Source organism: Polypterus senegalus, chromosome 12 (assembly GCF_016835505.1).
Source record: "Polypterus senegalus isolate Bchr_013 chromosome 12, ASM1683550v1, whole genome shotgun sequence".
In the NCBI taxonomy this organism is placed as follows: Eukaryota; Metazoa; Chordata; class Cladistia; order Polypteriformes; family Polypteridae; genus Polypterus; species Polypterus senegalus.
In genome coordinates this window covers 164,258,944-164,394,032 of record NC_053165.1, presented here as the reverse complement: position 1 = coordinate 164,394,032, position 135,089 = coordinate 164,258,944, and the positions used below count along the sequence as shown (strand labels likewise).

The window sequence follows — 135,089 nt, the reverse complement described above, 5'->3', positions numbered from 1 at the left end:
ACAACTGGCAGCATTTTGACTTCAGTCATAAAAGAACACACTCAGTAAATTATAATAACTTAAAGAAATGAATTCAAATCACCGGGACACTGAATAACAAGCAGCAAGTAGCAGGCCTTAGCAGGGTCAGCCTGTCGGACCCTCAGTCCACCACTGAGCAGACTAAAGTGCACACGAGGCAGGAGAGCCAACACCTCACTTAGTGAGCGCAGAAGATGGCCGCCTGACTGAGCCGCCTGCCATTGGGACAGCTGATGGCTCGTAATGAAAGTCTGCTCAATGACAAGGTGACCGCCATGGCCGGTGCTTCCTCAGTTCTATATCTGTGTGCTGTGGGTGTCATCTGGAAGCTGTGGACACCAACTAACTTTTTCTTTTCTTTTTTTTTTTATTTATGGCTCCTGTACACCAAATCAGCGGCTCTGAGGGTTAGTCATGGTGACTTTCTGAGGCTACATGGCACAACCGGGGCTATCAAATTAGATTATTAAATGGTAAATTTCAGGCAGTTTCATATTTCCAAAAGGGCAGTACATTTTACAGGACACTCGACATGAAGGTTACATCCTCACTGCTACTGTTTCGTTTGTTTTTGCCTTCTTAAATCCTGAAAATGAAAGTTTCTGAAAGTGCCGTTCTGAACGCACAGGCGTTTACTTTTGAAGATGCAGACCCTCACCACACCCTGATAGGTTTGAGCTTATTAAATACGGTAGCTCTCCTCTGATTGGTTCCTGCTCATTATGTCTCATTCTCTGATTGGTCACCCTTCACAGAAGATTTAAATTGTGTTTTGTTCCTTTTGTAGTTTCCCTGGTGAGTAACAGAGATCGATTGATCTGTCTTGTATATCATGCCATTTATAAGTATCTCTAGAATGATATGTCTGTTATATAGTGCCTTTCATGCTATGTAGTGCCTTTCCTATGTGTCTCTTCCTATTACATACTGTCATTCACAGCTATCTATCTATCTATCTATCTATCTATTGTGACATGTGAATGACATTACAAAGCTAATTCATTAGAAAAGAAGATTGTGAAAAGGTGCCTAAGAGAAGAATAAAAATCTTTGTTTTTTCTATTAAATGTGTGGTGTATTGATGGGACTGTGGTTTGGGGCTCTCTGGCGCCCTCTTCTGGTCAGAATATCTATCTATCTCTCTATCTATTTATTTTATAGTGCCTTTCATATCTATCTATCTATCTATCTATTATATAGTGCCTTTCTATCTATCTATCTATCTATCTATCTATCTATCTATCTATCTATCTATCTATCTATCTATCTATCTATCTATCTATCTATCTATCATATAGTGCCTTGCTTGTTGATATGTCTGTCTATTATTACACCTGATTTATGTTTAGCTCCACAAAAGCAGATGTCTGACTCATTCACAGAAATCACAATAGTCCTCTACAGGCACAAAAACAAATATGGACCCTCACATCTTCAAGTGCTGCTCAGTTTAAACGCAGTCTTTGACTTTTGTGACCTGACCGCTGCATATGAACGTGTCCACACTAAATTCAGTTTCAGTGAATTTCATTGTCTGCTCTTCTCCGTTCTAAACTATCGAGGTTTCTGTAATTTTGTTAAACTCATTGATTTCTGGTAGACAATTCTTTGGAGTGACCCAAATCACGAAACTCATTGCCACTTCTTGAACTCCTGGGTTTTCTGCTCCAAAATGTTTCTGAAAGAATTGAAGGATCAGCTTGTATTGTTCTTGTGTCAGTTACAAAAAGCAGCAGTTTGACAGAGAATATCGATCAGTGATCAGAACTGGCCCTAGTAATCTCAAATGATGATCCACAGAGGGTCACAGGTGATCTGCTAAAGGGTTTAATTTGACGTCATCTGTTGTTGGACTCTGATGCACCTCAGGATCAGACATCATCACAATCATCACAACCACAAACTCGAGATGTCAATGAACGCCATTTAACTCACCTTGAGAGAGCAAAAGTACAAGAAACAAAGACCGAATGAAGAACATGGCCGTCTTTTTCCGTGAGTTTCAGGCAGGATCTGTCAAAGACACAATGGGAAGAGAAACTGAATGGTCTTGAGAAGAACACAAGAAATACAAATGAGAGGAGAGCTTGTGTTTCCTGAAGGTGCCAACTAAGTGTGTGCTGATGGAGTCCTGAGCACCTGAGCTGTGGTCTGAGTGAAAGGTTATTGGCCCTCGAAAACTGACTAAGAGAGTTCAAGTGTTTGAGTTCTCCAAACTACCAAGACATGGAGTTGAAACAGAAACCTCAACAACCTTTAAGAAGAATCAGGATGAGATACCACAACGCCATATTTGTTAATTATTAGTGTTGTCATTTTGTGACCATTTGTTTACAGTCACCATGGCAAGTTTAGCTAGAAATCACTGGCAGTGCGTGGCTCATGATGTCAGCTCTATTTATTATTTATCTTCAGCCCCTTGGTCATATCTTCAAGATATTTAATATTTATTTTCACTGTTATACTGACGACCCCCAGCTCTATCCGTCTACTAAGCCTGATTCCACTCTTTCACATTCTGCCCTCTCTGACTGTCTGCTAATTTTCTTAAATTAAATAGTGATAAAACAGAGGTTCTTCTAGTAGGAGCTAAATCTGTTTTAGATAAATGTCATAATATTTCATTGACTACTGATAATTCTCTAATCTCTTCTCTCTCCCAGGTTAAGAGCTTTGGTGTTATTCTCAAGAGCACCTTAAAACTCGAGGCACATATTAATAATGTCACTCGGTTGGCATATTGCCATCTGCGTAATATCAGCCGTTTACGTCCATCTCTTTCAGCTACCAGCACTGCTATTCTCATTCATGTTCTGGTCACATCTCGTATTGATTATCGTAATTCTATCCTTTCTAGTCTTCCTCACAAACTCCTTTACAAACTCCAACTGGTTCAGAATGCTGACGCTCATATTATTACCAGAACCCCTTCCATTGAACACATCAGTCCTGTCCTTCAGCAGCTTCACTGGCTCTCTATTAAATATCTCATTGATTTTAAGATTCGCTGATTACTTACAAGACCCTCCATAATCGGGCATCTCCTTATCTATTTGATCTTCTTCACATCTCCATTCCTTCTCGTATCCTTAGATCTTCTTCTTCTCTCCATCTTATTAGATCTCCTGCTCACTTGACTATCATGGAGTTCAGAGCTTTCAGTCGAGTGGCCCCTCGCCTCTCCTACAAGTCATTCGTAATATCGACTCTCTCTTCCTACCTTTAAATCTCAATTTAAAACACATCTTTTTAAGATGGCTTATTCTATCTGATAATTTTAGCTGATAAATTGAAACTTAATTTTATTATTGTATTTTTTCTCATTTTATTGTACTGTAATATTTTATTAATTTGATGTTGTGACTGTTGTTATTAATGTGCTGTAAGGTGTCCTTGTGTGCCTTGAAAGGCGCCTATAAATAAAATAAATTATTATTAATTATTATTATTAACATCCTGGAAATCTATAAGAAGCAACAGAAGGAAACGACCAGAGTGGTGCATTTGAGATTATTTATCTTGAATTTCAGAAAGCATTTGATCACACAGCACACGTTAGGCTGGACATCAAACTAACAGAAGTGGGAGTTCAGGGTGTGGGGTGTAGATGGGGGCAGAATGGGCTCAGACACAGGAAGCAGAGGGTGATGGTGACCAGGAAGTCATTAGAACTCGGTGAAGTTAAGAGTGGTGTCCAGCAGGGGTCAGTGCTGAGGCTGCTGCTCTTTTATATACACGTAAATAATCTGAATAGGAGTATAAAGAACAAGCTGACGGAGTTTGTAGATGATGTCAAACTACATGGAGTGGCAGATAATTGAGGAGCAGCTGAATTGTTCCAGAGGGACTTGGATAGCACACAGGCTCGGGCAGACTTGTGGATGGTGAAATAAAGTATTACATGTAGTCAGTAAAATGTTAGATTTAAATACACAATGGGAAGGAAAGAAACTTGAGAGTTCCCTCATGAGAAGAACCAAGACAACAGATGGAAGTCATGCAGTAGGCTAATAAAATGTGTGGTTATATAGTGCCTTGATGTGGAACTCGCACAAATGTTTTATAACACGCTGGTGAGGTCTCATCTGGAGTACTGCATGCACTTTTGGTCCTCATATTACAAAAAATACATCACAGTACTAGAAAAGTCCAGAGAAGAGTGACTGGGCTGACTCCAGGGCTGAGATATGAGAACTATGAGGAGAGATTGAAGGAGTTGGACCTTTTAATATAAGCAAAAGGAGATTAAGAGGTGACAACGCTGAAATGTTTACAATTACGAGAGGAGTTAGTCCAGTGGACTGAGACTTTAAAATGAGTTCATCAAGAACACGGAGACACAGCTGAAACTTGTGAAGGGTGAATTTCACACACACTTTAGCAAGTTTTTCATCACACAGGTAACCACAGACACATGAAACAAATGACCAATTGGTGTGGTGGACAGCAAGACTTTAGGGACCTTCAAACCTCAACCTGGGGCCACCTCTTGGCCTGGAGGACTTCTGATCTTAATCCCACTGTGTGAACCTGTTTTTTCCTTATTTCCCTGCCTGATGGGTACTTACCTCTTGAGTCCTGGATAACACTGTCCTGATGGGAACCTTCTGATCAAACCAAGGGTCAGCCAAACTGGTCAAACATGTTTACTGGGCTATGTCATAAAACTAAGGGACACAGTGCTCGCTGTTGGCCATTCGTCACCCACTTTCATCACATATGTCTACCTGGACCACTGGCCTCTGACTGCCCACCTGCCACACAATTAATGGAATCCACTGTGGGGACAAATCACCAAGTCCTCATTGTGACCGGACCTGTCTCTTTGGTGACAGCTCATCCTTTCATCTCTCACCTTCTGCTCTTAAAGGACATTTACCTGTAGATCAGGTGTATTTCTGTCGGCTAGTTTGATTATTCATTAATTTTGACAACAGAGCCACCTTTACATACAGAGAAGATGTGTGATTGAGATAAAGTGGACTCATGAATTTCATCACAACAGATTGGTGTAGCAGAGCTGTGGTTTGAATGTTGCTACTTCACTTTCTGCTCTTCTGACTGCAGGGAAAAGATAAAATGATAAAAATAAGAAAACTAAAAATATTTAAAGATATGCAGTGGGCTGAGGTGAACATGTACAGGATGTGTGAATGAGCATATAGTATATTCAGGGACTCAAAGTTAAGAAGATGACTCTCAAAAGAGAAGACACTGAGATCAGAATCAGTCTGAATATAAATTGAGGCACTTATGCTCAGATCATTGTCGAGGATGCCAGGGGCCACGACCCGGCCGGGACGCCTTGAAGGACCGGAAGTGGGATCACGTGGGGGCCGCCATTCTGGTTGCTTTGGGGGCCACGGGTCGAGGGCATGGAAGCCCCACCCTATAGGGGCCCGTGGTCACCGCCAGGAGGCGCCCCAATGCCTTGGGGACTTGTAACCTCAGCACTTCTGCCACACCAGGAAGTGGTTGGGGGAAGATTTAAGAGGACACCTGGAGAGCTGCCGGGAGAATAGCCGGCACTTCCGCCACGCTGGGGCGTGGCCAACAAAGGAGTGTCGGGAATCACCTGAAACTCATCCGGGAGGATATAAAAGGGGCTGTCTCCCTTCATTCAGGGCTGGAGTCGGGTGGAGGAAGGACAAGGCATGAGATGTGTGTGGAGGCGGCCTGAAGAAAGGCGTTGTGAGGCCAGGACTGTGTGTTGGGGTTTGTTTGTGTCTGAGTGACACTGAACTTTTGTAAACATTGTTTATAATAAACATGTGGTGGTCCGCCTGTCTGTGTCCGGGTCGGCTCCACATCATATAACACAATTATGAGACCACCTTTGGAGTAATGTGTGAAGTTCTGGTCACCACAATACAAAAAAAGACAGAGCAGCACTTGAAGCTGTGAAGAGGAGAGCAACCAGGTGCATCAGGTTTGAAGATGATACCAAGATAGATTAGCAGATAATTAGGAATCCATTAGATCATCACAGAAGGACTTGGACAGCAGACAGGCTTGGGCAGACTTGTGGCAGATGAAATTTAATGTCAGTAAATGTAAAGAATTACACACAGGAAGTCAAAATGTGAGGTTTGAATACACAATGGGAGGTCTAAAAATCGAGAGTCCACCTCATGAGAAGGATTTAGGAGTCACAGTGGACTTTATGTTATCGACTTCCAGACAGTGTTCAGAAGCCATTAAGAAGGCTAACAGAATGTCAGGTTATATAGCGCCCTGACGTGTGGAGTACGAGTCACAGGAGGTTCTGCTCAACCTTTATAACACACCAGTGAGGCCTCACCTGGAGTCCTGTGTGCAGTTTTGGTCTCCAGGCTACAAAAAGGACATAACAGCACTAGAAAAGGTCCAGAGAAGAGCGACTAGGCTGATTCAGGGCTACTGGGGTTGAGTTATGAGGAAAGATTTAAAGAGCTGAGCCTTTACATGTTAAGCAAAAGAAGATTAAAAGGGTGACATGACTGAAGTGCTGCAGTGGGCTGGCGCCCTGCCCGGGGTTTGTTTCCTACCTTGTGCCCTGTGTTGGCTGGGATTGGCTCCAGCAGACCCCGTGACCCTGTAGTTAGGATATAGCGGGTTGGATAATGGATGGATGGATGGATCAAGACTGTTATTTTAAAATAAATTCATCAAGAACACAGGGACACAGTTGGAAATTTGTTAAGGGGAAATTTCACACAAACATTAGGAAGTTTTTCTTTACACAAAGAACGATAGACACTTGGAATAAGCGACCAAGTAGTGTGGTAGACAGTAAGACGTTAGGGACTTTCAAAACTCGAATTGATGTTTTCTTGGAGGAAACAAGTGGATAGGACTGGCGAGCTTTGTTGGGCTGAATGGCCTGTTCTCGTCCAGATTGTTCTAATGTTCATGGACTAGAAGGACATGTCCTACTGTGACTGACTCAGAGAGTTAAACCTGTTTAGTCTCCAGCGGAGGAGGCTGTGAACAGACCTAATTCAGAGCTTGACAATTCTTGAGAAAGACATCGATAAAGTAGATCCGGTCACATGCTGTTATCTTAATGTGACTTTGAAGTGGTGAGGCGGCCTTCTGCTGTTATGCACCTAAAATCTGGAATAGCCTGCCAATAGGAATTCACCAGGCTGATACAGTAGAGCACTTTAAAACACTGCTGAAAACACATTACTGTAAGATGGCCTTTTTATAACTTCACTTTAACTTAATCCTGATACTCTGTATGTTCAATTCATCATAATAACTATTCATGGTGGCTCTAAAATCCGTACTGACCCCAACTCTCTCTTCTGTTTCTTTTTCCGGTTTCCTGCGCCACCACCAACCTACTCAAAGCACCATGATGCCCCAGCATTCATGGACTAAAAGCCAGAAGTCCATGTGATCATCATCATCATCATCATCAAATCCTTCCGTGAAAACCATAAATACAAAGAGGACTGTTTGACTTATGTTAGGTAGATTGCCCAGAGGGGACTGGGTGGTCTCATGGCCTGGAATCCCTACAGATTTTATTTTTTTCTCCGGCTGTCTGGAGTTTTTTTTTTTTTCTGTCCACCCTAGCCATTGGACCTTACTCTTATTCTATGTTAATTAATGTTGACTTATTTTATTTTCTTACTGTGTCTCTTATTTTTCTATTCTTCATTATGTAAAGCACTTTGAGCTACATTTTTTCTATGAAAATGTGCTATATAAATAAATGTTGTTGTTGTTGTTGTTGATGTGTGGAAGGTCACACAGATGGGAATTCAGAGGAAGTGCAGTGAAGACTGATGCCAGGAAACACTTCCTTACGTAAAAAGTTGTGGGAATCTGAAACAAACTACTGACTCATGAAATGGAATGAGAACTGCTGACAATCTTTGAGAAGGATCTGAGTGAGATGTTGGGACAGGTAAGCTGTTAGCTAAACACATGAGCCACAAATGGACTGAATGGTCTTCTCTTGATTGTCAAATTTGTATCCCCTAAGCATTGAGATTTCTGTATTTTAGTATGAATGTGGCGAATCAAAAGATGTCCATTCAGCCACATGTTACCCTCTCAGCCTGTCGTATCCATTATAAGGCATCAAGAGCCACATCTTCTACCTGCAATGTGAGGATCCCATCAAGAAGAAAGCCAGTTGATCATTGTGATGATGTGGGTTCAGCTCCATGCTCCCATCTGCTGTTCAGGAGCCCTTGAACCCAACACCGTCGATAATGTCACTGAGATGAGCTAGACAGTGGAGGCAACAACATAGCAAGGGATGGTAAAAAATGTGCAAAAGTGCTTTTATTAAAAACAAGCAAGTGTCCATAAAGTACAGTGATCCAAAGTTGTTCAAATAAATAATCCAATAAAAACATGGAGATAAAAACAATAGAAAAAATAATCCTTTAAAATCAACGGGGTTCAAATAACGGTGGAAGCAGTCTTCTAAAAACCAATGATAAGCCTGGTGCTTTGCTATGCTAGAGTCTCACCTGCTTCTCCGACTAGGCTTTGCAGCAGGTGAGTCGCTCTCTGCAGCTGCCCTCTTCAACTCACACACAGGTCTGGAGACCTCCCAATCCTGGCTTCGGTCTGGTACTCATCCCAGGCCTGAGACTCCTTGCATTCCAGGACGCCCACATCAAGGACTACAACTCCAAGCCTCTCGACTCCCGCTGCCTTTCCGGTCTTCTACGGTCAGTCGCCCTTCACTAGTCACTCCCGCTACATGATCGCTCAGCGGGAGCGACTTCTACTTCAACTCCTTGGTGTCGGCCTAACACCCAGGCTTCCTTGCAGCTGTCCGTGAGCACTAGTTCGCTCTCCCACACGCTCTGTGTCTCTCTCTCTTGCACCGCCTTACTCTCTCTCATTACTGCTTCCTCCGTTTCCTTCTCTTTTCATTTTCTGATCTCTATATCCCCTTCCGACTCGCGCTTCTTTTATATTGAGGGGCCATAGCAGCCGCAGCACATTAGCCACAGGAACAATCACAGATGTGGGGGGTCCCTCATCTGTGCACTAGGTGAGAAACACCCACACCGCAAATTGCCCTGCGGCTTGCTGTGGCCATCACGCCCCCTTCACTAAGCTGCAAGCGTGGTGATTATTTATTTAAAAACTAGCCCTTGCTCAGAGCGCTGTGGACACGCTATACCACAATCACAGGACACTACTGGATCCAAAACCCTGGACGCTGTGGTATATAGTGCCTTTAAGGAGGTGTCTCCAGCAACAGTGCAGCGAGTCTTAGCCAAACAGTAACAAGATGCTGAGATTACAAAATGACGACATGACGCCCTTAAACAGCAAAAGAATTTCCACTGGTCCCAACACACATTATTAATACAAAGCACTCTCACTCATATACCTCAAAGGTTAAGGCTTTCCAAAGACCCTCAACAAAGAAGAAGACGCCAAAAGAAATTGACAAACTGGAATAAATCGTAGCACTCTTTTAACAGTCGTCTCTTTTTGCAGTTAAAGACAAAGAGTTTTGGCTTTGGTTTTTGAGGAGATCGGCCTAAGCTGAGATTGATACACTCCTTACCCGTGATTAGATAGAGCTTGATACAATGACGTGCTGTGCCATCAAGTTCCTATAAGGTCACATTTAGAGAGGATCCTCACTGCAGGACACAGGATGGGGGTCTTGCTGCGTCCGGCCCAAAACTGGAAGGTATGGCCACCCTTGTTGAATGGCATTCTTACGAAATGTCTACTTTGTGTGTCTGGACAAGCTGGCCCTTAATCCTGGCCAAGACCTGCTTTCAGCTGGAACTCTGAGCTGCTTATTTACTACATTAGACCTTTTAGTATGAATGAAAAATTATATTGGAATTTTAAAAAGTGATGATTACATTTTGCAGCTCTTGAGATTTTGCTGTTTCACAATGAAATGGCGTTGTTATGTAAGTTGTCATCTACTAATAATCTTATTGACATAGCAGCTTCTCCATAACATGTTGTGTCCTCTTCTTCTCGGCGCTGCTGTATAAAGTACCCAACCGACTCACTTGAGTAAAAGTAGAGAAGGTGACGCAAGTAAAAGTAAATGTGGCTCTGATAAAAACAATCAAGTAGAAGCTTTAAAGTTTCTGATTTTAAGTATCAAAAGGGGAATAAATCGAGGATGTCTCCCTGTTTAAATATACACCAAAAAACATTCAGAAAGCTGAAAATAGTTGACACTTCCTCCCTGTTGCTTGTGAGTCGTATTACAATCGCCAAAGTGTGATCTATCTATCTATAAAGCTCTTTGTAAAGTGAACATCTCATTACTATTAATTCAGATGAAAAACATTCTTAAGTGTTCAGTGGTCCTAAAAGTGTCCCTCAGTCTTGTTCAAATAACAACAAACTGTATAAAATTGACAAAATTAGTTTAATTCTGTTTAAGCACTTTGAGCTCCGTCCTGTGTAGGAAAAGGAGCTAAAGAAATGAATGTTGTTGTAATTGTAATAATAATATTCATCATCAAAACAACCCCTAATAAGACGTTGGCCTTCATTAAATATTGTTTAATTATTAAATTACCTGGAGGTTATCACTTCTAGTGTCACATTCACAGGATGGTCTTTTGATTTTTCTTGTGTCTTTCTGTCTCACTTCATGAACTGTCTTGGAGTCTTTGTGCCCAGAATAATGTGAGAGGGGACAAGGTGACAGACACAGTATGTGAAACACCATTCTGAGGGCTGACATGAGGACATCGTGTGAATACAACATGGGCTATGGAATTAAACAGACTGCATGACACCAACATCAAGCCCCACCCCAAACATCCAGCCCCGCCCCTTTCTACAGCCTGCTGTGTGGTGTACTTGGAATGACTGCATAGAAGATCAGCTGTTAAAGGCAGCGTCGTTCCTGATTCTACAGATTTGTGAGTTTCTCTTAAGCTGTTCTTCCTAAAGCCCTACTTGTACTTTTCACGTTAAGTTTGCTTGCAGACCGCGACTCAAAGTGCATGCGCTGTCACTGACACAAACGCTTTTATACTTGTGGTGACATGTTCAACCAGTGCATCAGTAATCTTCTAGTCAGTACATTGCAGTGCTTTATCAACATTTCATACCTAAAAATTAATTCTTTACAGGATTGTTTAGTGAAAGATGGCTACACTCGATGACACTCTGCTTATGGAGGAGGAATTGTGGCTTTAATGACAGTAGATAATGAGCCCAAGTCTTTTTCACCACTTGGAGCTCCACTATTTGGCTTTGACACAGTTGTTCCTTCATTCTTTGACGTTTCTTGCGTTCAGCTTCATTTTGTCCAGTGCTATTTGTAATTTCCATCCATGAATTTGTCATCTGGGCATCTTTGTGGTCTGAGAGAGATGAATCATCCAGATGCATACATTGCCTCACGTCTGTCACCACCGGCCTCTCCTTCAAATTTGATATTGTCAGGAAAGTTTCTGTGAAAACCAAACACACCAGGGTGAACAACGTCGGTGATCCTGGAGGGCCACAGAGGCCTCAGGTTTTTGTTCCAACCCGTTTCTTAATGAGAAGTCAGTTCTTGCTGTTAAATCACTTGTTGTTTGAGTGACATTTTCTTCTTCACTTTAGTGGTCTCGTTTGTTAAAGCTGCCCACCCTTCATTTAGTCTTAAACAGTAGCATTCCCTGTTTTAATGGCTCCTTATCAGCAATAAGATGCAAATGACAAAGGAGCCAGCAGCTCTCCATCCAACTCCATTCCCACCTGTGTGTATTCATCTGGTTTAATAAAATATTTGGAAGGAGACTGAAGAGTAAAAAGTGAAGGACTGAGAATTCCTCACTCACTTCAGGCTTCAAATCATTTGGATGACATCTGTGGAAAGGAAATCATCTACGATAGAACACGTAAGTGACATGGCGGAGTTAAAACACTAAGAAGACTTGAAATCAAAGAGGGGCTGTGATTGGCAGGAATTGGTTTTTAATGATGCAACTGAGTTGGAAGAAAATCCTTCAGCTGCAGCGGCCCTCTGGGACCACCGATGTCACTCACCCCTAAACTACGTTGTAACGGCCGACTTGCTCTCCCAAACCAGCAGCTACACCACCAAGACCAGTGGCTTGGCAAGTTGAGGACGTTAGACCCTACAAGATGTACTTCTTCCAAATAATCTTCTCCTAATCGATGATCAAAAATAAGCCAAAAATCAAACAATATGTAAAATAATAAAGTATAATAAATAATAGCATAATAAAATGAGTATATATTAATAAAAGAAAACAAATGAACAAACTCCAAACAATATATCTATCACACCTCGACCTAACATTCAACCCCAAAAGTGTCCAGCAGAAAGTATTAATAAAAAGAGAAGGCGCAGCACAAAGTTAATATCCAACACAAACCCTCCGTCGACCCCACACTGAACACAAACTCACTTAGACACACAGAGAGCACGAAACGCATATAAAAGTCCAGAAGATTTAACGGAAAATGGATGTTCTCCCCGTGTCTGCGTGGGTTGGCAATCCTATATTGTCCCTAGTGTTTGCCTGGTGTGTTTGTGTGCCCTGCGATGGGCTGGCGCCCTACAAGGGGGTTTGTTTCCTGCCTTGTGCCCTGTGTTGGCTGGGATTGGCTCCAGCAGACCACCGTGACCCTGTAGTTAGGATATAGCGGGTTGGACAATAGATGGATGGTTGGATAATGATTGTGAACCTGGGTCAGCTGGAAAACTAGTCCTATGGAAATGACACGGATGATAATGATGGCCTGCGACTCTCTTCAAACAACAAGAAACACTCACACCGTATTTATCAGTCTCACTTGTCATATCAGAATGGCTAAGAAGAAAGCAAACAACTGAAAAAATGTCCTGCCTGTTACTTTTATTTATTTATTGATTTCACTTTTAATGTGCTTTTCTGTCTGTTGTTTTTCTAATCACATTGCCAATCCATGCACGTCACGTCACGTCATTTTTTTCCTCCACCCTGCAGTGAACCCCACAAATGACTGAAAGGAACTGCGATGAGTTTTCTTGCATGAAGTGAGGGGTCTTTATCATAAAGTGCTGGCTATGACACCCCTCTAAATTACTGAATAGGTGCAAATAAAAGGGGCTTTGACATTCCTGCGGACGAGGTGGGCTCCGCTGTCGGTGACCGAGAGGCGACCCTGCCAAGTGTTGATCTAAAAAAGGAAGTAAGGATGAAAGAGGAAGGCTACAAGTATAGCAAGAAAAAAGGAACCTGTTTTAACACAATTACACTCCCCATGTAAGACCCCTTTGTGATTCTCCTTCACTCGTCTCCAGATATGATATTTCTTCTGGGTATTTTTTACTATAACCATATTTTGTTGTACAATTGAACACCCCCAAGAGAGGTGATATATTCAAGCCTTCACTACGAAGCTCTTTCCAGGTTTTCCAAATCGCGTTGTAAGGAGATGTCACCTCTGATGCTGAGCACCTGTCCGGCTGTCACATTGGCGAGGACCTCCAGCAATGGCGGTTTGACTAAACTTGAGTCGAGCTTTCTGGGACTGACAGAGGCTGCCTTAGGAGGGGGGGGGTTAGGTTAGGACTGATCAACCCCACGCGAGGCCTGTTACGTCAAACGGGGTTACCGGTATGTAGGACTTTATAAACTTGCGCGCGGATTTAATAAAAACAAAAATGTTAACATACACCGGATTTTGCTCATTACAGTATTCAGCTACATTTTTGCAAGATAACAGGCGGACTTTGTAAAAATATAACTGCAGAATATTACTTGACAAATCTGCTCGAACGGGACACACGGACCTTAAAAGCGGTGCCCCCTTAGGCGCGGGGCCTGGAGAGGTCGCTCCATTTGCCACCCACAAACGCCGCTCTTTTTGGGGCGATTTGATCTGCAAAGTGATGGGGAGATGGAGACGAGACACGGGCGAAAAACGAGGAGCTGCACGCGGCAATTGTTTCCTACGTAAGTCACGCGTATGGGGGAACTGCAGTGTAGTAGAGTCCGTTCCACCAGTTCTTCGATAATTTCAAAAACAGTTTCAACTATATCGGAGTCTAAAAGGGCCGCCAACATTGTAATTTCTTCCGATAAATCTTCAATTCTCTCTCTGAAATACGTAATATCTTCGGCAGAATCCGTTTCATCGGCAGTAGTAAGCAGTTTTCTAATTAATTCTTGTGCTATCGATTCACCAATCAGTAACTAGAGGGCGTGTTAGAGCCCACCCTCTCAACTTTGACGAGTGAAAGTGACAGTTTTATTTCAAGCCGTATTTCATGACGGTTTGCAGGAATGTTACGGACAAAATGAAATAATTAAATAAATAAGCAACGAAAAACATATTTCGTGACACATTTATTTATTTATGCTCTCATTTCATGACATATTTATTTATTAAGGCTCTCATTTCATGACACATTTGTTTATTTATGCTCACATTTCACAGTACTTTTATTTATTTACGCATTTATTTATTTATTTATTTATTTCATTTAGTCCGAAATATTCCTCCATAGCTCTGCACTCTTAACGTCTCGGGAGTCCATCCTGTAAACAAAAAGCGGCACAGACACGGATTGCCAGCTGATCACCAGGCGGAGACCCGCTAAAGTCGAAACTTTAATGATGCCGTCTTACAGATGCATTTTCTTTTAAACTGCAAATGCTATACAGTGCTTACATTAAAAAAGGGATCCAAATAACAAGTCGTAAGTAATGCCGGAATAACAATACAATAATAAAAAGCCTTCAGTTCTGGCTTACCTTAACATTACATTAACTAAATCCTCCAAATCGCTGCGCGGACACTCTGGACGGACGGGTCACCTCCTCGGCTCCGCGGCGCGACTTTTATTTTTCTTTTCTTTTTTCATTCCTCTTATCATTTGAGGAACTGCGCGTCATTTAAACTGCCCGGCGTGTCACCGAGGGGAGGGGCAGCGAGGCGACAATACACCCACTGCACAGAGACACGTTGAAGCGACGTCTTTTCCACGTCATTTTTGCACGTACCATTTTGGTCCTCTGAAGGTGCAGATAGTGACGCCAGATGACGTCTTTTTTTCGACGTATTCCGAACGTCAAGTATTGACGTCCCCAGGACCTCCAGATAAGGGCTAATTCTAGTCGAAATGAGGTCGTTGTGAGGTCCAAATGTGGACGTTTGGCTTAGATTTACCATAGCATGTTATGCTAATTCTAAAAAAAATGTTCTCGATATAAAATTTAAACATATTTAAACTCATTTAAGACATTGTTTTTACAGGTCTACTGTTTCTATTCTCTGTACACTGTAGTTCCATTTCAGAAGGTGGCATACTGTAGTTCCAGAAGGTGGAGGACCTGTTTACTGTACCAGTTTATTTTCCTGTAGCTTCGTTTGACTCAGCAGCCGATTTGAACTGGAAATGCTTTACACTTTTGTATGCATTTTGCATGCATTTCCAGTCATCATATTCTTATTCAAATAAGAAAAAAAATCACAATTCACTCATCACACATTTCTTTCCATTTTTATTAATTCTATCCACCATATTGAATACAAAAAATTAAAAAGTTAATCAGTCATGATCGATGAGAGTTGAGAGATGAGTGTTTCCACTCGACCTCCACATCTTTGTGGTGCATGCTTTAAATGCTCTGAAGCACACATCCTTATAAAGCCCTCTGTGGCTGCCGGGTCAAATTTCATGACTCCATCTGCACGAGTAGAAAAATTTATGAAGGAAATCTGCAGTCATACACCAAGTCCCCATATTTGAAAGCAAAACTTGGTTGCCTATGCATCCACTACCAATACTGGATTATTACAAAACCATGTCTGCAAATGTTAAAGATAGTCACAGCTAGTAGACATTAGGCGGAAATCAAGTTATAAATCAAATTATTACAGGTTGGCAAGGGGTAATGCTCTTGCCTTAGCCAACATGAAATATGGGCTTACCTTGTATTGCTCTATAAACCTTTGTGTTCTCCAAAGGTTTCTTGCCCTTTTCCCCCTTCCCCTTCATATTAAACCTCGCCATCAGGGCATTACTGAAGAGCCTAAAAAAAGACATTTATAAATCAATGTGAGTGATATACATAGGAACAACATCAATGTAGTATAAAGGCTTTATGACATGTGATCAGTGTACCCTAGGTTGGCCCCCTCTTTTCAGAACAGCTGGTGCTGGTCTATAAGACCACAATGCGTTGTGAATTTATAATTTCACTTAATTTTTATCTAGTATGACATAATCAGACATTGTTTTATGCAAACAGAAATGAATGTTATAATGGGAGTGAATGGTGCAAAAAATGTCTGCAGGGTAAAAGATGGAACTTTTTCTTCTACAGTATATTATAGTCCTATTATTAGATCCAAGATTCAAAATTTCATAAAAAACTGAAATGCAAAAATTTATCAAGGGGCACAAAAGGGTTAAGCAAGAAAAAAGGCAAATGAAAACATGCTGGTCCACACCCAGAATAAAAAAGTTCAAGCAGAGCACCCACCCACCCACAATTCATACTGTATGTAGACACATACCGGTCAAGGACTTTGTGGACACAATCCTTGGTGTTCTTCCCTCCAATACGTGCAATTTGCAGCACCTGTTGGAATAATTCCATTATAAAGTTCACTGACACTCCTCAGAGGAACCGAACAGTTTTGCACTGTATTGTATTGTGTTATGCAAGACTCCATTATTTTCAGACTTGTAAAACCTACCAGGGTATCAAAAGCTTGCGCATCACAGAGGCGTTGCTCCTCTGCCTCAAAATCCACCATAGTCTCCATCCTCAAAATGTGCACGGCTGAAGAAGCAGGGTCTGCTTTTTTGTACTGATCGCGCAGGTCAAACAGCAGGGTTAAGACCTTTTTCTGAAACACTGAAATACATTTGTTGATTACTATGATTACCTTAGAATAGCAAGGCTAGCTAGCTGGTTCAAAATTATTTTTGTAATCAGTTTCAGTGTTTATCAATACAGTAGATAGTGTTGGAGAAAGAAAAAAGTTCAAACAAATGTTATAATATAACATGATTGAAACTACCCTACAATTGATGGTAGAAAAACAAGCCACTGCTATAACTGAAAAGCAGTTTGTGTAGACCGAGAGAACAGTAGACAAAGAGAGAAAGTTGTAGTATTAAGTCTCACTCTCTCTCTCGCTCATCTCACACTGCCAATAGATCAAATACTTACCATCCGTAGGCAATGGGAATGTCCATTTTAGATCTGTCACTGCATCTGCACCACAGAAAGTTTAATTTAGACATTACCAAATGATAAACTTTAACAGATTCGGGCAGGATTAGAAGAGAAATAATCTTAAATAACGTGATTAAAACAATTACAGGTTCATCAGTACGACTAACTGAATTGCAAAGTGTTTTGAAGAAATTGCGGCCTTTGGACAACTCACCATGCCTTGGCTCGTCATAGGGGGGGCTGGTAAGATCACTGTGCCGGGATCTTTCATCACATCGGTAGGCATCAGTACGGTGTGACCCGTCATGCCTGTCCGTGTGCCTCGAACCACCGTGCCGTGACCTGGACCTGTCCGTGTGCCTCGAACCACCGTGCCGTGACCTGGACCTGTCCGTGTGCCTCGAACCACCGTGCTGTGACCTGGACCTGTGTCTGTATCCTCTGCTGGACCTACCTCTGGACCTAGTACCATTTAAATTTATTTTAAATCACTTGGACATAATACCATAACACGGAAACAGACTAACACCCACTGGTTGGCGAACAAGATGTGCTGGAGACCAACCAGTAGAAGCCAGCCAATACTATGCCTTATCCTGTTTCTTTACCTAGAGCGATAGCCATCCATGGGACAACCTCCTGCTGCATGTCGAGATCCTGAAAAACCACAAAGAATGTTCTTACACAAAGATGATAAAATAAAAAAGTGACTGTTTAAAGTGAGATGAGATGAATTCTCACTAGGTGTCGACAGATCTCCACACCGAGGTGCTGTAATTGCAGTTTGAGGGCCTGAAAAAGACAGAATATTCAAAGGTGCAAAATTATTGAAAGGAAACAAAAAGATGACCTTTAGCTGTGATGGACACTTGGGCTGAATCCCATTTTTACCCTTAAGCCCTCTTTTGTCCCTTCCCTTTATGCTCAATTCAGAAGCAGTGAGAAATTCACCATCTTGAATGGACTTTTAACTTTGTTCAATGGGATGGTTGATGCGAGGGGAGAAGTAAATACTCACAAGGAGTGGACATTTCACTGCCCTGAGAACTGTCCGCATGCTCCACAGACCTGGCTTCATCTTCAGTGGCTGAAACACATGAATCAGTGTGAACTGTGTGTATACACAAGACAGTACCATGCTTCATAAGTTGTCATTATTCCCACATGCATTGAGATTCAAGTTGGTACCTTGAATGGACCACAGCTTTTTTGGTGCAGTTTGGTATTTGGGCAGCTTGACACCTATACAGAGGTAATACAGTGAAAATAAGCATATGCATCTCCAAAAAAAATGGAATAACCTTATTAAAAAAAAGTTATTAATCTTGAAACAAATTATAAAGTCATTATAGAAAACCATTACCCTGATGTTCTCTTCATCTGAATCTGTCAATTCTGCAAAAAATGTTTATACACATTTAAGTCAAAAATTTGAGGCCCAATGTCAGATTACAAATGTCATCTATCTATACATGCAAGAAACATCTGCCTGTGTGCGTTTTCCATGCATAATTCTCAAACCATCCATCTGACTGACCTCAAAATTGATACACATCTTGTTACTTGAGAGTGAGAAACATACCATTTCTTACAAAGCCCTCTGGAGTTCCTTTTTTAGTGCGGTTCCTCGTCAATTTAAATGGCACCTCATCATCGTCGTCGTCCTCTGCCTGACTGGTCAGGTTGTAATTGTCACATTCACGATGACTGGCTACAATTCAACATTAAAAAAAATATATATATATATCAACAATATTTTGACTTGGATATATATTTAAATTTCTATTCATCAAAAAACTTGCCTGACGAAAATTTTATTTTGATTAAAGGGAACGTCATCCAGTCATCAGTGCCCTGGTGTTCATCACTGTCAGAATAACGTAGAAGTAGATCGAGTTCTCTTTTCCGTTTTCGCCATCGTCTCATTCTCAGAGCCATCTGTAGATACAGATGTGAGTTTAAGTTTATAGTCTATAGTATATAGGACTTTACTTGTTAAAAAATTGATTGGCTATTCATTCACAAAACAAAACACTGGCCAATTACCGCAGCCAAGGAAAGATGAATAAGTTCACAATTTCAAAGAAGACACACCTCACAGCACCTGAGGGATAGGGAAAAAAAATTCAGAATCACGCCAAATGCTTGGCGTGTTGCCTAGGCCAATCAGAGTGGCGTTCAGTTGGGCTATGGGATATGGCCAATAGAGAGGCAATGCTGGTATAAGACCACAAAGCTAAAACAGCTAACACTTACAAATTCATAAATGAACATACAATTAACTCACCTGGCTGAATGTTCACAATTTCACAAATACCTCACAGCACCTGAGGGATAGGGGAAAAATTGGTTAGACACCTTAAAAAAATTTCATTTTAACTATGGTCAATGTTTCACTAATGTAAGTTAACAAAGAGGCAATGCAAAATGGCCCAAAAAGCTAAAACAGCTAACACTTTTTTTTTATCTTTCTTCGCAAACAGATCATTACAAAGTCTCAATTAACAAACATAAGAGTAGAAGACGAAACAAAAAATAAGTAACACACAATAGATAGATAGATAGATACTTTATTAATCCCAAGGGGAAATTCACATAATCCAGCAGCAGTATACTGATACAAAGAAACAATATTAAATTAAATAGTAATAAAAATGAAAAAAATTAAAATAAAATATCCTAACACAAATAAACAGCTCACACTTACAAATATATGGATAAACATACAATTAACTCAACTGACAGAACGTTCCTTCCGCTTGTTGCAAGACAAACTGAGCAGAGCCGAGTGAACAAAGAAAACTTGTGATTCGCGCCAAATGCCTTGGGGTGTTGCCTCGGCCAATCAGAGTGGCATTGGTATATGATGACGCTGCCTCGGCCAATCAGAGTGGCGTTTACTGGTTGGGCTATGATGACGTGCTGCCAATCAGAGTGAATCAAAACAGTGAATACAGTAATCTCTCGCTATTTCGCCGCTTCACTCTATCGCAGATTTTAAATGTGAGCATATCTAAATATATATCACGGATTTTTCGCTGGTTCGCGGATTTCTGCGGGCAATGGGTCTTTTAATTTATGGTATAGTACATGCTTCCTCAGTTTGTTTGCCCATTTGATTTCATACAAGGGACGCTATTGGCGGATGGGTTAGAAGCTACCCAATCAGAGCATATTACATATTAACTAAAACTCCTCAATGATATAAGATATGCATCCCGCGTGGTACTTGTGTTTGCTTGTCTCTGCCTCTATCTCACCCTGACATTCTCTGTGCCTGACGGAGGGGGTGTGAGCAGAGGGGCTGTTTGCCTATTCGATACGAACGCTCCTCTAATAAATGCCGCTTTATCGCGGTGCTTTTGGCATATTTAAAAGCACACATATTGATTTTTTGATTGTTTGCTTTTCTTTGCGAGCGAGCTCTCTCTCACTCTGAAATTCTCTGCTCCTGATGCAGGCACTATTTTGAAGAGAGATATATTTGCATTCTTTTAATTGTGAGAAAGAAGATATCTGTCTTGTCGAGCACACTTTTGACTAAAGGGTGTTATTTCATGTCTAGAGGGCTCTAATAATGTTAACAGCGTGGGAGAGTTTATAAGGGCTTAAAATATATAAAAATAACCATACAAACATATGGTTTCTACTTCGCGGATTTTCATCTATCGCGGGGTTCTGGAACGCGATCGAGGAGGGATTACTTTAAGATTTTCTGCTGTGCTGACCTAATTATCAATGCCATCTCGTATCATCGGCCATTTTAACTATGGCCAATATTTCGCTAATGTAAGCTAACAAAGAGGCAATGCAAAATGGCCACTAAAGCTAAACAGCTAACACTTTCGCAAACAGATCATAAGTCTGAATTAACAAACATATAGTAGAGGACAAAACAAAAAATAAGTAACACCCTAACACAAATAAACAACTCACACTTACAAATACATGAATAAACATACAATTAACTCACTTGGCCGAGCGTTTCCTCCGCTTGTTGCAAGACAAACTGAGCAGAGCCGATCGCGTGAACAAAGTGATTCGCGAATGCCTTGGGGTGTTGCCTCGGCCAATCAGAGTGGCGTTGGGATATGATGACGCGCTGCCTCAGCAAATCAGTGGCATTGACTGGATGAAATCATGCCCACCATAATTTTTTTTATTAATTAACTACAATGCTGATATTTGTCATAAATGTAAAAAAAAAATAATGTAAAAAAAATTATTACCTTTTTTTTAATGAAAAAACTTAAATTAATTCATTAAATTTCCTGCACCTGTGTTAGACGTCCCCATGACGTCCAAAAAAGTTACGTCCGATGTTTAACGTCTTATCGACGTCTAAGTGGGGGTCATAGATCGACGTCCAAATAGCAGACATAGTTTGCACGTCGTGTAGACATCGAGAATTGGTCTTGGACCGACGGACGTAATATAGACATGATCTGCACGTCCATACGACGTCTAATGTTTAGTGGGCAGGTATTGACCTTAATGTGCCAAGAGCGAAATAAAATGACAGAAATAAACGGGGAGCTGAAAAAAAAAAAAATATATATATATATCAATAGGTACATATGTGAAAGGGGCTTGGCAAAGTCATTGGGGTATTGTTAGATTATATTTCAAAGTTAGACGCGCATACAGTCCGATTTATAATATTTTAAGTTTAGATCAAACAAAGACAAAGTATTTCCTGAATTCTTTGTCTTCCTCTTCCAAGACAACAAAACAAATAACATCTTTACTGACGGTGTATTCTCAAGGAATTCAGAGTCCTTACTTTATTAATACTTTATTGTGTTCTATATTTAATTTAAAATACATGTTCCAATTTTGCCCATCAATTTTTATTCGGCAATCCATAATGACAAAGTGAAAACATATATTCAGGAAAATTTGCAAATGTATTAAAAACCAAACTGAAATCTCTTTCATCTTTCTTAACACACTATCTATCTATCTATCTATCTATCCGTGTGAGAGGAATACCTTCCAGGCTCATCTACTGTAAGGTACTGTATGTGATACCCCGCCTGGGGGAGAGGGGGCGCTGTTGCTGACAGTGTCATCTTTTTTCACTCCTACCACACTACGCCCCCTGCCATCAGAGCACATCTGAGGTCTCCGAGTGTCTATGCAATCTCACTTGGACCCAAACTTGCCAAGGCACAGATCTCCTCCTGACTGACTCTCTCTTTACAGCCATCACCTCTAAGAAGCCAAGAAGGCTGTCAGTTTAATTTAACAGTTCTGTCCTGTGCATCTGTTTAGTTTAATTGGTATTACAGTTCAAAGGGGCGACCCAGCTGGCACCCCAACATTTCTTGGGACTCACCACACATTTCTTTCCCCCTTACACTATGTATACACTGTATATATACTCAGTATTTATAAATACATATATAATGCATGTCTGTGTGTGTCCACCTTAATAAAAAGATAAGTGTCAGTGTGTCTGTGTCTCTGCCTTTGCAAAAGATGGTGCATCACAAACAATTTTAGTGATAAAATACATTGCACGTCTCATTCACAGACATTATTATTATCTCAGAAGAAAGCGTCTCTTACACCTGATGATGATGATAATAATCCTGCATGAGCAGAGCGTCCAGTTTCAGTTGACCTTGAGTGTCAATGAGACAAACAGTAGAGTGCTGTGCACTGTGTGTTCGACTTCCCATGAGCCATTGCGAAAGACTTGTATGGTTTCAGTTTCTATCCTTTGCAGTTAACGTGTAATTTTCTATTTTATTTTACTTTTCAATTTGTTCTTAAAAATATAGCTAAACATAATTTATAATGATAAAACTGGACAGAAATTGTCTCCAAATAATTTGAGCTCAGCCTGGTCAGACATTAAACATTTAGCTGGACAGCATCAGCCAAACAAGACCCATGTAAGGGTGTGTGTGTTATAACAGCTAACAGTTTTAAAGGTAACATGTTTAACAAATTCTGTTGAAGATTTGAGCTCTGCGATGTCCCTGAGCAAGTCAGAGGATTGAAGCAGACGGTTTCTGATAACAGAGAGATGGCGTTTGTTGACACTACTTGTTATAAAATGACTTGCAAAGCTTCTAAAGAGGAAGCTCAGAGTTTATGAGACCCAATTCAGTTTACATACCCATGTGACAGACGGACAGAGGACACCATTGTCACTTTACTTCATCTGTTGTGTGTCCACCTGAAGGGCTCAGAACTCATGGGGGGCTCTCATTTGCTGACTTCTCCTCAGGATTCATGCCATCGAGGCCCACCTTATTGCAGAGACTTGGTGAAGATTTTAATTTGGTGTCCAGTTTGTTCGGGCGTCTGATTGACTTTTTAACAGGCAGGACTCAAAGAGTGAAGATCATCACCTCTCTGACACACCATGCTCATCCACAGAGTCCACAGGGGTCTGTTCCTTCAGCTCCTGTGTACATTGTCCACACTATTGATTATCACAGTAAATAAAAAAATGGCTTTCTCTTAAAACATGAAGATGACTCAGTGACTGACAGCCTGTTTAATGAGCTGTTCCAATCTCCATTTATACCAATGAAGAGCAGAGAGCAGTGATCCACTTTTTATGACATAAAGGTGGACCAGGGGGCTTCAATTGATAGAAGAGTTTCTGTTCAATACATAGACCGTGTTTACCACAGTGGAGTGTTCACAAATGGATCAAGAAGTTCACAAATGGTGAGATAAGCGTCAGGCATGAAGAAGGAGGAGTGAGACGCCCATCTACAGCCACTGCTCACTATAACTACGAGTAAGTCTGTACCCTGATTCTGATGGGTTCACCTTCTCTTTCCTCAAATGTCCAACACACACAACATGGAGTATCTGAATTCACTAAACCAAAGCAATCAAGTCGATATGCAGCTACATCAAACTTCAACATACACTTTGCTGAGTCTACAACTTTACTTGACAGAAGCATTGAAAGAGCACAATCTGACCTTATGATGATGTCTAAATTAGCTAAAAGGGTCTTAAAATCAACATCAAAAAGACATCAGCTACACCAATCAATAGTCAAACTCCAACATCAAACTCGATGGACATCAAATATCGTGGAAAGATCACTTTAAAAAAAATAGGATCACGGGTAGCATTAAGCCAATCAGATAACAAGATATGGAAAGGCCAAGCCTGGACTGTCTTTGGTCTCATCTAAAACATATTCAGCTCTTGTTCATCTCGACTAACATCAAGAAAGGCATCTTCTAAGTGGTGTGCCTGGCCAGACATCTTTATGTTAGTGAGAGTTGGATCATCACCAAAGAGCTCACAAAAGGCCTAAACATTTTCGCCACTATCTGTTACAGAATCCTGCTTAACCTCCAGGCACTGGGATAGACTAAGAAATGACTCCCATTATGGAGGAACTCAATTCCAGCCATTGATTGAAGTCACACAACAAAGGCAACTTAGACACCAATAACTGAGATTATTAACCAATATGAGTACAAAAAGAGAAGCAGGGGCAGACCGCGGTTATCTTACAACAACTACATCATCAACCTAGTAAATTGTGATGAGCCCCCAATGGTCAGTGAGCTGAGCTGTCAATCGGAGAAACTGGAGACGTCTGCAAACCTACCATCTTTGTAGTCAAGTGATGATTATGTCGCCTTCAGCCATTAAAATGTGACTCACTGCTCGCTGCACTTCTTCATGGCCGTGTTTACTGCTGGAAAACAACAAGAGAAACTGACTGATGAAGGTCAGAGTTGAGCACTGAGGCCACAGACACGCCGTGTGTCCACATGTGGGAGGAGAGAGTCGTACAGCCAACATAATGAAATGATCACAAAGTGTGGATAATTACTGACGTACCCTCATATGTGCAGACTTTGATATTGGAATGATGTTTGGTCCTCTTGTGGGTTATGTTTTGTATTTTATTTTACTTATTATTGATTATGTTTATTTTTGTCTTAACTTACACTATTCATGGTACTGTATGTTATGTGCCCTGCCACCTTGAAATTGAACATCAGGGACAATATGGCGGTGCACTTGACTCCTGCTTAATGTCAGGTGGGAAGTGAACTCGCACAGCAGCCCCAGGTAAGTAAAGGAAGCTCACAAAACTTCACAGACCTGATAATCCCTGCAGTTGAAGTAATCCTGCTGACGAGCAAAGCAACACATCCAGTCAGGTGTGAGAACAGAAGTTGCTCTCATTTACAAATTTCCTGAGTTACATCAGATACCTCAATAGTTTACCCTGCTAGTCTGTTTTATCACACTTGTCAAGTTTGTGTGAGTAGACGACATCTTCAAGGCTCTTAGCAGGTAAGCGCTGGCACTCCAAGCCAATAGGGGGCACTGTTGCTACCTCAATTTTCTTTTCCATCCACAGTTCAGAGGGCTGTCACCCAGAAGACGAGTGGTCTCATTTCTTTGTCTGTACAGGAAGCCCCTCTATAAGATGAAGCCGACCCCCAGAAGTGTGTGTTCAGTTCAGATCTGCTACTCAGATCTCAGAAGTGTTATTTTTATGTCATTAAGGTCTTCTACTTGACAGCAGATGCTGTTGATTTGCCCCACCGTTGTGCCTTTTCGTTTATTATTTTTTAACACTAAATTTGGTTTACTACAGCAGAACACAAACCCTTCATGTTACCTAATTCTCATTCCTCTTACAGTTTATTAAATTAAATTGATTCGGCCTGCTCTCCTGTATCACCAGATGCTTTATTTTCAGAAAGGCCTTTGTGAACTCCTCTCCTTAAATCATGAATCCCCTCTTATTCAGTCACAGATTCTCTTTCTGTAGAGCACAGTCACATGTCACACACCTCTGTCACTGCTCCTCTTTGTCTGTTCTTATACTTATTAACTCTACGTGATATAAAGTTCACAGCTGAATCCCACTTGTCCCCAGGACTACAGCCCACCACCTTAGTGTTTGATTCTCCATTCTCTGATGGGAGTCTTTTGTCATCTTCACTCTCGTTGACCTCACTGAGAATAAAAAAAAAAAAAATAAACCATCGATGATAAAGAAGAAAAAAAACACACAAGCAGGAAAGTTAGCTTAGAAAGTTTTAATCTTTAAATAATATCATCAAATAACTAGAATTAGAAATATAAAGAAAATCAGAACGTGGCCACCCAAGACATACACCCTGATAGTTTTAGACGTTCAGTCCCTCAGGTGGCAGCTCATCTTGGAGTTTCAGTCGATTCTCTTGGTCAGCTCATCTCATCCGCTCTGTCTGTCACGTCAGCTCCTCGTCTGATGTCTGACTGCTTACTTTCTGATCCCCTGAATCAGTGAGCTCTTATCAGACTGGCTCATCAACTCTCCCTGACTTTTCCTCTAATTTTTCTTCCTCATGTGTTTCAGGTTTTCCTCATCTTCCAAATTCAGAGTTCATAACCTCTCAGAAGCGGAACACGTTGCATGTTTGTGTCACTTTACATTCACTCGCCAATCCCTGACACAAATGGCACACGCTGGATGTTCTGATGACAGTGACAGCATTCCTAAAAATCGTGGTGGGGTCTCAAGTAAAGCAGCCTGTAAAATCCTAAAACTCAGCAGGTCTCATCCGTGAAGCAGGCCTTCCTAAACCCTATAGACTTGACGATGTGCTTTTCACTTTTTATAAATGTTTATCATCAGTAAGGAACTCCATCCATCCATCCATTATCCGACCCACTATATCCTAACTACAGGGTCACAGGGGTCTGCTGAAGCCAGTCCCAGCCAACACAGGGCGCAAGGCAGGAAACAAGCTCTGGGCAGGGCGCCAGCCCGCAGTCAGTAAGGAACTTCTTTATTTTAATCGACCAGTCAAAGCTCATCATTTATAACAATTGAACAGAAAATTATCACAAAATACCAAAGGTTACAAATACACAGCAACAAAGTGAAACAACTTTCAGAGAACATTAACAAGGCACGTTTAGAAGAGAATTGCATTTTTTTTTTTTGTATTTCTGGGTATACATTTGCGCGGCACGGTGGTGCAGTGGGTAGCGCTGCTGACTTGCAGTTAGGAGACCCAAGTTCTCTTCCCGGGTCCTCCCTGCGTGGAGTTTACGTGTTCTCCCCGTGTCTGTGTGGGTTTCTTCCGACAGTCCAAAGACATGCTGGTTCGGTGCATTGGTGATCCTAAATTGTCCCTCGTGTGTGCTTGGTGTGTTTGTGTGTGTGTTCGCGCCCTGCCCAGGGTTTGTTTCCTCCCTTGCACCCTTTGTTGGCTGGGATTGGCTCCAGCAGACCCCCGTGACCCTGTAGTTAGGATATAGTGGGATGGATGGATGGGTATACATTTGCTCTCCATTATGTAGCCACAGTTTTATTTTTCTCTATCGTTTCATAGACTGATGCCTCTCTTCTCTGTAAAGCTTCATAATGGCTGTTCTCTCCTTCCTGTGGTGGTGGACTCTGTAAAAATAAAAACATCAATACACGTTAAATATGAGAATTTTAAAGAAGGAAATGTTGTAGCGGGTTACATAAAATCTCCAGCAGGTCTCTTCTACGTTTCTAAGTGGTGTGTCAGTCTGTCCTTTGTATGGTGTAATAACATTCCCAGTTAAATGTTTAATTCTACAAGCAGCAAGTCCACCAGTCTCAGAATTTAACATTTCCCTGAAGGTTGGAGTTTCACCACCTGCTTCTGGGTTATAAAATTTAAAAGGACCAAACGCTCCATAAAGAAGAATATAAAACATAAAACAAGAGCCTGTCATTGTCATACTGCTGACCGCCATTCGAGTCTTCAAGCACAGCTGTGATTCTGCATGTCATATAATCTGGAAAATCCCAGTCCTTCCACCAATCAGATCCAGAGGTTGAAGTTTTATTTTTGTATTCTTCAATTAGAATCACATTCCATGGCTGAGCACAAAGCTTACAGGTGATTTTCAGATATTTCTGGTGACTCTCATGGACTGGGTGCTCTGTTTTTGATTTTTTCCTAATTTTTAAGGACTAGCAGCCATCAGCCATCTTTCAAGCACTTGCTGAACTTTGTTCATTTTGTCTGAACTTGTGTGTGTCTTTTATATGAAGAGTAAATTGTAAAGTACAAGCATTTTGAAAGTTATTTAGTAAATGCTACACATACAATTTGACGCAATACAACACACTCGCAATGGCCTATGGGAGTTCAGACACACACAGCGCAGAGCTCTGCTCTTAGTTTAGTCAAAGTCAAATGAACTCGAACCCTCCGCCACGGGATGGCACTATCGTTAAACAGCACATCGTAGTGAGATTTATTTGGGCAGAAGGAAAACTGCAGGACTCAACGAGAACTTTATAAATCAGTAGAAATGTTTGAAGTGGGAAGAATAAGCGCAACTGATGAAGGTCATTCTGGTTGAATATCAGCATCGCACACTCAAGCCCTCATCGACATGGCGAAGGTCTCCATCAGAGGAGACTGACGGGTTACGTTGTCCGCCATTGCTGCACATTTGGATATCAGCTGTGCAGGACTTGGCGGTACCGTGATGTTTGTGTAAGATGAGTCCCCAAACGGCACAAGCCAACATCCTGCGGTGAATTCACTCCCTCTGCTCAAAGAAAGCTCACGACAGCAATGGTGGAATCCCTCAGTGGAGCGTCCATGTTCATTTGATCTTGGCTTCAATTGGACTAATGGCAGAGCGTTGTGATATGTGTGTTTGAACTACCCATAAGCCACTGCAAACACGTTGTGTTGTTTAAACTCTTGTATATTTGTATTATGTATCGGCGTTTACTTTGGGATCAGGGGATTGTGTTTGTATTGAATACTTATCTTTCTATAAATGTGTTGCATTCATAAAACCTTTCTTTGTCTTTTATGTCTTATTTAACTTTATTTGAATTTAATTTACTGTGGAGTGTGTGTTTGTGTGGGTGAAGATATTTGTAAAGGTGAGTGCAGTTTGCTGAGGCGAGTCTAGACTTTTGCTCCTGCTTTGTTTGAGTTTATTATGTGGTGAGCGAGAGCACAACAGTTAGAAATGTAAAATGTAAAATTATTATAAAATGTACCACATTTAAATAAGTACGGCAAAGTATGTCTGATAAAAAAGTGTGCATATAAAAGAATTGTGCAGATTGAGCGATAATTCACTTCACTTCACCCTCATATGATCCTCTTTACCGAGCACAGGCCTAATGACCCCCAGCATACGGTGGTCCACACTGAAACCCCACTGAACCCGTGTGGAGAGACCTGAAGATGGCCGTTCACAGACACTTCACATCCAATCTAACGGAGCTGGAGAGGATCTGCCAGGAAGAATGAGATAAAATGTCTAAATCTGGGTGTGCAGAGCTTGAAGAGATTTACCTAAGAAGACTCCAAGATGGAATTTCTGTCAAAGGAACTTAAACAAAGTACTGAATTAGGGGTCTCTGAGTGAGAGATTTCAGTTGAAGATTTTTAATAAATTTACAAACCACTTTGAAAACATCTTGTCATGTTGTCATTATGGGTTATTGTGTGTAGAGTGATGGACAAGAATGTGAAATTTAACAAAGTCAATCATACAATAAAGTGTGCAGAAAGTGATCGGCTCTGAACGCTTTCTGAATCCACTGAATAAAGTTTTTTTTTTTTCTCTTTATTTTGTGTTTTCTAATTTTCTGTGGAGGGAGGACTAATATGACAAAGATTGATATTCTCAGACCTAATTCAGAGTCAAGTATACTGTCATTCCAGCTGCTGGTGATGTTCTCCTTTCTGTGAACGGTGTAAATCAATCTCATTTACTTTACAATGACTTTTATAGACGTCACTATGTCAGGTCAGTATTTAACTGTAACAGAACATTTCACCTGTGTCTGCTCAGACGACTTCATGTTGGTTCCATGTTCACCTTTTTTGTTGGACCTCATGTACCTAAAAAACAAAAAACAGATTCTCAGTTCAGAAAAGAATGAGGCGTCTGCTGTGACTGACATAGAGGTGGACATCCTGGGACGAGAGCTCCTCAGTTACTCCACACACAGCTGATGGTCATGGAGATGGTGGGACGCCATTGGGAGGAAGATAGAAATTAACTCTGGAGAGAAGAAAAGTCCTTCACAGAGCTAAATTATTATAACATGACACCGTTCTGAATCCTGCTTAATACTATACAGGGTCACTGGGAGCCAGAGAGTAACACAGTGGTGTCTGGTGCAAGGCAAGGAACAGCCATGACAGACTCACAATCACTCACACACAGAGCTGAATTGGGAAGATCCAAACATGTCCATCTTTAGGGATTTACAAGGAAAACTGGAGCACGAGGAGGAAAGTCAGCACAAGCACTGGGAGAACAGGGAAACCCTACACAGTGTGACGGACAGCCGGGTCCCATGCCCGGCCGGGACGCCTCTGATGCATACGTCCCGGGGGAGCCATCATGGACTTTGCAATACCTCCCCCGGGGCGCTTGGGGGCAGTCTCCCTGGCAGTGGATTCCTCCTCAAACTCCCCCGTGGCTCCATGGAACATGGAGTCCACCACAGCAGCCCGGTTGGGAGATGGGGTGGCCGCTAGGGGGTGCTGCAGAGATCCAGCCACCACACTGGACGGTTTATCAGCCCCACCCGGAGGTGCAATTAAGACCAGCTGGTCAGGCACCTGGATCACTTCCGGGTGGGGCATAAAAGGGCCTGCCTCCCAGCAATCGAGGCCAGAATCGGGAGGAAGAGGACGAGGTTGCCTGGGAGGAGTGGTGGAGCAGGAAAGTTTGGTTTTTTGTGTGTTTGTGCTTTGGACTGTGTTTGGGCTGTGTGGCACGGGGAAGACGTGTCACACAGCTGAAGAAAAATAAAAAGCCTTTGAGCGTGAACACGTGCCTCTGCGTATTCTATGCCGGGTCGGGCGCTATAAAGCGCTTGTTTACAACAGGTAAGGACCAGCTACAAATACTGTACAACCTGACAGTACCAAAACACTGCATACATTTGATGCCAGAGTTGTCATTTTTCTTGTTCCTATCAAATAATTGGCCAATGCAATTTACTTCACGTTCAGCAGATGTCACTACTGTTCTTTTTCTTTCTGCCATGTCACACTCTGGATCAGTTTTCCTATGTACAGTATATTACTATGTATATGGTTTGCCATAAAAAAGACGCAAACCTCAATAACTTCATGGAGGTGTCCACTAGCCACATTTTATTTTCACCAGCTTAAGTTTTCAAATAAGACCAAGATTACATTTTTTAGCTCCAGTCGTTCTGGAATAATCATGTGACAGACAGACAGCATCCACATCATTTTATATATACAGTGGAATCTCGGTTCACGAATGTCTCGGTACACGTACAACTTGGTTCACGACCAAAAAGTTCGCCAAACTTTTGCCTCGGTTCACGACCACACACTTGGTATACGAACAAGCCAGTTTCCCTTTCGGTTTGTGTGCACCGATGATTTTCGCATGTGTTGCATTGTTCTCGGTCAGACGTGCCTGCCTGTTCGTTTTTTTCCCTGTGCTTAAACTCATTAAAAAAATTGTTTACATGAAGGAGTTCATCGTGTGATGTGTTGCAATGTTACTTTTCTCTTTTTTTTCAAATGTTCCTTTTTTTCCCTGTGCTTAAAACTCATTTTATAAAAAGTGTTTACAGCGATCAGAATGTAAGGCTAAAATAGTGTGATCTTGTTACTTTTTTGGTTGCTTGTGGTTGTATTTTAAATACACTTCGGATTTGTTCAAATGTTCCCCTCTGTTCAGAGAGAGAGAGAGAGAGAGAGAGTGAGCACGTCCTGCTGACAGGGAGGGGAGGGGGTGGTGTGTGTGTGTGTGTGTGTGTGTGCTACAGAGAGAGAGAGAGAGCGCGAGTGAGCGAGCTGCTCGTGTAGCTGATCAGGGAGCCTTGGTGTTTGTCTCAGTGTTATTCAATGTTTTTACATTAGTTTAAAATTACACTGTGCATTCTATGGTGTAATTAACTATATTTGTGCTTAATATTTACATATATTTACATATTTACATACAGTTCGTACGGTCTGGAATGGATTCATTGTATTTACATACAATCTTATGGGGGGAGATTGTTTCAGTTCACGACCAACTCAGTTTACGACCAAAGTTCTGGAACGAATTATGGTCATGAACCGAGGTTCCACTGTATATTGTGGAACCTCACCTAGACACAGACAGACGGACATCGTTTTTAGTCACTCAACACACGTTTATTTACACTATTTACAAATAATAAAGTGCACAAACCCAGTGCCTCAGCACCAGTCATCCCAAAGTCCAGGCCTCTTCCAAATGCCTTGTCCTTTCTTCAGGCCGCCTCTTGCCTCTCCTCCCGAGCTCTGTCCACTTTTACTGGACTCCAGCTCTGAATGAAGGGAGGTGGCCCATTTTATAATTCCCCAGATGTGCTCCAGGTGCTTCCTGGCAATCTTCCACTGCCATACCCCCGTGTGGCAGAAGTGACGGCTGTATCCCCGGAAGCACTCTGGGTGTCCCTGCTCCTCTTCACCCCAGCACTTCTGGGTGTGGCAGAAGTGCTGAGGTCTAGGGCTCCAAAGGCATCTGGGCACCCCCTGGCGGAGACCACAGGCTCCTACAGGGTTGATCTTCAAAGCTCTCTAACAATGCTCCTCAAAGCAACCCCGTCGTGGTATGGAGGAGGCACAAGCTCTCCTCCGGTCCTCCTGGGCGTCCCGGCTGGGTACCACCTCCAGCCACGTGCCACAATATATATTCTTTAATAAAAGGTGAAGTGTCTGTGTATATGTGTATCAGTCCATTTGCTATGTCTCTGTCACTCCAACCTTTGGCTCATCACAAACATTTGTACTAACAGAAATGAATTGCATTCATCATTTCAACAGATGGCATATCACAAACATTTAAACTACTTTTTATGAATGCCATACCAAATGCAGTAAAACAGAGACACATGCATCACATTTTTCATTCCAGCAGATGGTGCATCACAGAGGTTTGTAGTTAAGCATTTTGTAGTAAGGGTTTGTCACATCTGCTTTAATGTTTTCCTAACTAAGTTAATTTAATTTTTTCAGTCTTTGAATTTGCACTCCTGCAAACCGCTGTTAAGTCTGTTATATTAGGGTCTCTTGAGTCATTAGCATCGAGTACTCACAGTAAGCTTCAACAAATGAATGACTCCCAACTCCTGAGCCTTCTCAGCCAATTTAAAAACCGCCTCACTTGTTGTCAGATCTTCTACTTCAATCCTAGGCTGATTATTACAGAATACTAAATCTAGACCGTACATGGAAGATGTCATTTCTTTCATTTTCTGCATGAGCTCCATATTTCAGAATTAATTTCTTTGATTTGAAACTGGTCTCAGCAGCCAGGCTCCATTTATTTAATTGTACTTATTACCTTTGTAACCAGTGGTGTTATTGCGTTTTCACCCTGTGATGGTCAACTACATGCCAAAATAAATTGTGAATTTTTTTTTTTTGTATATTTTTCATTGGTTGTGCAGTTGACTCTTTCTGAATGTGTGATGACCACCCCTTGCCTTGCCCACCCATAGTCAGGTCAGTGTTATAGAGAGTGCACTTACTTTTTCAGGCAAACAAACTGGCCCAGTGCTATCAGGACTATCAGAACACACAATGAAGTCGAAACAGCAAGTATGGTGATGTTGAGTTCATGAGCTGGAAAAAGAAGACAAAAGGGCTTTGAGTTAAACAAGCAACGACCTTGAGTGGAAACAGCCAACTGCCTCATCTGGGGGGCATGAACCTAATGAGTTAAACAATGAAATGTAATCCGAGGGTCTGTTTAGGAAAAACTCCTGGAATCGTTCAATAGAAGAACAGTAGGGTGTAGTTCTGTATGAGTCTAGGAAATCGTATGACTACAGTCTGGTGAATCAGTCCACTGTGTGACATCATGCTGAGTGGACGGAGTGCGTATCTCTGGAGTTTAGTCCACAATTATGTACACAACTTGGGCAACTTATTTCTTCAAACCTCTATTTTTGATTTCGAAGAGACAATGATAGATGGAAATCGGCGTATTTGTTCAGAATATTCATGAGTGACATTACATTGAGCTGCTGAGGTGTTTACAGCAGAGTTTCTTAAGCTGTGGGTCGCAGGTCTCCATTGTTGGGCCACAAGTTGTATTTAGTGATAATGGGTTGTGGAGGATTTGGGAATTGGGTTGCGAAGGGTTACTACAGGTTGATTTAGTTACTGACTTTGCTCCCACAATCGAACATGATTTTCTAAGGGTGGTTCTACCACACACTCTCATGATTGGTCCAACATCTACAAGAGAGTAAAAACCTCTCCTGCTCTGATGATTGTCCACGATTGTCCAGGGTGGAGTACTGACAATCATCTGGGCATTCAACAGGAAATGTGTCTTGAAGACACAAAAGGGCACAATAGGGTCACAACAAAAAAAGTTTAAGAAACCCTGGTCTAGAACAGCATGGACGTCGTTCTTCAAAGACCCATTATGGTGGACATCCTCCAATGCATTAAAAATCAGCAATCATGTCAATTCAATTAAAAATACGCAATAGCAGAGTAATCCATTATACAAACAGGGAACGGGACAATCGATATCAAGGCACTTAGTATTCAGAAGGCCTGCTATAACCACACATTTAATCCATCATTAGGACTCCATCATTTTGTCCACAAGTGACGTTAATCTTTAGGGATGTCAGTTCGAGGTGTTGTGAACTTTTGATCGATGTGACTTGTTCTCTGAGATTTATTCTCTTTATTTTTTAAGGATCTTTGAAAGTTAAGCAGGTTGTTCCTACTCAGCTTATCTCTTTGCTTAAGTATATTTGCTGAAACTGTTGCATCTTTGTTTCAAGAATTTATTTATTTTTTTATAAAATTTATCAAATAGCAACCTGTGTTCAGACATGCAAAAATTGAATTTTCCTAAACTCCATACACAGGACTATAAACTCGACCGAGTCCAGGTCTGCTCACTCTCCTCTCTGCCATTCTGCATTTCCATTTATTCTGAAGGGTGCAGCTGTTTGTTCTCTCATTTGTTTCTTATCTCCCTCTTTGTTGTTCACTTCTTTGCTCGCCTGTTTTGTTCACTGGCTCATCGACATGAGGTGCTGTTTAAAGCCTACGGATAATAAACGATCTTATTATATGAGGGGCTTTGATGGCGGCATTGCTTTGATTTGAGTCTTCACGGTTGTTGTGAACAGCACTGGAGAGGCCATGACACACCCAGTCTCAGCTCCCCAGAGACATAGACACTCACTTGGTTGCTCATCCAGTCCTTTTCTAACCCACTTATTTGAACCCGAGGTCATGGAGACTGGCTGACTGCTGTGTGTCCTCCTATGTGACACTTCAGTGTTTAGTGACTCCGATCCTCTCTTCTGGTCTCGCATTTCTCCTTGTAGTTTGTACTGTTGTGTTGTGTTCCTGAGGCGGCCATGACAGACTGGCCATCTAGCTCAGTGAAGAAGATTACTTGTGTTTGGTTTTGTGTATTTTATTTATTGACAGCCATTGCACACCCAACCTACCTGGACGAAGAAAACAAGAAATAAAATGTTGTTGTTGTTGACTGAAATGTCACATCAGGAGTTTGCATGTTCTCCTTGTGTCTGGGGTAGGTTTCCACCTGGTGGTCCCATTTCCTTCCACTGTCCAAAGACATGCAGGTTTTGGGAACTGACAAAGTTAAATTGCCTAATGTGTGTGTTTGGAGTGTGTCTGTGTGTTTGCCCTCTGATGAACTGGCGCCCGCCTGCCTTATGGCCCATGCTAGCTGGGATAGACTGCATCTCCCCACCTCGTGACCCTGGTCTGGTTATAAGTCGACATGACAAAAGTATCTCCCCCTGCAGTACACTGGCACTACTGCCACACAGCACCCCTGGCATGGGCTCATATTTTCAATTTGTCATTGGTTAAAAAACAGATGTGCCCACCATACAGTCATCAGCAGATGATAAAATATTTGAAACAGAATCTATATTTTAATTATCACTATGTTTTCATTTTAACCTGTGACTTTTTTTTAAAAAAAAGCAAAATGTTAAATTTAGGGTAGACTTGTAAGAATTTGATGCTGTAAAACAAATAATTTGCTTCTTAATAAAAATAATTCACCTTTCAAGGTGAATAAGAACAGCAAAGAGTCGAGTTTTTCATTTCAGGACAGTTTACTTACGCACAACCTCCAGGGTCAAAGCTGTCGAGTTTTCTCGTCCATAAGGATTCTCCGCCTGACAGACGTAACTCCCGCTGTCGTTCTGCGTAGCTTTACGGATGAGCAGCTGCTGTCCTAATCCTCGAGGTGAATCAGAGGGTCCGTCTACCTTAAACCAGGTGTAAGTGGCGGGCGGGTTGGCCTTGGAGGTGCAGCTCAGTGTCACAGACGTGCCTGCTGGTATCACTCCATGAACATTTGTGACAGCAGACGTGTTTCTTGGACGATCTGAAACAGAATTGAAACGTTTCTACTCAGTGGACGCTCTAAGAAAATAAAAGGACTTGATGTTATGAACAACCTGAAAAACTGAAGCACAAGTTTCATTGTGACGATGAGTGTACAGTAGTTAGGATTTTTAAGAGCATTTGTGAAATGTCTGAGGAAATGAAATTTAAATGTGAAGAATAGAAGGCAGCCCTGCGACAACAAGCAAATGAAAGTAAAAAGCAGTGGAGTTAATTTATAAAACTGAAAACCACCCAAACTCCATATTACTACAAATATGAAATAATATTCAATGAAACACTAAGGATTCTGGCAATTCTACATCTGAGCACACAATGACTTCCATATTACGCTGTTATTACACATTTTAATAATAAATGGCTAATGGACACGCTTATTTGTTACTTTTTCAGGTAAGGAAGGCAGAAGTTTCGAGTTACAGTAGCTGCACATTCATTACTAGTGCTGATTGATGAAGTCTCCATAAACACTTTTGGAAGTGAATTTGGGTTCACCAGTGTCCTTTGTAGCAAGGCGAGTGATAAGGCAGAGTGAGTCCTAAAATAGTTGGGTGCCAACCGGACAACCCCCATTTAATTAAAAAAAAAAAAAAACTCAACACACACATGTTGGCACCACAACAAACAACGGGCTCATAGCCTCTTATTGCCCTCTAGTGGCATTCCTAGGAAGGACTTCTCTGGAGTCGATCCCTGACAGTCAGGCTCTCTGTTCCAAATGAGACCCCGCCTTCCTGAGACGTCTCCCTATTAAATCAGCCAGACTGAAAGGGGAGGGGCTTCTCCAGCAAACTTGCCCTCAATGGCTGGTTGAGGTTAAAGAGGACAAGACTGTTATCATCAGTGCCCCCTCTCGTCTCGAGGTGCACCACATACCATAGGTAAGCCTGGAAGGCGACTCTCTGCCACACGTCTGAAAACTTGACATGTGCCCAGTGTTGACAAACTTGTTTTTTTATTCCAGAGCCCCATGATACTTTGCAAGACCAGTGTCACATCACAGAGCTGTAGCGGTCATGTTGGATGGGGATGTCACTACCTGATCTGAGCTGCAACTTTCACTGAATTTGACAAAATCCAACATGTCTTCATTTTCACAAAACTTCAGGTAAAGCAAATTGATCAGGGTTCACATAGCGCTATTCATTACCACATGCAGACACAAATGTCACTGCACTACACAGAAGTGTCTGTGACTTTCGCCTCTTGTTTGGATTTATTTTGGATTTCACCATTTAAACCCTTTTTCTTTCTTTAACATCCGTCTCCTGGCTTACTCTCAAATCTCGTCATTTTGCTAACATTACAACTCTGCTTATCATTTATACAATGCTAGTTTCATGTCACCTGACCGCCGTCCTCACTTATGTGACGTCACCGAAGGTGGGTTATAAATATGGCAGGACTTCCTCTGTGAATGATCTCAACTTATTAGGGTCAGTTAGTTGTTTCTTCTTCAAAATTGGCCGAGCCTCAGGTATCGGCTTTGGATTTTGGACTTTTTTGTTTTATTTATCACTTTGTTCCCCATTTTGATTGTTGACTTTTGGCTACCTTACTGACTTAACTCTCTTATTCTGGCAATGAGGACATTTGGGTCGAGAAATGAGGACTTTTGAGGAGGCCTTTGATGCCGTAATGCACCTTTATACTGTCTGAAGGTTTTTAAAATGATATAAACCTTCAGTAGCAGATTATCACTCTAATTATGATGTGATGGCCACAATAACAGTCACTGGCAGACTAATAAGCCATTAAATATTCTTAATACGTCAAGCCTCTTAAATTAACAGACTTCACTCCTTCCATTCTTATTGGGATAATTTAACTGCCGTAAACCTGTAAGAATGATACACGTGGAAAATTCACTTCTAGTAAAATAAAAATCATTTTACTCTTTTCAATTGAGTTTATTTGCATTTATCTACATTCTTTATTATTTTTCTTAGTAAGTCTGATAAATCTGATAAAATAAGGAGATTGTTGTTCATGAAAAAAAAGCAGAAGTCAAAAGATGAAGTGAAAAAGCCAAGTTGGAAGAGAAAAGCCAAGAACTCGAGGGGCTGTTTCTGCTCTCGTCGATATCTACGCTGTTTACTACCAGAACAGAAGAGAAGATTCTGGGGAAAAAACAGTGAGCACACGACTTCCGTAAATGCGGATTGGGAATAAGGGATTTCTAAATTTTAGGAGCCAAAATTATGGACATTTTCAAAATTATTTAAATTCCTCCCAGACAGACTGTGGCGCATTAAAAATGAGGACATGTCTGGAAAATGAGGACGACTGGCAGCCCTGAGTTTCACCAACCTTTTGTTTGTTGTCATCTCCTGGTCAGCTCAGATACTCATAATAACCCTTCGACACATCTGTGTCATCATTAAAAAGAAGTGAATTATTTATGGAAGTCACATTGGTAAATGAAGGATGATCCATTAAATTCAGTGTGATAAGAAATAAAATTTAAAGAAACCATTCAAGTTGTCTTCCCCAGCCACGCGACGGTCACTCTTAAGGTACCTACACAGCACGTCCAGTGTCACAGGCGGTGACGTCTCTGCTCCATGTGTGTTTCTTGCCTGACAGTAATACGCTCCGGCCTGACTGATCGTCACTTGACTGAAGGTCAGAGTTCGTCCTGTGCCTATCGGGGTCTCTTCATTCCCTCTGAACCAGGTGTACTGGCCCACCGGTGGGTTTGCTTCTGAGCTACAGTTCAGAGTCGCAGACTAACCTTCTAAAACTCCACCAGCTTGACTTGAAGCTGAGGTCTTCTTGGGTGCATCTGAAGTAGAAAACACTTTTAATAATAAAACTCCATAGTTTACAATACTTTATTCTGCAATAAAAGTAGATAAAAGATACAAAAGAACATCCAGTGGACTCAGGAGGTTTTCAGAGCTCTTCACTTTCTGAACTCTTTATTGTGTTTCATTGTAAATTTGTCCATCAATCTTCACTCAATAACCCTTAATGACAAAGTGAGAACATGTGACCAGAAAGGTTTGTAAATTTATTAAAAAATCAAGAACTGAAATCTCTTATTCCTAGAAGTATTCTGCCCCTTCATACAGGACTTTGTAGAAGATTCTTTGGCAGCAATTCCAGCTTTGATTCTTCTTGTGAAGTTTCTACAAGCTTTGAACACTTGGACTTGGTCCGTTAATCCTGTTCTCTCTGGCTGATCCTCTCCAGCTCTATTAAACTGGATGGGAAGCGTCTGTGATCTGCCATCTTCAGGTCTCTCCACACTTCTCCTATGGGATTTAACCCTTTAAATTCAGCCTCACTGCTCTGGACCCACTGATGGGACCAAAAATAATGTTAAATTTAGAAAACTGCATAAAATCATTCATTTCCTCATTGCTATAAGTAAAGCATAGTTTAACTATTTTGAAGCTGTGCAAGAAATAGGACTCTTCTTCTCTGCTATTACTGTTTTCATGTCAGAGTGTCCAGAGCATACTTATCCATTATTGAGGACCCCTGGCCTTGCAGCATTTAGAAGGTCAGATTTTATTCTGTCAGAATTTGTATAGTTGGTATAGAAATTATGCGGAATATTCACATTATAACAGCGAGAGCTGCACAATTGAAAAACGTCTTTTAAAAAACAACAAAAAAAATTATAGAAATATAGAAAGTTAATTTAGTATGTAGCAGTGTGTCCATCAAGCTGTAAACAATTGAATTAGCAGATTCAAGAAAGCAGTTGAGGGTTAAGTGTTATTGTGAAGCAGGAATTCATCTATGATGGGATAAAGAAAAACCCTGCAATGAGGTATCAAGGCATACAATGCAGCATTTTAACTCTATGATTTATTTATAACAATGAGGACATGACTGATTTTATGCAGTTTTTTAAAATTTTGCATTATTTTTCTGTCCTCTCAGCAGGTCTAGAACAATGAGGCTGAGTTTAAAGGGTTAAATCCCACAGGACGTGTGTGGAGAGACCTGAAGATGGCAGATCACAGACAGTTTAATGGAGATGGAGAGGATCAGGCAGGAAGAACGAGAGAAACTGACCAAGTCCAGGTGTCCAGAACTTGTAGAGACTTAAGAAGAAGACTCAAAGCTGGAATTGTATGAGGGGTCAGAATACTTCTAGGAATGAGAGATTTCAGTTTATGAGTTTTAATAAAATTTACAGACCTTTCTAAACACCACTCTTCACTTTCACATTACGTGTTACTGAGTGTAGATTGATGGCTAAAGGGACACATTTATCAGTTTAAAATGAAATCCACAACACAATAAAGTGTGCAGAAAGTGAAGGAGTCTGACGACTTTGTGAATCCACTAAAATTCAACATTTCTGTCAATACTCCAACAGGATAACGATGGCTCAAGAGGGCCGATGGCTTACAGTCCACCTGCTAACACCGCTGTGTGTCCTCATCGTGGACAAAGGAGGCTGAGCTGTGTGGTTGGACTGAGAGCTTCAGCCTACAAGGGTCTGCTGGTGATGACACAACTGAAGACCCCGCTGATTCTTTAGGGGTCACCTTATCTGTACAATCACTGGTTTGGATATGTGGTGTTAATAAACAGCCATCAGAATTTTAAATCTTTATAAAGACGTCTTCTTAGCTTGAGTGTAAATGAATTCACCTGTGATTACGTTGGTGAGATAACAGACGGACACATTTATTTTCATTTAATCCAATCTCTGTAATCAAAACCTAATTTTATATTGTGTTGTGTACACTTTGTCTGTTCCCAATGTGCTTATTTGTGAGATGAAAGTCTCTCTAAAGTGAAATACTCTTACAGAGGACATTAAGGGTTGTGGTCTCCTTTGCTGTTTTGATCACAGACCCCACGGTGTACTGAGCTGTGCAGGTGAGGGTCTTCTTGTTGTGCAGAAAGGAGGCTCTGAAAGTCAGGATGGACAGCACGTCTTTGTTTCCATCAGCCCTGGTGGTCTCGCTCTGAGTCGCATTCCCGTTCAGAAGGTCGTCCCACCGGATGGAGGGATTCTCGTCAGCACAAGGAGCGGCCGCAGAGCAGTTGAGAGTTACGACTGTGTCCTCCATCATCTGAGCTGGTGTGTCGATCACTGGCTTGTCTAGAGAGTCTGATAAAGAAGAGCAAAGTGTTAGTGAGCAGCAAATATGAAAATCTGAAGAGAGTTTGGTGATTTGAATTTACAGGATAAAGAGAGACGTGAGCCGCTCAGGCAGTGCTGTGTTCCTCCTTCTTACCCTGAATTGTAAGTTTAACAGGCGTTTTAAAGATATATTTAATGGTGCCTTCTACTCTGAAGTAATACTCTCTTGTGTGCTCAGGTTGGATTCTGTATAATAAGGTCGTGCAGTTCTTTTGTTTTAAGTCACCAACCAAGAAAACATTGAGGTTACTCCATAGGTTTAGTGATTGGTTATTTATTGAAACCTGTTGGCTATTATGTAAAGGAAACATCCAGATGCCAACAGGTGAAGACCCCACTTCATTAGGAGACGTGAATTGACAAGGAATCAACAGACAGGAGCTGCGGTGAGCTTTTACTTCTTGAGGCAGGCTGATTGAATAGCCATCATTACAGAACACACCTGGAAAATAAAATAAAAAGATCAGAATAAAGACAATTAGTAGAAATGTGCAACTCTAGTGAAATGTGCAGCGTGGATTCAGCAAATCGCAGAAGATAACCACTCAGCTCCTCGACTCCTGATGACTACGAAGAGCTGGAGACTCAGAAAACCTCAAGGACTTGAAAGAAAGAAAAATGACAGTTGAAAAAACAGAAAATAAAATCATTTATTAAGGGAGCAGACCAGAGAGAGAGAGAGAGACGTCACAAAGCCAGACGTTGAGCAGGACATGCAGGACTTTAATTTGTTATCAGTGTTTGTGATTTTTTTCATTTGCTTGCTCCCCATTCCTTTAATTTAATAAAAAATGTGAAAAAAAAAAAAATCTGCTACAACATCATTAGAGTCGTGACACAAAAGCCACTAAAACAACGAGGGCCATTGCAGTAAACAGTATGGTGGCACTCAGACAAACAACTGGCAGCATTTTGACTTCAGTGATAAAAGAACACACTCAGTAAATTATAATAACTTAAAGAAATGAATTAAAATCACCGGGACACTGAATAACAAGCAGCAAGTAGCAGGCCTTAGCAGGGTCAGCCTGTCGGACCCTCAGTCCACCACTGAGCAGACTAAAGTGCACACGAGGCAGGAGAGCCAACACCTCACTTAGTGAGCGCAGAAGATGGCTGCCTGACTGAGCCGCCTGCCATTGGGACAGCTGATGGCTCGTAATGGAAGTCTGCTCAATGACAAGGTGACCGCCATGGCCAGTGCTTCCTCAGTTCTATATCTGTGTGCTGTGGGTGCCATCTGGAACCTGTGGACACCAACTGATTTTTTTTTTTTTTATGGCTCTAGTAGCCCCAGACCAGTGGTTCGCACGGTTAGTTAAGGTGACCTTCTGTGGCTATTTGGCACCCCTCAGGCTATCAAATTAGATTACTGCATAATAAATGTCTGCCTCTGTTTCACATTTCCAAAAGTGTAATACATTTTAAGGGACACTCAACACCAAGGCCACATCCGCAGTGCTACTGAACGCCATTTAACTCACCTTCAGAGAGCCAAAGCATAAGAAACAAAGACCCAATGAAGAACATGGCCGCCTTTTTCCGTGAGTTGAGTGTAGTGAAGGCAGGATCTGTCAAAGACACAATGGGAAGAGAAACTGAATGATCTTGAGAAGAACACATGAAATACAAATGAGAGGAGAACATTCAGTCCATCAGGCTCGTTTGTTTAGCTCATAGCTCAGAGGTACTAATATCTCATCCTGATTCTTCTTAGAGGTTGTCGAGGTTTCTGCTTGAACTCCATGACTTGGTAGTTTGAAGAACTCAACCACTTGAACTCTCTCAGTCAGTTTTTGAGGGCCACTAACCTTTCACTCAGACCACAGCTCAGGTGCTCAGGACTCCATCAGCACACACTTAGTTGGCACCTTCAGGAAACACAAGCTTTTCACATTTTCAAATGGAAATCATTTTCTAAATTCGGAGAAGGTTAATATTTGGTGTTTGTACAGACTGATGAATTATTAACTTGAGATACTGCTGATTAGTTTTGTTCCACTGACTGAGATGCATTCATCAAATGATCTGCTGGTTTCACTGTAAGAAACAAATTCAACTGGCTTGGTATTGCTGACCACCGATAAACCAGGAAGGTGATCCTCTGAAGCGGGTTTGTGACACAACTTACAAGGTTAGCCCACAATTAGAAATGTGAAATTAGGGTTCACAATCCCACTTAACTCAACTTCATGGTTGGAACAATTGGGCATTAGTGGAGAACCAACCCTGGACAGAATGCCAATCGACTGCAGAGCCCACTCACACACACCTCCACAAAGCCAGTTTAGATTTGCTAATCGACCTACGATTCAGAGAAAGAACCTCAAAGTCACACTTCGTAGTTAATGGGCATGGAGATCAGAATTTATATATGTGACTGAAATTCTGTTAGGAATGACGAGATTTAATAATATTGATATTCTGACATGTGATACCACAACACCATATTTGTTTATCTATCTATCTATCTATCTATCTATCTATCTATCTATCTATCTATCTATCTATCTATCTATCTATCTATCTATCTAAAAAACCTCTTTGTACACTGAATACCTCATTACTGTTATTTGAAATGGTTAACATTCTTAAGTGTTCCCTGACCCTAAATATTTTCCCATTTTTGTTCAAATAACAACAAACTACATAAAAATTGTCAGAATTAGTTTAATTCTGTTTAATCACTTTCAGCTCCATTCATCCTGTGTAGGAAAAGGAGCTAAAGAAATGAATGTCATTGTAATTGTAATAATAATATTCGTCATCACAGCAATCCCTAATAAGACATTGGCCTTCATTAAATATTGTTTAACTGTTAAATTACCTGAAGGTTATCACTTCTAGTTTCACATTCACAGCAATGGCCTTTTGATTTTTCTTGTGCTTTTCTATCTCACTTCATGATCTTTCTCAGAGTCTTTGTGCCCAGAATAATGTGACTAGATATGTGAGCAACACATGGGACGAGGTGACAGAGACGCAGGAGTTGTGTCTGTTATTTCTGTCTTTAATGAGAGTTGATAACAAGCCCAACTTATTTATACATCCTGGGGCCTCATGTATAACGCCATGCGTAAAACTCGCACTATAACATGGCGTAAGCACAAAAGCCGAAATGTGTTTACGCACAGAAAAATCCAGATGCAGGAATCTGTGCGTACTCCAACTTCCACGTTCTTCCGCTACATAAATCCCGATCAGCGTGAAAACTAACGCTCGTGCACGCGCTTTATGTCCCGCCCCAACTCCTCCCAGAATTACGCCTATTTGAATATGCAAATCAATATAAATCGCCCTTAAGCGCAGCCTTCTGTGAAAAGACAATGGGAAAAGTACGGGGGAAATATAAATTTCAGCGAATACCAGGTGGAGGCAAAGGAGAAACATGCAATTTGTTCAAATAAACCGTGGTATAAACAACAAAAGGAAGCTGATCGAGTGACATAGCGTGTTGGAGAAACTTGAAAGCTCACATTCACAAATCGCACAGTGCCGGAAATAAAAAAGAAGTCACATATCAAAGTCGCCGTGAAAAGAAGAGTTGTAAGCCCACTGTCTGAGTGTCATATGAAAGATTATTAGGGTACAGAGAAAAAAGCCACACGGTGGGGAAAAAGCACGAAATGTCAACTTCAATCTCGACATTTCCACTTTAATCACGTAGTTTATTTTGTCATTTAGTAGAACATTATAAACTTCATCTTAAAATCGTTTAATTAACCAGTTTTTCAAATCACATCGTAATTAAAGTCGCACGTTAAATGCTTTGTTTTGTATTTGATCTTCTACTCGTATGTGCTCTGTGTGTGTGAATCACTACTTGCTTCTTAAACCGTCTCTCTTCCTCCAACTGGACACAGAGTCCATGACATTCGTGATATTACAGCTCTCTGAATAACTAAAATACTGAGATGTATACGTGATGTCATTTTCATGATGATAGGAGTTAAAGCACATTATTAAACATGTTTCACTTCGATGAAATTATTTATTGCAGCAGTACTCAGGGGCGGCTCTAGGCTTGTGGCGGCACTGGGCAGAGGAAGAATCGGTGGCTCCTTCGCCCGCCAATGTCAGTAAAGTAGCTTATGCAAGACGGATGGCCATGTCCGTTGCAGACACTGCATAGCCGCCTCGTGCTCATGACACAAGCATTTATCTTTTGCCGAAATTTGTCGCTGCGTTTTTAGCTGTGTTGTTATTTTCTCTTTCTGTTTTATATTCAATATATATTGGCGTAGCCATCACTGCAGTCCTTGCTTTTCTTTACCAAGTAACCGATCGCCACACAATCAGCTCTGTAATAGACGTTAAGCCATCTGTAAGCTTAGCGCCGATTCTTCAAAACGTGTAAAGAACTTCGTAGTACATGTTTAATTATTCTATCCTTCACGACACTCCCAGTGAAGAATATAGATTATTTAAATGAAGTTAAAGTTTTATGTGTATAATTTAACAAACATATTTTGCTGCATTTCACCTTAAAAATGATACCATCATCATATGTGGCTCAGGTTGTGCGATATTATAATTAGTGCAAGTTTACAGTGAGGTGATTGTACTTATAAGTCCTAACAGTTCTACAAGGTGTAATTGATTGACTGCATTTAAAGTTCTTGGGATTAAACTGTTTCTGAACCGCGAGGTCCGTACAGGAAAGGCTTTGAAACGTTTGCCGTGACTGAGACAGCGTGTGCTTGAGTCTGTATACCGATAATTCTCTTTCCGATCAGCTGCTGCTGTGATTCACACTCAGATACAGTGATATAAATACTCCGAGTGGTGCAGTGAGAGGAATATGGAAAAAGATGATCCGCTGTGGCAACTCCTAATGGGAGGAGCTGAAAGAAGAAGAAGAAGAGGAAGAAGAAGAAGGAGAAGGTGCAGTGAGAGTAACAACGCTAAAGCAGTTCTGGTATTTGGAATACTATGGCTGTTCCCTTGACCATTATATTGTTACGAGTTAATTACAATCAGATGCATTACACTAATAAACAATATGCGGTTAGTTTCTGTGTATTTATAAAGCCGCGTCATGAAAATAATGAGTAATTATTTTATTATTATTTACCTTTATTTAACCAGGCAAAACAGATTAAGAACATGTTCTTTTTATTTACAACTGTGGCCTGGAAAGGACAAAAAGCCTTAAGAGGGAAATGGGGGTTAAGAAAAAAAAGAAAAATAAAACATATTAAGAAAGATACACATATACAATATAAACGAAATTACAAAAGAGAAAAAAAAATGATAAATAAAGAAAGAAATGAAGCAAGAAACAGTAAATAGATTACATGTTTACAAAAAAAAGTCATAAAAATATTATATAAACAATAAGAACATTGGAGCAACAATGAATAGAGCAGCAGTAAATTGGAGCAGCTAGCCTAAATAACAGCGACACACATCTTTATAATAAGCTGAAATCCGTGATTGGAAAGCTGATTTAGGAATGAAATTATTCAATTTTAACATTTTCTGCAGGTCATTCCAGTCTCTAGCAGCAGCGTTCTGAAAAGACGACAGGCCAAGTACAGAAGTAGCCTTAGGAACTGTCAGCAGAATCAGATTAGCAGAACGAGTATTATACAAAGAAGAAGAAAAGTGTAACACAATCAATGACACAGGAACAGTAGCACTGCTTTGACGTTGGGTGCCGCCATTCTGCAAAACCGAGCGGAGAACTTGCGTACGACAAGGCATGAGGTACCGTGGAAAAGTGCGTGGCTTTACGCCAAGTGTAGGTTTTATACATCGCGATTTGAACGTGGAAAAGTTCTTACGCAACATTTCTGTGCATACGCACCGTTTATACATGAGGCCCCTGGAGTTCCACTTTTTTGGTTGTTCCTTTCCTTTTTTGAAGTCTTCTTGCATTCAGCTTCATTTTGTCCACTGTTATTTCCAATTTCCTTCCTTGAATTTGGCATCATCTGAGCATCTTTGTGGTCTCACAGAGATGAATCATCAAGGTGCAGACATTGACTCACTTCTGCCACCAGCCTCTCCTTGAAATCTGACATTTTGGATATGTGGTATCACGTAGTGAGGAACGTTTCTTTGAAAAAGTAGCCAAATCAGGGGTGAGCAATGTTGGTGGTCCCAGAGGGCCAGTTAATTACAGTCCTTTTAGAGCCAGCAGTCTTTTTAAAATGGTGTCAGCAGACACGGCAGTGATTATTAGCAAGCAACTCATTAAGAAACCAAACAAAACAAACACTCTTCTTCTTCATCTTCTTCTTATTTTGGCTGCTCCCGTTAGGGGTTGCCACAGCAGATCATCTTCTTCCATATCATCCTTTCCTCGTCATCTTGCTCTGTCACCCCCATCACCTGCATGTCCTCTCTCACCACATCCATAAACCTTCTCTTAGGCCTTCCTCTTCTCCTCTTGCCTGGCAGCTCAGTCCTTAACACTCTTCTCCCAATATACCCAGCATCTCTCCTCTGCACATGTCCAGACCAATACAATCTCGCCTCTTTGTCTCCCAGCCGTCCCACCTGAGCTGACCCTCTAATGTCCTCATTTCTAATCCTGTCCATCCTCGTCACCCCCAATGCAAATCTTAGCGTCTTTAACTCTGCCACCTCCAGCTCTGTCACCTGTGCCACCGTCTCCACCCCATGTAACATAGCTGGTCTCACTACCGTCCTGTAGACCTTCCCTTTCACTCTTGCTGATACCTGTCTGTCACCAATCACTCCTGTCACTCTTCTCCACCCACACCACCCTGCCTGCACTCTCTTCTTCACTTCTCTTCCACAATCCCCATTACTCTTTACTGTTGATCCAAGTATTTAAACTCATCCAGCTTCGCCAACTCTACTCCATCATCATCACCATTCCACTGACCTCCCTCTCATTCACACACATGTATTCTGTCTTGGTGGTCCTACTGACCTTCATTCTGCTCCTGACCTCTCTAGGGTCTCCTCAACCGGCTCCATACCCTCACTACAGACCACAATGTCGTCAGCAAACATCACAGTCCATGGGGACTCCTGTCTAATCTCGTCTGTCAACCTGTCCATCACCATTGCAAACAAGAAAGGAAATCAGGGGTGTAAAATGTAAAGAATGCGTTGTGGGGTTTGTCTCGTCTTAACTGGCTTTTACTACAGAGGACACATTTTGGTGTCACCCCAAGACGAGCCGTGGAGCAGCAGATGGTGACAATGTGACCACAGTGGGTAACACAACATAAACCTGAAGGCTCAACAGATAGAAGTTTGTTTGTCCCAAAGGGGGTATTTGTTTGTTTGCAGAAGTTCATTAAATAAACAAATGCAAATATAAATAAATAAACACACAGACACACACAGTACCGTCTAAACACACACCAGCATGGCTAAAAAGAAGGCAAACACAAAACAGAAAATGTTCTGCTTGTTCCTCATATTTAGTTATGTTTTAATGAGTTTGACCCTGAGAGGACTTGGTCTACAAAGTGACGGGGAGATGGAGACCTGACACTGGAGACAAACCGAGGAGCTGAACGCGGCGATTGTTTCAATTCACACATACAAAGAAATCAGAAACGACCCCGTCTGTACGAGCTTCTTTATCCGATGTGACAGCTAACTGTGACGGACTTTATAACGTGGACAGTCCTGTGCTGGAGCTGCTGGCCTCTCTTAACGTCTCGCACGGGACTCTCGGGGGTCCGTCCGTTAAACGAAAAAGCGGCATAGAAGGCGCGCAAACAGGGAGAGACCCGTTAAAGTCGGAAACTTGAAAGATGTCGTCTTATAGAGGTATTGTTTTAACTACACCTTTAAAACTCTGCTGGTATTAAAAAAATAAATACTCGTAAGTAATGCCGGAATAGAAATACAAACATAATAATTAAAAATACTTTCAAATGCGGCTTACCTTAAAACTAAACTCACTAAATCGCGTTGGTCTCCTCCAAGGCGCTCTGCGGACACTCTGGACGGACGGGTCACCTCCGCGACTCTTATCATCTGAGGAACTGCGCGTCATTTAAACTGCCCGGCGTGCCACCGAGGGGTGCGGCAGCGCGGCGACAAAGTGGGGTTTGGCCTTTATGTGTGACAAGCAAAATAAAATGACAGAAATAAACGGGGCGTCGAAAATAAAACATTTTAAATGAGTACTGATGTCAGAGTTGCTTGTCAGAGTGAAGACGGTATATTTCAAAGTTAGATAGGCCTACACATGAAGTCCAGATTTACATTATTTTAAAGTTAGATAAAACAAAGACCGAGTCTTTCATGAATCCTTTGTGTTCTTTTTCCATAAAATATCTTAACTCACAGTGTATTCTTAAGGAATTCAGTGCCCTTCACTTTATTCACACTTCAGTGTATTGTAGATTTTATTTTAAATATCTATCTTTCTAAATACATTTTCCTTTTTTCAATTTACATTCGTTAACCCACAATAAAAAAGTGAAAATGTGTTTTCATAATGGCTTGCAAATGTAAACCGAAAACTGAAATCTCTTTCATCTTTCGAATACACTATCTATCTATCTATCTATCTATCTATCTATCTATCTATCTATCTATCTATCTATCTATCTATCTATCTATCTATCTATCTTGCCTACTACTCTACATTTCTATCTATCTATCTATCTATCTATCATATAGTGCCTTCCTTGTTCAAATACCTTTTGTCTTTCCTTCTTTTTTATCGCTTATTTGTGGAATGACAGAATGACATGAAACATTCCTCATACAAAACAACAATATTTATTTCTAGAGCACATTTTCATACAAATGATGGAGCTCAACATGCTTTTATAGGATGAAGAAAGACAAAATATGAAAAAATAAAATGAGGCAATATTAATTAACTTAGAATAAAAGTAAGGTCCAATAGCCAGGGAGGACAGAAAAACAAACAAAAAAAAACTCCATATGGCTGGAGAAAAAAAAAATCTGCAGGGGTTCCAAGGCCACGAGACCACCCAGCCAGCCCCCTCTAGGCTTTCTACGTAACATCAATGACCTCAGTCAGGACACACAACCCTTTGTTTTTTTGCTTACGTATGCAGACTGCAGGATGCAAACAGGTTGTACATGAAAATCTTAAACCTTTTTGCAGCTACTTCATCTAAGTCAGGATCAGCCATCTCGTACTTTAAATTTCTATTTGTTAGAGCCCACCAGATGGTAAACGGCAAGTTCAAAAATGTTTAAGGTTAAAAAGTTGGAAAAATAAAGAGAAAATAAAATATAGTAAATTCAAGAACTCTGCTAGTTAGGTAAACTGTGTTTATGGAAAATAAGAAATTAGTATATTTATGTATTAGCATAAATAGATATGAAAATCTATTAGCATTAATCTTAGTGCAAGTATTAATACAAGTCAGGCATACCAAGCAAATGGTTAAATAAAGGTGAATGTCATATTTCTTTTTTAATTAAAGCTTAGCTGTAGCCACCAATATCTAATCAACTTGAGAGACAGAGATGGGGGAGAATGATAGAAGGAGACACCCCAAGAGTGGGAGATGGGGAACACCTGGAAGCTCAAGGCCAACCTAAAAATAAGAGAAGCAAAAGGTGAAGGCGAATAACAAAATATGAGAGATGTTGGTGGTTCCCATGAAAACTTGGGAAACCAGCTGCTGAAGGGGGTCAGAAGGAGCAGCGAATGAGCCATCTTGACCGAGGCCAGCATGAGAAGAAATTAATGATTATACAAACTGGGATTTTTGGCTTGTTTGGGGCTCAACTTGATTTGGCCTAATTGGGTTGAGTCTGAGTTATTGTTTTATTGCAATAAAGTTAATTACTTAACCTCGACACCTTCAAAAGTCTCAAAGAGTTCTTTATAGTTCATCACACTCTCATTTTGAACAAAAACTTGTAATTAAGACAAACTAATATGGTGTCTGTAGCTCCAAAATGACAAAAGTGTCCATCCAGGAAACTTACAGTAGATATCAGCTGAAGATCAAAATCAACATTGAGGTTTGTCAGATTTCTTCAATTCTCAAGTTCTGTGCTCATTATTATAGCAATGCTCTTAGACCAGATGATGCTGATGATGATGATGATGATAATCCTGCATGAGCAGAGCGTCCAGGTTCAGTTGACTTTGGCTTCAACGAGACAAATGGCAGAGCTCTATTCACTGTGTGTTTGACTACCCATGAGCCATTGCGAATGACTTGTATGGTTTCTATTTCTATGCTTTGCAGTTGACGTGTATTTTTCAAATTTATTTTACTTTTGATTTGCTTTTCAAAAATAGCTAAACTTAATTATAAGTATAAAATTGGACAGAAATTGTCTCCATATAATTGGAGATCAGCCTGGTCAGACATTAACCATTCAGCTGGTCAGCTTCAACCAAACAATAAGACCCATATAAGGGTGTGTAATGTATATTATAACAGCTAACAGGTTTAATAAATTCTGTTGAAGATTTGAGCTCTGCGATGTCACTGAGTAAGTCAGAGGATTGAAGCAGATGGTTTCTGATAACAGAGAGATGGCGTTTGTTGACACTACTTGTTATAAAATGACTTGCAAAGCTTCTAAAGAGGAAGTTCAGGGTTTATGAGACCCAATTCAGTTTACATACCCATGTGACAGAGGGACACAGGACACCATTGTCACTTTACTTCATCTGTTGTGTGTCCACCTGGAGGGCTTCAGGACTCATGGGAGGCTCTAATTTGCTGACTTCTCCTCAGGATTCATGTCATCGAGGCCCACCTTCCTGCAGAGAGAATTGTTCAGAGTCACTTCAGTTTGTTATGGTGGCTGATTGACTTTTTAGCAGACAGGACTCAAAGAGAGTGGCATGGTGGCACAGTGGGTAGCGCTGCTGCCTTGCAGTTAGGAGACCCATCTGGGTTCGCTTCCCGGGTCCTCCCTGTGTGGAGTTTACATGTTCTCCCCGTGTCTGCGTGGGTTTACTCCCACAGTCCAAAGACATGCTGGTTAGGTGCAGTGGTGATCCTAAATTGTCCCTAGTGTGTGCTTGGTGTGTGTGTGTGTGTGTGTGCGTGCCCTGTGGAAGGCTGGTGCCCTGCCCAGGGTTTGTTTCCTGCCTTGTGCCCTGTGTTGGCTGGGATCGGCTCCAGCAGACCCCCATGACCCTGTAGTTAGGATATAACGGTTTGGATAATGGATGGATGGAGGACTGAAAGAGTGAAGGTCTGTGGTCATCTTTCTGACATGCCATCCTCATCCTCCTCCTCAGGGGTCTGTTCTTTTATACAGTGTCCATACTATTGACTATTACAGTAGATTTGAGAATAGTTTCCTTTTAAAATTTGCTGATGACTCAGTGACTGTACGTCTACCTAACGTTTACACCAACGAAGAGCAGTGAGCGCTGATCCACTTTCCATGGGGTTGAAGTAAACTGGGGCCAAAATCCACAGAGGGCTTTCTGCACCATACAGAGACAGTGGAGAGTTTACAGATGGAGTGAGAAGTTCAGAAGTGGTCAGACAAGTGTTAAGAATGAAGGAGGAGTGGGATACCAATCTACATCCACTACGATGATAACATACAAGCAAGTCTGCATGGTGATTGTGAGGAACTGACCAGGATTTTAGCCTCTTGTATGCCTTCTTTGTTCACACAAAATGGAGTATCTGGATTTGTCACCAAGCCAAGGTAATCAAGTCGATATCCAGCTACGTCAATCTTAGACACAGACTTTGCTGTAAATACGGCTTTACATGATGCATGGAAAAAGCACAATGCCAATTTATTACTGCAACTAAATTAGCTAAAGACGTAGGTCTCACAATCAACATCAAAAGACAAAAGCTACACCAGTCAACAGTCAAACTCTGACATCAAACTTGATGGACAGCAGATATTGTAGAATGATAAATTTAAAAACTTAGGATCAGTGATAGCATTGAGCCAATCAGATAACAGGATATGGAAACACCAAGCCTGTGCTGCATATTCAGTCATCTCAACCAACATCAAGGATGGTATCTTCAGCGTGTCTGGCCATACGTCTTTATGGAAGTGAGAGTCGGATCATCACAGAAAAGCTCACAAAAATCCTAAACGTTTTCATCATTAGCTGTTACGTAATCCTGGTCAACATCAGATGCCCATTATGAAAGAATTCAAGTTATCCAACCAAATTAACTCAGATTCATAGGACACTGTACCCAGCAGGGGGCACTCTTTCTCCCCTGGGATGTGTTTCTTGATGCAGAATTGACTAGAACCAATGCCATCCCTTTTGTACCCATGGCAGGACAGAATTAAAAGAGACAAATATGGCACAAAAAGAGTTAAATATGTATTTAACTTGCTTAGAAAGATAACATTCATTCCTAGAATATAATGCATAATCCTGTATACACACATATTCAGGCCGGAGACATGCCAGCCAAGTGGGAAAATGCTAACAATCAGATGTCCCATCCCATATATATATATATATATATATTGTAAGTATAGATGCTGTATAGCGCCTGACTTGACACAGATTACACACGGGAGGGCACGTGTAACATAAACAGACTTTTATTTTTCTTCGTCTGTGGGCTACGCCTTTACTGTACCCACAGAGACAGCACAGTCCCAAGCACACAAGTAATACAAAAACACAAACACTCTTCTCTGGCACCACCACTCCTTCCAGGCAACGTTGTCCTCCTTCCACCCGACTCTGGCTGCTGAGTGTTGGTCGCTGGCTCCTTTTATAGTTCACCCAGAAGTGCTCCAGGTGTTTGATCACCAAGTTCCGGCTCCACTTCCGGGTGTGATGCATATGCTGCCCACATGGGCTCACACAGCACCCCCTGGCGGTGCCCAACAGTGCTGCACCCAACTCCAATTCCCAGGGAGCCCTGCGGGAAACCGAGGCACTGCCCCACCCCAGGGGGGCGGCCATCTAGTGTCCAGGGGGAGGTATTGCAGTGTCCAGGGCTGCTCCCCTGAATATAGTGTGAATATGGCATGGACGCCAGCTGCCCGCCACATTATACAGTGGTGTGAAAAACTATTTGCCCCCTTCCTGATTTCTTATTCTTTTGCATTTTGTCACACAAAATGTTTCTGATCATCAAACACATTTAACCATTAGTCAAATATAACACAAGTAAACACAAAATGCAGTTTTTAAATGATGGTTTTTATTATTTAGGGAGAAAAAAAACCTAACCTACATGGCCCTGTGTGAAAAAGTAATTGCCTCCTGAACCTAATAACTGGTTGGGCCACCCTTAGCAGCAATAACTGCAATCAAGCGTTTGCGATAACTTGCAGTGAGTCTTTTCCAGCGCTCTGGAGGAATTTTAGCCCACTTATCTTTGCAGAATTGTTGTAATTCAGCTTTATTTGAGGGTTTTCTAGCATGAAGCGCCTTTTTAAGGTCATGCTATAGCATCTCAATTGGATTCAGGTCAGGACTTTGACTAGGCCACTCCAAAGTCTTCATTTTGTTTTTCTTCAGCCATTCAGAGGTGGATTTGCTGGTGTGTTTTGGGTCATTGTCCTGTTGCAGCACCCAAGATCGCTTCAGCTTGAGTTGACAAACAGATGGCCGGACATTCTCCTTCAGGATTTTTTGGTAGACAGTAGAATTCATGGTTCCATCTATCACAGCAAGCCTTCCAGGTCCTGAAGCAGCAAAACAACCCCAGACCATCACACTACCACCACCATATTTTACTGTTGGTATGATGTTCTTTTTCTGAAATGCTGTGTTCCTTTTACGCCAGATGTAACGGGACATTTGCCTTCCAAAAAGTTCAACTTTTGTCTCATCAGTCCACAAGGTATTTTCATAAAAGTCTTGGCTATCATTGAGATGTTTCTTAGCAAAATTCAGACGAGCCCTGATGTTCTTTTTGCTTAACAGTGGTTTGCGTCTTGGAAATCTGCCATGCAGGCTGTTTTTGCCCAGTCTCTTTCTTATGGTGGAGTCGTGAACACTGACCTTAATTGAGGCAAGTGAGGCCTGCAGTTCTTTAGACGTTGTCCTGGGGTCTTTTGTGACCTCTCGGATGAGTCGTCTCTGCGCTCTTGGGGTAATTTTGGTCGGCCAGCCGGCCACTCCTGGGAAGGTTCACCACTGTTCCATGTTTTTGTCATTTGTGGATAATGGCTCTCACTGTGGTTCACTGGAGTCCCAAAGCTTTAGAAATGGCTTTATAACCTTTACCAGACTGATAGATCTCAATGACTTCTGTTCTCATTTGTTCCTGAATTTCTTTGGATCTTGGCATGATGTCTAGCTTTTGAGGTTCTTTTGGTCGACTTCTCTGTGTCAGGCAGCTCCTATTGAAGTGATTTCTTGATTGAAAAGGTGTGGCAGTAATCAGGAAATTGAACTCAGGTGTGATACACCACAGTTAGGTGATTTTTTAACATGGGGGCAATTACTTTTTCACACAGGGCCATGATGTAGGTTTGGATTTTTTTTTCTCCCTAAATAATAAAAACCATCATTTAAAAACTGCATTTTGTGTTTACTTGTGTTATATTTGACTAATGGTTAAATGTGTTTGATGATCAGAAACATTTTGTGTGACAAACATGCAAAAGAATAAGAAATCAGGAAGGGGGCAAATAGTTTTTCACACTGTATATATGCTTATATATATATAACCCTTCAACTAGAATATTTAAAACCATTTAATATACCTATAGTATTTTAATAATGTTGGGTATTTGCAGATGTTATGGCAAAACTAATAAAAAATGAAACAAAAAAAATATTAAAAATAAAGGAAAAAAAAAACACATCAGCAGGTTTAGTCATTCAGACGTCTACAGACTCTGTCCAGTTACCAATAGCAATAAACTTAATGTGTTCAGTGTTACAAATGCTGGTTCTTTAATGGCACTTTATTTATTATTTATTTAAAAAAAAAATAACATTGCATACAATCAAGATGAAATTATACGACAAATGACTTCATAGTGAGAACACAAACATATAGAAAACAACAACAACAACAACAACAACAATAATAATAATAATAATAATAATAATAATAATAATAATAATAATAATACACTTTATTTATATTGCGCCTTTCCCATGCAAAAAAAAAGAAAAAACATATCAGAAAGTTACAAAAGAAAAGCAAACGAACAGATTTCAACCCGCACCCTGTTCCTTGTAAAACCCTTGCTTGACAAAGTGCTGCAATGAACTTGTTGATGTGGCTGATTGATTGATTAATTGATTGATTGATTGATCATATTGGCAGATGGTGCCCCTTGCTGAAGGTGAATATTTAAAGGCTGGGGTTGCAAGCGATGGGTGCGTGGAACTCAATTTGTGCATCAGAAGCCAAGGGAAGCACATGCAAGTGAAATGGCTGAGTTGAGGCTCGAGATGGTTGAAAACTTTGGGACTGAGTGATTATTATTATGCCCTGCAGTGGGCTGGCACCCTGCCCGGGGTTTGCTTCCTGCCTTGTGCCCTGTGTTGGCTGGGAATGGCTCCAGCAGACCCTCGTCACCCTGTAGTTAGGATATAGCTGTTTGGATGATGGATGATTATGATTATTATTATTAGTATTATTATGACTATTATTATCATTATTACACCTTGGCTGTGGCCTGTGGGGCCGATCTTTCTAAATCGAAGCCGGACACAGATAAGACCCCAAACCCCGGGACGCTGACGTGTCTTAAAGTGAAGCTGAACGTTTATGGAGGGATATGGAGGGGATCACATGCAGCTTTCATTGAAGGAGGGAAGTTTTTGGTGTGTGTGTGTGACGGAGTGCGGTGTTTGTCTTTTATTGGGGGGTTAATTAGAAGGTGAGTGGTTTAAAGTCAGTAGGGGTTGTGATTTTTTTTTGGGCATGTGAAGTTTGCGGTTATTTTCCTTCTTCACGATTGTGGATGTGATGATCTAATTGTAATTCTTCTTATTGAGTCAGAAGTTAATGATTTCAGGTTCACTGCATTGTAAGTAATAGTACACTACTACGGTTGTTATTAAAAGAAGGTATTTTAAAGGGATTCATTGTATTTAATTATTGAGGTGCACAAATTGTTCAGAGTCGGACCTGCAGACCCAACCGATGAAAAAAAGGTGGTGGCAACAAATAAAACTGAGAGTTAGCGGGCATCTGCTCCTGTTGGACAATTCCAGCTATTACAGTTCTTCGAATACGCTGTTGTTTCATTGAGCTTTGAAAAATATCCAAAAATATACAGAGAAAATAAATGCATTTTAATGTGTGGTAGGCTGCCTAGAAGTGTCAAGTGTAGAGAACTTTTGATTTAATTTTCAGAAAAGGATTTGTTCACTACTGTCCGCACGCAGTGACCGCTGATCAGTCGACAACAAAACCCCTCACAAGTCAGCTGAACCGTTTTTCACTCGTGACGTGATGCATGTGAACGGTGGTCCTTAAGGTGTTTGAAGTGGGGGGGTTATTGAGCGGTGCATTTGAACGTCAGCCTTTTGATTGAGTGTACGGAATGCAGTAAGTTCTAAGAAAGCCAGCAGCTCGGCTCGTCATAACTGACATCAGGCGACGCAGACTCCGCCACAATTACGGCTAATTCGTCGTGCCTTACGAAGAGACTGAAATTGTGTAAGCGATCGTCACCTTGAGTTCTGGAGATCACTGAAAACTCTGACGGTCGTCCACGCCTCTTGTTCTACCACGTGTGCTGTCATCGCTCACGCAACTCTCTGATGACGTAGTCACTTCATTGAAAACGTCTGTCCTTACATTCTCGTACATAACCGCTACTACAGCGCCCTCTACTGCATCCTGCCAGTAAACCGCGCACATTCATCGACAAAATGAGTCCGAGTTTACCCCTATGGAGTGAGATCGCTGTCATAAATGTAACTTTGACTTAAATTATTACGAGTTACCTTGGACAGCGATCTCACTCCTTATTTACCGTTAATGCAAAAACACCTTAAAACATTGGAACTGGAATGTTGTCACTAACCCTCATTAAGTCTGCCACTAGAACGGCAGGTCGCTTTCTTCTTCTGCACATGCTGTGCGGCTCTCTGACAGCCGCCGCTCCGCAGCAGCACCGACACATCGCTTCAACCCAGAGATGGTGGGCTGCGTTCGACGAGCGGTGGACGATTTATTGTATCTCAGGGGCCACAGGCTGAAGAGGACTCGATCGGCCAGTCTGCCGGCAGAATATTTCTTTTGAAAAACAAACAATATATTTTTTCATACACTTTGACTAATTTCAGGGACTCGGCTCAAAACAAGTACATATATGTCAGAGATGTTAACTTTCTTCAACTAATTGAAGTGACTTCCACAAAAACAATTACGTTTGCTGTCATTACTTAACTGTTAGCATTACTTTAACGTGTAGGCAGCACAGCGCTGAGTTGAAGCTCCGGCTTATCTCGAACAGAAGTCCGGCCGTGCAGTAGCGGGTGTTTATTGTGAGGAGGAACATAAACATAAAACGACAAAATTAAACAATAATAATAATAATAATAATAATAATAATAATAATAATAATAATAATAATAATAATAATAATAATAATTACAGTAAACGAATGAATAACTAAGTAAAAAGTTGCTTGTGTATAAGCAGTTCAGAGTTAAGAATTTATCACCAGAGCAACGAAACTCTGTCTTGGATGAGCAGGGTAGGAAAATGGATGGATGTACGTAAGGATAGTTTATGGAATGTTATCAAATTGTAACGTCACTTTTCCGAATTGGAAAACAAAACTGCCCTGCCTTGTTGTTGTGCAGATTTATTACCAAGGCATTTCAGGAAAACCATAAAGTCCTCAAGAGACTATTATGAACCCTCTCACTGTTGTTGACATGAGAGACGACTCCGTCACTTCAGTTCTATTTCTTTAGCTAAACTTCTGCAGTCTCCAATTAGGGGGCGATATGCAGAAAACGTCCCATGTGGCACATCGAAGGTCGTGGCGCAACACTGAACGCCCCAAAGCTGGATAGCGCGTCACCGTTCACTTGGCACCAGCACCCCAACACTTTGCGTTTACGGCTGCCGCACCACTGTGTCCGCCTTAACTCCACCCCCTTACCGCTTGGTACGCTCTTCGTTCCCTCTCATTTGCATAATCTGTGCCAGCACGCCAAGCTCATCTTCGTGACATTTTACCAGTCATCATCGTTTCAGTCCACCCTGTTTTGTGAATCTTCTGACCAGATCTTTACAATATGTTAAGGGTAAGAAAACTGAATATCCAGATTTATTATGAACTTGAAAAAGAATAATGTGGCAGAGCAGCCAGTCGTCCTCATTTTTAACGCGACATGGACTGTCCGGGAGGAATTTATAACATTTTGAAAATGTCTGGAATTGTGGCTCCTAAAATTTGAAAATCTCCATATCCTTATCCTTATTGGTAAAAACTGAATGCCGTACACCAGGGGTTCTCAAACTCGGTCCTGCAGGGGGACCCCTGTGGCTGCAGGTTTTTGTTCCAACCTGCCTCTGTTTTTAATTGGACTCCTGGACCAATTAAGTGAACTGTTGTTTACCAGATTCCCTGTTTTGGGAACAATATACAAATTAGAAACTAGGTTTGGTAAAAAAAAAAAAAGTATTAAAATGTATTAAGCGGATATATGTATTTTTTTTTCTTTTTAACAGTGTTTTCATCTTGATTGTCATTCAACTGTTGTAGGTGTTCTAATTGTTTAATTAATCCGTTATTTACTACTTTGTGGGGCTGACGCCAAAGTAGTTGCAGCCTTTCACGATTGAGTGTTGTTTGCTTGGGTTTCTGCTCTGCTTGTTTTTAATTGTCATTAAGATTCAATGAAGGGCAAAGAAGAACTGCAGAGAGAAAGGGTGAAATATAAGAGAGTTAAGCATTTAAATCCATAGCAAAAACAGAAATATTTCTAAGTTTCTTATAAATGTAAAAATCATGCTGCTGTGCTTTTATGAATGTAGAATTAAAGATACATAATACCAGCTAATTAAATGAGATCAGTGCTATCAGGCTCACTGATTAGGAATCTGGTTGGAAGAAAAACCTGCGGCCACAGGGGTCCCCCTGCAGGACCGAGTCTGAGAACCCCTGCTGTACACCAATCAGCATTTGCGGAAGTAGTGCGCACACTTTTTTCCAGAATCTTCACTTCCATTCCGATATTGACGAGCACAGTCCATGTCAGTCCAGCTTGGCCTCTTCACTTCATCTTTTGAATTCATCTTTATCTTTTTGGCGAGTAGACAGTTCATTCAAAATTATTTAATTGTTGGTAATCCTAATTCACCGTAACTAAGTGAATTTATTCAAAATCGAAATTACAATTCACGTTTTCTATCTGAGATCTGATTTTCAATTCTTCTTTCAGCAGTTTGGTTAAACAAGAAATTTCATACATTCAGGTACAATCAGTCATATTTATGTGCCTGTAAGTACTGCTTTGTAATATTTTAATAGAAAATATTATTACCACTTGTTGTTCCAAAACGGATTTATAATTTTAAATGAATGAGTCAACTGTTAAAGGATCAGTTAATTACAAAAACATCACATATTTATTCTGTCATATAAATGCAATATCTTTTTAGTTAACAGTTGATCAAGTAATAAGTCACTTCTTCAAGTAATTAAATATTTTCATAATTCTTTCATTTACATAAATTCACAAATACCCATTTACTGAAAAGAAAGTGCAAGTTCACAGACTACTTGAGTAACAAATCTCGTTGTTTTATCAGATTTATCAGATTTGCTGTGAAAAATAACTTCAGTGGAAATAATTAAAAGAATTGATAAATACAAATAAACTTGAAAAGAGTAAATGATTTTTATTTTACTAAAAGTGAATTTACCACATTTATCATTTCTTACAGGTTTACGACAGTTAAGCTATCCAAATAAGAATGAAAGTATTGAAGTCTGTTAATTTAAAAGGCTTGACATATTTAAAATATTTACTGGTTTATTAGTTTGCCAGTGACTGTGATTGTGGCCATCCTTATAGTGATAATCTGCTACTAAAGGTTTATATAACTTTAAAAAACAATATAAAGGCGTACTATGGCATGCTATGGAAGGCGTCCTTTAAAAGTCCTAATTTCTTGACCCAAATGTCCTCATTTCCAGAGAAACAGAGTTGGCAGCCCTAATGCTGATGCTGCTTGGTGATTTGATTACTTTTGGCTGATTAAAGTCTGATCTCGAATCGAAATGCAACACACACGGAGCGGCCGCTAAGACGAATGCAATACGCCTGCTTTACTTTTAGTTACGACGTGCGATTTGTGGACTTGAATTAAAATGCAAATGCAGTAACACAGAAACGTCCTCAAACAAACGACAGAAGGACTTTCTTTATTTCAATTTCTATTGAACACGTTTCTAATTGTCATCGTTGTGTCTTCTCTTATGTCCGATGATGGCCCTTTACTGTCGATTCACATGGAGATGTTGCTCTCCTTCACTCCTAATGTCTGCACAACTGTCTGTCCTCAGGAGCTCACAGCTCGTTTGATCTCCACATATTCGGTTTCTTCATTAAGCTGCCATTTTGTCACCGTTTTGTTATTTTGTTGTTGTAGTTGAGCCTTCATGAAGTTAACATCGGCGTACACGACTGGACTTTCAGCCCCTTCCTTCTCGTCTTGTGTGACGGTGAGGTGATTGACATATATGTCATTGTTCACATAGTTAATGGGGATTTGCTGTAAAAGAAAAAATAAAGAAATAAAGAAATACTTTGACATGATTGAATAAAGAATGTAACAAACACTTTCACAGATCCAAACATACGAGGGATGTTCAAACACTTTCCACACTTTTTGTTAACTGTAAGTATTAAGAATTTTTAAAACAAGTGACACCGCTTTTCTACACAGTCGCCTTTGTTTGCGATTTGCAATTTTCTGAGCGTCGTACCAACTTTTTAATGCCATTACTCCTCCTTCCGTCTTCACCACTTAAAATGAAAATACAAAAGTGCAGAAACTTTTTGAATGTCCCTCGTAAATAAATGGTGTTTGTTTGTGAGAAACCTACAAGTGAGGATCTGTTTGGACTGAGCACGTCTGAGAGTAAACTTGGCCTAAACGTAAAGTGAGACTCGCAGTAAGTAGACTTCACACATTAGTTACTCAGTTCACGTCTGCAGTCGTGCCACGTTGTATTGGTAACATTTCAGATTTTAACTACTTACTATGCAGAAAATGGGCCCACTGAGGGGATAAAATGAAAATATTTGGACCTGGGAATGTAGAATAACCAGCAAGAAGAAGACATACGTGTGGTCAGATGGCAGACAGGGGTTAGAAGACTGAGAAGACTTGAACAGAAAACTATTGTCAAAACAGGAGCTGGTATTCCAGGTTCACATTCCTTACCATAAGACACCCAAATTCTTTAAGTGAAATAAACAGGAAAATTTGTTAAGGAAAAAATCCATGTAATGATATGCCTTCTTCTTGTATAACGTGTAACATGAAAGAAGAACCCGTGACCTCCTAACCAGCATCATCAAGAGAACAAAATCGAGAGAAATGACGACACGTAAAACAAAATGAACTCTTAACTATTTGAACTGAAGAGAACCTCATTGTTTTAATAAAAGCACAAAATACAGCTTCACCGTCTGGGACAAATGTCAAAAATAATTTATAAAATGTCACATTTATTCTTCATATTAACTATTTTATTCATGAAATTACTTTCATTATTAATGGCACAGTTTATTATGATCTGTACTTTCACCTCCTTCTTCTTTCCCACTTCCATGTGGGGTTGATGTGCCTGATCAGCCTACTCCGTCCTGCACCTCCTCCTTTGTAGACCCTTGTCCTTCAGATCTCCTCTTACTTCTCGTCTCCTGCCCTGGACTTCCATTTCCATCAATTCATTGTCTCCCCCCCCACATGTCCTTACCACGTTCTTAGATTTCTCCCCCACTGTTGTTGTACCTCTGATGCTCTCATTTCTTATTCTGTCCTTTTTTGAAACTCCACACTTCCATCTCCACATTCTCATCTCTACCACATTGAACGTCTCCGGCAGACACTTTACTGCCCATATCTCAGCTCCAAACTTCATTGCTGGTCTTACTACTGTCCTAACATCCTTACTGGGAACATTTGACATGACCAAATAATAATAAAATATGTCACCTTATTTGTGTGTGAAGGAGGATTTTCTTGACTTGCTTTTTTAGAGTTCCTACACCTACGAGAGAAAAGAAGTGTTATTAAAATGGAAACCTACTGTTTATCATCAATCTCTTTATTTGAAGACTGCTGACAAGAAAGCAGCTACTGGTGGAGCCCACCATTATGGAGGTACACCTCACTCAGTAAGGCTTAATACCAATAAAAACCACACAGAGTAATTTAAAACTACTGGATTTATTTCCTGCAGTGGGCTGGCACCCTGACCAGGGTTTGCTTCCTGCATTGCGCCCTTTGTTGGCTGGGATTGGCTCCAGCAGACCCCCATGACCCTGTAGTTAGGGTATACAATACAATCCAGTTTATTTGTTGTAGAGCCCAAAATCACACAGGAAGTGCCACAATGGGCTTTAACAGGCCTGCCTTTTGACGGCCCCCCAGCCTCGACTCTCTAAGAAGACAAGGAACAACTCCCAAAAAAAACCTTGTAGGGAAAAAATGGAAGAAACCTCAGGAAAGGAAGTTCAAAGAGAGACCCCCTTACCAGGTAGGTTGGGTGTGCAGTGGGTGTCAAAAAAGACAAAGGGGGTCAATACAAGACAAGACAATACACAGAACAGAACAAATCCTCAATACAGCATAAAAATAAAAATTTTAGAAGTACGGAGCAGAATTTAACAGTAGATAACATCCCATAATAAGATGTGGATATTTTTAGAGTCCTGGAGACCTCATCCATCAAGCTGCCTCCCCATTTGGCCATTCCACGGCTAAAACAGCACTGGGCCAGCCAATCCGATGAAAGGACCCCTCTTTCCCATGATTCCTGCGATCCTCCATCAGGAATGACTTTACCAAAGGCAGGCAAAACAACTTGGCAGGTGGGCCGTGGCACCGAGTGGCTCATTTAGGGTATAGTGGGTTGGAAAATGGATGGATGGATGGACTGATTTCACATCGTATTCTCCTTTCTCTTGGCACCTGAAGGTGGCTGATGTGTTTCATGGTGGTCAGACATGCAAGTAAGAATTGTGCTGTACTGAAACATTTCTTTTTACAAAACTAGCATTATTTTACAAATTTCTACTCTGTTAGATCTTTCCCTGGTCAACCATAATTGCTATTATTGTGAAGTGGAAGTGTCAGGAGCAACAACAGCTCAACCACGAAGTAATGGCTTCCACTTCACAGTAATGGCACAGCTGACGGGGGCAAATCGAGCAGAGCATTCATGAAGTGTAGGGTGTGGCCGTCTTTTAAAGATGACTTTAAATGTGCAAGGATCCATTCAAAGATATCTGTGAATCGTTTAAAGGCAATGACAAAAAAGTGGGAGATTTTTCAGTAACAACTTTGAATAAAATATTCTAAACCAGTGACATTTAGAGATATCTGTAATTGATTTGTAGAGATGTGAATGTACATAATTTAAAGATATGTGTAAATCATTTAAAGGCCGCTTTAATTCCATTTCATTACAAGTCACAGGAGGTTCTGCTCAGCTTTATAACACACTGGTGAGGCCTCGTCTGGAGTCCTGGGTGCAGATTTGGGTGTCCAGGCTACAAAAAGGACAAAGCAGCACAAGAGAAGGTCCAGAGAAGAGCGACTAGGCTGATTGAGGGCTACACGGGATGAGTTAGGAGGAAAGATTAAAAGAGCTGAGCCTTTACAGTTTAAGAAAAAGAAGATTAAGAGGAGACCTGAGTGAAGAGTTTAAAATTATGAAGGGAGTTAGTCCAGTGGATCGAGACGGTGACTTTAAAATGAGTTCATCAAGAACATGGGGACACAGTTGGAAACTTGTTAAGGGTAAATTTCACACAAACATTAGGAAGTTTTTCTTTACACAAATAGACTAACTTGGAACAAGCGACCAAGTAGTGTGGTAGACAGTAAGACGTTAGGGACTTTCAAAACTCGACTTGATGTTTTCTTGGAGGAAATAAGTAGATAGGACTGGCGAGCTTTGTTGGGCTGAATGGCCTGTTCTCGTCTAGAGTCTTCTAATGTTCTAATGTTCATTAACATACTGTATGTGTTGGCTGGGATTGGCCCCAGCAGACCCCCATGACCCTGTAGTTAGGATGTAGCAGGTTGGATACTGGATGGATGGATGGATTAATGATGCATATCTTAATTGTATTTATAGATATCTCTAAATGATCATTTGGCTTGCCATACCCCTTTTAATCAGAACCGGCCCCTAATTTTCAGTTGTTGTGCTGCGAACACTAAATCTGGAGTCCATGATCTGGAGGTGTGCTACATGGAGTGAGTGCAGCTCTGAAGCCCGAGGATGGGCACCTCAAGCCAGGAGCAGCAATGAGCTGTGCCACCTGCTCGCCATTGTCTTAACTCACATATCCAGGGCAGGGTCACAGGGCAGTTGGAGCCTGTCCCAGCAGTTACTGGGCACAAGGTGGAAATAACACCTGGACAGGGCAACCATACCTCACACAGACACAGACTCTGGCCAGTCTTTGGACTGTGGCAGGATATCTGACCACCTGGAGGAAACCCACACAGACACGGGAAGGAGAACATGCCCACTTCATGTGGGGGCACCAGAGACGTGAACCCTGGTCTTCTTGTTAAACCCCCATTCCACCCAACATACCAGCACTGTATTATTATAAAATATTCTGTGTTCTGTATGATGTTTGCAATAATCATTTTAATTCAAAAAAATTCAACTTACCTTCTGCAAGTTAAGCAAATCACAAGTAAAATTACGAAGAAGGAAGCAACACTTCCAATAACTGCATAGAGAAGCACGGTGTTCAGTAGCGAGGCTGCAATGAGAGAGGAAACACAAGTCAGAGAGGCCGCCTGGCATTGAATCCCACGAATGGACATCAACTAAAACAGTTTCAGTACCCACTCAGGATGGAGACGTCGTCAGTAAATATTCTGATTGTTGTCTGTGGTCTGTCCAGTCACAACGTATTGTCAAAGATACAACTGAATTCAGAATTCTGCTGTCATTCAAGCGTCTGACAGTTTTCCTCAGTTACTTTGGCGCATTTCCCAAAGCTGTCTTGAAGTTCCTACAACTTTATCTGCATTTCCTAAATCAGGTCATATGCTGCAGCACAACACTATCTGCAAAATGAAGTCATTCTCACCAAACTCCAACTCATTTCCAAATGAAAGTCTGGTGTCAGCACATTAGTCAATGGCACCAAAACGAACAGTCAAAATGTCAGTAAGAAAACGCAGAACAGGAGTATTCTGATTATCAGCCATTACCCAAATTATAAGTTAGAATTTCTCTGTCGCTAACTGAATGTTTGAATCCAGCAGGGGGCGCACAATCTCTGGGAATCTCTGCATGAGAGACTGCAGCTTTGACTAAACCAAAGTCTCTCTCTCTATATATAAATATAATATGTGCTCACATCTCTCTATCATAAAAAAAAAACTGACGACAAGACGTGATCTTTTGAAGAGAGACACTTTCATGTCCCATGGCAACCGTCAAGTCACGTCATACTGACATCCTTTGGAAGCAATTCACATCCATCCATCCATCCATTTTCTAACCCACTGAATCCGAACACAGGGTCACGGGGGTCTGCTGGAGCCAATCCCAGCCAACACAGGGCACAAGGCAGGAACCAATCCTGGGCAGGGTGCCAACCCACCGCAGGGCACACACAAACGGGCCAATTTAGAATCACTAATCCACCTGACCTGCATGTCTTTGGACTGTGGGAGGAAACCCACCCAGACACGGGGAGAACATACAAACTCCACACAGGGAGGACCCAGGAAGCGAACCCGGGTCTCCTAACTGCGAGGCAGCAGCGCTACCACTGCGCCACCGTGCCGCTGCAATTCATGTCGTACTAACAAACATTTTCAGACAAGATCACAGTCATCTAACCACACAGTTACATTATTAATGCGTATCTAAAAGTCGAAGCTAATCGTCAATCCTGAATTATGGTACAGATAATTGTCACGTCACTTATCACGGAAAGAAAGATGGTAACATTGTGATGCTCGATAACTCAATGATTGTACTGTGTAAGCCGTATTTGCTCAAATGATTCGATTGTCATATTAATGTCGAGTATTGTGCATCAGTTATGAGTATCAAGTACATCTACAAGTACATTCATAAAGGGCACAATAAGAGTATGCGTAGCTTTATCCAAAGAACAGTCTCAGGATGAAGTTCAAGCATATTTAGATACTCAGTGCAATGGAAAGAGGTTGGCATTTAATGGAATTGCCAATGCATGGTCGAAGTCATTCTGTTGAATTATTAACGATTCATTTACCAGGCCAGAATATGATTCAATTTAAAGTGGATGAAGAAGCAGAAGATTAAGAGGTAGCAAAAAACAGAAATACAAAATTATTGGCTTATTTTGAACTTAATAAAACAGACATAAATTTAAAAGCATATGTGCAAATCCCACAACATTACACGTGTCAGAAACAAAAAAACAGTGTGGCATCCAAGAAAAAGTAATTGCAAAAGTGTTGCTCGATTAAATATATCGCCAAAAGATATCGAACAGTTTCATTTAAAAATTGTTGTTACGTGAATGGAAAGGAGCAACGTCGTGTAAAGATGTTCTAACTATTGATGGAACAACGGGCGGTACGAGCAGCTGGGTTACGTAAATCAGACGACTATATGTTTGAAATGATGTCTGAAGCTGCTTCTATAATGATACCTGACAAATGACCTGACTTAATTATGACGAGTGAAGTTGATGCTTTACAATTATGGGAAGCGTTCCAAGGACCATTAGCAGAAAAGTCGAATGAACAAACGGCTCTTCCCATCATCAAAGAAATGTTAGAAGAAGAAGATTTAACGATGCAGCAATTTGGACTTCAGTCATTCAGTCAGTCAGTCAGCCATTGTCCAACCTGCTACATCCTAACACTGGGTCACGGGGGTCTGCTGGAGCCAATCCCGGCCAACACAGGGCACAAGGCAGAAAACAAACTCTGGACAGGGTGCCAGCCCACCGCAGGGCACACACACACACCAAGCACACACTAGGGACAATTTAGGACCACCAATGTACCTGACCTGCATGTCTTTGGACTGTGGGAGGAAACCGGAGCCAATTTGGACTTCCAGAAGAAATAGACGAATCAGAGGTAAAGAAAGAGATAACAGCAGACGAAAATGTAACAGTGGAAGACTATAAAAAATTATATCAGAAAAGTTAATTCCAAATATTGTTTTCACTGAAGTTTTAAAGTAAAAGTGATCATGATGCATATGTAATAATTCTCTTGAAAAAAACAATCTCTTTAAATTGTATTTCTGGGAAAACAAACCAGGGGTTTGCGAGCAGCGGGCCAAGCGCCCTAGTAAATTATAAAATAGAAATTTCATATCCTTAACTAGTGGAACAGCAGTAATCCTAACAGAAAAAACAAAATATATAACACTAAAGAAAGAATTCTGTTGCAACTCCAAAAGCAATTTAGTCCCTTAAATAGTCACAAAAATGACCCTCTAGGAGGGATTACAATCCAAACCCTGACTAGATACAAAAGAGGCCTAAAAGAATCTTTATGAAATAAAAGATTTCTTTTAACAAAAATGCTCTATACTACAAGCTCCTTAAAACACAAAAGGAATTTCCTGAGAAGACAGTCAACAACTGAGGCCAGGTTCAAACATCCAGGAAATCACAAAAAGCACAAAGCAGAGCAGAACACAAGGAAGCCTCCACTCCCTGGCACATCAAAATGACCTGCCAGCAGCTGTGGAAGACCCTCCCATTTATAGGGCGGAGCCTGATCCTGGCGGTGAATGGCAGGTGGCCCCACCCCTGACATAACACAGGCTACATAGAAACAGACACAACAAAAACTAAAGAATGAACCATAAGCACTTAAATGAATGAATCAAAAATGAACAAAAGAGACAATAAACATGAACTTGAATCAAAGGCAGAACAGGAAGCCTGGCTGAGCCTTGACAGACACAGTTCGCTTCTTTAAATATCGGCTTACACTGCAGATAATCAAAATTCTCAGGAAACTCCTGGCAAAACAGTTGTGGGGTTCCTGGCAGTCGGCGCCGTCCACTTTGAGAGTCTGGGTGGCATGTATCCTCGGTACATTCTGAAGTGATGTCGTCCACCCGTCTGTAGATGAGCTTTAGTTTTCAGTGCATTTACCAGAGCTTTTATACTTTTCTCACAGTCTCAGCACGTGCCATTTCCAGACATGGAGTTCAGTCTTTCGACTCGAGCAATTTTATTACCACTAATAACCAAAAACCAAAATACTCAGAGTAAGATCCACACACACTCACACACTCCATAACAGCAATAACAATGTATGTCTTGTACAGCCCAAAATCACACAAGGAATGCTGCAATGGGCTTTGTTTGACTTGGAAAAGGCCATAGAGACAGGAGCTGCGCAGGGTATTAAACTCTGTGAGGCACCAGTGCTAATGACTGTGCCAGTGTGTCACCCATTAGTTTAGTAAAACAAGACAAAATATCAGGAGAACTCTTTGATCCTTAATTAGGAAGTTTAAATTGTATCGTCTTTGTGACTGTCACCTCGAATCAGCTGTGTGATACTTACGCTGTATACGTAAAGTCACGGCTGTTGAATTTTTTCCTCCATACTGGTTGTCTGCCAGACAGTAATACACCCCACTGTCACCAAGTGTCACCGCTGAGATGCTCAGATTCTGCCCGGCTGCTCTTCTGGTGGCGTCAGATCCGTTTCCTTTAAACCAGGTGTAGTTCCCAGGTGGGTTTATAACCGAGATGCAGCTCAGTATGACTTGTGTTCCCTCCATGATGTCAGCTGCAGGATAAATGTGTGCAGTAGTTTCCTTTGGAGGATCTAGAAAAAGATATTATGACTGTTTAAGAAAAAGGGCAACGTAATTCTACTGGCACATTTAAAATGATGTTGCTCAAGGAGTTAAGAAGGCTGAGACCTCAAATCCAAAGGAGTGAACATTTCTAATACTCACAACTTCACTAATATGCTGACTGATGAATAGCAGCCCCCCAGGGTAGTCATCTGGATATCAGAAATGCCCCCCATTGTTAGGATTCTGCCTTTGCCGTTTGATTTTTTTTATTCCATTTTTTATTGTTCAGGTCTCTGTCCCCATAATAACTCAATTAGTGATTTTAGGTGATACCAGCCACCCCAACAATGGACTCTGCCCTGTGCTGTGTTAACTGAAACATTACAGCTGCCAGAAGACCACTTAAGTGAGACTGAGGAGGGTCTTCTGCCCACAGTCCATCCTCACTCTCAATGAGGACAGCGCCAGGAGCTACGTGATGCCCTGTTGTCAAGTCTCAAATATCAAGTGCAGAGTTGGACAATAACTGTGTGATGCTGTGATTTGTGAGCTTATTATATTTACACTTGGCACACACACACACACACACACACACACACACACACACACACACAGCTGCAGTATAAAGTTTAAGGTTTGCAAAAAAGATTTTTTCCCGGCTATATGAAGATTGGGAAATTTGCAGGGTTTCAAATGGTTAGAGCAGGTGGTCTGTTTCGTTACAGTGGCACCTAATAACAGAATGTGCTGTCATGGTGGAAGAGAGCTGAATCCACATCTCGCACTGGTCAGTAGGGCCTGCATAAGGCAGACTGGTCAGATGGACTCTAATAGGAGTGGACGGTGGAAAGTGTGAGTAGAAGAGCTTATCAGGAAGCCTAAAGGCCAGAAGCTCTGTTGGCACAGATGTGACATCGACTCTGTGACAAAGAAAAGGCCACCACACTCCAAGAAAGAAGGCAAAGTGAAGAGCTGTTAGACAATCGTATGGCTCTGATGGCCTCTCTCTGGCTGTATGTACTGTATGTACGTATTGTTTTAGATGCTGACATGAATATATTAGGAATGAAAGATGAAGCACTTTAAACAAAGTTAGATCCTTTCTTTTTGTTCCAGATTTCTCTTGTGGTTGTTGAAGGTATAAACAGAATATCAGGGATTAAGAAAGTATATGAAATTAAATCAAGAATATACATTACACGTTGAAGTAAAAGCTGCAATTCTAAGAGCACATTCCCTTATATGACCCCTGCTGGATGCAAGGCTTATATAATGAACTCATTTATTTTCTTTTGTGTATTTCTTACAATATTAATATAATGCACACTACTGCTGCCATTGTATGTATTGATATTTACTGTATAGTTTTGTGTATTTATTGTTTTTATATTCTTCTAATGCACAGTCCTGGAGTTCAGCAGTTCAGCACCTCACTACCTACGGCACTGTCTGGAGCTGCGTGTGACACAATAAAAGTGGATTTGATTTCTTATTTACCTCCAAACAGCACCCAAGGCTCAGCGTGTCCTCAAGGGTCTCCTTAATGGCCGCTCAATCCACGTTCTTCACACAGAATCACTCCTTCCACCAACACATGTTTGTTCACACTGGCCCGGACTTTCAAAAGTATTCCTTTGGAGCGTCTTTGTTTCTGATTTCCTCTTAGCCTGACGTACTGTAAAGTTTTCACAAGATGGCTACCCAGACAGCTTACTGAGCTGCACACGCCAGCGTCCTTTGGTGAGTTTCCACAGGTTTCACTCCCTCTGTCCGAAGAGATCTCGTGACTGCACCTTATTCAACAATAGCACGATACGGCCATGTTCACTTAACCTTGGCTTCAACTGGATTAACGGCTGACAGCTATGCTGTTTGTGCTCAAACTACCCATAAGCCACTGTGAACGTGTTGTATTGTGTCAGCTTCTGTCTGCTGTGGTTCATTCCCAAACTGCCTTTACTTATTGATTTACCCTCAGATTATTATTTTGTATTACATTTTTCAACTGTTCTGTTTGTACATATAAATACAGATTTCTTTGTTCTACACCTGACACTAAACGTGACTTGACTATTAAGAAATGTTCAAAAGTGATATTTGCTTTACTTGTTATACATGCCTGACCATCCCTCCATTGTACTGATTTATAAATCTATTTCATTGCCCCAGTGTATTATTTATTACCGTATTTCTGTCTAAATATTTTAAGTTCTTCTATGCATAAGGCTTTTGTACTCGTGTATTTTATTCTGCCCTCTTTTTCATATTCCTCTACTGTAGTCTTCTTTCACACTCCTGTTACTGGTAGCAGCCCTCAGGCCTCATGGTCACCATAACATCTCAAGCATACCGAGTGCTGTTTATACCTACATTGTACATTCAGAGTCACAGATGAGTTGCCGTCTCCAAACCCGTTTTGTACCCGACACAAATGCACGCCATTGTCACTGCGGCTCACGTTCTGGATGGTCAAGTTCTGCCCAAAACTTGTCAGGAGCTCAGAAGATCCGTTCATCTTGAACCAGGTGTAGTTGCTGACTGGGTTTGCATTGGATGTGCACTGCAGGTTCACGGTGCTGCCCTCCAAAATATCTGTAGAAGTATTAGCGATGATGCCAGTGTTCTTTGGAGCGTCTACAAGGGAAGATACAGTGACTTCACATTAAACCTAACAAGCATATGAATACATACCTTAATAATCCATGACATCTACTTTCTGTACAAAGTGGATCTGAAAACTGAACAAAAATCAATCAGTGCCATCACTGTGTCTCACACCGCATGTCTACATAAGTAAAGGCCATGTTTTGGTGTGAGAGACGCCTTTTAGGGTCCCAGCATCAGTCAACTCAGTTGGATCTTTTACTTTATCTTATAAAGAAGAGCGGGTACTGATGGCAAAATAACGAAAAGAGGCCACCATTCAACATCCACAAAATTATCACATTGAAACACAGAAGAGAGTCAATCATGAAGCTGAACGAGTGGTAAGAAATGTAAAAGAACATCACAATGAGCCCATAATGTCACTCAACAACTGAACCCTAAGAACTCAGTGGGAGACCAACTCCCTACAGAAGAGAATAAGTTAGAAATGACGACCACAACGAGCTCCTGTGAGCAAAACCAATAAAGACACCATGAGCAGCAGGAGGCTGAAGATAGCTGGAAGGACAAGCAGGCAACGTGTCGCAATAAATGTTACCAAGTAAAGTGGAATCAAAGGAACACAAGGATGGAAACAACACTCGGCATGGAGCAGAATGAGCAGCCCAACGTATTCACACCACACGGTAAATGAACGCCGCGCAGTGCAGGGGAGCTCGACGGAGGTTCTGGCTTATGTGAACATCGTGAACAGGTTTAAGAGTCTCGTTTTGGTAATCGATTATTTATTACATAATTATGCACTGTTATGAATTAGAGTATATTTCTCATCTCCCCAGGGTGTTTGCTATCATTTTAAAAATGTTATTTTTTGTGTCTAGTATCTTAAATTGTTTCTATATAAAAGTGTACTGTTAATTTCATTTTCTCTATGAGTTTTGTTTATCGCGTCACCATTTTGTTTTTTTGTTACGTGACACTATTTGTGTAGGTAGCACTGAGACATCTCCAGGTTACCAGGACTGTGATTTTGTATATTTCTGTTTGACTTGACGTGTGACTTCATTAGCATTCACCGCCGTGTGTGTTTTTCTCGCTGTCTGTGATTTGACAAACTTCTAAGAAAAACAACAAGGAATCGTGCAAACAAACTTTCTCTGTGACTTCTTGGTTTTCAGATTGGCTGCTCGTCCTTTTCTACTATGAGTTTTAGTTACGGCTTCTTTGTCCTCTCAGTCACAACTCCTATTTAGCTGTTGACCTCATTTTAGTTCCTGCTTATTTTTCTCCTGTGTTCATCTTAAACAACATGGACATTACAGAGAGAGAAGGTGTGTTTGAGGATTATTATAGGAACATAAAATAATCAAGAAGATGGTTTATTGGAAGGACTGAGAAGTTGGACAGAAAAGTGATGGATCAAAGCCATGACATCAAACATGGAATCAAAACCAAAACCTAAGGGACAAAACGTTATTGAGAAGTTAGGGGCAACATGCAGTGAGACCCAGAGGTACAAACCAACACCAGGGTCTCCTGGAACATCAAGCTAAATAAACTAGCAAGGAGCTGGCGAGAGTCCTTTATCAACTAAGTGTAAATGCACACTGTCACAATTATAGAGTGTCACATCTGATAAGTCATCACATGTGTCATCACATGTGAGAATGGTGTTGTGTAATCAAAGACGTGAGCTGAAATAAACTTTCTAAACATAACAAAATAAACCACAGAAGCAGAATCTTTATATGAGAAAAAAGGAAGAAAGGAATACACAAGAATACATAAATGTGTTAATATGACCGCTGTGATGTGAGACGTCACATGAGAAGGGCTTCTCCACCATCATCCTCACACTTGTTATGCCTCATGACGCTAAAGTGGAAAGCCATGAGGTCAAGGACAGAGAAAAGGACCAGAAGATGAAACGCAAGTCTTTTATATGCAATTTTAAAACTGTCAAAAGCCACTCTATCAAAAAGTCTAACCAAAATGTTATTCAAAACTCAAAAGTCAAAAGAGGCAGAAGAACTCAAAACCCTAAGTCCAAAATAATATTTCTATTTTTTGCACTTACAAGTTTTTAAAAATTTTGGGTTTGGTCTCGTCCGATGCAAGAGATGGACATCTGAAGTGGAGCTCCGTTAGCAGCGGTGTTATTCTTCATATTATTTACTTATTATCCTGAGATATCCTACATTTATTCAACCCAAGAAGACTGCTACATTATATATGTAAGCATATATAAACATGGCCAGCAAGAAAGGGGGTCCGAAAGAAAAGAAAACTAAAGCTGCACCCAAGCCAAGATCAGCAAGCCCTAGCTCAAGATACGGCCTTTCAGAGAGAGACCTGGAACAGCTGGGCGAAAGTACAGACTCTTCGGGACCAAGGTCCGCTACATCGTCGCCGGCTGAGAGTGAAAAGGGGAGCGAATGTAAGATCGGGAGTGCAGATCTCGATAGCTCGCTGATCGGAGAACACCTGAAACTGGAAGGGTCCTTACAGTCCGCAATCTCAATTACTCCACGCGAGCCGGGAATAGCAGGAGCACCGGCTACAGTAGAGTCTGACGCTTCACTCACGGTACAAGAAAGCACAATTAAAATGTCTAAACTGGAGGTGATGCTCGCTGAGATCGCACAAGATATAAAGAAAACCGAGAAGGCAAATGAGGAAGCAAGGGCAAAGGCACATGAGAGGCTGAAACAAGAGTTGCTGGAATTGAAACAGGAATGGCAGCAAGCAAACGAAACGCAACGGCTGATGCTGCAACAGGCAAATGAAAGGCTGCGACAAGAAATGCAAGTGGAAATGCGACAGGTGCTGGGTAAAATTGAAACGCTTACTGATCAATTGGAGGATCTCAAGGAGACATTCACGACTAGGATTGAAATAGCCGAAAATTAACTACCAGTGCTGAAGAAAAAGCAGAAAATGTCAGCTCCAAATGCAAAAAACTCGGAGACAGACTGGCTGCTTAGGAAGATGGAAGTAGAAGGTATAACGTCAGAATTGAAGGTCTGCCTGAGAATCGAGAAAGTTCAAACCCTGTGAAATTGCTGCTGAACTTTTTCTAAAATAATCGGGACGACTTTAAAGCAGAATCTGAGATAGCAGCAGCTTACGACGCGATCAAACACCGTTAGACCCAGACCAAGGTCTTTTATAGTTCGTTTTGAACGATTATCATTTAAGCTAGAGGTGATGGCACTCCTCAGAAACAAGGAAGATATTACATTTGAAAATAACCACATTCGTATCTTCCCTGACTTCTCTCCAGCAACAGCAACTAAACGCGCAGCCTTCTACAACATTAAACAGCGGTTACAGCAAGCCAGCGTCAAATACAGCCTCTTGTATCCGGCAAAACTGAAAGTGGAATGGCAGGGTCAATTCTATGTCTTCGCTAGCAAGGAAGAAGCAGAAAAGGAATTAAGAAAGCTGATCCCGGGACTATTCTGATACATAATAGTGAGTCATGGCGGTTAATGATAAAGCAAGGATTAATAATCTACTGTCTGATCTATTTCGTTTTAATATACGGGTTTTTATCAGCATACATTCTCATATATTCTCATTATTATTTAGTATTACTAGGCGCTATCTGTTTATGTTTTATTGTGCTTAATTACTTTTTCTTTTTTTTTTTTTTTTTAATTATTTCATCTCTACCCTAAACGAGACTGTTCAATATCATACCCTTGGTTTATTGTTATTGCTATTACTGCATTAAGACTTGTTATGCTTATTTGGACACATCTTTAACACCATCACCGGGTTTATTATCTGGGGTATCATCTTAATGCACTAAAATTGCTGAAGACTATATATATATATTTAAGTGCAAAATTTTTTTCTTTTTAAAGACTATATTGGTAACAGATATCTCTATCTTTTAACCTAAAGCGCCACTGCATGGGGCTTGTTGTGCTTTGGACGTGCTCTGTCTCTGGGTATGTCAGAGGACTGGGACTGCGTGAAGTGGGTTTTAGCCTCACTTGGGGAGGCAAAAGGGAGGGTGGGGGTTAAGGGGGAGAAAGAGAGCAGGCTTGATCTATACCTAATCTATCATCTCAATCTTTATAATTATAACTATCAACGTAATAATAAGCTGCATGGCAACAACTCTTGGGGAAATAGGAAATTAAGACCTAAACTATTTCACTTCCAGTTAAGACTATAAAATGACATCAAAAACTCAGAATCAGTGTCTCCATGATGGGACAGTTAACTTGTAAGCTGGAATGTTAAAGGCCTGAATCACGAATTAAAGAGAAAGAAAGTACTTCTCACCTAACAGGTCTAAATGCTAAAATAGTATTTTTACAGGAAACCCACTTACTAAGTAAGGATCAGTTCCGCTGCAAAAGACTGGACTGGCCAAATGTTCCATTCTAGTTTTACAAAGAAAACTAGAGGGTGGGAATTCTCATACATAGAACAGTACCATTTGTAGCATCAGATGTAGTATTGGATCCTGAAGGGAGATATGTGATGGTCATGGGAGACTTATCTAACTGTAAAATGATTTTGATAAATGTTTATGCACCTAATGTTGATGATAAGGAATTTATACAAAATTTATTTGCATCCATTCCCAATCTGAACACTCATAAACTTATAATGGCTGGGGACTTTAATTGTGTTCTAAATCCACTTTTAGATAGGACTTCCTCCACAGGGGAACGTCAACTAACAGCGCAAAGATAATTACAAAGTTTATAACTGATCACAACTTATCAGATCCCTGGAGGTTTTAAACCCAAATTCAAGAACATATTCTTTCTACTCACCAGTACATCATTGCTACTCAAGGATTGATTACTTCTTTATAGACAATAACTTCTTGCCTAAGATTAAATCTTGTAAATACGATGCTATTGTTATTTCTGACCATGCACCTATGATCTTGGAGCTGAAATTACTAAGCCCCATACACTCACCCCAGAGATGGCCTCAACCCTTCTATTAGCTGACGAGAATTGTACTGAATTTATATCCAAACAAATCAAATTCTTTCTAGAGACAAATACATCCCCTGAGATCTCTGCAGGAATACTCTGGGAAACTCTTAAGGCCTTCTTAAGAGGACAGATTATCTCATATCTTTCCCACAGAAATAAATCCGAAGCCAAGAAAGTAGCAGAGATAAAAATTAAATTACTAAAATAGATGAAGAACATGCCAGACTACCAAGCGAGACTCTACATAAGAGGAGGCAGGCTCTACATTCAGAATTAAACCTCTTGACAACTAAAGAAACTGAACAACTAATTTACAAATCCAGACATCATTATTATGAACATGGAGAGAAAGCTAATAAGCTTTTAGCTCAACAAATTCACAAGCAAGAAGTGCAACGCAATCTCGTAATCACTAACACTAACGGAGATAAAATCTTGAACACAAAAATATAATGCACACTTTCAGAGACTACTATAAATCCCTATATACTACTGAGTTTAAAGAAGACAATATACAATCTAATGCATTTCTGGATACATTACAGATACCACAAATAGACGCTTTTAGTGTGGAGGAACTTGATAAACCTCTGCATTATCAGAATTACTAGATGCTATAAAGTCACTCCAAGGTGGAAAAGCAGCAGGCTCTGATGGCTACCCTGCAGAATTTTACAAGAAATTCTCCGCTCAGCTAGCTCCCCTCCTATTTACAGAAGCCAGAGATAACCAATCTCTTCCACAAACCTTTCGCCAAGCACTAATCACTGTCTTTCCAAAACAAAATAAGGACTTATTACAATGTGCATCATACAGACCAATTTCACTTCTGAATAACGACGTTAAAATACTCTCTAAAATCATAGCTAGAAGGATGGAGAAAGTGCTCCCTCGTAATATCACAAGACCAAACTGGATTTATTAGGGGCCGACACTTATCTTCAAATCTTCGACGCCTGTTTAATGTAATATACTCACCAACTAAATCAAACACCCCAGAAATATTATTATCATTGGATGCAGAAAAGCATTCGACATGATTGAATGGAAATACCTTTTACTATTTTGGAGAAGTTTGGGTTTGGCCCAACATTTGTGCATGGATTAAATTACTGTATACTAACCCAGAAGCTTCAGTTTGCATCAATAACATTTGCTCAGACTACTTTAAACTAGAACGTGGCACAAGACAAGGATGCCCTTTGTCACCACTGCTGTTTGCAATTGCCATTGAACCACTGGCAATACATTGTCGAAATACTGATCAGATAAAGGGGATTAGCAGAGAAGGACTGGAACAGAAAATCTCATTATATGCAGATGACATGGTACTGTATATATCGGACCCAGAAAATTCTGTGCCTGCAGTCTTAGCAGCACTCACAGAATTTCAAAAGATCTCTGGTCTCAGAATTAATCTGAATAAAAGTGTACTCTTTCCAGTGAATTCTCAAGCATATAATATTAGATTAGACACCCTTCCTTTTATCATTGCAGAACAGTTTAAATACCTCGGGTAAACATCACAAGTAAACATAAAGCTCTTTATCAACAAAATTTCGTGTCTGCATGGAAAAAATTAAACAAGACTTGCATAGATGGTCAACCCTTCATCTCACACTAGCTGGAAGAATTAACACTGTTAAGATGAATATTCTTCCTAAGCTCCTTTTTATTTCAAAACATACCAATATACATTAATAAATCATTCTTTAAGCAATTAGATTCAACAATAACCTCATTTATTTGGAATTCAAAACATCCACGCATCAAAAGAGCGACCCTACAAAGACAAAAGGCAGAAGGCGGCATGGCTCTACCTAACTTCCAGTTTTATTACTGGGCAGCAAATATACAGGCGATAAGAACCTGGACACAAATAGAAGAACATACACAGGCATGGACCGCAATAGAAGTAAAATCCTGCAGTACTTCTTTGTATTCCTTGCTCTGCTCCAATAAACACACGCTATCGGCAATACACTAATAACCCAATTGTGCTCCACTCACTTAGAATCTGGAACCAATGTAGAAAGCATTTTAAGACGGAGAAGCTTCTTCTGTGGCACCCTGCAAGAGAACCACCTCTTTCAACCTTCACAAACATATGCAGTTTTAATATCTGGAAAAATTTGGAATTAACTTGCTTAGAGATCTTTATATAGACAACGTCTTTGCATCCTATGAACAATTACATTCCAAATTTAACATTCCAGCTACAAATTTCTTTCACTATCTTCAAATCAGGAACTTTGTTAAACAGAACCTTCCAGATTTTCCTCATCTTGCACCCTCATCCATGCTGGAAAAATATTGCTCAATTTCAAGGAGTTAGACTCCATCTCTACAATATATAAAATCATTTTACAATCCCTCCCTTTCAAAGATCCAAGAGGACACTGGGAAAAGATCTCTCAATTAATATATCAGAAAAGGAGTGGAAAGTAGCAATGCAGAGAATTCACTCGAGCTCCATATGCGCAAAGCATACAATTATACAACTCAAAATTATATATCGAGCACATCTGTCTCGACTAAAACTCTCCAAAATGTTTCCAGGGCATGATCCAACCTGCGAACGTTGCAACCAAGCCCCAGCCTCACTAGGTCACATGTTCTGGGCCTGCACCAAATTAACATTATTCTGGACAAAAATTTTGAATTACCTCTCAGACAGCCTTGGACTCACAATCCCTCCTAACCCTTTAACAGCTGTGTTTGGGGTTCTTCCAGAGGGTCTTAAAGTGGAGAAAGACAAACAAATTGTGATGGCATTCACTACACTGTTGGCACGCAGACTTATTCTGATAAACTGGAAGAACCCAAACTCTCCTCTTTAAGTCAGTGGGAAACATGTGTTATATTATTTGAAATTGGAAAAATCAAATACTCAGTTAGAGGATCTGTGCAGACTTTTTTCAAAACATGGCAGGATCTAATCAGTAATATTTTAAAATAAGTTCATGAAGCACAGAGAATTTATTAATTTAGGTATTTTACAAGCCTTAAATTTTACACCGTTTGGCTTGCTCTCTCTCTCAAGGGTGGGGATCGATCTGTTCTTAACTCTATTTTTCTTTTTGTAAAAACTTAATTGCTTTGTATGGATTGCAATAAAATTAATAAATAAAAAAAAAAAAGTTTTTAAAAATTTATCAGAATCCTGGACAGTTTCCATCACACGGCATCGGCTAGTTAACAAACACGTGACCACACACATCGCGACTTCTAAAAAATCACTTCTGTGTCATCAACAAGATTTTCTCTCTTGGGAACTGTGAGCATAAACGGCGACAGCTATGTGGCACTTACAAAACAAGACACAATGGAAATTAAACAAGACAACAGGTACACATAATGTAGAGGAGACGTAATCTTACACCAGACTTGAAGAAGGACACTCGCTGACGCACTGCGGTTTTCAGTCCCCACCGGGTACCACACTGTGCAGCTGATGTTCTTCATGTCGAGTTCATATGAAGCTCTAAAGGTCAGCAGCGATGACAAGGACTGACTCCCATTGTTGCTGGTGATATTCTGGAGCACCATCCCGTTCAGAGTGTCACTCCATGTCAGAATGGGAGGTTGTGTGGGACAGGACAGTGGAGAGCTGCAGTTTAAACTGATGTTCAAGTTCTCCTTCACTGGACTTGTTGAGCTGAGCAGAGGGGCATCTGGCGAGTCTGTGGAAGAATAAAATGTAGAGTTTAAGTCATGACAGAGGTGAACTGTCTGGGATGAGTGGATAATAAAATAGAAGCCTCCCTCTGCAATCTTACATGGATATAAACAGAACAATCAAGACGAGAACAGGCCATTCAGCCCAACAAATCTGGCCAGTCCTATCTACTTAATTCTTCCAAAATAACATTAAGTTGAAGGTTGAAGTTTTTCAAGGTCCATAAAGTTCTACTGTTCACAACACCACTTGGTCACTTATTCCACATGTCTGTGGTTCTCAGTGTGGAGAATGTTTCTGTGAAATGTAATCCTTAACAAGATTCTAGTTGTGCCCCTGTGTTCTTGATGAACTCATTTTAAAGTCACCGTCTTGACCCACTGGACTAATTCCCTTCATAATTGTAAGCACTTCAGTCAAGTCTCCTCTTAAGCTCCATTTACGTGAAGTGAAAAGGCTCCACTCAGCTCTTTTAATCTTTTCTCACAATTCATCCCCTCTAGCCCTGGAGTCAGCCTAGTCGCTCTTCTCTGGACCTTTTCAAGTGCTACATTGTCATTATGGAGACCAAAACTGAACACCGAACTCCAGATGAGGCCTCACCAGTGTGTTATAAAGCTTGAGCAGAACCTCCTGTGACTTGTACTCCACACGTCAAGGCGCTATATAACCTGACATTCTGTTACCTTCTTAATGGCTTCTGAACACTGTCGGGCAGTTGATCATGTCGAGTTTTGTGTATTCAGACCTCACATTTTTACTTCCTATGTGTAACTCTTTACATTTACTGACATTAAACTTCATCTGTCACAAATCTGTCCAAGCATGTCTGCTGTCCAAGCTCCTCTTTGAAGATTTGATGGACTCTCAATTTTCTTCCAATCCACCTATCTTGGTATCCTCTGCAAACTTAACCAGCTTGTTCTTTATATTCCTATCCAAATCATTTATATATATTAAAAATAGCAAAGGCCCCTGCACTGCCCCCTGCTGGTCACCACTCTTAACATCAGCCAGTTCTGATGAGGTTCCTCGCACCATCACCCTCTGCTTCCTGTGTCTGAGCCCATTCTGCAACCCACACCCTGAACTGCCACTTCTTTTAGTTTAATGCCCAACCTCTCGTCTTTCACCTCATCAAACACTGAAGAACACTTAATGGACAAATTAAAGCTGCCTTTGTAGATCAGCACTGGAGCTTAACACAGATCTACCAGTAGTGTGAATATCCCACTTCCATGTGAAATACGCATTTAGCTTCTCTATAGTAGCAGCAGAGAGAACCTGAGGACTTCTAGTAGAGGTGGTTGGTCAGGTAGAGGCTCTCCTCAGATTCAGGCCCATAGCCACACAGACCGCTGTTTCTCATCACAGCAGATTTTCATCCAGGATCTCTCTGGATTGTCAAATATTCATCTTCCTATCAGTCCTGACCAGATTGCCAGTCCCTGCTCCTCACACCATGACACTTCCATAGTGGTAAAAATGTCACCTGACTAGTGTGTCACATTAGGTTTATGCTACATGTGCCATTGAGTGTTCAACAGGTCTCTCCAGAACATAACACATTTTCCCACATTTCAGCAGGATATCCCAAGTGATATTTTGCAAGTTCTTCTGGATGAGGACATTTTCTTTCCACTCAGGGCCATTTCCCTACCTCTCCTCCATAATAAAGACTTTTCTTGTGCAATGCTTATGCCATGAACGATCACCCCATTGGCAGTTATTGACTTGTGCAAATTAGTTGCCACCGATGCAGGCGCCGCTCTTGTTCAGTGACTCCTGTAAACGGGTGGCCTACCCTGGCAGTGAAGCTGTAGTTTTTGTGTTTTCCGTTTCTATATGATGGAGTGCCCAGAGCTCCAAAGTCTGTTTAGTACCTTGAAGGTGGTCTTGTCTCCTTCCCCAGATCTGTGCTCCTCTGCCACATGCGTATGACTTGTTCTGAATGCTCTTTTGCCTTAATTCTGGTTTGCTTTGTGAAAAATCTCCAACATACTGCTGGATCCACAGGTAATAGGAGATGGGAGATTCGTCTTCATCAGTTTATTGAGAAAAGGTCAGCCGTGCATTTCAGTTAATAAGAGTGATGCAGGTCAGGTGACATACGGTAGCTGAGTAAAGTGAGCCTAATATTAAATACTTTTAAAATCTCACAAGTTTGTGTGTTGTTTACCTTTAGTAAATTAGTTTCTTTAGAATTGGCACAATATGCACTGTTTTGTAGACCATCTGGAAAGATACTTTAATATACTGTAAGTTTCGAATTGGAGGCAATAAAATGCAGAAATACTTTTCATGGCTAAATACATTTTTCAATGTGCTGTATGTGACTTAGTTCAAAAAAGTCTCAGCGCAAAACTTCCCAGTCCTCTCCATATCACCAGCTGTGCCATCCCCTTGCCTTATTCTTGGTGCCTTTGTTCCTCCCCATCAGTTTGACCCCCCAGACTAAACGTGACTTTGGTGTGTAGTTCACTGTAAACCCCACCTGACATTCACCCCCAGGTGGTCTCTCAAGTCATTTCATGGTAATCAGACAGCAGCGCCCTCTAGTGGACACTAACACCATTGCTCCCTTAAGCTCTGTATTCCTCTTACAGATCAAGTCCGGTATTTTTATTTATTTTTTTTACAGTTATTTTCATTTGCTTTTAAAATCTTATATTCTTAAGTGAGGTTGTATTAGTTGATTAACAAAGGGTCTCCCCAGTGGCTTTCAATTGTAGCCAACAGAGCACCAGCAGAAAAGTGCAACACAAGTTTTAAACACCCTGATACATCCACGTCAGAGCAGAGTTCAGAAATCACGTCCTTACCTAATACGTTAATATGAACTCCTTCAGCATAGCTGAACTTCAAGCTGTCACTTTCAACCCTAAAATAGTATGTTTCTGTGTTTGAAGTGCTCAAGTTTTCCAACAGTGTGGTGCAGTTTCTTTGTGTCACATCCCCAAGAAGGCTGACTTTGACGTTTGACCAGCCATTTTGTGATGTATTTCCTCTGGATACTGGGGTCTGAGATGTAAAGCCAATGTTCCAAACTCCAACAGCTCCAGAGCTCGGTGTACGAGGCCCGAAGGTGCACGGGATCAGCAGACAGGAGCCGCTCAGAGTTGTCATCTGTAAAGGCAGGATGCAGTCATCAGACCTCGAAACTGAAAAGGACAAACACGACTCAGAGTTATTAGCATTTCACATGACGTCCTCATTAAATTATTTACTCCCTTATTTTCCTATGATTAGCATTATAAACCAAATAGATTGACAATACAGCAGTGTGTTGGTTGGGTTTCACCTCAGGCTGATTTGTGACTTGTGCTGTCCTCTCATGTTGTGGTCATAAATCAGGGCACGTCTCTTTTGCATCTTGTTATTTTGTATCTAACTCATATAACGTGTGTTTGGACGTCTGTCATAATTACGACTGTCACTGTCACCATTCGCTGGGGGGCTGTATGATGGTAAGGCTCCTGAGCTCACAATTTGTTAGTTGTCACCATTAACTGCACTCTCTGCTCTTTAAAGTGTTTAGTTCATTACTTCTACATGTTAGTGAAAAGCAGGTGTTGGTCCTTTGTCATTATCACAGCACAACAGACCAGAAAGCTCAAAAGTGACTGTTGGTTTTGTACCTCCTCACTGGGACACAATTCTAACACAGTAACTGGAAGGCTATTTGCAAGTATGTGAGTGCAGCAAAAGAAAGCTTAGCATGACATGTGGAGTCAAGTTCATCTCCCTAGAGCTCCGTTTGATAAAAGTGTGTTGTTACTCAAGACAAAGTGACGCCACCCAGACATCCCTGGTGTTTCATTTTACTTCTACTTCTGTTCTGCCACTTCAATATCTCAAAAATGGACTCAAAAAAACAAACACCATACAACCACAGGCAGCTTTACCCCAATCTCAAAAGGCAGGCTTACAACCTCTTTAGGCCCAAAAATGGGATAAAGGCTTTTAAAGTTACAAAATATCAGAGGGAGAGAAAACAATGAAAAAACACAAACAGTTCTCTGGTGTATTGAATGAGTTAAATGACAGCAGCTGGAGTGTAGAACAGAATCAGAAAAAAGGAAAGTGACGTATAAACTAACTAAGGTCAAAAACTGGGAAACAAGAATTGAGAAAAAAAAGCTCGAGACATGAAACCAAAAATCAAATTCAGGGGACACAACAGGAAAGTCAAACTACAGAAAAAGCGCACAAAGTGAGAGAAACATGCAAGATGAAGGTCGAGGTCAAAGTCCTAACCAGTAATCAGTTGTAATGCAAAGTAACAAAGACTGGGGATTTTAGATTGTATATGCTGTGGAACTGAACCCGGACACAGACAGATGGACATTGTTTGTTCACCCAGCACACGTTTATTATATACACTACTATTTAGAGGTTTTACTGCACGTCCCAGTGCCTCCAGCACCGATCCCCCAAAGTCCAGGCCTCACATTCACTCAATGCCTTCCTTCTGGCCGCCTCCACTCCTCTCCTCGAGCTCCGTCCTCTTCCACCCAACTCTTGCTAATGACGGAAGGGAGGCGGCCCATTAAATACCAACCCGGATGGGCTCCATCTGCTTCTCCGGCAATCCCCCGCGGACACACCCCCGTGTGGCAGAAGTGCCGGCTGCGCACCTAGAAGCCCTCCGGGTGTTCCCAGTCCTCTTCCTCCCAGCACTTCCGGGTGTGGCGGAAGTGCTGAGATCCAGGGTTCCTTAGGCACCGGGGAGCCGCCTGGCAAGCCCTCTACCCATGGCCCCCAACACAACCAGGGCGGTTGCCCCCTCATGGTCTGGAGGATTCACAAGCCCTCCTCCGGTCCTCCTGGGCGGCCTGGTTGGGCTCCACCCCCAGCCGCATGCCACAATGCAAATTTGGATAAATCAAGAAGTTTCAAGACGCTGACGTTTTAAACCATCAGAATAATGATGTCACATGTCACCCATTACTGACTGTGCTGTCTAACTATGGCAAAGAGACGACTGACTAATAATGGTGCCACCTAAATGAAAACAGAATGGTGTCACAGGAGAATGTGAATTACTTTTAATGATGTTTAAAATCTCATTAGCTGGGAAAACAAATGTAAGCATCAATCCATTGATCTCCAATGCCCCCAACTATGTTTTTGAGAAACTGCTGCTTCTCTATTTAAATAGCAGGGGGCAGTCGCCCCATCTGCACCATTAGAAGTCCCAATCTCCTTAGGTTCAACATTTAGGAGGACAGGGCAGATAACTATGAAGGCTACTGGACAAAAGAAACAAAAAAACTCAACAGAATACACAATGGCAGTGTGATTAATAAACAGCACAGTATTAATAAAGTACAATACAGATAGAACAAAACAATAAAAACATAATCAATAACTCAATAGACAGAATTATAGTAATAAATCAAACAATAATAAAGATATAAATAAAGATTTGACTTACATTCGACAAGGAAGAGAAAAAAGGTCAGGATTCCTATAATTGTCTTGGAAATCATTTTACACATTCCAGTCGAAGAATCTGGGAAAAAAAAACATGAGAATACATCAGAAGTTGAATCTCATTGTGGTGCGGACACAAGACAGTAAACAAGTGCTAATGGGTATGTGGCTCCTTTAAGGATCTATCTATCTATCTATCTATCTATCTATCTATCTATCTATCTATCTATCTATCTATCTATTATATAGTGCCTTTCATATTTATCTGTGGTATGTTGAAGGTTTCACTCACCTTTATGAATTTGGAGCTCTCTTCCTGCTTTTGCTTCTCTGCTTTACTTTTCAGCTAGTAGAAGAAAGAGGAAACTGACAGACTGTAATATCTTTGTTTCCTTTTTCGTCACCTGCTAGCCCATTGTTTATGAAACTGACACCAATCACAAGAGCAGGAGTAACTTTACTGGGCACAGAGATCATGGCCAGACCAGTTACTGCAGGACTGAATAATCAAAATGTAAAGTTCAATTTATTCAATGCCATCCTTTTGTCCACTTTCTAAGACTACTTCCTTCGTTACAAAGTCACTGGGAGTTAAAGCATGTTGGGATGTCAGTCCATCACAGGGCACTCAAACCAGCGCAGATCATTTTAGAGTGTCCATGTCTGTGGCATGAAGCCTGAATGCTTGAACAGAGCAGCAAGAATGTCCAGAAGTCAATGACCTGACAAGATCCTCTGGTGATATGCTGGCTCACTGACTGCCATGTTTTGCATTATTACACCTCAAAGGCATTGGCTCCTGAGAAATTAGATAGATAGATAGATAGATAGATAGATAGATAGATAGATAGATAGATAGATGTGAAAGGCACTATATAATAGATAGATAGATAGATAGATAGATAGATAGATAGATAGATAGATAGATAGATAGATAGATAGATAGATAGATAGATAGATAGATAACTACATTAATCAAAAAAAGAAAATTTTGAGGATTGCAGTCCTAGTGCTGTGTGTGACATTGTAGTATGCAATATGCTTAGAAGCTATCATGTTCTGTTTAGGGTTTACTTTTGTGGGTATTGTATACAATTAGAGTGACATTAGAAATGTAAGATGACAGTCCATATGTGACAGAATGCAGTAGCAGATCCTAAAGTGTTCAATGATTACTCACATCCTAGATGTTCATTTATTATGAAATCTCACATACGATTTTCAAACCACTTGATCCAATTCAGGATTCAGCAGATGAAAGACAGGAACAGCCCGGAGTGTTGGTCCGTCACAGACCCCTCACACACACACACAGCTGTCAACATAGCACTTGTGTGTGTGAATGTGGGGAAAGCTGGAGCATTGGCCAAAACATCTACACATGGTGTTAACACGCAGACTCCACATGGACAATAACTGTGAGTTTTGATCGCAGATGACTGAAACAAACACAGACAACCACATCACCCCTTTAGTGTACAAGGTGGTCCTGTGGCTTTGTGTTGTGCAGGGTGAAGTTCTATTTGCAGTATGACTTTGTGATTTTTTGATATTAACTTGGAATATCTTTAATTTATTTTAACGTACCAAACCATACCATACTGTTTTCTTCTTCTTCCATAGTGATTCCCATTTTTATATGAGGTTGCTATTTTTATTTATTTATTTATTTTTGAGTAGACTTCTCCAGTGCAGGCTTCAGTCTGATTTTTACAGCTGGATGCCCTTCAGGATGCCAGCCCTAAGCCTGCTTAATCCTGTGTAAATTATACTGAAGTCAATCCCAGCACACATAAAGTGAAAGACAAGAACAGCGCCAGGACATGGTGCCAGTCCGTCACAGGAGAGTGTGTACTCTGACGCACACACAGACACACACATCGGGGACAGTTTAACATCAGCAGTCCACCTCACCTGCACGTCTTTGGACCAAGAGAGGAAACTGGAGCACCAATGTGCCACCATGCTGCCCTTCATTTATTTTAAGATGTCATAAATACAATTTTCAGATACCTCTAATTGTTAATTTGACTTGTCAGATATTTAGAAAAGGGAGACTGTTTGAGTTTCTTCACGGTGGGATGGAGCCATTCATTAACTTTGAGAAATTATGCTGACATTTGTCATTACTAAATAACTGATTGTTCCAGTTCTGACTCGTTTGTGTCAGGTTGTAGCAGTGCTGCCATGGGAAGAACTCCATTTCCCAGCAGCCCAAGGGGGATTACCCGCATAGAAGCAGGGGCTGCTGGGGACGAAAGAGGCCAGTGGGAAAGTTGAAAAGGGGGGCCTGGCGAAGAAACTGGAGAGCGGTGATTTTGTGTATCCTGTCCAACATGCCGTCTGAAAAGTCAATTGTGCCCTGAATCGTTTCCCATTAGGATGGATGGACTGTCTTGTGCCTGCCTGTCATGTGTATATTGATGGATTAATCATCGAGTGTCTTCAACATGAGCGCTCCTGCAAATCTCACCCCTCGCCGCTCAGGACTGTTTCACTCATTTACTACAGTAGCTGTTCTCAGGATTGTCATCTTCACACCAAACCATTTCATCCGCTTTTGCTGTCTTGGACTGTATAAGGCCGTTGTCGTGAGTGTTTATTGTTGTGGTTCATTGTTATGTAACAACTGTATCATCATAGGAGAAACGGGAGGCTTGTCTGACTGTTGGTGTTGTGTATTGGCTTTTCATTTAATAGATTACAGTATTTACTCATTTGTTGGTGTCGTGTCCCTGCTTGTGAGTGTGTGCGGGTCGGGCCAAGGCTGGGTGCGTCCCTGGAAGCTCCACCAAAAAAACAAATAAATCACAGAGTAAATCTTAGCGGCGCCAGACCGCTACAAAGTCCATAGAGTCATTTGCATATTTTGCATATAATGATGAAACAAGTCAGGAGGATTTAGTTAAATAAACAGAGCATTTCGAAAGTACTCAGACTCTTTATATCTTAATGTGTTGTGGCTTTGTGCTAAAAACATTTCAGTTCATTATTTCCCTTATAAAGCAACACTCAGAACCAAAGATTTAGATTTTTTTGCAAATTTACTACAAATAAAAAAGATGAAATATCACTTGACACGATTCCTAGGTCATCTAAACAAATAAAAGAATGAAACTCTGTAAGATGAAATCAGAATAGTGGCAATCCTCTTAACATGGACTTTCTAACATTAAGACCCTTCAAATAACCCAAAAAACATGAATCATGATGTGTAATCATGGGAGTCTTATTTGTTACAGAATTTTAGTTCAAATTATGTTTATTTTTTATTTATCATGTAGGTTTGGTGTATTTAAGTTGTTTGATTTTGTCCCTTGTTTTCAGTGGGTGGGAGTCCTGGAGGTGAGGCCATCTTTATGTCACTTATGAGGGACCATCTTTGGACATTACATTTCAGGTTGGTTCCTCATTGCAGTTTGTGGAGTAAAGATTGTCTTGTATAATTACATTTATTTTCTGATTTATTTTATTTTTTGCTTGTCTTTGGGTTGTCTTTTTAGGCATCGCTTTCTGTTGGGCTATTTAAGTAAGAGGTTTATGGATATCCTCCCCCTTGAAGGATATTTTTGTGCAGTTTAAATATTTAAATTTCTTTTAGAACTTTAAAAGCCAGCTGCTTATTTTGGGTCTTTGGAGGCTGAAGCCTGCCTGTGGAGTTTGGGGTCAGGATGCCTGGTGTGAGGCCAATCATTGGGCAGGCAAGTGAAGATTCTGGCCTGATTTGTGGGTCTTTTAGGGTCCTCACACCATTTTCCTGAGGTTTATGTCATCTATTCACAATAGTGATTGTTTTTCAGTTGTCTTATTTACTGAAAGGTCCGTCTGTACTTGTTGATCAGACATATTTACTGGAGAGAACTGTTTTTCCTCATTATTGAACGTTGAAGTAGTCGTCAGCCTTGTTCCTGTCTTTTGCTGCCTTTTTGCTGGTATTTAATCCTTCGTTCGGAGTGCTCTCATTATAGCGCACATTCTTCATTAGTGACTTGTGATCCATAGATAGGCTTTTGTCAATAAACGGTGTGTGGACTAATTACTCGTCTCCTTGTCTTTATTCCATGACACTCAGTGGACCTCAGCAGATTCATTTGATAGAGTTTTTATGGCAGCTAGAAGTCGTGTCTCACCAGATTCAGGGTGACTAACCGACTTTACTGTTTTGACTTGTTCTGCATTTCTCAGCTCAGTCAATGGAGGGAAGCTGCAGTTCTTTTATGTCAAAGGTCTCTCTTTGAGATTCAGTGCCTTCAGCCGGCTCATATTTCTGTTTTTGTGTAGCCTTTAGAATTAAAAATGGGAATTTTTAGTCAGATCAATTACCCTCTAAAGGTGGAAGTACAACTTCAGTTATGTTTTTATCATACATTTAAAATATTAAAAATATCTAAACACTAAGACCACACTAAAATCACATCAACAAAAGCTGCTTGTCCACTCGCAGCAGGTGTGAAGCAGAACCAGGGGCCTCATGTATAAACGGTGCATACGCACAAAAATGCTGCGTACTCCCATTTCCATGTTGAAGTCATAATGATCTCAGTATTTTAATTATTCAGAGAGCTGTAATATCACAAATGTCATGGATTCTGTGTCCTGTTGAAGGAAGAGAGCCGTTTAAGAAGCACGTAGTGATTCACACACACAGAGCACATAGAAGATCAAATACAAAACAAAACATTTAACGTGCTACTTTAATTACGATGGGATTTGAGAAACTGGTAAATTAAACAATCTTAACATGAAGTTTATGATGTTCTACTTTATTGACAAAATAAACTACGTGATTAAAGTGGAAATTTCGAGACTGAAGTTGACATTTCAAGCTTTTTTCTCACTGTGTCCCTATTTTTTTCTTTTCTCTGATAACTTTGATATCTGACAACTTCTTTTTTATTTTGGCACTGTGCGACTTTGTGAACTTGAGCTTTTGAGTTTCTCCGACACACTATGTCGATTAACTTCCTTTTGTTGTTTATACCACTGTTTAAAGCAACAAATAGTATGTTTTTCTTTGCCTCTACTCAGTATTCACTGAAATTCTTCTATTTTCCCCCGTGCTTTTGCCATTGTCTTGTCACAGAACGCTGAGCTTAAGAGCTATTTATACTGATTTGCATATTCAAAGAGGTGTTTATTCTGGGAGGAGTTGAGGTGGGGCAGCAGGTACGTGCATGTGCATTACTTTTCACGCTGACCGGGATTTACGGAGCGGAAGAATGCGGAAGTTGGCTAACACACAGATTTATTCATCTGGATTTTTTTGTGCATACGCACATTTCCACTTTTGTCCTTACGCCATGTTTTAGTGTGAATTCTACGCACAACGTTATACATGAGGCCCCAGGACTGTGCATGCTCAAGACAAAGCCCTCGGGTGACATTAGCAAATAAGAGCAAAGGAAAAGCTGAGTGTCACGGCCATAACAGACTCCATTTATTCAGCGTAAGGTAAGTACTTCAAATACTCATTGTAGTAGTAAACAGAACAATATCATTTAATTCTTTATTGCAAAGACCTGGATAAGGAAAGCTATTTGCTAGAACAAGCTGTTTATAAAATAAAGTCCTCTAAGGAAACCATCCATTATGATATGTGAGGGCTTGCTCAAAGATTCCCATTCTAACATTTAAAAACTCTTTTTGGAAATGGATTTTGAATTTTGCTGAACAGTGCATTAAAACAAGATAAACTACTGCTGGCTTACAAAGGGCTTTGAAAATAAACGTCAGCCTGACAAAGTGTCCTTCATCAGAATCTGAACTCTACTTAATTTACGGGGACTCCACGCTGCTCTCTTTTAGTTTTCTTACATTAATGGGAAATCAGGAACGAGGCCTTCACCCGCACTCTTCTTATGATGGACTCCCAAATCAGGAAGGCCTAAACATAAACTATAAGATTTATTTAATAAGAAGGTACTTTTACAAAAAGAAAATAGAGCTGAAAAAGTACATTAGTGATAAAAACATAACAAACTAATAAATCAAGGACTAAATACATAATTAAATCAGACAGTTAAAAGTAAAACATAATGTAATAGAATAAAAAAATAATGAAGGAAACTCAAAAGGAAATTCAGTGGACCCTCCATTTAACTGACCCTCATTTAACAGACAAAAAAAAAATTCTGTCCTAAACAAAAACTGAGGTGTTAAATTTCAATATAGTCATACATTCATTTTTACATTTTAACACCCCAGCTCATTTTAGTGATTGTGAAAAGTAAATCTAAATAAAAGCAAATGCCTAAAAAGAAATTTTAGAGGAAAGACACATGTTTGAATGAGGCGAGCATTTTGGTTGTGTGGCTCCACTTGTGTCCCATGTTAAGACCTGCCAGATGACAGCATCACAGTTTCAGGTCTTATTACCTTGTAATTCCACCCCAAGTCAGGGGCTGGCGCTGTCTCCTAATGCTTCTCATTTCTTTTCACCCTCAGACTAGCAGATCCACTGCACAAACAACTGTGACATCACTTCCTGTTTCCGTCTCCCTTGGCCCGCCCCTTCCTCCAGGACTGATATACACAGGACGTCACCACCAGAGTCTCACTGTCTACAAAGACCTCGTCTGGAGAGGATGCCATGTTGCTGCGCTGCGCTGTTATTTCTGTCATCCTAACTTTTTGTTGATATTAATTTTTCCATCGATTTTACAAAGTTCAACACTGATGCCCCAACTCTTTATAGTTGTCTTGCCTTTATATTACAAGGGGTACATTATGATAATATATTATTCAACCTGATATAATAACATTTTAATTTATCATGTACATTGTAATTTTGTTATGAATGACAGTATAAAAGTTGGTGTGGCTCCTTTTAAGGTCAAATTGAAACAGTAAACTAAATTGTATTTGATGTTGCACAGAATGTCTCCATTTTAAGATAGATTCTTCTTCCTCTTCTTCCTAGCTTTTATCCCGCACTTGTGCAGGGTCAGCTGTCGAGCAGGACTTTCACCACTTGTTTCCATTAAGGGCATCTTCAACGGCAACATCTACTGGTCGCATATCTTCCTTGATTCGGTCGAGTCAGTGCTTTTTCAGTTTTCACTCATAAAGCCGTCTTGGGTGCTGAGTTGTCATTGCTGCAGATGACATGGCCATATCATTCGAGGTGTGCACTGCACATCTTCTAATTGATCTGCACTGCAGTCATGATCTTCTGAACATCTTCATTCATGATGTGGTCAAATCTGGTTAGGCCGAGAGCTCACCATAGCATTTGCACCTCCATGATATTTAGCATTTGTTCACACTTGGTGGATGGTGACCAACATTCGGCCCCATACATGGCCACTGGGCGTATGACTGCGTTGTAGATCTCAACCTTAAGCTTAAGGCAGTTTGGAATCTTGAGATTGCAGAGGACCCCAGCAACCTGTCGCCACTTCAGCCAGGCCACGTTGGTTTGAGCTCGGGTGTCTAGCAGCGTATTGCTGTTGCTGCAGATGAGCGTTCCAAGATATTTTAATTCAGTGACCCTCTTAAGTTCCTGCCCATTGATCCGGATAGTGGTGCTGGTCTGCGTGCCACATTCCATGTATTTCATTTTCTTGATGTTCAGTCGGACACCATTTTTTTTGAGTCTCATTTTCAACCTCTATGTGAGGTTTTCACGGGCCTGTTAGGTTTCATCCATGAGCACAACATCATCAACATACAGGAGCGTCCATCTGGAGATCTGCAGTGGCCGTGTCCATACATGAATTGAGGATACATGAGTTCACAAATTTGCCAGGGCTTTTCAAAGGGAGATTTTCTCATTTCTAAATTGCACACAGCATAACTGATGAGCCGCGGCGAGTGTCCTTGAAATATAATTGTCACGCATTTCTGCACAATTCAGGAGAAGCTGATTTGTTTCATGCAGACAGACAGACAGATAGACAGACAAACAATAAAGAGTGCAACTTGGAAGGGGTATGTGGCTTAATATTCCTTACCTTTTGATTATCCAATGACTTATTTGGGAAAGCAGACATGGAGACAAGAAGAAAAAAGGCACAAGGATGCGTTCGCTGGTGAGCCACCTGACAGATGACTGCAATTACATTGTGATCACTTGATGACAGCTTAAAATGCGTTTCTTCTTAGTGTTCTCCTAACCCTTGTGGCTTTACGTCATCTGCTGAGCTTTTTCAAAGGACTGGAGGACACAACGTCTTTTCTGTTGAGCATTGTTACTTATTACTGATCTCTACATTCAAATTCATTGCTGATAACTTGAAGGCTGAGGATCAAGTGCACCCATTTTATACAAGTGGAGCACCGGCAGCTTAACCGTCCTGCTCAGAGTCATACAGTGAGCCAGAAGGAGAGGACGACCCACCACATTTTGAGGTTTTAGACCCCAGCCATTAAGCCGTTGATCCTCTTCCTTGCAATTAATGAAGTTCAGAACGACAAACCACAGAGAATTCTAAAAGGCCATGAAGGAGGCAGCTGAGGTAGGAGCTCAGGAAAGTCAGCCATGGAGGACTCTGACCGCCTGCAGGGGATAATCTCACAACTTCTGCTTTTGGCTGAGCTTACAAGGCCTTTTTATTTTAAAATATGGAAATCAAGGTTACCTGAGCTCTGTGTCTTTATTCAAGTAAAAATACATTATAATTGGAATTCTATGAACAATTGTGTTGTGTAATGCAGACAAATCCTACCATACTGAGCTCATCGTGCACCTGTAGGTCTGGATGTTTTGTGCGATCATCGAGATCCTTTACCCTGTCCAGAAGATCATCTTTTTAAGAGATTTTACTTCAACTGAGAGGGAGTTTTATACATCAGCAGTTCATTAGCTCCCTGTATTAGGAGACAATCTCTGAGAAGTTGAGCTCTCATCACCACGCAGATTGTTGGCATTGCCCTGAGGTTTTTTGTATTTTTTTGTGTACGGTAGGTGATGAAGTGAAGCTGTCAAAGTGCGCTGTTTGTCAGGCGACTTGCAAAGTCTGCTTGGTGTGTGCAGACAATTAAAAAGGCCTTTTATGACACTGCAGGTGATGTACAGACAAAAGCCTACGTCTCTTTAAAGAACTTTAAAATCAGACTAATATTCTCACTTCCCAGGATTCCCTAATGTGATTGGAGCAATGGAGTGTACTTAGATCCAATCACGTCCCCCTCAGTGCAAATGGGGAATTACGTTGAATAGAAAAGACTTCCACAGTATTAATCTACAGGTAGTGTAATCTGACACATTACAGCTGAACATAACCAATAGTCCTGTCGACATTGTGAATACATTTGTCTAACAAGATGATCTCAGGTGATCTGTGCTGCATTTGACGTGATTTCAAACATGGAGGCCAGATGGCCAGGTTCAGTTCATGAACTTTCAGTGAGTCACATCACTATTGGACACTTGAACAAGCTAATAACTACACAGCTTTACAAATCATGGTGAAGCATTTGTTTTAGTCAAACTTGTTACATTGTACGCAGGTCTCCATGATGAGATCCTGGTTGTAGACGGGGGCTACACCTGGTGACAGTTTTTAATGACCCCGATCCTCAACCCCAAACCTGGTCCACAAACCCGATATCATGAAGCTCTGTGTAGGACAAGTGCATGGATTGTAATGACCTTTGGCCACCTAATGTGGAGATGTCCATGTCTAAAAAGACTGAGGATTACACCCGACAGAGCAGGTGACATAATCTTACACAACATCAGAAAAGAAAGGGCCTTGAGGTGGAGGTGAGGTGCAGCCTGATGACGACCTTGAGCCACTGCGCCTTCACCAACCCAGCGGCAGAGCTGCCAGAGAGGAGACCCAATGTTTTCAAGAATGAAGACACAAATGTGATGTTTATTACCCAAGACTCTCCACTTCCTTTCAGACTGCAAGGGGCAGAGAATGATTAATAAGTACGCACAATGTGAGAAGGGGTTCATTACTCAGTGCTGTGTACACAAGAAAACGTGAAATGTGTCTTCTCTGGTGCAGATAATAACAAGAAAGAAAGAAATTAAACCAAAACAAATAAGAGATAAGACCAGTTAAGGGAAGGAAGTTTGAAAAAGTGTATTTGCACAAAAATGGTTGCAGGATGCATATTAAACCTTAACTATTTTCTCCGATATTCCTTATTAAAAAGTTGTATGGCACCAGGAAGAAAGGAATTCCTGCAGCGATTTGTGTGGCTTTTTAAAGCGACTGTCCTTCCTCATTTACTGAAGTTAAGTTCTTCATGTAATGGACGTCTGTCATGAGCTGAGATCATGTCCAGTTTCTTTAGCTTTGTTCTTTAGACACACACTTGCAGATCATCGACATCAGCGCCAATAACTGTAACCACCACGGCCCAGAACTGCTGCCGCCTCTCCAGTCCAGTCCAGTCCACTTGTTAAGATGCCCGACGTCCTCCTTTAAGGGAAGATGTCCTCCCCTCACCTGAAGAGAGCAATTTACTCTTTCATGAGAGAATCACAACCTCAGACTCAGAGGTAACACTGGAGTTCAATTTTGGATTTTTTGGACTTTCATTTTGTTTGCTGCCATTAATGATTTTTCTACATTTAGATCTTGTTAACTTCTCCACAAAATGGTACTTTAGGGAATAACTCTTATTAATTAACTCTTTGTTTAAGCAAAAGAAGATTAAGAGGAAATATGACTGAAGTGTTTAAAATAAAGAAGAGAATTAGTGCAGTGGATCGAGGCGATGACTCTAAAATGAGTTCATCAACAACACGGGGACACAGTTGGAAACCAGTGAAGGGGAAATTTCTCACAAACATTAGGAAATTTTTCTTCACACAAAGAACAATGGACACTTGGAATAAGTAGTGTGGTGGACAGTAAGACTTTATGGACTTTCAAAACTTTCAACACAATTAGATGTTTCTTTGGAAGAAATAAGTAGATAGGACTGGCGAGCCTTCTTGGGCTGAATGGCCTGTTTTCGTCCAGAGTGTTCTAATATTCTAATGTTCTAGCTAAAATGAAAAGGATTAAAAGAAGACTTGCAATGATAAATGCAGACAATTCTAATTCTGTTTATTGTTACTGACGTCCACATAAAGCACTGCAGCACATGTCAAGTGGCACCCCAGAGTGTGAAGGCTCACGTTTGCTGTTGGACGTCACCATCATGGTGCTGCAGTTGAGTGTCTGTCAGTGTCAGGCAGGAGGTGAACTGAAACGGCGGCCCCAGTTTAATAAGCGAAGTTCTTTAAAATGAAGTGACACCTTAACCCAGGAATCAGAAGGCCAAATGGCGACTCAAACAGCAGGTCCTCTCATTTACGTTGTTTTCTTAATAAACTGCTGCACTAATTTGCACTTCCAGCCCAAGTTTATTTCTTCTCTAAAGTCTCATAGATTGACACCTGCCCTCTTTGTAAAGATTCATAACAGCCGTTCTCTTGCCCTTCTGGTAATGAACTCTGTAATAAATAAATACATTTACAAAATTAGAATACTAATAATAGATAATAATCCTTTAAACCAGGAACTCTAAATAAATCACACTTGGAAAATTCAAAGGTTCTCTCCGGAGTGTTAAATAGCGAGGAAGTGCACGTGTTGACCTTCATCCCAATCCGGTGGTGACGTCCGTGTTCCACAATGACGTGACGGCAACCACAGCAGCAAAAAAAGATGCGAGTACATTTTAAATATGACAATGAAGCCATACAGTACAGATGACGTATTTCTGTGAAAGACGACCTTTCAAGCCATTGCTTTGTTACCAGGCGGTCACAACAACTCAGGACGTGGCCCTAAAAAGTTAGGTTACTGTCTTAATGATGGGAGACAAACAATGGCAGCGAAAGCAACACAAAAAGAACACAATTAAACTAAACTTCATTTCAAAGAACAGATTGCAGAAGGAGATTCCTGTGCTAGAGAGACCCCTGAAACAAGTGATTTGTGCAAATGAAAGAACAGGAATATTCTGAAATACAGATTCCTGAGCACGCTGCAGCACTCGTTCAGCTCTATCAGTCCTCTGTTATCACCGTTGGATCTTCAGAGAATCTGAGTCGGAGGGTTTTTTGTGTTTTTCACCTCCTGACAAAGATGAATGCTTGTTTACATTCCACTGTAACTCCATTTTGTTTTTGTCACACGTGCCACCATTTTAAGAACACTGTGTTGACCTTCACCATGGAAACCCACCACAGAGTTCCCCTAGAAGTCTTGTCAGAATTGGTCTTCATACAGTAGAAGACTTGCTACCAGGAAAGTGGAGACAAAGCCAAGGGTCTCCTGCTGCCTTCAGATAAACACAAGGACCAGGGTGCTGAGCAGTGGCAGCAGGTGCTCTTGACTTGTCCAAATTTGAAAGGCCACAAGTCCCATATCCACTGAACACCTGCAGATTTCAACGTAGAAAAGTGTCTCTGTGGTGAACAGTGAGAGATGGCAGAAGCTCTCTGCATGTTTGGGGCAAATGAAGTTGGTGATCTGGTTGGAATAAATGACATCCACAATGCTGAGAAGTGCAAGCACCAATCATGCAATACCACCAGAGAGGCGTCTGATTGGTCCCAACTTCAATGACCCAAACAAATGGCCATGGTGATCAAGAACAACTTTCAGAGAACAGAAAAACAAGAAGACCTGATCTAGATAACATGGCCTCCACAGGGCCCTGCATTCAGTATCACTGAGGCCAACCATGATGACCTGGAGAGGCTGAAACAAGTGAGACAGCATCCTAAGTGTGTAGAAGAACAGGGTGGATGATTTGTGGAGTCGTCACTAGGACACGTCAGTGATTAGAGTAACAGAATATCTCACCTGGGTTTGGCTGGATAAGTTTATTTCGGTTCCATTTTCACTTGTTTTTGGGACCCTCTTACACCTAAAAACAATGAATTCTTATTTTAGTAAAGAGAAACATCTGCTGATAAGAAAATAGTGATGGGTGCAAACAGAGTTCAACATTCTGGGATGAGGACTTGTCGATGTGTTCATTTGGAGCAGATATCGTGTGATTAGGGAGCATCAAGAGCGATAACCTCAGACTGGATGAATGTATTATTATAAGTTAACTTAATAACATAACATAATATTCTCAAACCTGTTTAATCCAATTGGCGGTCACAGGGGGCTGAGGCCTGGTCATATGTGTTTATGTATTTCATTGTCATTTGTGATGTTTGGGAGGGATTATGGGTGACATTTGTACATATCTTCTGTTATGTTTACTACTTCTGTTCCTTGCTCTTTGTAGGTGAAGACCCAAAAGGCAGGACCACCATGACATCACCAATCCTGAGCCTTTCCTTTAGTTGTATAAGTAAGTAGAGCAGGCTCATGAGTTGTGACATCAGGGTGGTCCTGTCAACTGGGGCTCCACCTGTCATTTCCATTGGGACACACACACACTCTCGTGGGACTAAATTAGAATTATCCTAACAAACACATTTTTGGAATTGTGGAGGAAATCCCAGACTGAAACCCCCTATAAAAGGGGTCTGAAACTATGCTAAGGAATGAAGAGAAATTAACTGAGGTTAGGGCTGCACAGAATGCATTTCTTTTCTGAAACCTGCTTTGTTGAAATTCTTGTGCTGTTGTTTCATTTTGTTGCTGTATATTAGTAACGTCAGGCATTCTGTGATAATTGTCCACATGTCTCTCAAGGAATAAAAGCAACCTGGTAGCCACCAAGTCTGGGTACAAGTCTGTATGGACGTGTTTCTGACGTGCCACTTCTCATTGTGAAGATAACAAGCATCCTGTAGCACAATTACATGCTGTGGAGACAACTGGATAGAAGGTGAAGACCTTTGACAAGATCTTAGATGTTTAATCTCCTCACAGGAAGAAGACCTGAGTGATGAGAGAGGCGTTAGACAGAGCAGCTCAGTAAGCTTTGTAAAGTCACAGACTGAGAGAGGCCAGAGAGAAGACTCCGAGGGTGAGAACAAGGCACCAAAGATACTTTAAAGTTATTGTCAAGACCTCGTAAGATCAGCGTCACCTCAAATTGTCACTCATACTGAATGTGTTGCTGATCTTCGTGTACTTTCAGAGCTACACTTTCAACCAGACTGCATGCTGTGGATTGCAGCATTCATTTACTATCATTTATGGCACCAATTATTTCATTAAAATGTATTAAGCCTGTTTTCCTTCTTGCGCGTCTTTTCTCTTTTTCTATGGCCAGGGGCTTGAAACGGTTACATAAATAAGGGAGAGGGCAAGAGAGCACTCATATACATATGCATCTTCTAATGGCTACTTCCAGCATGATAATGCCACCATTTTACAAAGCACACTGCTTTCACGAACAAAGTGCTGGTTTAAGCCCTTATGGATCCTTAAGGTTAGTTTGGCATGTCCAAAGTGTGCACCCCTTGACTTATCAAAATGGCGCACCTCAGCATTCATAATGTGGCGTTGATTTCTGTATTATGGACACTGGATTATGGATTTCTGAAGCACACCGCTTGAGTTACATAAATGGCACCTATTTCACTTAATAGACTGACCGGCTCTGCATGACCATGACAATGACTTCAGTGTTCTTCAGTGGCCTACCTTGTCACCAGATCAGAATCCAACAGAAGGGAACCTTAGGGATGAGGAAGAAGAGGAGATTCACAGCATGAACGTGCAGCTGACAGATCTGCAGGACTTGTGTTGTGCAATCATGTGACCATGGAGCAGAATCTCAAAAGAATTGTACCAACATGTTGTGGAATCAAAGACATGAAGACCAGAAGGCTCAAGGAGACCCTATCTAGTGTTAGTATGGTGGTCCTAATAATCTGATCAGTGAGTGTGTGCTGAAACATTTGTAAAAACTTTATGTGTATCAGTTTTCTTGATCCATATTAGGCCCTCAGTTTGTCATGTGTGTATGAGTGTCACGTGATGTGTTGATTACCTAAAGGTGTTCTGCGTGGAGTGAAGGTAACTTTAAAGCCATCAGAGTTCCACATGAAGCCAGCAGTAGTCTTGTGCTGAGTGGCAGGCCATGTGCAGCGCCACCCACTGGCCACATATTACATTAACAGTACAGAGTTGATATTCTTTGCAGTATATGTTGTTTGCCTATAACATTTTAACATTAAGTAGTTTTTCAGCTTACCTTCTCCAAGTTAAAATAACCACAAGTAAAAGTATGAAAAGGGAGGCAACAATTCCAATAATTGTATGAAGAAGAATGGTGTTCAGTGGTGAGGCTGAAATGAGAAAGAAGGAACAAATCAGAGAGTGAAATGGACGAGTGTCACTGGAATACACCATTTATCTCTGTGCTGATTGGTGCTGTTGGTATAAAGGAGTCCCAGTCCCATTTCTTGATGCATTTCTGCTGAATAATTAGTTGGCTGAAAGCCCTCAGTGTTTGTGTGTTAGAGAGGGGATGTTCAACATTGTTCATAATGGCACTCGGTTTTATTTTTAATTCTCTTTTTTTCTACGACCTCGAGGGAGCCCAGAGTGAATCCAATATCTGAGCTTGCCCTTTTGATTAGCTTGTTGATTTGGTGGACCTTTCTTGAAGTGACATAGCCAGCCCAGCACACCACACTGTCCGTCACAGAGCTGTAGAAGATATGAAGGATGTCATTTCCCACATTAAAGGAGCACAGGCTCCAAAGATAAAAGTTTTTTCTTCTCTAGTTCCTCTGTGTTATGAGACCAGACCAACCTGTCATTAATGTGGACCCCCAAGTACTTGTGGGAGTGGACCACCTCTATATCCACTTGTTGAGTAGTGACCAGACATGGAGGCCCTTTGGTGTGTCAAATGTCAATAAGCAGTTCCTTGGTTTTGCTGATGTTAAGATGCGGAGAAATCTCTTTGCACCAATCTTTATGAATTAAAATATTTATTTTAACAGAAATGCTCTGTAGTACAAGAAGGTCCTAAGAACACAAAAGGAAGCACCTGAGAAGACAAGGTAATCCATGGCAGACACAGTCCCAAAAGAGAATTCCAAGGCAAAGTCAAAAACAGAGCACAGGGTCAACATTTCAGGACATCACAAAAAGCACAAAGCAGAGCAGAACACAAGTAAGCCCTCCACTCCCTGGCACATCCAAAATGAACCACCAGAAGCTGTGGAAGACCCTCCCATTTATAGGGCGGAGCCTGATCCTAGCAGTGAATGACAGGCGGCTCCGCCTCTTGGGGAATCACCTCTAAAACACATGAGACAAAACACGGGCTACACAGACACAGAGACAAAACAAAAATAAAGAAGAAACATTAAGTACGTAAATTAATGATTTAAAAAGTGAAAAAGAGACATTAAACATGAACTTGAATCCCAACCAGTAAAGGAACCCTGGCTGAGCCATGATAGATACACTCAGCTTCTTTAAATATCGGCTTACGCTGCAGTTAATAAAAGTCAAAGACAGCTCCTGGCAAAGCAGGATGCACTTGTGGGGTGGGATTCCTGCCAGTCGGCTCTGTCCGCTTTGAGAGTCTGGGTGACGTGTTTCCTAGGAGCGATGTCGTCCACCCGTCTGTAGGTGAGCTTCAATTTTCAATTCAATTGCCTGAGCTTTTATATTTTTCTCATGGTCTTTGGTTCCAAAATGAGCACAAGCCATTTCCAGACATTAGAGTTCAGTTTTTAAATTCGGGGTATTTTATTAATACTTATAACCGAAAGCCAAAAGAGTAAGATCCACAAACACACATCAAGAGAATAAACCCCATAACAGCAATAACAATTAACTTCTTGTACAGCCTGAACTCTCATAAGGAATACTGAAATGGGCTTTAACAGGCCCTGGGTTTTGACTCCCTAAGAGGACAAGAAAAAACTTCTGAAAAAAATGGAAAAACCCTTGGAAAAGGCCATAGAGACAGGGACTGGGCAGGGTTTTAAACTGAACCTCGTTGAACAGTAAGGCGCCAGAGCTAATGACTGTGCCAGTGTGCCACCCACAAAGTTAGTAAAACAAGACAAAATATCAGGAGAACTCTTTGATCCTTAATTAGGAAGTTTAAATTGTATCGTCTTTGTGACTGTCACCTCGAATCAGCTGTGTGATACTTACGCTGTATACGTAAAGTCACGGCTGTTGAATTTTTTCCTCCATACTGGTTGTCTGCCTGACAGTAATACACCCCACTGTCACCAAGTGTCACCGCTGAGATGCTCAGATTCTGCCCGGCTGCTCTTCTGGTGGCGTCAGATCTGTTTCCTTTAAACCAGGTGTAGTTCCCAGATGGGTTTATAACCGAGATGCAGCTCAGTATGACTTGTGTTCCCTCCATGATGTCAGCTGCAGGATAAATGTGTGCAGTAGTTTCCTTTGGAGGATCTAGAAAAAGATATTATGACTGTTTAAGAAAAAGGGCAACGTAATTCTACTGGCACATTTAAAATGATGTTGTTCAAGGAGTTAAGAAGGCTGAGACCTCAAATCTAAAGGACTGAACATTTCTAATACTCACAACTTCACTAATATACTGACTGATGAAGAGTGTTGATCAGCGAATCTCTACAAAGTGTTACTCACATTAAATTTGCTGTGTTTGCATTAGCTTCTGTTCATCACTATTTACTGATAATTCAGCCAGTTTAGGAGAACTAAGTGTCCCATAATACATTGCAAGGACAGCGAGCCATCCCCCGGAGCTGTAACAACAGCCAAAATTGGATGGGACGCCTCCCTCGGTTATGAAACTTGCACATCTCTCACTTCGTTCTTTCTTCTATGATCTCACAGAGACGCGGTCCGCAGTGCTTAACACGATGAAGAGCACACGATCGTTCACACAGATCTCACTGCAGATTTGAACACTTGGAGACACGCGGGGTTAGCAGAGAAAACTCAGGGAGATATGAACAGAACATGCAGACCAAAGGTGCTCAGGCGGCTGGTGAACTTCTATAGCATCAGCAATCATACCAGTTTATTACAAAAAAACAAATGCTATAAAATGTAAAGCTATAAAGGCACATTAATACTGTGTATGATAGATGGACTCAATTTGAGGAGCTTAACAGATAAATAAATCATGCAGATCCTCAAATTTTATTTTGATGAAACATACACAGCATAAATAACGAGTTATCTCTGCTTGTCACCAAAAGTGCAGGACGATCTTCGAGTGCCACGTCAATACAAGAGAAGGAGGCGCGTCAAAGCCACTGCATCAAAGTGTCCAAAGAAAATGTTATTCAAAACTTAAATTCAAAAGAGAAAGCAAAAGTCAAAACCTTAAAACCCAAATAATACTGATATTTTTTTTCGCTTACAAGCTTTTTATAAATTTTTCTGAATCCTGGATGGTTTCCTTTACATGGTATCAGCTATTTAACAATCACATGACAACATGCGTCACAACTTTCAGGGAATCCCTGCCTCGTCAGCAATAAGATTTTCTCTCGTGGCAAATGTGAGTATTAATGGCAGCAGTTATGTGGCTTTTACAAAACAAGACACACTGGAAAATGAAGCAAAGCTACGACAGCAGGTACACATAATGTAGAAGAGACGTAATCTTACACCAGACTTGAAGAAGGACACTCGCTGACACCCTGCGGTTTTCAGTCCCCACCGGGTACCACACTGTGCAGCTGATGTTCTTCATGTCGAGTTCATATGAAGCTCTAAAGGTCAGCAGCGATGACAAGGACTGACTCCCATTGTTGCTGGTGATATTCTGGAGCACCGTCCCGTTCAGAGTGTCACTCCATGTCAGAATGGGAGGTTGTGTGGGACAGGACAGTGGAGAGCTGCAGTACAAACTGATGTTCAAGTTCTCATTCACTGGACTCGTTGAGTTGAGCAGAGGGGCATTCGGTGAGCCTGTGGAAAAAATAAAATGTAGAGTTTAAGTCATGACAGAGGTGAACTTCAGAAGAAGATTAAAATAGAAGACTCCCTCTGCAAACTTACAATAAGTGAGTCCAAAGAAACAAATATTAGAACATTAGAACAATCTGAAGGAGAACTGGCCAGTTGGCCCAAAAATGCTCACCAGTCCTGCCCACTTAATTCTTCTAAATAACATCAATTTAAGTATTGAAGGCCCCTAAAGTTCTTCTGTCCTCCTCACTACAAGTGTCTGTGGTTCTTTGTGTAAAGAAAACCTTCATGACATTTGTGTGAAATTTGCCCTTAACAAGTTTCCAACTGTGTCCTCATGTTCTTGATGAACTTATTTTAAAATAACAGTCACCATCCACTGGACTCATTTCCTTCATAATTTTCGGTCAGGACCTTATGAAATGCTGAAGAACACTTAATGGGCAAATTAAAGCTGCCTTTGTAGATCAGCACTGGAGCTTCACACAGATCTACCAGTAGTGTGAATATCCCACTTTCATGTGAAATACGCATCTAGCTTCTCCGTAGTAGCAGCAGAGAGAACCTGAGGACTTCTAGCAGAGGTGGTGTGGTCAGGTAGAGGCTCTCCTCAGATTCAGGCCCATAGCCACACAGACCGTTGTTTCTCATCACAGCAGATTTTCCTCCAGGATCTCTCTGGATCGTCAAATATTCATCTTCCTATCAGTCCTGACCAGATTGCCTGTCCCTGCTCTTCACACTATGATGCCGCCATAGTGGTAAAGGTGTCACCTGGTCGATGTGCCACGTTAGGTTTATGCTACACATAAGCATGGGAAAGGTACTAAATAAATAAAATGAATTATTAGTATTATGACATGTGCCATTGACTGTTCAACATAAAAAGGTCTCTCCAGAGCAGAAGACATTTTGCACAGGATATCCCAGGTTCTTCTGGGTGAGGACATTTTCTATCCACTCAGGGCCTTTTCCTGCTTCTCCTACATAATAAAGACCGTTCTTGTGCAATGCTTTGGAGGTTCTTACACTAGGAACAATCTTACTGACTTTTGAAACTCAAATGCCACCACAGGAAGTGCCACTCTGGTTCAGTGGCTAATATAGGCGGGTGACCAAACCTGGCAGTGGAGTTGTGGTTTCCTTTTTCTCCATTTCTGTATGATGAACTGTCCAGAGTTCCAAAGTCTGTTCAGTATCTTTAAGGTGGTCTTGTCTCCTTCACCTGATCTGTGCCCCTCTACAGTATACCTATGACTTGTTTTGAATGCTCTTTTGGCATCATTTTGGTTTGCTTTGTGGAAATCTCTGACGACACTGCTGAACCCACAGGTAATAGAGATGGGAGATTCATCCTCATCGGTTTATTGAGAACAGGTCAGCCATGCATTTCCCACACAGGTGGAGACCCCACACAAATTCAGGGAGCAGGTCAGGTGATACACGGTACCCGAGTTAAGTTAGCCTTATATTGACAAAGGGTATGAATACTTTTGAAATGTCACAGTTTTGTGTTTGTGTTTCATTAGTAAATTAGTTTCTTTAGGTTTGGTATCATATGAACGGTTCTGTAGACCAGCTAGAAACGTTACGTTCATTTACTTTGATTTTACAATCTCAGTGTGATAAAGTACAGAAGTATTTTCTGTGGCTAATACCTTGTTCAAACCTCTGTATGTGTAACTTTGTTCAAAAAAGTCCCAGTACGAAACTTCCCAGTCCTTGTCTTATTCTCTGTGCCTTTATTCCTCCCCATCAGTCTGACCCCCTTAACGTACAACTGCAGACAAAACGTGACTTTGGCTTGTAGTTCACTGTAAACCCCACCTGACATTCACCCCCAGGTGGTCTCTCAAGTCATTTCATGGTAATCAGACAGACAGCAGTGCCCTCTAGTGGACGCTGACACCGTTTTTCATTTAAGCTCTGACCTCCTCTTATAAATGAAGTCCGTTTTTTTTATTTTTTTTACAATTCTTTTCATTTGCTTTAAATTGTCGTACCGTTAATTGAAGTTGTATTTGCTGATTAAGAAAAGGGTCTCCCCCAGATTGTAGCCAATGGAGCACCAGCACTAAGTGCAACACAAGTTTTAACACTCCCTGATACATCCGCTTCAAAGCAGGCATCAGAAATCACGTCCTTACCTGACACGTCAATCTGAACTCCTTCTGTGTAGTTGTAGGTAAAGTTGCCACTTTCAACCCTAAAATAGTATGTTTCTGTGTTTGAAGTGCTCAAGTTTTTCAACAGCGTGGTGCAGTTTCCTTGTGTCACGTCCCCAAGAAGGCTGACTTGGACTTTTGACCAGCCATTTAGTGATGTATTTCCTCTGGATACTTGGGTCTGAAATGGAAAGCCAATGTTCCAAACTCCAACAGCCCCAGAGCTCGGTTTACGAGGGCCGAAGGTGCACGGGATCAGCAGACAGGAGCCGCTCAGAGTTGTCATCTGTGCAGGAAGAGTGCAGTCGTCAGACCTCGAAACTGAAAAGGACAAAAATGACTCTGAGTTATCAGCATTTCACATGACATCCTCATTGAGTTATTCATTCCGTTAGTCTTCTATGATTGGTATTATAAACCAAATAGACTGACAATACAGCGGTGTGTTGGCTGGGCGTCACCTCAGGGTGATTTGTGACTTGTGCTGTCCACTCCACACATCAGGGGACATCTCTTTGGCGTCTTGTCATTATGTTTTTAACTCATATAAAGTGTGTTTGGACGTCTGTCATAATTACGACTGTCACTGTCACCATTCACCGGGGGGCTGTATGATGGTAAGGCTCCTGAGCTCACAATTTGTTAGTTGTTATCATTGACTGCACTCTCTGCTCTTTAAAGTGTTTAGTTCATTACTTCTACATGTTAGTGAAAGCAGGTGTTGGTCATTTGTTATTAGCACAGCACAACAGACCAGAAAGATCAAAAGTGACTGTTGGTTTTGTACCTCCTCACTGGGACACAATTCCAAGACAGTAACTAGAAGGCTATTTGCAAGTATGTGAGTGCAGCAAACGAAAGCTTAGCATGACATGTGGACACCTCCCTAGAGCTCCGTTTGATAAAAGTGTGTCGTTACTCAAGACAAAGTGACACCACCCAGACATCCCTGGTGTTTCATTTTACTTCTGCCTGTGTTATGATTCTGCCACCTCAATATCTCAAAAATGGACCCAAAAAAGCAAACACCATACAACTCCAGGCAGCCTGACCCCGAACTCAAAAGGCAGGCTTACAGCCTCCATGCCCGGGGTTTGTTTCCTGCCTTTCAACCTGTGCTGACTGGGATTGGCTCCAGCAGACCCCCGTGACCCTGTGATAGGATTTAGCATGTTGGAGAATGACTGACTGACTGCCTGACTGATGTTAACCACTAAATAAATGGGAAAACAAATGTAACCATCAAATCCATTGGCCTCCAAAACCCCCAACTATGTTGTTTGAGAAACTGCTGCTTCTCTTTTTAAACAGTTAGGGGCAGATCACCAGCTGCAACATACGGTGGCCCCATCCCCTTAGGTTCAGGAGACAAGGCAGAAAACTATGAAGGCTACCGGAGAAAAATAAGGAAACTCTTTAAAGAAAACTCAATAGCAGTGCGACTAACAGAACAGCACAATATTAATGAAGTCGAGTACAGATAGAAGAAAACAAGAAAAAACACAATCAACACAATCTAGAGCTATAGAGTTATAGCAAGAGACAAACAATAAAAAATGGTGTAAGAAAAACCTTTACTTACATTCAACAAGGAACAGAAAAAATAGCAGGATTCCTACTGAAATATTGGAAGACATTTATGTATTCAAGTCAACGAATCTGGAAAAAACAAAAAAAGGCAATAAATTTGAACCTGAATCTCACTGTGTTATGAACACAAGACAATCAACCTGGACTAACGGGTACAGTATGTGTTTCTATTATATAGTGCCTATCTATCTATCTATCTATCTATCTATCTATCTATCTATCTATCTATCTATCTATCTATCTATCTATCTATCTATCTGTTATATAGTGCCTTTCACTTTATCTATCTATCTATCTGTTATATAGTACCTTTCACTTTATCTATCTATCTATCTATCTATCTATCTATCTATCTATCTATCTATCTATCTATCTATCTATCTATCTATCTATCTCTGGCACGCTGAAGGTTTCACTCACCTTTATTAATAAAGAACTCTCTTGCTGTTTTGTTTCTCTTCTTCGTTTTTCTACTAGATGAAGAAAGAGGAAGCTGACCCACTTTATTAGAACAGACCTCATTTGATTACCTTTGTTTCATTTTCTGTCACCAGCTATCCCATTGGTTATCATACTGGCACCAATCACAACAGCTGATTCAACATTACTGGGCACAGAGATGATGGCCAGTTCAATTACTGCTGGACTGAAGTATCAAAATGTAAAGTCCATTTTATTCCTTGCCATTCTTTTGTTCATATTCTAAGGCTACTTTATCCATTAGAAGGTCACTGGGAGTTACCGCAGGTTGGCACGTCACTCCATCACATGTTGATTACATACACTGATGCCCACACCACACACACACACACACACACACACCGGGTCCAATTTAGATTTGCCAGTCCACCTAATTTGCATGTCTTTGCGCCGAGGGAGGAAACTGAAGCACCACTACATCATCCTGCTGCCCTGAATTTATTTTCAGATATTATAAATGCAGTTTCCAGATATCGCAGTTCTTTAATTTGACTTGTCAGATATTTAGAAAGGGGAGACTGTTTGAGTTTCTTCATTGCGGGATGGCACCATCAGCCCCCCTGATTTTTCCATTTGTTATCTTTGAGAATTTATGTCACCATTTGCCATTTCTAAATGACTGATTGTTCCAGATCTGACGTGTTTCTGTCAGGTCGAATGTGTCATTTGCATATTTTGCATATAACGACTGTTTAATGATGAAACAAGTGAGGAGGATTTTGTTAAATAAACAAAGCATTTTGAATGTATTCAGACCCCTTCATATTTTACTGTGTTTCAGATTTGTGCTAAAATCATTTCAATTCATTTTTCCCTCCTCAAACAACACTCAGAATCCCAGAATGGCAAATGTAGAATTTTTGTCAAATTTACTAAAAATAGAAAAACTGAAACATCATGTGACGTGAAGAAATAACTACAAAAAAAAGGTAATCTCTGTAAGATGAATCATAATGGTGACAAACTCCTTAACATTGATTCTCTTCAAATACCCCAAAATACACAAATTAACGATTACTCCTGACAGCCTTATTGCGATTTTTGTTGTCTTTGAATTATTGGTTTTGAATGATGACTTTTCATGTGTTTTTTTTATTTTATTGATGTTCTGCATTTCTTTTTCAGTCCAGTCAATGGAGGGAAGCTGCAGTTCTCTCACGTCAAAGGCCTCTCTTTGAGGTTCAGTGCCTTCAGGGGACTAATCTTTTTTTTAATATGTGTAGCCTTTAAAATTAAAAAAGGACTCTTCAGTCAGATCAATTTCCCTCTAAAGGTGGAAGTGCATAGCTTCAGTTATTTTTTTCATTCATTGAATATGTTAAAAAGCTCTGTGTAGGACAAGTGCATGGATTGGAATGACCTTTGGCCACCTAATGTAGAGATGTCCATGTCTAAAAAGACTGAGGATTACACCCGACAGAGCAGGTGACATAATCTTACACAACATCTGAAAAGAAAGGGCCTTGAGGTGGAGGTGGAGGTGCAGCCTGATGAAGACCTTGAGCCACTGCACCGTCACCAACCCAGCGGCAGAGCTGCCAGAGACGTGACCCAATGTTTTCAAGAATGAAGACACAAATGTGATGTTTATTACCCAAGACTCTTCACTTCCTTTCAGACTGCAAGGGACAGAGAATGATTAATAAGTACACACAATGTGAGAAGGGATTCATTATTCAGTGTTGTGTACACAAGAAAACGTGAAATGTGTCTTCTCTGGTGCAGATGTCAGAAGGGGACCTTGTTTTTCAATTTCCTGGATAATCCAGTTACTGATTGTGTCATGGCTGTCTGCAGGATGTAAGTATTTGCTGTCTTGCAAAGGAGTCGCCGCTTTGAAGTCTTGCCTTGGAGGATTTCTGTATTGACCTGACTTGGCAATTAACATTTTTGACAATATTGGTTTCTAAACAGCAGATCTGTACTCATTAATGGTTGGTAACAATACATTTTGTTGACTTGTGTTTTCATTATTTGTTAAACCCAGGAAATTTAGCTGTGCCATTGTTTAATCTGGTTGTTTAGAACTAATAATTGCAGGGACTGAAGGAGATTTAAGCTCTGGCCAGGAGAAGGCAAGTGGAGGGAAACGATCCACTGAGAGCACTGCCAAGACACTCGGACAGAGCAAAGGGGCTCGCAGGCTGACAAGGGTACGTGGCTGGCACGACGTGAGGCACAAGGACGGCAATACTTCCAGGGAGGAAGAGACAGCTCCATAAGGAGACGCCGGTTGTGGGCCCAGCGAGAGAGGGAGGCTGCATGGAAGGACCGAGCCAAGCTGGCAGACAAGAAATAAGGCGTGCCTAGGTCGCAGCAAGACAAGAAGCCAAGGGTGGAAAAAAAGGAACAACGAAGAGACGGCGACAGGGATTCCATGATTCTCTTGGAAACGAGTGTCCGGTGAACAGAGTGCATCCGTGGACAGTTGAGCAATTAAGTGTTGGGGTAACACTGAGAACAAACAGGACTTTGTACCACTACAGGTTGTATCATCCAATTCATGTTTTTAATGGACTTTTAGAGTGTGGACTGTGGGCTTTCCTTTCTAAGATAAGAGATCATCGAATGTTGTCTACCTAATTCTCTGCATGAAATGTCCTGACACTACACTCTATGTGGGAGAAACTGGACAAACACTCCGCCAGAGAATGAATTTACACAGATTCCACATTAAACATGGCAACACAGATGTTCCTGTAGCGGCCCACTTCAACAGCCATGGACACTGTGAGAGGGACTTGAAAGTCACAGTGCTTATGGGCAACTTCAAAACGCAGCAAGAGAGAAAAGAATGGGAAGTTAAGCTCATGTTAAAATGTAATACATTACAGCATGGCTTGAACAGAGACAAGAATTTTATAGCCAGGTATGAAGACTGTTTGCATCTCTCAGACTGACAGACAACCTGACTACAGATCTGCATTGTTTTGAAAAACTCATCACAAACTTCAAAGGACTTTGTTGGACTGTTATCTTATCTAAATCTCTTGACCATACATTGTTCTTCTCTCTCTTGTTAAATTAATCTTAGCCTGAGTGAACCTATTAATATTTTACATTTAAGATTTTTCCTTTAAAGATTTACCATTGTTGTTTCTTGTCCTAGTGTGTGGATATAAACACAGGAAACTTCAGTTTCTGGATTCCATCTCGCCTGAAGAAGGGGCCTGAGTTGCCTCAAAAGCTTGCATATTGTAATCTTTGTAGTTAGCCAATAAAAGGGGTCATTTTGCTTGGCTTTTCTCTACATTCATAATGGCTAACACGGTACAACAACCTAGTACTACTTTCTAAGATAAGAAGTTTTCTTCATGATACTGTTAGATTTGGTTTATGTTCATTTATCTTTTTCATGTACTTATTATTGTCTAGTGTAATAGAAGTTACTGTTACTTCCTGAAATTGCTGTTGTGTCTTTCATTGTGTGTTTACTCACCGCCCAATTTAAAGTGTGCTATCATTGTGTAAATTTCAGGAGTTCCCAGTCTCTTAATAAACTGGGTGGCGTAGTCGGATATTTGGATGGTGTCTAGTTAGATTACCTGAAAGTGTGACCAGACACCTGTTACACAGCTAATAACAAGAAAGAAAGAAATTAAAACAAAATAAATAAGAGATAAGACCAGTTAAGCTAAGGAAGTTTGAAAAAGTGTGTTTGCACAAAAATGCTTGCAGGACGCATATCAAACCTTAACTATTTTCTCCGATATTTCTTATTAAAATAGTCGTATGGCAGAGATTTGTGTGGCTTTTTAAAGCGACTGTCCTTCCTGATTTACTAAAGTTAAGTTCTCCATGTAATGGACGTCTGTCATGAGCTGAGATCATGTCCAGTTTCTTTAGTTTTGTCCTCTTGACACACACTTGGCAGATCATCGACATCAGCGCCAATAACTGTAACCACATCTCTTCAGTTTTGATGTCACTGCCCTGGTTACCTGTGTCATTTAGAATTGATTTTAAAATCCTGCTTATAGTTTACAAAGCCTTCACAATGTCTTTCACCCAACACTCTAAATCGTACCCTTAGATCTTCAAATGTGGGTCTGTTTAGAATTACGAGAGCTAAACTTTAAAGAAGTGGTGAGACGGCCTTCTGCTGTTATGCACCTAAAATCTGGAACATCTGACCGATAGAAAGTCGGCAGGCTAATACGGGGAGAACTTTAAAAAACTGCTAAAACTCATTATTTTAACATGGCTTTCTCAGATGTTCATTTTAGTTTAATCCTAATATTCTGTATATGCATTTAATTATCAATATCATTCCTGGTGGCTCTGCAGTCCGTACTAACTCCTACTTTCTCTTCTATTCGTTTTCCATTTTTCTGTGGTGGTGATCAAAGCACCGTGATGTCCCTACACTGCTGGATTAAAGGCCAGAAGTCCAAGTGACTGTCATCATCAAGTTCTTCCATGTGAACCCATGTGAATACAATGAGGACTGATTGAGATCATTTATGTCAAGTAGAATGCCTAGAGGGGGCCGGGTGGTCTCATGGCCTCGGGACCCCTGCAGATTTTTATTTTTTTTTCCAGCTGTCTGGAGTTTTTTGTTTTTGTTTTTTCTGTCCTCCCTGGCGATCGGACCGTACTTTTATTTTATATTAATTAGTGTTCCCTAATTCTATTTTATTATTTATTGTGTCTTTTTTCTCTTTCTTCATTATTTAAAGCACTTTGAGCTACAGCATTTGTATGAAAATGTGCAGTAGAAATTAAAGTTATTGATGTTGATGAACCACCACGACGGCCCAGAACTCTGCCGCCTCTCCAGTCCCGTCCACTTATTAAGATGCCCGACGTCCTCCTTTAAGGTCCTCCGCTCACCTGAAGACAGTAATTTACTCTTTCACGAGAGAACCACAACCTCAGACTCAGAGGTAACATTGGAGTTCAACTGGAACTTCATTTTGTTCGCTGCCATTAGCGATTTTTCCACTACTCGATCTTTTTGCTTCTCCACAAAATGTACTTTAAGGACTAACTCTTGTTAATGCTCTAGCTAAAGTGAAAAGGAATAAAAGAAGACTTGCTATGATAAATTGCAGACAATTCTAATTCTGTTTATTGTTACTGACGTCCACATAAAGCACTGCAGCACACATCAAGTGGCACCCCGGAGTGTGAAGGCTCACATTTGCTGTTGGACGTCACCATCATGGCGCTGCAGTTGAGTGTCTGTCAGTGTCAGGCAGGAGGTGAACTGAACTGGCAGCTCCAGTTTAATAAGCGAAGTTCTTTAAAATGAAGTGACACCTTAACCCAGGAATCAAAAGGCCAAATGGCGACTCAAACAGCAGGTCCTCTCATTTACGTTGTTTTCTTAATAAACTGCTGCACTAATTTGCACTTCCAGCCCAAGTTTATTTCTTCTCTAAAGTCTCATAGATTGACACCTGCCCTCTTTGTAAAGATTCATAACAGCCGTTCTCTTGCCCTTCTGGTAATGGACTCTGTAATAAATAAATACATTTACAAAATTAGAATGTTAATAAATAGGTAATAGTCTTTTAAACCAGGAACTCTAAATAAATCAAAGGTTACTCTGCAGAGTGTTAAATAGCGAGGAAGTGCACATGTTGACCTTCATCCCGTTCTGATGGTGACGTCACGTGCTGCACACTTCCATGTTCCACAGTGATGTGATGGCAACCACAGCACCAAACAGAGGCTCCCATAACAAAGAAAACGGCAGCAAAAAAAGACGTGAATACATTTTAAATATCACAACGAGGCACTCGGACAGACGCGTCTCCCTTCCCGACTTCGAGCTTCATTGTTGGGCCTTCATTTGTGTCTTTAATCTCTTTGGCTTTCTCCTCCATCTTCACCCCCTTCATGGCTCTCTATTGAATCTTCTAGATCTGCTGCAGCGGCTCTCAGAGATTTTTTCAGTCCACACCAATCAAAGTCTGACTCGGACAAATGAGGTTTCATGACTTCATACACACTTCACATATTTTGGAAAGACGAGGCCTGATTGCATATTGTGCAGAACTGGTGTTCTCAGACCCCGTCTTTCATAATAAAGCTCTTAATAGTGCTGGACGTCCCATCTCATATCCACACAGGTATTGATCCACCCGGTGATCTCTTTGGGGTCTCAGCGTTTCTTTCATTTCCTGATCTTTCCTGTAAACCTTCACTGCTTTCCTGCACATTTACTTTTTACTTACAGCTCACATGCACCATTTCTCTCTCATCCGCCATCTTAGCTCATTTTTGATGTGTGTGAAGCCAACGTATCTCTGTCTGTCTGTCTGTCTGTCTGTCTGTCTGTCTGTCTTTTTGCATGAAACTTCTCAGAGCCCCACTGTAGTCCTATTAACTTCAGATGTGCCACATGTAATTTTCAAAGAGGTTTGTTCACAGTTCATATATCTCAAACACAATGTGCTGTACAAAGTTGTAAAATGTCCAAATTTCCATTTAAAAAGCATCTTAAAACAGAGAAACGCTCTCTAGAGATGTTACTTGAACTTGTAGATTTTGTAGATTTTCCTCTTTTACTCGTCTGACAGCCCCTCGGATGCCCAATGCAGGTCAGTCAGATGCCAGGCAGATTGTGGGCACAAACAGCTAAGACAACAGCGCCCCCACCTGGTGCTTTAGATAAATGAACTAATAAAGTCACATAAAGTCACTTCTCTGGAAATAAACAGCACTGATGTCAGCCTACGTAAGACTGAAGTGATTGAACAACATTATCTGCAGATTATTACTGTAAAGACCTGACGTTCTCAACCTCAACAGCTGACTGATGTTTGAACTAAACAACAACAACTCGGGAAAAGTGCAGCGGGCCTAACTGATAGAAACACAGGATAACAAAATGAGAGAAAAAGACTGTAGATGTGAACTACACATAAGACAACGGCAGAAAATGAGAAAAAGTTTTACATTTGGCACAAAGACATTTGACAAAGAGTCTTGTTATCCACAAATACGGATGACGTATTTCTGTGAAAGACGACCTTTCAAGCCATTGCTTTGTTACCAGGCGGTCACAACAACTCAGGACGTGGCCCTAAAAAGTTAGGTTACTGTCTTAATGATGGGAGACAAACAATGGCAGCGAAAGCAACACAAAAAGAACACAAACTAAACTTCATTTCAAAGAACAGATTGCAGAAGGAGATTCCTGTGCTAGAGAGACCCCTGAAACAAGTGATTTGTGCAAATTAAAGAGACAGGAATATTCTGAAATACAGATTCCTGAGCACGCTGCAGCACTCGTTCAGCTCTATCAGTCCTCTGTTATCACCGTTGGATCTTCAGAGAATCTGAGTCGGAGGGTTTTTTGTGTTTTTCACCTCCTGACAAAGATGAATGCTTGTTTACATTCCACTGTAACTCCATTTTGTTTTTGTCACACGTGCCACCATTTTAAGAACACTGTGTTGACCTTCACCATGGAAACCCACCACAGAGTTCCCCTAGAAGTCTTGTCAGAATTGGTCTTCATACAGTAGAAGACTTGCTACCAGGAAAGTGGAAACAAAGCCAAGGGTCTCCTGATGCCTTCAGATAAACACAAGGACCCAGGGTGCTGAGCAGTGGCAGCAGATGCTCTTGACTTGTCCGAATTTGAAAGGCCACACATCCCATGTCCACAGAAGACCTGGAGATTTCAATGTAGAAAAATGTTTCTGTATCTTCTGCAAGTCAAGAGCAAATGAAGTTGGTGATCTGGTCAGAATAAATGACATCCACAAAGCTGAGAAATACAAGCACCAATCATGCAATACCACCAGGGAGGTGTCTGATTGGTTCCAACTTCAATGAACCAAACAAATGGCCATGTTGATCAAGAACTACTTTCAGAGAACAGAAAAAGAAGAAGACATGAACCAGATAACATGGCCACCACAGGGCCCTGCCTTCAGCATCACTGAGGCCAACCATGATGACCTGGAGAAGCTGAAACAAGTGAGACAGCATCCTAAGTGTGTAGAAGAACAGGGTGGACGATTCGTGGAGTCATCACTACAACACGTCAGTATTTTGAGTAACAGAATATCTCACCTGGGTTTGGTTGGATAAGTTTATTTCGGTTCCATTTTCACTTGTTTTTGGGACCCTCTTACACCTAAAAGCAATGAATTCTTATTTTAGTAAAGAGAAACATCTGCTGATAAGAAAATAGTGATGGGTGCAAACAGAGTTCTCAGATGAGGACTTGTCGATGTGTTCATTTGGAGCAGATACCGTGTGATTAGGGAACATCAATAGTAATAACCTCAGACTGGATGAAAGACCTTCACAGAACCGTATTATTATAATTTAACTTAACAAAACGTAATATTTTCAAACCTGCTTAATCCAATTGACGTTCACACGGGGCTGAGGCCTGGTCATTTGTGTTTATGTATTTCATTGTCATTTGTGATGTTTGGGAGTGATTATGGGTGACATTTGTACATATCTTCTGTTATGTTTACTACTACTGTCTTCTGTCTCTTGAAGTTTGCTTCTGTTCCTTGCTCTTTGTGGGTGGAGGCCCAAAAGGCAGGACCACCATGACATTACCAATCCTGAGCCTTTCATTTAGTTGTATAAGTAAATGGAGCAGGCTCATGAGTTGTGACATCAGGGTGGTCCCGTCAACTGGGGCTCCACCTGTCATTTCCATTGAGTCACAAACACACTCTCACATGGGGCCAAATCAGAATTATCCTAACAGGGCTCTGAAACTATGCTAAGGAATGAAGAGAAGTTAACTGAGGTTAGGGCTGCACAGAATGTATTTCTTTTCTGAAACGTGCTTTGTTGAAATTCTTGTGCTGTTGTTTCATTTTGTTGCTGTATATTTGTAACGTCTGGCATTCTGTGATAATTGTCTGCATGTCTTTTAAGAAATTAAAGCAACCTGGTGGCCACCACATCTGGGAACAAGGCTGTATGGACGTGTTTCTGACGTGCTGGTTCTGATTGTGAAGAAAACAAGCATCCTGTGGCACAATAACGAGACAACGGGATAGAAGGTGAAAAACGGCTTTTCCTTTGACAAGATCTTAGATGTTTAAGCTCCTCACAGGAAGAAGACCTGAGGGATGAGAGAGGCGTTAGACAGAGCAGCAAAGTAAGCTTTGTAAAGTCATAGACTGAGAGAGGCCAGAGAGAAGACTCCGAGGGTGAGAACAAGGCACCAAAGATACTTTTAAGATATTGCCAAGACTTCAGCCACCTCATAAGATCAGCGTCACCTCAAATTGTCACTCATATTGAATGTGTCGCTGAACTTTGTGTATTTTCAAAGCCACAGTTTCAACCAGATTGCATGCTGTGGATTGCTGCATTCATTTACTTTCATTTATGGCACCAGTTATTTCATTAAAATGTATTAAGCCTGTTTATCCTCCTTGCACGTCTTTGCTGTTTTTCTATTACCAAGGGCTTAGAATGATTATGTCAGTCAGGGGTAAGAGAAAGAGAGCACTCATAAGAAATGAGCTACAGTGATAGTCTGAAAGAGAGCAACGGACAGAAGGTGATGGACTGTAGACGTGGGTGTCAGAACACAGAAGCTGGGACCTGCATATCCCAAAAACTGGCAAACAGGAGCAGCAAAAGAGGGGTGACTTATAACTGTGGTCTGCCAGGAAACAATCACAGAACCAAACGTTACCAAAGCGAAACTGACCAATCACAGTAAAGCCAAAGTGACCTATCAGATTGCTCGAAGAGACTGGACCCACACACAGACCTCATCATTTTATTATATAGTAATATTGTTCTGTTCATTTATTATTTGTGTAATTATATACAGTATTATTTCTTGTTATTATTCTGTTCAGTAATTGTTTACTATGTATGTGTGGACTACTTTTTAATTAATATACTGTATATATATATATATACTGTATAATATACTGTATAGTCACAGATGTGCTCATGGGAGTCAGCTAAAGGGCTCTATAAAGGCTTATTTTATGCTGGACTGATGGTGGCAGAGAGCACTGTCCCTTTCTATCTTTATTCTGCAGACCAGCTGCGGGAAATTCCGCCTTGGGCCCGATGATGTCACTTCCACTTCCAGCCCCGATGACGTCAGTTCTGGTTCTGATCCTGATGACATCAATTCCCTTCACCAGCTTTGAAAACTCCATTTTGTTTGTTACAAATCAGTTCAGTTGTGGACTCAGCTCTGTAAAGAGATACTGTTGGTTTATTCTTTGTTTTCAGCCGAAATCTTCAAGTATATAGGGTGGCTACCCAAACCTTTGTGGTGTGTCCTTCACATCATCTGACTCTATATATCTATTGCCAGAAACTCCACAGAGAGCCATAGCCAGGTTTGGGGTTGCCACCCATATATTTGGTTTCCTGGCTGCATGTTTCACAGCACTGATGTGCACAAAATCGAGTCCAAAACAGAACTGAGGGAATAAGGAAAAGGTGGAGGCTTTAGGTTGATCCAAGCTATCAACTTCCCAACAGTGTTCAGAAGCCATTAAGAAGGCTAACAGAATGTTAGGTTATATAGCACGATCTGTGAAGTACAAGTCCAAGGAGGTTCTGCTCAACCTTTATAACACACTGGTGAGGCCTCATCTGGAGTACTGTGTGCAGTTTTGGTCTCCAGGCTACAAAAAGGACATAGCAGCACTAGAAAAGGTCCAGAGAAGAGCGACTAGGCTGATTCAGGGCTACAGGGGTTGAATTATGAGGAAATATTAAAACAGCTGAGCCTTTACAGTTTAAGCAAAAGAAGATTAAGAGGTGACGTGATTGAAGTGTTTAAAATTATGAAGGGAATTAGTCCAGTGGATCAAGACTTGTATTTTAAAATGAGCTCATCAAGAACACGGGGACACAGTTGGAAACTTGTGAAGGGTAAATTTCGCACAAACATTAGGAAGTTTTTCTTTACACAAAGAACGATAGACACTTGGAATAAGCAACCAAGTAGTGTGGTAGACAGTAAGACGTTAGGGACTTTCAAAACTCGACTTGATGTTTTCTTGGAAGAAACAAGTGGATAGGACTGGTGAGCTTTGTTGGGCTGAATGGCCTGTGCTAGTTTAGATAGTTCTAATCTTCTAATGTTCTAATGTTTTAGAAGTCAGAGGGGTTGGCTCATAAGGATTTTCAGCCATAGGCACGAGCCCGGATGTGACATCAAAGGGGCCGGAGCCGACAAGCTCTTCCTCTATAGGCCTGCACCCAGAAGTGACGTCAACAGGGCCAGGTGGACTCTCCTGTGGATGGTCTGCAGGCCAAGGAGAAAAAGAATTAGTGCACTCTGCCACATCCCGGTCTGACTCGGAATTGCCCTTACTCAAGCCCTTTAGCTTCCTCCCATGGACACATGTGTGACAATAGATATATATATGGTGTCAACAGGATGAATCCATGCACCCAATGTGTGACGTGTCAACACTCCAGGCTGGTGGTGTGGGGAATGTTTTCATGGTCACTTTGGATCTGTTAATACCAGTCAGTCATTGCTTGAATGCTACGGCCCATTTGAGTGTTGGTGCTGACCACATGTATTTCTTCATGGCCACAATTTATGCTACTTTAGGCTACTTTCAGCATGGTAATGCCACCATTTTTACAAAGCACACTCATTGTGTGCTGGTCGAAGCCCATAGGGATCCTTAATGTTGGTTTGGGGGTGGGGGGTGTCCAAAGTGTGCACCCCTTGACTTACCAAAACAGCACTCTTCAGCATTCATAATGTGGCGTTGATTTCTGTATTATGGACACTGGATTATGGATTTCTGAAGCACACCGCTTGAGTTACATAAATGGCACTCTATTTCACTTAATAGACTGACTGGCTCTGCATGACCATGACGATGACTTCAGTGTTCTTCAGTGGCCTTCCTAGTCACCTGATCAGAATCCAATAGAATGCCTTAGGGATGAGGAAGAAGATCTGCAAGAATTATGTGATGCAATCACGTCAGCATTGGAGCAGAATCTCTAAAGAATGTTTCCAACATCTCGTGGAATCAAAGACATGAAGACCAGAAGGCTCAAGGAGACCCTATCTAGTGTTAGTATGGTGGTCCTAATAATCTGATCAGTGAGTGTGTGCTGAAACATTTGTAAAAACTTTATGTGTATCAGTTTTCTTGATCCATATTAGGCCCTCAGTTTGTCATGTATGTATGAGTGTCACGTGATGTGTTGATTACCTAAATGTGTTCTGCATGGAGTGAAGGTAACTTTAAAGCCATCAGAGTTCCACATGAAGCCAGCAGTAGTCTTGTGCTAAGAGGCAGGCCATGTGCAGCGCCACCCACTGGCCACATATTACATTAACAGCACAGAGTTGATATTCTTTGCACTGTACGCTGTTTGCCAATAACATTTTAACAAGTAGTTTTTCAGCTTACCTTCTCCAAGTTAAAATAACCACAAGTAAAAATATGAAAAGGGACGCAACAATTCCAATAATTGCATGAAGAAGAATGGTGTTCAGTGGTGAGGCTGAAATGAGAAAGAAGGAACAAATCAGAGAGTGAAACAGAAAATATGCTTGAAGCTGCCTGTCTGTTAAACTCGGACATCCTGACATCATCTGCACTTACAAACACTTCAATGGCTTCATCTATGAACCTGCGATTGACCCAAGTCTTTAAATGCTGATCTATTTTGGGACCTTTGGATGGCACTTAATGCCAGAGGAGTGTCACTGGGATACACCATTTATCTGTGTGCTGATTGTTGCTGTCGGTATAAAGGAGTCCCAGTCCCATTTCATCATACACTTCTACTGAATAATTTGTTGGCTGAATGTCCTCAGTGTTTGTGTGTTAGAGAGAGTTTGTTCAGCATTGTTCATAATAGCACTCGGTTTTGCTTTAATTCCCTTTTTTGCTACGACCTCGAGGGGGTCCGGAGTGCATCCAATAAGTGAGCTTGCCCTTTTGATTAGCTTGTTGATTTGGTGGTCCTCTCTTGAAGTGACGTGAGCAGCCCAGCACACCACACTGTCCATCACAGAGCTGTAGAAGACATGAAGGATGTCACTTCCCATGTTAAAGGAGCTCCAAAGATACAAGAGTCTGTTCTTCTCTAATTCCTCTGTGTTATGAGACCAGGCCAACCTGTCATTAATGTGGACCCCCAAGTACTTGTGGGAGTGGACCACCTCTACATCCACTTCTTGAGTAGTGACCAGACATGGAGGCTCTTTGGTGTGTCAAATGTCAATAAGCAGTTCCTTGGTTTTGCTGATGTTAAGATGCGGAGAAATCTCTTTGCACCAATCTTTATGAATTAAAATATTTATTTTAACAGAAATGCTCTGTAGTACAAGAAGGTCCTAAGAACACAAAAGGAAGCACCTGAGAAGACAAGGTAATCCATGGCAGACACAGTCCCAAAAGAGAATTCCAAGGCAAAGTCAAAAACAGAGCACAGGGTCAACATTTCAGGACATCACAAAAAGCACAAAGCAGAGCAGAACACAAGTAAGCCCTCCACTCCCTGGCACATCCAAAATGAACCACCAGAAGCTGTGGAAGACCCTCCCATTTATAGGGCGGAGCCTGATCCTAGCAGTGAATGACAGTTGGCTCCGCCTCTTGGGGAATCACCTCTAAAACACATGAGACAAAACACGGGCTACACAGACACAGAGACAAAACAAAAATAAAGAAGAAACATTAAGTACGTAAATTAATGATTTAAAAGTGAAAAAGAGACATTAAACATGAACTTGAATCCCAACCAGTAAAGGAACCTTGGCTGAGCCATGATAGATACACTCAGCTTCTTTAAACATCGGCTTACGCTGCAGTTAATAAAAGTCAAAGACAGCTCTTGGCAAAGCAGGATGCACTTGTGGGGTGGGATTCCTGCCAGTCGGCTCTGTCCGCTTTGAGAGTCTGGGTGACGTGTTTCCTAGGAGCGATGTCGTCCACCCGTCTGTAGGTGAGCTTCAATTTTCAATTCAATTGCCTGAGCTTTTATATTTTTCTCATGGTCTTTGGTTCCAAAATGAGCACAAGCCATTTCCAGACATTAGAGTTCAGTCTTTTGATTCGAGGTATTTTATTAATACTTATAACCGAAAGCCAAAAGAGTAAGATCCACAAACACACGTCAAGAGAATAAACCCCATAACAGCAATAACAATTAACTTCTTGTACAGCCGGAACTCTCATAAGGAATACTGAAATGGGCTTTAACAGGCCCTGGGTTTTGACTCCCTAAGAGGACAAGAAAAAACTTCTGAAAAAAATGGAAAAACCCTTGGAAAAGGCCATAGAGACAGGGACTGGGCAGGGTTTTAAACTGAACCTCGTTGAACAGTAAGGCGCCAGAGCTAATGACTGTGCCAGTGTGCCACCCACAAAGTTAGTAAAACAAGACAAAATATCAGGAGAACTCTTTGATCCTTAATTAGGAAGTTTAAATTGTATCGTCTTTGTGACTGTCACCTCGAATCAGCTGTGTGATACTTACGCTGTATACGTAAAGTCACGGCTGTTGAATTTTTTCCTCCATACTGGTTGTCTGCCTGACAGTAATACACCCCACTGTCACCAAGTGTCACCGCTGAGATGCTCAGATTCTGCCCGGCTGCTCTTCTGGTGGCGTCAGATCCGTTTCCTTTAAACCAGGTGTAGTTCCCAGATGGGTTTATAACCGAGATGCAGCTCAGTATGACTTGTGTTCCCTCCATGATGTCAGCTGCAGGATAAATGTGTGCAGTAGTTTCCTTTGGAGGATCTAGAAAAAGATATTATGACTGTTTAAGAAAAAGGGCAACGTAATTCTACTGGCACATTTAAAATGATGTTGTTCAAGGAGTTAAGAAGGCTGAGACCTCAAATCCAAAGGAGTGAACATTTCTAATACTCACAACTTCACTAATATGCTGACTGATGAAGAGTGTTGATCAGCGAATCTCTCCAAAGTGTTACTCACATTAAATTTGCTGTGTTTGCGTTCGCTCCTGTTCGTCACTATTTACTGATAATTCAGCCAGTTTAGGAGAACTTCTTTTTCAGTGTCCCATAATGCTTTGCGAGGCCAGCGAGCCATCCCCTGGAGTTGTAACAACAGCCAACATTGGATGGGACGCCTCCCTCGGTTATGAAACTTGCACATCTCTCACTTCGTTCTTTCTTCTATGATCTCACAGAGACGCGGTCCGCAGTGCTTAACACGATGAAGAGCACACGATCGTTCACACAGATCTCACTGCAGATTTGAACACTTGGAGACACGCGGGGTTAGCAGAGAAAACTCAGGGAGATATGAACAGAACATGCAGACCAAAGGTGCTCAGGCGGCTGGTGAACTTCTATAGCATCAGCAATCATACCAGTTTATTACAAAAAAACAAATGCTATAAAATGTAAAGCTATAAAGGCACATTAATACTGTGTATGATAGATGGACTCAATTTGAGGAGCTTAACAGATAAATAAATCATGCAGATCCTCAAATTTTATTTTGATGAAACATACACAGCATAAATAACGAGTTATCTCTGCTTGTCGCCAAAAGTGCAGGACGATCTTCAAGTGCCACGTCAATACAAGAGAAGGAGGCGCGTACCCCAGGCATACGTAATTAGCCACGTGGAGAGGAGACTCTTTGAAATAATAATAATAATAATGTAAGATTTATTACTATTTGTGAGACATTTTTATCTTTTTGATAGAAGAAAAAGTGCAAAGCCCCAGCACAGACAGTTTGGAGAGCCTTTAGTGCGACTTCAAAAAACTCAACGAGCGTGAGGCGCCACTTTGAATGTTCTGCCTTTGTATGAATGTATAAATATTTTAATTAGAAATCCTTTATCTGATAAATGTGAAGGTTTGTTTAACACTTCAGTGGTTACAATTTGCTTAAAAATACCTGGCTGATTTTGTATTTAGTATAGTTGCATTTATTGGAAATTAAAAAAGTACTAATTAATTAATGATAATAATCCAGTTAAATATGGTATATCATGTACATGCATGATAAGTTGCTATATACTGTAAATAAATATTATTATGATGATGATTTTAAAGATTAACAAAGTATATCAAATCAAATCAAAAATATGCAGCACGGGTTCAAGTAAAAGCTGCAGTCCTAAGGAGTACACATTACCTGCTGGATACAACGCTTATATAATCAAACCATTAATTTAATTAATGCACACTGCTGCTGCCATTGCATGTATTGATTTTTATTTATTGATATGTATAGATATGATGATTTATTGTTTCTTTTTATATTCTTCTAATGCACAGTCCTGGAGTTTAACAGTTCAGCATTTCACTACACACAGCACTTTGTTTAACTGCGTGTGACCCGATAAAAGTAGATTTGATTTGCGTATTTACCTCAAAATAACAATCAAGACTCAGTGTGTTCTCAGGCACTCAATCCACGTTCTTCACACAAAATCACCGCTTCCATCAAACACGTTTCTTCGCTCTCCTCCAGTCTTTCAAATGTATTCCATTGTGGGTCTTTGTTTCGATTCCTGCTTGGCCACAACTCGGCTCAAGGTTGGGGTTTTGATAACCAAATATTTGGAGCCTCCTGGTGGCCTCAGTTGTTTTTACAATTATTATTATTATTATTATTATTATTATTATTATTAAAAGGTTAAATCATAAAGTAAAAGCAATTTGAAGATTGGAGTAGTGCCAGAAAATTGTGTTGTGTGTCTGAACTACCCATAAGCCACTGTGAACGTGTTGTATTGTGTCAGCTTCTATCTGCTGTGGTTCATTTCCAAACTGCCTTTACTTATTGATTTACCCTCAGATTATTACTTTCTATTACATTTTTTCAACTGTTCTGTTTGTACATATAAATACAGATTTCTTTGTACTACACCTGACACTAAACGTGACTTGACTATTAAGAAATGTTCAAAAGTGATATTTGCTTTACGTGTTACACATGCCTGACAATCCCTCCATTGTACTGATTTATAAATCTATTTCATTGCCCCAGTGTATTATTTATTACTGTATTTCTGTCTAAATATTTTAAGTTCTTCTATGCATATGGCTTTTGTACTCGTGTATTTTATTCTGCCCTCTTTTTCATATTCCTCTACTGTAGTCTTCTTTCACACTCCTGTTACTGGTAGCAGCCCTCAGGCCTCATGGTCACCATAACATCTCAAGCATACCGAGTGCTGTTTATACCTACATTGTACATTCAGAGTCACAGATGAGTTGCCGTGTCCAAACCCGTTTTGTGCCCGACACAAATACACGCCGTTGTCACTGCGGCTCACGGTCTTGATGGTCAAGTTCTGCCCAAAACTTGTCAGGAGCTCAGAAGATCCGTTCACCTTGAACCAGGTGTAGTTGCTGACTGGGTTTGCATTGGATGTGCACTGCAGGTTCACGGTGCTGCCCTCCAAAATATCTGTAGAAGTATTAGCGATGATGCCAGTGTTCTTTGGAGCGTCTACAAGGGAAGATACAGTGAATTCACATTAAACCTAACAAGCATATGAATACATACCTTAATAATCCATGACATCTACTTTCTGTACAAAGTAGATATGAAAACTGAACAAAAATCAATCAGTGCCATCACTGTGTCAGTAAGTAAAGGCCATGTTTTGGTGTGAGAGACGCCTTTTTGGGTCTCAACATCAGTCAATTCAGTTGGATCTTTTACTTTATCTTATAAAGAATAAAAAGAGGCCACCATTCAGCATCTACACAATAATCACATTGAAACACGGGAGAGAGTCAGGCTTGAAGCTGAACGAGTGGTAAGAAACGTAAAAGAACATCACAGTGAGCCCATAATGTCACTCAACAACTGAACCCTAAGAACTCAGTGGGAGACCAACTCCCTACAGAAGAGAATGAGTTAGAAATGACGACCACAACGAGCTCCTGTGAGCAAAACCAATTAAGACACCGTGAGGAGCAAGAGGCTGAAGATGGCTGAAAGGACAAGCAGGCAACGTGTCGCAATAAATGTTACCAAGTAAAGTGGAACAAAAGGGACACAAGGATGGAAAACAACACTCGGCATGGAAAGAACTTCATCTGGCAGGAGCAGAATGGGCAACCCAACGTATTCAAACCACACAGCAAATGAACGCTCGCAGTGCGTCAAAACCTTTAAACCCAAATAATACTGATATTTTTTTTCAGCTATGTGGCTCTTACAAAACAAGGCACATTGAAAAATAAAGCAAAGCTACGACAGCAGGAACACATAATGTAGAAGAGACGTAATCTTACACCAGACTTGAAGAAGGACACTCGCTGACGCACTGCGGTTTTCAGTCCCCACCGGGTACCACACTGTGCAGCTGATGCTCTTCATGTCGAGTTGGTATGAAGCTCTAAAGGTCAGCAGTGATGACAAGGACTGACTCCCATTGTTGCTGGTGATATTCTGGAGCACCGTCCCGTTCAGAGTGTCACTCCATGTCAGAATGGGAGGTTGTGTGGGACAGGACAGTGGAGAGCTGCAGTTTAAACTGATGTTCAAGTTCTCCTCCACTGGACTTATTGAGTTGAGCAGAGGGGCATTCGGTGAGTCTGTGGAAGAATAAAATGTACAATTTAAGTCATGGCAGAGGTGAACTCCAGAAGTGTCTGGAATGAGTTGTTAATAAAATAGAAGCCTCCCTCTGCAAACTTATGTTGAAATAATTGAGTCCAAAGAAACAAATATTAGAACAATCTGAATGAGAACAGGTCAATTGGCCCAAAAAGTACTTGTCAGTCCTATCCACTTAATTCTTCTAAATAACATCAAGTTAAGTTTTGAAGGCCCTTAAAGTTCTTCTGTCCTCCTCACTACTTGGTCACTTATTCCAAATGTTTGTGGTTCTTTGTAGAAAGAAAAACTGCATGACATCTCTGTGAAATTTACCCTTAAGAAGTTTCCAACTGTGTCCCCGTGTTCTTGATGAACTCATTTTAAAATACAAGTCTTGATCCACTGGACTGATTCACTTCATAATTTTAAACACTTCAATCATGTCACCTCTTAATCTTCTTTTGTTTAAACTGTAAAGGCTCAGCTCTTTTAATCTTTCCTCATAATTCAACCCCTGTAGCCCTTGAATCAGCCTAGTCGCTCTTCACTGGACCTTCTCTTGTGCTGCTATGTCCTTTTTGTAGCCTGGAGACCAAAACTGCACACAGGACTCCAGATGAGGCCTCACCAGTGTGTTATAAAGCTTGAGCAGGACCTCCTGTGACTTGTACTCCACACATCAAGGCGCTATATAACCTGACATTCTGTTAGCCTTCCTAATGTCTTCTGAACACTGCCTGGTAGTTGATAGCGTAGAGTCCACTATGACTCCTAGATCCTTCTCATAAGGTGTATGTTCAAATTTCAGACCTCCAATTGTGCATTCATGCCCCATATTTTTACTTCCTACATGAAGTCTTTACATTTACTGATATTTCATCTGCCACAAATCTGCCCAAGCCTGTCTGCTGTCCACATCCCTCTGCTATGATTTAACAGATTCCAAATTATCTGCCAATCCACCTATCTTGGTATCATCTGCAAACTTAACCAGCTTGTTATTTATATTCCTATCTAAATCATTTAAATGTATTAAAAATGGCAGCGGCCCCTGCACTGCCCCCTTCTGGTCACCACTCTTAACATTGGCCAGTTCTGATGAGGTTCCTCACACCATCACCCTCTGCTTCCTGTGTCTGAGCCAATTTGGCATAAATCTACACTCCACACCATGAACTGCCACTTCTTTTAGTTTGATGCCCAACCTCTCATGTGGCACCTCATCAAACTATGAAGAACACTTAATGGACAAATTAAAGCTGCCTTTGTAGATCAGCACTAGACCTTAACACAGATCTACCAGTACTGTGAATATCCCACTTCCATGTGAAATACGCTTTTAGCTTCTCTATAGTAGCAGCAGAGAGAACTTTAGGACTTCTAGCAGAGGTGGTGTGGTCAGGTAGAGGCTCTCCTCAGATTCAGGCCCATAGCCACACAGACCGCTGCTTCTCATAACAGCAGATTTTCATCCAGGATCTCTTTGGATTGTCAAATATTTATCTTCCCATCAGTCCTGACCAGATTGCCAGTCCCTGCTCTTCACGCAATGTGGTAAAGTTGTCACCTGGCTAATGTGCCATCTTTGGTTTATGCTCCATGTGGGCATGGGAAAGGTGCTATATAAATAAAATGAATTATTATTATTATTATTATTATGACATGTGCCATTGTTCAATATAAAAATGTTTCTCCAGAGCAGAAGACTTTCTGCCACATCTCAGCAGGATACACCAAGTGATATTTTGCAAGTTCTTCTGGGTAAGATCATATTCTTTCCATTCAGGGCCTTTCCCTGCCTCTCCTCCATAACAAAGACCCTTCTTGTGCAATGTTTTGGAGGTCCTTAAACCATGAATAATCTCTTCAATTACATTTACTGACTTTTGTGACTCAAATGCCACCACAGTAAGTGCCACTCTGGTTCAGTGGCTAATATAGGTGGGTGGCAAAACCTGGCAGTTGAGTTGTAGTTTCCTTTTTTTTCCATTTCTGTATGATGAACTGTCCAGTGTTCCAAAGTCTGTTCAGTATCTTTAAGGTGGTCCTTCCTGAGATCTGTGCTCCTGTATACCTGTGACTTGTTTTGAATGCTCTTTTGCCTTCATTTTGGTTTGCTTAGTGGAAAATCTCCAACACTGCTGGAATAATAATAATAATAATAATAATAATAATAGTAATAGGAGATGGGAGATCCATCCTCATTGGTTTATTGAGAACAGGTCAGCCATGCATTTCCCACACAGCTGGAGACCCAACGTAAATTCAGGAAGCTGGTCAGGTGATACACGGCACCCGAGTTAAGTTAGCCTTATATTGACAGAGGGTATGAATACTTTTGAAATGTCACAGTTTTGTGTTAGTGTTTCGTTAGTAAATTTGTTTCTTTAGGTTTGGCATCATATGAACTGTTTTGTAGACCATCTGGAAAGATACTTTAATATACTGTAAGTTTCGAATTGGAGGTAATAAAATGCAGAAATACTTTTCATGGCTAAATACATTTTTCAATGTGCTCTATGTGACATAGATCAAAATAGGTCCCAGTATGAACCTTCCCAGTCCTCTCCATATCACCAGCTGTGCCATCCCCTTGTCTTATTCTTGGTGCCTTTGTTCCTCCCCATCAGTTTGACCCCCCAGACTAAACGTGACTTTGGTGTGTAGTTCACTGTAAACCCCACCTGACATTCACCCCCAGGTGGTCTCTCAAGTCATTTCATGGTAATCAGACAGCAGCGCCCTCTAGTGGACACTAACACCATTGCTCCCTTAAGCTCTGTATTCCTCTTATAGATCAAGTCCGGTATTTTTATTTTTTTTTTTACAGTTATTTTCATTTGCTTTTAAAATCTCATATTCTTAAGTGAGGTTGTATTAGTTGATTAACAAAGGGTCTCCCCGGTGGCTTTCAATTGTAGCCAACAGAGCACCAGCAGAAAAGTGCAACACAAGTTTTAAACACCCTGATACATCCACGTCAGAGCAGAGTTCAGAAATCACATCCTTACCTAATATGTTAATATGAACTCCTTCAGCATAGCCGTACTTCAAGCTGTCACTTTCAACCCTAAAATAGTATGTTTCTGTGTTTGAAGTGCTCAAGTTTTCCAACAGTGTGGTGCAGTTTCTTTGTGTCACATCCCCAAGAAGGCTGACTTTGACGTTTGCCCAGCGCTCTAGTGATGTATTTCCTCTGGATACTGGGGTCTGAGACTTAAAGCCAATGTTCCAAACTCCAACAGCTCCAGAGCTCGGTGTACGAGGCCCAAAGGTGCACGGGATCAGCAGACAGGAGCCGCTCAGAGTTGTCATCTGTAAAGGCAGGATGCAGTCATCAGACCTCGAAACTGAAAAGGACAAACACGACTCAGAGTTATTAGCATTTCACGTGACGTCCTCATTAAATTATTTATTCCCTTAGTTTCCTATGATTAGCATTATAAACCAAATAGACTGACAATACAGCGGTGTGTTGGTTGGGTTTCACCTCAGGCTGATTTGTGACTTGTGCTGTCCTCTCATGTTGTGGTCATAAATCAGGGCACGTCTCTTTTGCATCTTGTTATTTTGTATCTAACTCATATAAAGTGTGTTTGGACGTTTGTCATAATTACGACTGTCACTGTCACCATTCACCGGGGGGCTGTATGATGGTAAGGCTCCTGAGCTCACAATTTGTTAGTTGTCACCATTAACTGCACTCTCTGCTCTTTAAAGTGTTTAGTTCATTACTTCTACATGTTAGTGAAAAGCAGGTGTTGGTCATTTGTTATTAGCACAGCACAACAGACCAGAAAGCTCAAAAGTGACTGTTGGTTTTGTACCTCATCAATGGGACACAATTCTAAGACAGTAACTGGAAGGCTATTTGCAAGTATGTGAGTGCAGCAAACGAAAGCTTGGCATGACATGTGGAGTCAAGTTCACCTCCCTAGAGCTCCGTTTGATAAAAGTGTGTCGTTACTCAAGACAAAGTGACACCACCCAGACATCCCTGGTGTTTCATTTTACTTCTACTTCTGTTCTGCCACTTCAATATCTCAAAAATGGACTCAAGAAAACAAACATCATACAACCACAGGCAGCCTCACCCCAAACTCAAAAGGCAGGCTTACAACCTCTTTAGGCCCAAAAATGGAGTAAAGGCTTTTAAAGTTACAAAATATCAGAGGGAGAGAAAACAATGAAAAAACACAAATAGTTCTCTGGTGTATCGAATGAGTTAAATGACAGCAGCTGGAGTGTAGAACAGAATCAGAAAAAAGGAAAGTGACGTATGAACTAACTAAGGTCAAAAACTGGGAAACAAGAAACTGAGAAAAAAAAGCTGAAGACATGAAACCAAAAATCAAATTCAGGGGACACAACAGGAAAGTCAAACTACAGAAAAAGCGCACAAAGTGAGAGAAACATGCAAGATGAAGGTCGAGGTCAAAAGGGACAGAAGAAAAGTCTTAACCAGTAATCAGTTATAATGCAAAGTAACGAAGACTGGGGATTTTAGATTGTATTGGCAAATTTGGATAAATCAAGAAGTTTCATGATGCTGACATTTTAAACCATCAGAATAATGACGTGACATGTCATCCATTACTGACTGTGCTGTCTAACTATGGCAAAGAGACGACTAACTAATAATGGTGCCACCTAAATGAAAACAGAATGGTGTCACAGGAGAATATGAATTACTTTTAATGATGTTTAAAACTTGTTAAATGGGAAAACAATATGTAACTATCAAATCCATTGCTCTCCAATGTCCCTAACTTTGTTTTTGAGAAACATCTGCTTTTCTATTTAAACAGCAGGGGGCAGTCGCCCCATCTGCACCATTAGGTGTCCCCGACCCCTTAGGTTGTACATGTAGGAGGACAGGGCAGATAACTATGAAGGCTACTGGACAAAAGAAACACAAAAACTCAACAGAATACACAATAGCAGTGTGATTAATAAACAGCACAGTATTAGTAAAGTACAATACAGATAGAACAAAACAATAAAAACATAATCAATAACTCAATAGATAGAATTATAGTAATAAATCAAACAATAAGAAAAGTATAAATAAAGTCTTTACTTACATTTGATAAGGAAGAGATAAAAGGTCAGGATTCCTATAATTATCTTGGAAAACATTTTACACATTCCAATCAAAGAGTCTGGGAAAAATAAAAGATTAGAATAAATCTGAAGATGAGTCTCATTCTGCTTTGAACACATGAAAATAAACTTGGACTAATGGGTGTGTGGCTCCTTTCAGGTTATATATCTATCTATCATATAGTGCCTTTCACATCTATCTATCTATTATATAGTGCCTTTCACATCTATCTATCTATCTATCTATCTATCTATCTATCTATCTATCTATCTATCTATCTATCTATCTATCTATCTATCTATCTATCTATCTCTCATATAGTGCCTTTCCTATCTATCTATCTATCTATCTATCTATCTATCTATCTATCTATCTATCTCTGGCATGCTGAAGGTTTCACTCACCTTTATGAATATGGAGATCTCTTGCTCCTTTTGTTTCACTGCGTTACTTTTCAAGTACTAGAAGAAAGAGGAAGCTGACACACTTTAATAGAAAAGACTTCACTTTATCACCTTTGTTTCATTTTTTGTCACCAGCTATCCCATTGTTTGTCAAACTGGCACCAATCACAAGAGCAGGATTAACATTACTGGGCACAGAGATGATGGCCATTCCAATTACTGCAGGACTGAAGTATCAAAATGTAAAGTCCATTTTATTCAATGCCATTCTTTTGTCCATATTTTAAGGGTACTTTCTCCATTAGAAGGTCACTGAGAGTTACTGCATGTTGGCATGTTACTCCATCACATGTTGAATACATACACTGACACCCACACCACACACACACACGTAGGGTCCAATGTAGCGTCGCCAATCCACCTAACATGCATGCCTTTGCACCGAGGGAGGAAACTGGAGCACCACTGCGTCATCCTGCCATCCTGAATTTATTTTCAGATATTACAAATGAGGTTTCCAGATATCTCTGTTGGTTAATTTGACTTATCAGATACTTAGAAAGGGGAGACTGTTTCGGTTTCTTCAGTACGGGAGGGCGCCATCAGCTCATTTGTTTTTTCCATTTGTTATTTTTGAGAATTTATGCTGGTAGCGATGAGCTGGCACCCCGTCCAGTGATTATTCCTGCCTCCCACAAGATGTTTGCTGTGACGCGTGTGACCCTCGGTGCAATAATTCATTACAGCAGTACTAGCTCTGTCAAACTTAGCCTACCACCAATTCCTGTCCATCCATTTTCTTTCTCCATGTAACCAATCAGCACACAATCAGCTCTGTAATAAAAGTCAAACCAGCTGCAAGATTA

General features: G+C 40.9%; 4 protein-coding genes, 1 long non-coding RNA gene and 1 pseudogene across 6 annotated transcripts; all 6 read right to left on the bottom strand.

Moving 5' to 3' along the window:
• Window positions 1-17,578: 17,578 nt before the first annotated feature.
• LOC120540136 lies at window positions 17,579-17,934 on the bottom strand. The gene is made up of 3 exons (XR_005635756.1): window positions 17,901-17,934; window positions 17,768-17,816; window positions 17,579-17,621 (listed from the first exon to the last, which is right to left on the bottom strand). It is a non-coding gene; the product is annotated as an uncharacterized LOC120540136 (long non-coding RNA).
• Window positions 17,935-27,437: 9,503 nt separating this feature from the next.
• On the bottom strand, window positions 27,438-41,216 carry LOC120540561 (annotated as a pseudogene).
• Window positions 41,170-43,199, bottom strand: LOC120540560 (myelin-associated glycoprotein-like). The gene is made up of 3 exons (XM_039771400.1): window positions 43,154-43,199; window positions 41,764-42,111; window positions 41,170-41,636 (listed from the first exon to the last, which is right to left on the bottom strand). Exons 1-3 carry the CDS (start codon window positions 43,197-43,199, stop codon window positions 41,311-41,313), a joined length of 720 nt encoding a protein of 239 aa, XP_039627334.1. The 3' UTR covers window positions 41,170-41,310.
• Window positions 43,200-61,429: 18,230 nt separating this feature from the next.
• LOC120540131 (myelin-associated glycoprotein-like) lies at window positions 61,430-87,564 on the bottom strand. The gene is made up of 9 exons (XM_039770629.1): window positions 87,526-87,564; window positions 87,235-87,312; window positions 84,620-84,958; window positions 81,499-81,801; window positions 72,915-73,178; window positions 70,304-70,570; window positions 66,426-66,519; window positions 63,728-63,782; window positions 61,430-62,275 (listed from the first exon to the last, which is right to left on the bottom strand). Exons 2-9 carry the CDS (start codon window positions 87,296-87,298, stop codon window positions 62,063-62,065), a joined length of 1,599 nt encoding a protein of 532 aa, XP_039626563.1. The 5' UTR covers window positions 87,299-87,312; window positions 87,526-87,564; the 3' UTR covers window positions 61,430-62,062.
• A 10,581-nt stretch (window positions 87,565-98,145) lies between these two features.
• LOC120540133 (Schwann cell myelin protein-like) lies at window positions 98,146-110,202 on the bottom strand. 2 transcript variants are annotated; one of them, XM_039770631.1, is made up of 8 exons: window positions 110,158-110,202; window positions 109,730-109,806; window positions 108,130-108,468; window positions 105,680-105,982; window positions 104,222-104,488; window positions 102,294-102,387; window positions 99,992-100,055; window positions 98,146-98,631 (listed from the first exon to the last, which is right to left on the bottom strand). In XM_039770631.1, the coding sequence occupies exons 2-8, from the start codon at window positions 109,782-109,784 to the stop codon at window positions 98,542-98,544; spliced, it is 1,212 nt and encodes a 403-aa protein (XP_039626565.1). In that variant the 5' UTR covers window positions 109,785-109,806; window positions 110,158-110,202; the 3' UTR covers window positions 98,146-98,541. The 2 variants fall into 2 exon arrangements, with proteins under 2 accessions (XP_039626565.1, XP_039626566.1); XM_039770632.1 differs by lacking the exon at window positions 110,158-110,202 and having other exon boundaries at window positions 108,130-108,433; window positions 109,730-109,808.
• A 5,207-nt stretch (window positions 110,203-115,409) lies between these two features.
• Window positions 115,410-133,867, bottom strand: LOC120540132 (Schwann cell myelin protein-like). The gene is made up of 7 exons (XM_039770630.1): window positions 133,800-133,867; window positions 131,727-132,065; window positions 128,409-128,711; window positions 124,648-124,914; window positions 122,571-122,664; window positions 118,249-118,312; window positions 115,410-115,676 (listed from the first exon to the last, which is right to left on the bottom strand). The coding sequence occupies exons 1-7, from the start codon at window positions 133,861-133,863 to the stop codon at window positions 115,587-115,589; spliced, it is 1,221 nt and encodes a 406-aa protein (XP_039626564.1). The 5' UTR covers window positions 133,864-133,867; the 3' UTR covers window positions 115,410-115,586.
• Between the last annotated feature and the right edge of the window lie 1,222 nt (window positions 133,868-135,089).

Bases quoted from the DNA above. Each gene is read 5' to 3' on its own strand.
- LOC120540133 (XM_039770631.1), bottom strand. From the start codon at position 109,784: ATGTCTTCCAATATTTCAGTAGGAATCCTGCTATTTTTTCTGTTCCTT. The intron at 108,469-109,729 runs GTAAGTAAAGGT...TGTCCTTTTCAG, and splicing joins TTTTCTGTTCCTTGTTGAAT to TTTCGAGGTCTGACGACTGC. The intron at 104,489-105,679 runs GTAAGATTACGT...ATCTTTTTCTAG, and splicing joins TGTCCTTCTTCAAGTCTGGT to ATCCTCCAAAGGAAACTACT.
- LOC120540131 (XM_039770629.1), bottom strand. From the start codon at position 87,298: ATGTGTAAAATGATTTCCAAGACAATTATAGGAATCCTGACCTTTTTT. The intron at 84,959-87,234 runs GTAAGTCAAATC...TGTCCTTTTCAG, and splicing joins TTTTCTCTTCCTTGTCGAAT to TTTCGAGGTCTGATGACTGC. The intron at 66,520-70,303 runs GTAAGTATCACA...CTCTCATTGCAG, and splicing joins CGTGACTTTACGTATACAGC to CCTCGCTACTGAACACCGTG.
- LOC120540132 (XM_039770630.1), bottom strand. From the start codon at position 133,863: ATGTGTAAAATGTTTTCCAAGATAATTATAGGAATCCTGACCTTTTAT. The intron at 128,712-131,726 runs GTAAGGATGTGA...ATTCTTCCACAG, and splicing joins AGTTCATATTAACATATTAG to ACTCACCGAATGCCCCTCTG. The intron at 124,915-128,408 runs GTAAGATTACGT...ATCTTTTTCTAG, and splicing joins TGTCCTTCTTCAAGTCTGGT to ATCCTCCAAAGGAAACTACT.
- LOC120540560 (XM_039771400.1), bottom strand. From the start codon at position 43,199: ATGTTCTTCATTGGGTCTTTGTTTCTTATGCTTTGGCTCTCTGAAG. The intron at 42,112-43,153 runs GTGAGTTAAATG...TTTATTTTCCAG, and splicing joins TATGCTTTGGCTCTCTGAAG to GTGTGTTCTGTAATGATGGC. The intron at 41,637-41,763 runs GTAAGAAGGAGG...CTTCTTTATCAG, and splicing joins TGTTAAACTTACAATTCAGG to ACTCTCTAGACAAGCCAGTG.